Here is a 134,340-nt window from a genome sequence, read left to right as displayed (position 1 = left end):
TCCGTTATAAAGTCCAGATAACTAAAGCAGTTGGAACGATAAGTATGAAACCGTAACAAAGTAGATACTAAGTTCTAGGTGAGTTTTAAAGTCAAAATGCCCTTCCTCTATAGGGTTTAGTTCGACATATTTCTTTTACCCTTATAGTCCATGTTAGCGAAGCCAACGCTTTTCACATCCGAAACAACAATTACTGCCCTTCTCTTACGACCACCCTTGCTTTCACGCTTGGAAGAACTCATTTCCTTTTCAGCTACCTCCGTAGTGCCCTCATCATCATTCAAGAAGGAAGCATTGGGTATGTTCAGGACTTTATCATACCCAAAAATCCCTTCCTCCATGAGGTATTGAGCAAACCATTGGCGGTAATTTGTCCTCTTAATGCGAAACAACCAAAGCAGGAAATTCAAATTCTGGGTAATTTCAAGCACCCTCATTTCAAACATTTTCCAATCCTCAATATACAGGATGGGATATTTTGGAACCGGTTTACCTCTCCAAACTAACCTATCATAATGCCTAGGTTTGGGGATTGTAAGGTCTTCATAGATGTTAATCTACACTCTATCTAGATTACCCAAAATGAAATCTTTGAATAGCATCTTGCAGATACCTTTAACCACCTCCCTGTCTTTCTCAAATTACTTAGCTAATGCTAAAAACATGGATGCTATATCAGAGTTAGCCCTAGTTTTGTCTTCATTAAGGGCATATTCTTCCCCAGACATTTTTGAAATGGCACCAATTACCAGGTCATGAGGGAATTTGATAATCCCTGCCAGATGATCCTACGTGACCGCATTTGAAATTGCCATCTGCCTCTTACAACAGGATAGTTTTACTGGAGTATCCATTTGTAGTAAAGCTCTTGCCAAACATAGGAATAGCTGGGAAAAGACCAAAAATTGGATGAGGAGGGTGCCACACAAATCACTTATAGAATCGCCCATGAGAAAAGTTATCCCTTTCATAATGATCTGACATCATAAAATAGAATGCATTAAACACCTCAAGCCTTCAAAAAGATAAAAGTCGGTGCTAATCTCATATAATCGTATGATGTCACATATTATGCCTGTCAAAAGGACATGAAATATTATAAAATCCTATCATAATAGATATGAAGATTAAAACATGTCCCTAGGCCATTATCGTAGATTGTTAGATTATCCTCGATCCTTCAAAAGGTGGCCCTACTAATTAATGATTAGACATATCAAATGAGTGTTGAGTCAATTGCAATAGACTAATAAATGCCCAGACGAGGGGAAACAATGAAATGCATGCCCCAAAAAATTGGCGATGGCAGCATAGGTTAGTTTTTTATTAAGCAAAAATAGGTTTCGAGGGGACCTGAAACCCCTTACATCATAATTCAAAGATAGATCATTAAAGCAACTGGACCAAGATTAACAACAAAGAAACTGAATAGGCTGCAAGAGAGAAGGACAATAGAGACACAACAACCAGAGGAAAGAACAACAAAAAACCAGCGAGGTTTTGGCGAACATAGCAACAAAAAACATGATTAATTACATGAAAATATTGAGACTATCAGTAGCCTCTTTCTCCAGCATCATCATGGTCTTTGCACCTTCCTCGAGGTCGAGAATATCCCGAGGAATAGGTACCTCCACAACCTTGATGCTTTGTCTGGTCCTCCTCGTAGTGCGAGGGATATCCTTGGAGCTAGAGACCCCAACATCCATCTCCTGATCCACAAAGTTCTTATCATTGTGCATCTTCTCCAATCTAGCCACCATAGCCGACATATTGGTAGCAGACACTCTCAGCATGGCCGCACTATTGTCCGAGATCTTCTCGAGAGCAGTCTCAATTTTATGTATTTTCAGGCTAATCTCCCCAAACTTTTCATCATATTTATTATTAAAAAGCTCAATAGTCTCACCATTTTTTTGAAGGCACTCCAGCATCATTCTTTTTTCATCTTCTTTCCACAAGGCACACTCATTTCTCTCTGAAGCACAACCTTTCCCCTTGTCCTTAATTCTCGCCTGACCCTCTTTCTCCACAACCCCTTCAACCCTTTCTATCATAGCTAAGGTAGTTCTCTACTTGAGATGTAGATTCTTAATTTCATGGAATACCCAGCATTGGAAGTGAAACATATCAACCGAGGCACTTCTAGCAGTTCCTAAAATATCAAGCATCATTTTAGGCTTGTCTTGTAAGTCCTGGGAGTCCAAGTCCATCGGTTCCGATTCCTGGTTATCAGAAAATTTAGGAGGCTGCTTACCCCCCATATATGAATCAGATAAAATTAACCTCTTACCCTTCCCCTTGGGCTTCACGTTGTAACTAGAGGTTTCCTCCGACGATGAGACATCATTGTTCATCTTGGGGATTTTGACCCTTTTCTTAGGGGGTAGAGGTGATGACCTTAACCTCAGATTCAGAGTCATCAGAACCATCACTAGGGGTGTAATCCTCATCTTTATCTTCCAAACTAGCCTTCACCCTATTAACTCTAACTTCAAAATGCTCATAAATTAAAGGATTAATCCCCAATGAGCCAGAGGGCTCAACTTAGGGTTCTTAATATGGTCAGCCAGACAATCATTGAGGGGAGAAACCGGATAATTAGGAAAGGAAACCTTATTCTCATATCTAAAATGATTGAGAAACACAAAATGGTAGCTATAAACTTTAGTAAACCTCCCATCAACCGTAACAAATTCCATTATCACTTTCAAAATTTTACGCCAAAAGCTTTTTACCTGGTTGGGAGCAAAGTAAGTTCCATCATGCTTGACAAGCCTCTCCTTTTCATCTTCATTTTTGAGAAATGTTTTCACCGCATTGTCAGAGAATTTTTTGTCCCTGGAGAATTTGACCCCTGCCTTCGACAACCCTGTAACCTTCGCAACCAATTTCTCATCCAACTTCACCGTCTGCCTAAACATAGTGAGTTTCTTTTTGTTCCATCTCTTAACAAAGAGCTTGGAAACATGGTCCTTTTTAACATATAGTTTCTCCATATACCTGTTATCCCTCCTTTCTATAATCTTCTCCACACTTTACGTTCCTTCTTCCAACCTTCATAACTCGTCGACTCATTCCTGTTAATATTGCCCCCCATTGTTTCAGTAGTTCCAACAACCCCTCCTTCACCTGAGAAAAAAGAGACTCTGCAATACCAACAAAGAAACACAGATCCAAGGCAGAGCATACAATTAATCACCCACAAAGCGTGCGAGATAGTTCACCTCATGCAATCTAGAACCTTCTCGACAACTCGACCATCGTTAATGAAGCAACTCGATCTAAGGGTCATCATGACATTATAAGGGAGTAACCTTTCTATTAATGCGATCAAAAAATAATTTCTCCTTAGCCTCTAAAGACATACCGCTTTCACCTTCCCACATGATAGGGGTCGATAACTTAACTCCTATGTTGGCAAAAGTGTCTGCAACCTTATTTGCTTCCCTATAGGTATAAACTATAACACACCTATCCAAGCCTTCAATAATTTTAAGGGCCCTTATAATAATGTTTTTAATTTTCCAAGAGGGCTTAGCCAAACCTTTTAGACATTTGATAATAAGGAGTACCCCTCTATCCAAACTTTTTAAAATTGCAATTTCTCGATAATTTTAAGGCTCTCCATAACTACCATAGATTTAGCTATGTAATTGGTCTAGGAACCCAAAGGCAGGGCCATCACAACCAAACAACACCCTTTAGAATCTCTTACCGCTCCCCCCCCCCCCCCAGCTGGTCCAGGGTTCCCCTTAGCTGCCCCATTTAAATTAACTTTCACCCATCCCTCCGGGGGGTAATTCCAGACAACATCATCTCAAAATTTCTTTGCTTTGACTTTGCTAATATCACCCTCTAACCCCCACTCCATTGAGATCCTATTATCCTCCTCAAAGATAGAAGTGGAAGGAAGGTAGCGAATACCACTACTAATTAACTTCATATTTTCTCTGATGGATCTACACACCTTGCCAAAAACAATCTCAGTTGTGCAGAATGACTCCCTAAAGATTTTGTTGTTCCTTTCCTTCCAAGAATGCTAGGAGACGTAGGGAAACAACAGGGACCAAATAATTTTGATAAAAGATTTGGAAGAGGGACACTTCCATTGAACAAAGAAATCTTCCACCTTATCTGGAAAGACCCAAGAAATCTTCCACTCGTGCAATATCATACCCCAAAACTCCACCATGAAGGGGCAATGAAACACAGGGTGAGAGACTGATTCTTTAGCATTGAGACATAAACAACATCTATTCAAAATCAAGAATCCTCTCTTACTAAAATTGTCAGTACTAAGGATTTTATTTTGGAGCAAAAGCTAGAAGAAAATATTAACTTTAGGGGTGAGGGTTTTCATCCAAGCCTTGGACCAAATAGGAGAATGGGAGAGGGGAGAAACCAATTTTCTAACAACAAAGGCCATAGTGAAGGATCCATTCGGGGTCAACCTTCAAATAAAACAATCTTCAACCAGAGGATTAACAAATAAGGACAACAAAGCCTGCTAGTTGGAGAGAAGACAACATTAGTTTCCTCCAAATTAACCCAAGAAGAGTTCTACCAGTAGTCAAAAACAAAATAGCCAAATCTAACTTTGCAAATATTGACAAAGGGCAATAGATCAGGGCACAAGCAGAGGGGTCATAAAAAATCCATACATCTTCCCAAAATTTGAGGGTCCAAACCTAGAGACCAAAAAATGTTGTTAGTGTTCCATAACATTCCTGTGAGATGACACTTTAAGAGAGCCTCTATTTATACTATAGAGATTTCATTTGCTCCCATGTTTGCTAATTCATCGGCTCTAGAATTGCCCTCTCTAAAGATGTGATTTAATGTATCTTCTTAAAGGATTGGCCTAAGTTCAACACCCTCCTTAGTATTGCATCCAACCTCCAATTTGGCATAGACCCTTTCCTCAGAGCATTGATCACAATGGTCGAATCCCCTTCAATAGCTAGTTTTACCACCCCTTTCTCTATGCACGTTGCTAGTCCTTCCACAAGAGTTGTGAGTTCTGCCATGTTGTTAGTTTCTATACCAATTAGTTTTTCCATCCTCGCCACCTCCATCCCTTCATAATCGTGAAGACAATAGCTAATGTCTGCCTGACTAGGGTTGCCTTTGGAAGCTTCTTCAAAGTTGAGCTTAAACCACCCACACTTGGGTGGCTGCCACACACGCTATTCTCATTTATGCTTTCCTTCCTTAGCCCCTAGACCAATAAAAGGAGGAATCTTCAACCCAATCCACCATCCCCTCATCTTTTCAGCCCAGAAGGTCATAATTGCCTCCCCACCCTGACTCTTCATGATTGTATTATTTATAATCTTAATAATGGCAGCTTCCATAATTTCCTTCCACAATTCCCATATGATAATAGATGGGTGAACAATCCAAAGACCTAAATACAAACAATTCATGTTTTTGATAGGCCAAGCTTGAAACATGCTCAAAATAGAACTTGGTATTACTGAGATCCATTGAAGTTCATTATGTAGCCAGTTCCAGCACTGATGAGACAATTTACATGATAATAATATGTGATCCACATTCTCTTCATCCTTTTCACAAAGAGGACACCTACTTGGGCCAACATATCCCATTTTTCTAAATCTTTCAACAATGAGGATCCTATTTTGCAGTGCTAACCATGAAAACAGTCCAACCTTAGGTAAGCAGTTTTTATCCCAACACAACCTCAATGGGATGTTACTCTTTGGTCTTAGTTGTTTTCCCATTAGGAGATTATAACCCTCCCTAGTGCTATAGACCCCTATTTTTGAGCCATCCCAAGCCAATTTATCTTGTTTAGGTTGAAAAGTAATAACTCTAGACTCTAGGATTCTGATAATCTCCTCCCTTTCTTTGACTGGGATATTGATGTTGTCAAAAGACTTCCACTTCCATCCTTTAGCATGACCACCCCTATCAACTTTAATGTAATTATAAACATATTTTCCCCACCTTTCTTTTAAGAGGGTCTTAAAATCTTTAAGGTTGGCAACCTTGTCAATTGCAGGATATCCCCTCCCAAGAATCCGACCAAAACATGGCCTGATCTCCACTCCTAATATTCTATGATATCTTCTCTATAATAATGCTTCTACAATCTAACATGAAGTTCCAAATGCATGATCCTCTAAGAGGATTAGCAGTCCTAAAGATACTTATAGAGTTGTTGCTATTTAAATATTTATGGTAGAGAAATTTGCCCCATTTTAGGTGAGGGAATTTGAACATTCTCCATATTAACTTTGCTCCTAAGGATTTACTTTGTTCTCTAATAATTTTAATTCTGCCCACCCCCCATCCGTTTTAGGCCTACATACTTAATCCCAAGCCAATAGAGCCAATTTCTTTTTTCCCCTGTTCCTTGCCAAAAGAAATTCCCAAGGTATTTGTTCACCTCTTCTTTTTTGCTTGCTAGGAGATCAATACATGAAAGTTGGTAAATTGGCACAACATAGAGAATTGATTTGATCATGGTTTCCCTTCCTATAGAGGAGAGCCATTTACCCTTCCAAGTTTCTATTTTGTTTTCTATTTTGGTCACCATGTGATCCCAAAGTTTTGAAGATCTACAACCTTTATCTAAGGGTAATCCAAGGTATTTACATGGAAGCTCCCCCACTTTGAATTTCACAATATTACATATTGGCTTTTCCATGTCTTTGTTAGTATTAAAGAAAAATATTTCCAACTTCTCCTTGCTAATTTCATGTCCCGAGGCTTCAGAATAGGAGTTAAGTAATTCCTTAAAGGATCGCGCCTCATACCTATTACCTTGGCCATACAACATAGTATCATCTACAAATTGATGATGTGTGATAGGATCTTATCCACTAGTTATTTTAATACCTTTAAGGGCACCCCTTTCCCTGGCCTTGGTGATGGATCTTCCCAAAGATTTTGCCATAATGATAAAAAGGAAGTGGGATATGGGGTCCGCCTATCTCAATCCTTTGGAGATACCAAAAAAACCCTTTGGGGTTCTATTTACAAGGAGGGAGATTATGGGGAAAGAGATGCATTCATAGATAGGGTTGATCCAGGGTTTGGTAAAGCCAAAGACTTCAATGCATTCACAAAGGAAGTGCCACTCCACCTTATCACAAGCCTTTTTAATATCTAACTTAATTAGCATTCTAGGTTCCCTATTCTACTGGATAGAGTGGATGGCTTCTTGGACAATGATGACACCGTCATATATAGACCTGTTCGGGACAAAGCCTATTTGATCTTCACTAATTAAGAGGGGGTGCAAATTTTGCAATCTATTTGCAATAGTTTTGGTGAATAGTTTGTAATAGTATTACACAATGCTATTGGTATAAAGTCTCCAAAGTTGTCCACCTTATCTTTCTTAGGTATAAGGGTGATGAATGTGTTGTTGATTTCTTTAAGAATATTACCTAAATTTCTTACCCCCTCCAATGCCTCTGTAACTTCATCCCTAATAAAATGCCAACACTTCTGAAAGAAGGTTGCTGGGAACCCATCGGGCCCCGACACCTTGGCTGGATTCATCTGTATTAATGTCATTTCTACCTCTGCTTTTGACAAGCTAGCTCGTAGACTCTTATTCTGCTCTTCTGTGATAATTTTAGGGATGTTTGCCAGGATTTCATCCCTAGAGCCATGAGTTGGAACCTACCCAATTATTAAAGATTCTTTCATAATATTCCACTGCCTCAGTTGCAATTTGGTTATGATCTTCAGTAATCGACTCATCACTAGTTCTGATTTTGGTTATTCTATTTACTATTCTCCTCTATCTAGTACTATTGTGGAATAATTTCATATTCTTATCTCCATCACTCAGTTACATCTCTTTGGACTTTTGGCGCTAGAAAACTTTTTCCTTAGCTATAATATCCTCATAATCTTCCACTAACTATTTTTCTTTCAGGTAAAGAGCCTCATCCATTCCCTTTTCAATTACCATCTTGTTAACCACACAATTTCTTCTTCTAATTTAACCTTCGCCTAAAAAATGTTGCCAAAGTGAGTTTTATTCCACCTAAGCAGATTGTTTTCTACCACTTTCAATTTATTAATGACTCCAAATAGCTCAAATCCAGAGACTTTTGTTCCTTTCCACCATTGCTCAACAAATCCCACTATATTATCATCTTTTAGCCACATCTCCTCAAACTTAAAAGGGCACCTCTTGGGTCCTCATTAATAGATAGCTGGATTGGGTAATGATATGATCCTGATATAGGTAGGATATCTACAAATAAGGAGTTAGGGAGGTCAATCAAACTGCCTCTAAGGAAAAACCTATCCATTTTTTTCAGCTATGTGGATGAAACCTATCCTCCTGTTATTCCACGCGTATGAGTCCTTGGTAGTTTTGATCTCCATGAGGTTGGTCTTGTGGACCCAATCACAAAAATCCCTTTCAGATTGTGAGATTGTTCTCCTTCCTCCTCTTTTTTCATTCTAATCCAAAATGGCATTAAAGTCACCTCCTATGATGCAGATCTGGTTAGGGATTGCCTGCAAATATAATTCTATCTCATTCCAAATCCTTATTTTGTCCCTATTTTGTGTTGGACCATATACATTTATTAGAAGGAAACACAGGTTGTTTTTAATGCCTTTTACCCATCCGCTCATCCAGTTTGGTTGACTCCTTTCTATTTCAAAGGAAACCAATCTTGGATCCCAAATTACTACTAAACCTCTAGAGGCCCCATTAGCTGGTGCCCAATCATCTCTCTAATGCCTAATTTTTTCTTGAAAATCTCAGATTCTTTTGTATTTAGTTTAGATTCACGAATCATTATTATTTTAGAGTTAGTTGTTGAAATGCAACGTTTTATGATCCGATGTTTAACATTCCATGAAATGAGTCTCATGGCTCCTTGGGAAGGTACTTCCCCTTCCCTACATCAAACATAGAGGTTAATTTGACCTGGCTCTCGACAGACGCATCCATATTTGTCAGTTCTATCTGAGATTTTTTGCCTCTTCTTTTGTTTTGCTTAGCACAATCTGGGGTCTCCTTTCAAAGTTCGTTTTGAGAAATCCAAAGGACTTCCTCCCTATCCTCAGTATCTTTGCTGCTCAATTCTACCATCAGCTTGACTCCCTCCATCAAATCCACATCCTCATTCCCTAAATCCATAATTTTTGCAATTAGAACTTGTTTTTGCAGGCTAATTCATCTTCATCAACAATTTCCTCTACAAACCTATCCATGAGATTGCTTATGACTTTATTGCAAACTTGGTTGATTGATTCCTCAATCTTATTCTCAATCACCTTCTCCTTCTCAGATGAAGTCACCTTATATTTGTTATCCTATGACCTAGGGCAATCCTCTACCAAGTGTTATGCAATAAAATCCAATCTAACAACATTGCCCTCCTTGACTTCCTCCAAGGCTTTCAAGGGGAGGGGTCTTGGAGTCATTTCTTAAATTACTTCATCCTCACTTGCACTTTCTATCCCTTTAGTGGGACCATTTAGATTGTTATCTCTGATCTTACCCACTCTTTGAGTCATGTCACTCCCTAATACTGTCTGAATGGGCGCAAGTGCATTGTGATCAGGATTGGAACCCTAAGGAGGGCTTCAAGACCTTTCCTTTTGGGTACTAAATAACAAGGGAGAAGTCATCTTAGGGGATTGGTTTTGAATAGGGTTGTCAGGAGCGACATTTTCCTAAGAGGCACAAAGGAAGTTCACAATTACTTTAGTGGATGCCACTTCTTGTAAAACTACCGCATTCTCCTCTCCCTTTTTGCCCATCTCAGGGATCATCGACTCAAAAGTATGACCATGCAATTTATTTTCTACAATCTCCCCTTCTTCAATCTCAACAGGAGAACTAGGTTGTTTGTCAATGTTTACCTACCCAAAATGGGCAACTCTAACAATGAAGCCACCCATGTCCTTATTGAAGCATATATCAATATCATTACTCCTAGAGGTAGGAGCCTGTGGGGGGTTCTTCTTAACAGGGGGATTCTTGAGCCTGAAGGCAATGTTATCAGATACCGGCCCCATATAAAATTTAGGTTTGATGAAGTATTTAACATTAGCTGTAATGAAATCTTTGTTGCTATGTTTAGTTAAATTGGCATCCAAGTTTACTAACATTTTAAGATCAGTAGAGTGAGACCAAGTCTCTTCTAAACCTACAAAACCTCCTTGTTTGTCTCCTAGTTTAGAAAGGACCCGAGAGTGCATAAGTTCAACACGAAGATTTCTAAAAATAATCCACTTTGACATCTTGTTACATTTATAGGAGCTGGGATTAAAATTTGGATGCCAGTCAATGAATATGAAATTGTAGCCTTTGTAAAACAGAAGATCCCCTGTTAATAATTCATGTTTCAATACTTCCTGTTTGCAGTTGATGAACATAAAATTATTGTGGAGAGAAATAATACTTACCTGGCTCATGTATTTTGTCTCCCACCAGCTAGCAATTTTTTCAATAGGTTGCGTGTTCCCACACCACTTAGCAAAAATACCAATTTTTCTGCAATGAACCCTTAATCTTTTGGTGAAAATTTCTTCTCTAACCTCCAAATTAAGGTCATGAATACTCATCGGCCTAGGATTACCTCCCCGAGAGCTATTTTGCCAAATGAGTGCTTTAGATCCAAATTCCCTATTAAGTTTCTTCGCTCGTTGGTTACATAAATATTCGGGCACGAGATCCTTATGTTTCCCCGTGAATTCAGGATTTACCTTACCCCTGAAAGGATCAACTCGAAGTTGGTAGGGCATAGTTTTGTGAGAGATGGAGGGATTAGAGGCAAACCCTAATTTTGATTCCTTCCTTGGTTGGGCAATCAAGGGCGGGAGGTTAGAGGCCCTCCCAGGGTTTCGCTTCATACCTAGAGGAATCAAGTTGGCTCCTGAGGCGTTACCAGGGGTTATGGAGGTGATTGGAGCAATCCATACTTGGTCCCCAAGGTTTTGTTTGATACTATTTCCTTCTCTACCAACTTTCTCATTCTCGGATTGCACATTTATATCCCTTAAAGATCTCTTGCCTCTAACCTCCTGCCATCCGTTGGTAGTTTGCCCTTCCAATTTGAAATCAGGGAGCAAGTCCTGAGGTCACCATTCCCTCCCATGGGAGTTTCTCACAGAAAGGAAACACCTGTTGTTTTGCTTTGGAGTGGAAGCCTCAGAGGCTGAGGGAGGATGATGACCCAGGACTACAAATCGGTTTGCAATAATCCTTTTTCCTGTTTGAGCATGATCCCATGACTGAACCAATGTGAAAACCCTAGAGCTTTTAGCTGCATTTTTTTGCAAATTGCAAGCCATTTCGAAAAAAATATTATAGTAATTAATTGTAAATTTTTTTGAACATAATATTTTATCAATTTTTGTTTGTTGGATAAAAATTAATTAGAATTATATATTTAGTTTTTTTAATTTTTTTTTATCGATGATTTTTAGGATTTTTAGTAAGAGGGACTTCCTCCCCAATCAAAATATTCAACTTAAAAGCCACATATTCAACTCATATCAACTTAGAAGCCATAATAGAAGTCCAAGAGCGACCACTGGGAATTCCAACACTCGATGTCACTTTGAGGATTCTAACATGGATCTTCGTCTTCAAAACCTTATGGCCTTGCCATTAGACCACAACCCCATTGGCTAATTTATATGAAATTTTATATTATAATTATATTATATTTTATTTTTAATATAATGTAAATGTTTAAAATATTGTTTATACACGAATATTAAATTATATAATTTAAAATATATCATTGTTTAATCATAAATTATAAAATTTTAATAATTATTATATTATTTTATTATACTATAATATATAAATAATAAATTACATGTCTAAATCTCTCTCTGTCCTCTCCCTTTATCTCTATCTATATCTATTTCTCTCTATCTTCACCTCTATCTCTATCTTCTCTCCACCTATATCTTCAGATATGTCTCCATCTCTCTCCCTCCCTCTCCCTCTTCATATACCTCTATATTTATATCTATTTTCCTCTCTATCTCCTATCTCTCCATATTTTTTCCTCCATTTGTACCTTTATCTCTATTGGAATGACCTAGAAATAAATCTCACGTAGATGATATTAATGGGTCTCTACATTATAATGAAAACATGCAAACAACAATAATGGGTCATTTACAATTTCAACCCATCTCTCTCCCTTTCTCTCCCTCCCTCTCTCAATCTCTCCTTCGATCCCTGCCTCCCTGTCTCTTTATTTAAGTCTCTTTCTCTATCACTCTGCCATTCTCTTCCCATATATATATATATACCCTCTCCCTCTTTCTCTTCTCCTCCATCTCTACTTCTCTTTGCCTTCCCCTCTCTCCCCCTCTCTCCATCTCTCCTCGTATCTCTATCTGTTTATCACTCTATCTTGCCATCTATATCTCTCTCCATCTCTCCCTTTTCCTATATATCTCTCTACCTTTTCCTCTCAATCACTCTCTTTCTCTATTTTTATTTCTCCCTCTACTTTCTCCATCATTGTATTGATTTGTTTCCCTCTTCCTCTCTTGCTCGTTTTCATTTGTATCTCTATCTGTTTATCACTCTATCTTACCATTTATATCTCTCTCTATCTCTCCCTTTTCCTATATATCTATCTACCACTTCCTCTCAATCACCCTCTTTCTCTATTTTTATTTATCCCTCTACTTTCTCCATCATTGTATTTATTTGTTTCCCTCTTCCTCTCTTGCTCATTTTGATTTGTATCTCTCTCTTCCCACATACCTCTATCTCTCCCTCTTTCTCTTCTCCTCCATCTCTACTTCTCTTTGCCTTCCCCTCTCCCCCCCTCTCTCTATCTCTCCTCATATCTCTATCTGTTTATCACTCTGTCTCTCCCTTTTCCTATATATCTCTCTACCTCTTCCTCTCAATCACCCTCATTCTCTATTTTTATTTCTCCCTCTACTTTCTCCATCATTGTATTTATTTGTTTCCCTCTTCCTCTCTTGCTCATTTCATCTGTATCTCAGTCTCTCTATATTTCTTCTTCCATCTCTCTCTCTACCCATATATTACTTTGTACCCCATAAATGCCTCATGTATAGCACATTATTATGCAAATAATAGACCAATTTTTTTCTTAATATCTCGAACATACCCATTACACACGGAGATGCAATTGCTAATTACCACATAACTTAGCTGTTAATCAACATAATGCGTACAAGTAATAACAACCATTCAATACAAAGCCAAGATTAGAATTATGGATGGTTCTTTATTTCGACACTCAAAGCTGGGACCCGCATTCGTGACACTATCCAAATTTTATAACGAAAAAGCGAAGGCGAAATTTAACAAGCTGCCATTTCGTTTTTAAATCCAGGAAGCAACCAGAGATAGGCGTAGATCATCTAGACTATACATTATCGCTCCCATAATCTACATCAGAATCTCGTGCTATATACGCAGCAGTAACAGTCGAAACCCTAGCAGAATGTTCAACCGGATTTTCGGAAGACCCAAACAGGAGCCGACGCCCCTCTCAACTCTCGACAAGCTCAATGAGGTATGCACATTTTCTTATTTTACCTCGTGTATATATATCAAATTGCTATAAGAATATGTATTTAGGAAGCGTCTGCTTTCTGTAGGATTCATTTGCAATTTGTAATATAATTAGCACGAATTCGAAGTTTTATCGGCTTCGATTTCGTGCTTTATTAATATCTCTTCATGATCATACCCTTTTGGTGTATGTCACTGGATGGAGGAGGGTACTAATTCCAGGGCGATTTTAGGATTCAATGTTCTAGTTGGGCCTGTGGTCGATTTTATTTTTATTTTTTAGTACATATGGTGAAATTAAAGACTGTTTTGGCACATTGACATCTTAATAGCCATATTATGAGAGAAAAGAGAAAACTAAAAAGGAAAAAAATGATTTTAGTTGGTTATGAAAGAGAAAGGGAGAGATTATGAAAAAATCCCAAAGAAAATATTGGTATTGTATTTGGGACACACACACACAGATATATATGCTTTCTTTTTCGCCTTCTGTTTTCTTTTAGTTTTAAGTGTTGCATCTAGTCTGGTAGAGAAGTGGGATGCACTTTTACCTTACGTGAGAGACTGCTTGAGTTCTTTTTTATAAAATAACTGTGTTGCATGAGTGTATTTTTGTTGCTTTAATTGTAAAGAGTGTGGCTCAAGCTTTTCCTGAATATGAAGATGATTAGCATGGTTTTCTGGTGGTAATGGTAGTCATGCTTGGTAGAAAAGATGGAGAACCCTATACAGATGGAGTTTGCTTGATTAGGGTAAGACAATTTTTTTGAATAGGGATGGAGTTGAACTGTTCATAAGTACTGATATGGACAAAATTTGAAAGAAGAAAAACAAAAAATGACATGGTCGTATCCTATTTTGAAAATTCAATTCTGTTTTGTTTGGTCATTCCTCCTTTTGCTTTCTTGAATATTGTGCATAGTTTGGTAGAGAAATATGTTTGCAATCACATATCGTGACTAGGTTTGCACTGATTAGTTGATTATTTTTTTCTTTTTTTCTTTTGGGAATTGCTGAACAATGACTTTCCTTTTCCATCAAAATTTACATGGAACGCACATACCAGTCCATTAAGCTGAGCTCTAATCTCGATTAAAAATATCAAGGGACAAAGGAGTATTTATAGTGATGCAGAAGGATCTAATAAACAACACTTAGAGGGCAAGGATAATTGAATGTAAAACTAAAACGTGAATGACCTGATTGCAGAGTATTAGTAAATTTTTTTGGATTAAACAAGATATCACTCATTCTGTCATGAAGATGGTACAGACCCTTGGCTCTGTACAGCTTTCCACCCCTTGAAATTGGTAGAGAAAAGCAAATGAAGATCAATACTGAATTGTGCCAAGATAGTATGGATTGGGCCTTTATAATGATAGTTGCTTTAGCATGGGAGCATATCAGGTGGGGCATAACCCAAATCATCATCATGGCAATGACACTGCCTTTAGATTGTGGCTTTTAAAGTTCAATAGGAGGATGTAGTGACCCTATGGTTTGAAATCAGGTAGCTTATAAACTCCAATTGTCATTGCTACTTTTATTTTTATATTTTAATTTCTTTGGCAATGACACTGCCTTTAGATTGTGGCTTTTAAAGTTCAATAGGAGGATGTAGTGACCCTATGGTTTGAAATCAGGTAGCTTATAAACTCCAATTGTCATTGCTACTTTTATTTTTATATTTTAATTTCTTTATACCACTTTCAGGTCACAATACACAAAGAATACAGATCTGAGCAATTTATGCAGTCTGAAACAAAATAGTTATATAACAAAATTCAGTATTCAATCTGGTTACATAAGACTTGACCAGCCTTCAGTAGCTGGCTGTCAACCTCAGTCCACCTGTCAATTCTGCTTACATAGATCCACTGTACAGTCAGCTGGCAGCAGATATATGGTTGTAATAGCGTGAAACTCCCAGTATAGTGATGGTTTGGCCTCAAGATCTGTAGTATGACGATGCTAGAGAGGGTCTGGGTGACCACAGGTATCAGGTTCGTTTCCAGTCCCCTTCAAATCTGCAACAGTTTGGGTATTCAACATCATAACGGGGTTCTTGCCTTCTAACTGTGCATCTGGATCTGATCCGATCCCAAATCGTCTCTCCTAGGATTGGAGTAAGGAACCCTTAATTACTGAAAACTCCTTGGACCAAGGTCTTCAACCATTAATTTCTGTTTGTGGTAAGATCCATGAGGTTAGTTCACCTAGGCTGAGCTGATGATTGCCTGATTCTGGAGGTGTTGTTTGAAACAAGGTAGCTGTACACCCCTTTCCTATGTAGAAATGGTGAATTGTGTTTACTATGTTGGTACATGAGTGCCAACAAAGTTTGTGAAGGAATTGACTCCACGAGAGAAACGGAGTCACAAGAAGCTTTGCTTTTATCACTTCAAAGTCTTTGGGTGTGCTTCTTAAGCACATGTTCTTGATGAGAATAGGAAGAAACTTGATGTCAATAGTCAAAGGTGCATCTTTGTCGGTTTTTCTGAAGAATTCAAGGCATGGAGAGTATGGGATCCAATGATTAAGAATGTGCTCATCCATAGAGATGTGGTATTTGATGAAGGGGAGAATGGGCTAGATGGTAAGAACACCACGATTCCAAATCTACTAGTGCCAAATTATGTTTTCCCATGCAAGATTCCTTGATGTTGAATTCGGGTAATACAAATGAAGGGGGGAATGCACAATCATTGGATGAGATGAAGAAGGGGAATAGACTACACAAGTGATGCCAAAAACCTCTAGTAGTGGTAGAAAAATGCTTAAATGGGCTAGGGAGGTCCTTCGTGACATTCCATTTGAGGTAGATGTGCTAGATACTCGAAAGGCAAGAAGATAGTTTTCAAACCATGTTTTGATGGCTAAGGTACATGACTTGTATGATCTAGAGACATATAGGAAGCCAAAGGCAATCCACATTGGGATGCAGCAATTCATGATGAATTTTGTTTTCTCTTGAAGAACTAGAGTTGGGAGTTGCACAACATAATGAAAGGTAAGAATACCGCTGGTTGCAAGTAGGTCTCTAGAACCAAGTTCACTTTAGAAGGGGAAACTAAGGAACATAAAGCTCAACTTGAAGCCAAGGGGTATTTGTAAACTTAAGGCATCGATTACAATGAGACCTTTGCTTCAATTACAACGTTCATTATAGTGAAGACAATTCTTGTAGTTGCAACAATGTAGTGGCATGTACATCAATTGGATGTAAAGAGTGTGTTTCTTCATGATGATTTGAAGGAAGAGATCTCCATGAAGCAACCTCTTGGATTCATGAAGGAATGAGAGAAACATTTGGTTTGTAGATCGAAGATGTAATTATATGGCTCGATTTAGGTATCACGTGCATTGTATGAGATGATTGGTTGATATCTTTAGGAGATGGGTTTCAAGAACTTTGTAAAGGAGTTCAAAATGTGTTAGGAAGATTGGTTGGAAATTCTCATTATTGTTCTCAAGTTGGATGATTTGATTCTAATAGAGAACAATGTTGTTTTGATTACTGAAAGTTTGAAACAAATAAGCAGTTAACCTTATAATTTGAGATGATAGATTTTTGGTTTCTTCACTATTTTCCAGCTTTACAAGTTTGGAAGGTTTTGAACATATGTATCGTGTCATAGTCAAAGTATGCCAAACATTTATTGATAATATTTAGGTTAGAGGATGTGAATGTGTGATCCTAGTATAAATTTAACAAAGGATATAGGGACAAACGAGATCCACAAAATATTATAGTCTAGGGGACAGTTTTCATCTTGATATTTTTTTTTGTTTTGAATTAATGGTCAGGTTTGTGCTAGAATTACATGGTAGTCTTTGATACAAGAGTATTCGGGTCCATGCGTGATCCTCATCAACCAAAAAAATTAAGTTTTGTTTTCTCAATTATGGTGTGTGTTTTGGTTTGTTTTGGTGTTTTCAGGCATCTCTCAACATCAGAAAAGCTTTTATGTGTTCAAAGTTGCCAATTTCAAAATTTTGTTCGATCACAATTTTAATATGTTGCAGGCAGTTTTATGAGAATTTTAAAAATTTAAAATTTATAAAGGCTGGAGTAAAATTCTTTTGATGGAACCATTATGATGCTATTTCACTTATCTTGGCCAATTTTTAGGGAAAATGGAGCTTTCGAGTAAAAGTTACATCAAAAGTCATTTTCCAGCATCTGTCTACGCAGTTGCAAAGCACCAATTTGATCAAATCATTCTGGCAAGGTATTATGGAGATCATGGAAATTAATTTAATGGTTTTTACTTCTCTATTCTTCATCTATCCATTGCATAAATAATTTGGAGGCACTTGAATTTGAAATTAGACAAAAAAAATTATTTGGTACGCCCAAAAAGGTGTTTGATCACCTTTTAAAAAATTAACTCATTTCAAAAAATGTTCTGCTCATTTTTATCTTCAAACAGAACTTTGTATTTAAATGAGCTAGGCAATGTGGAATTTTAAAAATAAAGAAGGTAAGGTAAGGGAGTGGGAGGTGAAGAGAAAGAGGCACCCATTTTGGGCTTTAAAAATACAGAAACTCAAAGATAATGGGGCTGCAGTTAAAATATATACAGCAGCATGGAGAATAAGAAAAAATGGAAGAGAAGATGCAGATTTGAAGGCAAACATGAAGTTGGAAAGGAAATGGAGAGAAAGAGAGATGAATAGTGGGAGGCCATGAAAGGCCATTTATGTAATTTTTTTTACAAATTTTGTTATGAATAAATAATAAAAGTTGGCAAGTGTTTGTATTTTTCTCTTATGTTGTGAGTTATGTGTTGTAGCAGCAGAGAATCTCTGCATTAAATGGTATCAAAGCAGGTGTTCCTAAGCGTGTAGACAGAGCGCCGAATGTGAGGCAGTCTAGCACCAGGATCTGTGGGTGGAGTGCATGAGTTTGTTGCTATCCTCCAATAAAGGTTGAGGTTGGGTAGAAGGCGCACAGAGAGAGAGAGAGAGGCATGTCTTGGGTAGATGATAAATATGTATGTGATTTTTTTTTTGCAGGGTGTATGTGCAAGTTGCAAAAGTAAGTTTGAAGAGGTCTTATGTTGAGAGTGTGTAGAAAATGTTTGATGAAATGTCAAATAAGAGGAAAAGCATGAGGTTGCTTGTTGGAAAGCCTTTGGGGATTTCAGTTCTTGTCAAAAGAGAAAAAGAATACAAGGATGGAATTAGTGAAATGAAGAGGATGTTGAGAGTTTTGAGAGAAACAAGAGAAGTAGTGGAGGAGAGGAAAGAAGAGGACATGGGTTTGGTTGTTGATGAACCAATGTGTGCAGAGGGAGATGAAAAGGTTGCAACAAAAAGTGAGATTGCAGTAGAGGAGAAGATTGTAGCAGAAGATGAAGTTGCAACAACATATCTGTATGAAGACATGAAGAGTATGGTGAGTGAAGTTGCAGTAGAAGCATGTCTTTGGGAAGGCACGGGAGAAAAAAAGAAAGAGGTTGCAGCTATGGGTGGTGTTGCAAAAGTAGAGGAGAAATTGGTAATGTTTTATTTTTTAGAATTCTATAATGACAGTTGATGCTGATTTGCATTTAGATGAGGTGGTGAGAGTGGAAGAAGATGAGGGAGTAAATGAGTGTGTAGAAGAAAAAGAAGTGAATGCAAAGGAGAAAGAGGTAAACTTTCATTTTGCTGAATTTTGTAATGAAGTTGATGTTGATCTGTATTTCATTGATATGGTGAGAGGAAATGAAAATTGGAGAGTTGAAGATTGGTAAGTGGTGAATATAGTTGAGAAGATGGAAATCTTTAATTTCCATGGAATCAATTGTCTCAATTTGTGTATAGATAAATTGGAATGGGATAAATTTTTTTGGTCGAGGAGGTCGATTAATGGTGGACATAGGTCTACAAGAGGAAGAAATGAGGAGCAGATTTGGTAGAAGAAGAGGGGAGTTGTTCCAGTCAAATGCTGGAAGAGAACAAAGAAGTGTTGTAATGTACCTATTTTAGTGATTGTGTTCATTAAATTGTTCACAATCTAAAAGAATGGTTTTACCATTCAGCTCCATTTTGTGTGCCCAAGCTCATAAAATTTTTCTTACGCGATGTGTCTGGTGCAGGAGCTTTCGGGTCCACATGTGATCCTCAACCAAAAAAAATTAAGTTTTGTTTTCTCAATTTGGTGTGTGTTTTTGTTTGCTTTGGTGTTTTTAGTCATCTCTTAGCATAAAAAAGCTTTCATTTTAAAATTTGCTAATTTCAAATTTTCGTTGGAACACAATTTGAATATGCTGAAGGCAGTTTTTTGAGAATTTTAAAATTTATAAAGGCTGGATTAAAATCCTTTGGAGGGAAGCATTATGATGCTCTTACACTTATCTTGGCCAATTTTCGAGAAAAATGAAGCTTTCGAGTAAAAGTTACATCACAAGTCACTTTCCAGCATCCGCCTACGCACTTGCAAGGCACCGATTTATCAAATCTTCCTAGCAAGGTATTATGAAGATCATGGAAATTAATTTAATGATTTCTACTTTTTTATGCATCATCTATCCATTGCCTAAATAATTTGGAGGCACTTGAATTTGAAAAATTAGTTTGAGAGCCCAAAAAGGTGTTTAATCACCTTTTAAAAAAATTAACTCATTTCAAAAAATGCACTGCTCATAACAGCAATTTGCATTTAAATGAGAAAGGCAATGTGGAATTTTAAAAAGAAAGAAGGGGAGGTAAGGGAATGTGAGGTGAAGAGAAAGAGGCACCCGTTTTGGGCTTCAAAAATACAAAAATTCAAAGATAATGGGGCTGCAGTTAAAATATATACAGCAGCATGGAGAATAAGAAAAAAAGGGAGGAGAAGATGCAGATTTGAAGGCAAACATGAAGCTGCATGTAGCTGGAAAGGAAATGGAGAGAAAGAGAGATTAATAGTGAGAGGCCATACGAGGCCATTCATGTAATTTGTTTTACAAATTCTGTTATGAATATAAAAGTTGACAAGTGTTTATAATTTTCTATTATGTTGTGAGTTATGTGTTGTATTAGCAGAGAGTCTCTACATTATTCATAGAAAGTTGCAATGTGTGTCTTGAGATATGTGAAGGGTACTTTTGATTTGGGACCTGAGTCAAGAGAGGAGGTGAATGCATTCTCCATGGCTACACAAATTTAGATTGGGCAGGAGATCATGATGACAAGAGGTCTACTATAGTTTGTCTTCATGTTGGTAGATTCATTGATCTCATCGTCTTTTAAGAAGCAAAATATTGTTTTGGAGTCAACAATAGAGGTAGAGTACATTGGAATAGCTCAACATCAAATGAATTAGTGCTGATGATTCATTGTGACAATTAGATTGCTCTTCAAATTGCCAACAATCTGGTCTTTCATGCATGGATTGAGCATATCAAGATCAAATATCATGAAGTTTGTGAATTGTTGGAGTTTCAGAAGATTTCAATTAGTTATGTTTGTTGGGATATAGGACCAAGTGGTGGATATCTTCATCAAGCCATTGATGGAGATTAAGTTTGTCAAGTTTTAGCAGCAATTGTGTCTCAAGGAGCTTGTCATGAAAGAGTGTTTGCCATCATGACATTCTCTTTCTAATCTATGCACTATTTTCAAGGCTTTCGAGGTGATAGAGACTTTCATGGTGCATGCCGTTTTTCATAGTTTTGTCACCTGTAAGTTCTAATCAATTGTCAATAAGTCCTTCCAATCCGTTGACAATCATTTCACACCATCAGGATCCAAATAGCTGAAGATGGAGTCTTCCTGTTAGCATCAAAGTAAGTATTGGTGTAATGTCCCCTCATCCTAGCCAGTTCGGTATTCAGGGTTAGTCTATTAACGAATCCTCGTAGACTAATGATATGGATAGAGGACACTTGATTTGGTGATTATTCTCGTTTCAGATTGCACTCTAGAGTAAACTTGGTGGAATCGGTTAACAATTATATTTTCACCAAGTTGCCAATTTAAAAGTATATTAAAGTCAATCAAAACACTTCCTAAAAGTGACTTAATTCTAGTGAGAGAGTGAGGCGCCTTCTTGCTAGCCACCCTTGAGGAGAGAGAATGAGTTCACTTAAGGATTAAAGTGAAGGATTTTTAAAAGACTAATTTATCTTAAAAATTAAAAAGGTAATAATAGGTTATTTTAAGGATGGGAAAGGAAACCCTAATTTGGGCGCACTTCTTGAAAAGTATATGAAGGCAAACTTGTGAGAGGGTGGAGACATGTTATTGTTATTTTACCTTGCCTCCTTAGAGGAGCTTGCTGGACCAGTTTTGAGGAGCTTGTGAAGATGGAAACCTTCACGAGTAATTATACTTGTAGTTGTCAAAGACCAACCCAGAGTGTGCAAGGGAATTCCATTTGTAGGAATTTCATTTGGGCTTCATAGGAAACAGTTGGAAGATTATTTTGCTGGTTAAAATCTGAGTGTGCTGCTTGCTAGGCTGGCCGACCCCTTCTTGGCTTGGTTGAAGTGGAAAGTGACATTCTTATGCATTTTCAGTTTGGGGTTAGTAAGAATCTTCATTTCCAGCAGTTTGGATGAGTATTCTCCACATTTGGAAGGGTTCGAAGCATTTCAAGAACTAATTTCTGAGTGAGCAGCTTGTGTGAGTGGTGGCCCTCTTTTTGGCTTGTTTGGAGAGGAAAGGAGACATTGATTTGCATTTCAATATTAGGGTCATTGAATATCATCACTACCAGCAGATTTGTGTATGTTAAACACTAGTTTAGAAGAGTTTGGAAGCATTTTGATATCAATTTCTGAGTGAACTTCTTGCTTGTTAGGCCGTCCCTTAAAAGACTTGTTTGAAGTGAAACGAAGACACCTATCACCAATTTCAGAGTTGGGTCTGCAAGCACAAGTTAATACTTTCAGTTTTGGTTAGTTTAATATCAGATTTAAAGTGTATTTGGTGCATTTTGAGGAGGGTTTCTTGAGTGAGCAGCTAGCTTGGTTGGCTGTACCATTCTTGATATTTGGAGTTAGGGAAATTAGTTTGAAGCTGAGATTCAGTTGCAATCGTCAATAAAATCAGAAGTTGAGCACATTCACTAAAGATTTCAGTGGGTTTGAAGATTTATCAATAGCATACAATACTTAGACTAGGCTGTACCAGTCATCAGGAGCAGTCCATACATTGAAGGAAAACCCAAGGGTTAGATGTCTTGAGTTGGGAGTCTTTTTGTGCAACTTGAAGCATTAAACTCCCTTGCTGGTTGGAGTCCCTTGAAGGTGGAAGGACTTGATATACTGCAGTAGCAATCTAGTTTGCTGAATATCCTTCTTGGTTGCCTACTTCAAATCAGATTTGGAAACTTCTTCCTAATCAGTGCAACTCCAAGATTCAAGGACAGACAAATCGGGTATGCCAATATAATCTTGTAAGGTATTTGATGTACTAAGTTGCATTCCTTTAAGATTTTGTAATCATTCAGACCTATAGCTAATCTTAAAACTACTATTTCGGGTTACAAACTCATTGTTTATTATCAGTATTAGCTGTATGCAATATTTGCTTTGTTTCATATTGTTTCATCAAAACATTGCAAAAAACTTGTAAGAACCCTGCTGGTTCTAACTCTTCTACTAATGCAAACACGGTCTTGTTTTTGTATTTTCAAAGGTTTTGAAGAATTTTAAGCAAAAAATAACAAGTGTGCCAAGCAAGAAATGCACTCAAAACTGAATTGACAAGAATTATAGAGCAATTGCAACTATATTAAGTATCAAGTAATTGCGACAATTGAAACTAATACATAAAACATACCCGGAGGTCCTCAGATTATTTAAATAAGAAAATTCTGGAACTTGCCAGCCAAAACTATGAAACTGACAAAACAAGGTGCACAAGTCCAGAATGCAATTTCTCCAATCTAGGAAAGAGATGGAATAACCTTTATGTGCTAGGCGTTGGGAATGGTGCAACTAGAATGCAAGAAGGAAGGCGTTTCAGCCCTCTAGAACAAAATATCCCTATTCTGGACCCCACGTGCCAAGCTGGAAAATGTACGACCATCAAGAGAGATGGTACAATTGGCTTATTGGATTGAAAATGCTGCCAATTGGGGCGTCTAAACCTGAATTCCCCCTCCCTTATTCAAAAACCTGCAAATAACTGAAGGAAATAACTTCTGATGAAGCACAGTAATACCCCTTGTTGAAGCCCTCACAATTGCAATAATTCAGCTTATCTTTCATAGCCTCAAAATCATAGATCCATGAAAAATTACCACTCTCCAATAGCAAAACCTCTGAAACCCTTGCCAAAGAATTCCACAGAGCAAATTCAAGCAATGCCAAATAATCAATAATGAATTGAGTTTGAATTGCTTTTTTCCTCTTATAACCCCAAATGTCACTAATTCCCAAGAAGGTACGCCCAATGTCATTTAAATACATTTAAATGTATTTAATTCACTTTCTATAGTTTAATTTGCTTTTGGGCGTCCAAATTCACTTAAGTGTTAAAATCACTTTATAATATTTAAGTGGCTTTTAATTTTAATAAAGTCACTTTATGACTTTAATTTTAAATAACTTGACCACTAAAATTTTAATATCTCTGTCAATATTCAGTCTTTTGACGTGCCGTCAGAAGCTGGGGTCAACACTGTATAACCCCAATGTGTCTAGGTGCCCTGACTAAAAATAGCTTCACTGCCAAATCGACTTACTATAAATAGCAAGTTCCTCAACTACGCTTGAACATTGATATACAAAGGCCTGAAACTGAAACTGAGATTGAACTGAAGTCATGGAGTGACAATAATCTCCGTTAACTGCCATTGAGACTCTCTATCCAAACATATTAGCCTACGAGAGTCCAAATAATAGGCTAATCTCTTGAACTCTGATGCTCATGAAAATGGGGACATTATAGTCCGCCCTCCTAGAAATTGCTTGTCCTCAAGCAATCTCTACTGCAAAGCAACTCCACTCCACTAGAGGTCCAAAAGATGAATTGTGAAATGTCCCACACATCTCCAACCGACCCCTGTAGCACCAACATAAACACAATTGTGCAAGGACAAACATCATGCCAACTACCCAACCCCTGCGCACAAGAATAGTGCTTCAACACCAAAAGATGTTCAAGAAGGCCAAGGATGAATTGGTATACTCTCAGCACACTGAACATGTTGTGATACTCAACTGTAAACCCTGTTGTCGGGAATAATCATTATGTTATGTTGTCATATTATGGTTGTTGTCGTCGATAATAATGAGTTAGGGCGGTTAGTTAGTTAGTCGTCTCGAAGGGGTGCCGAAGGGCAATTGGACGCGACGGTTGGTCGCACCCCTTCGGGTATTATATATTGCATATCGTTCCTTCTTAGTATCACCATGATAGTCGTGTCTAATGTAATGTTATAAGAACTTGATGTACATGGACTGTTGAATTAATACAGAGACTGGTTATTTAATATATTTCCATTATGTTCTGTGCATTTACTTTTTGCTTTTAATCGTTTACCTGTATGCGGCAAACAAACCCTGTTTGGAATCCCGATGTACCCAAAGAATCCCAACACTATACTTAATGCTCGGCTGAATGCCAGGATCCCAAATCGTGAATAGAAGACTGCCAAAATGAATATCCCCAGACTTCTGCTGCTCGACACTGATCCCAACTTCACCATACCAGAAGTGGTGAAGCCAACGAATAGGACCCACCCAAACTGTAGTGCTAACCCTGTCGCCATCTGTGTCCCAATGCAACCGAGACTCACATCCATCTGTACTGTGGAGATAAGAACTCCTGGAGGTGTCTGTATCATAACCACTATCTCCATCCTCTACTAAATTGCCATGGATGTGCTGACTCTTCATGTAGTCCCCCACCAACTTGCAGCTGTTGATTCCATCTATTGAAGATGGTGAATACCCATCCCACCAAGGATGGTATACTCCTGGAGCCAGTCCACACTGATGCATCATCAAGTCCTCCACATGTGGATCAAAAGAAAAATGATGAGCACTCCTCACTGTGTAGTTACGGTAGAAAGATCCAACCTCTGTCAATGGCTCATCACTGACAACTCTGGAATCAGGAGATGGCTCCAATCTCTGACCTCGAATAGCTGATTGGGCAGGGGCTCTGGTAACCCTCTCTGCAATCCCACTCACAAAATCTCTATGAGGAAGCATTGTAGTCAGAGTATCTACAATCGCTCCCACCAAATGCTGAATGCCGCATGAACCTCGGATGAGAATCCTTAGTGACTCCAAACGGTCCCTCCTAAAACTTTGCACTCTCAAACAGGTATTCAATAAACGAATCCGTGCAGTAAATACAATATGAGGCATAATCAACCTTTTCTTCTGCAACCTTAAGTTGATTGCATCGACTCTACGACATAACAAGCTGGCATTCGGAATTATTCGAATGAGATGAAGTAATAGATTTGCTTCCAAGAGAGGGAAACAAATCTACATGAGAACTATACTCCCAACTAGATGACACTCTGCGAGTCCCTTGTGAAGATGATGGAGTAACATTGTGAACTAACACACAACTCTTAGGAGAATCCACCATTGCCACACAAGAGCTATCAACAATTTGACCAACATCATTTGTCATAGTACTAACCTTGGGAGAACTTGATGCAACATGTGGTTCTCCGCTACTCTCAACCAAACTACTCATCCCATCCGAGACTACTGCACTTGTATTGGTGATGGATGTAGCCACATCCACACTACAACCCGTGGATATCAAATCATCACCAACTGCCATTATAGGAAACTGTACTGTAACTGCAGATGGTGAAGACTGTGCTCGGCTCAACTCCACGGTAAACTCCTCTAACCGTGACCGTGACTCCTGAAGGGCCAACTAGGTACCCTCCAATGAGTCCGTAGTCACCTCAAGCTCATGAGTGAGCTCGTCAACCTCCTCTTCCTTCCCCTTCAGTGCATCATAGCAAATACAAACCCACTCGAGAAGAAAGTCCCTATCAGCAAGTAGCTGCAAGTAATTATGTTTCATTACCCCAATGGCTTCTCGTAGTGAATGGAACTCTGCAAGTGAAAGGCCACTATCAATGTGCTCATCTGATAGAGGAGTATCCCAACCAAACGTAGCCAACATCTAACGAGCAACATCAAAGTGCTCTAAGGTTGTGGCAATCATGCCATCATTAACCTTAAGTTGTCCAACCAAATGATGATGACTCTGAAACCAATGACTCCCATGCAAGTGTTCTGACCCAAAATCTACACTGTGATATGAGGCTGTATCCACATCACTCACCTCATGATTAGCAGAAACTTGTGTGCTATCATCAGTGCACACATCAACATCCAAGGTACTACTGCTAAGCACCTCATCAGATGGCTTAATTGGCAAGGTAGAAGCTATTGATATGATGGTATCTTCACACACTTCCATTTCCATGTCAACATATGAACCTTCTAGCTCGTTTTCTAAGGTCTGATATACAACATCAGACTGTTTGTGGCTTGAATCCACAATACAACCTTCACATTCAGCATTCAAAACTTCAATGCTAATGTTAGGAGACTCCATAGCATGGTCATCTTCATGTGATTTATTTGTCACCTTATGATCTTGTGAAGGTAATGGACTGCTGTTCATAAAATCAGAATTATTAGGACTTATATTTTCTGCACATTCTTCAACTTTGACACTTCCAATTTGTGCGCCAATATTTGTAGATCCTTCCTCATCATTTTCCTCATGTACCATCACATCTACATCATGATTTTATGCTCAATAGTTTGGTTGCAGTTGCAAAAATCAGAATTATTGTCATACCTTTGTCTCATGTTTTCAACATCTCCAAGGACTTCCTCCTTAATGCATCTTTTGTATTGGTAAAATCATTTGCATTAGCATGTGTTTTCCTTTTCTTTGCAAACAATCCGGATGTTGTAGAAGACTTGTTAGGTTCTTATCATAGTTTTGGAAAGCCTGCATGACTTCTACGATAAGTTCCCTAATGGACTTCATCTTTCCCATGACTGAAACAATGCAAGAGTGCGGGTCACTCAAATGTCAACCGCGTGATCTCAATGATTCCCAATGATATCTCCTCAAATTGATCCTGGTTTTCTTGTAAACAAGGTCTCCTGCGTGTGTAAAACATGTGAGGCCCAATCTGATACTGATGCATAAGAACTTCTAACTCTCCAGGAAGGCAGGATCAGAGCTCTGATATCATTGTAAGAACTTTGTTGGTTCTAACTCTTCTACTAATTCAAACGCTGTCTTGTTTTTGCATTTTCAAAGGTTTTGAAGAATTTTAAGTAAAAAATAACAAGTGTGCCAAGCAAGAAATGCACACAAAACTGAATTGACAATAAGTATAGAGCAACTGCAACTATATTAAGTATCAAGTAATTGCTACAATTGAAACTAATACATAAAACATACCCGGAGGTCCTCGGATTATTTAAATAAGAAAATTCTGGAACTTGCCAGCCAAAACTGTGAAACTGACAAAACAAGGTACACAACTCCAAAATGCAATTTCTCTAAGCTGGGAAAGAGATGGAATAACCTTTATGTGCTAGGCGTTGGGAATGGTGCAACCGAAATGCAAGAAGGAAGGCATTTCAGCCCTCCAGAACAAAACGTCCCTATTCTGGATCCCACGTGCCAAGCTAGAAAATGTATGGCCAACAAGAGAGATGGTACACTGGCTTATTGGATTGAAAATGCTACAAATTGGGGCGTCTAAACCTGAATGCCCCTTCCCTTATTCAAAAACCTGCAAATAATTGAAGGAAATAACTTTTGATGAAGCACTATAAGTCTCCTAGATGAAGCCTCACAATTGCAATAATTCAGCTGATCTTTCACAGCCTCAAAATCACAGATGCATGAAGAATTATTGTTCTCCAATGGCAAAACCTCTGAAACCCTTGTCAAAGAATTCCACATAGCAAAATCAAGCAATGTCAAATAATCAATAATGAATTGAGGTTGAATTGCTTATAACCCCAAATGTCACAAATTCCCAAAAAGGTATGCCCAATGTCATTTAAATACATTTAAATGTATTTAATTCACTTTCTATAGTTAAATTCACTTTTGGGCGTCCAAATTCACTTAAGCGATTTAAAAAAAATCACTTTATAATATTTAAGTGGCTTTTAATTTTAATAAAGTCACTCTATGACATTATAATATCCATATAAGATAATTAAATAACTTAACCACTAAAATATTAATATCTCCCTCAATATTCAGTCTTTTGACGTGCTGTCAGAAGCTGGGGTTAACACTATATAACCCCCATGTGTCTGCTAATTTTAGCAATCAGATTTACATTAATTAACAGGAAATAAGAGTGCAAGGTAAAGTAAACACATAACACACATATACCCTGGGAAAACCTCCCTCTTCGAGGAAAAACCCAGCAACAAGATTCAGATCTGATTATAATTAACTCAGTGGTAGATTACGATAGCTACCCTCTTTAGGCCACACAACAATGAGAGTGAACTTATCTGTGAGTGCAGATCACTGTCAACCAAATTGAAAAAGAATTTGACAGACCCAATGTGCTTTGCCCAGTCTGAATTAGGTTCGGCAATTCAGACTTGATGTTCGCTTGTCCCTGAGTTAGTTTGCCTAGCATGAACAGAGTATATGAGGTTTGGATGCCCTAGGACAGATTTGCACTCCTAGATCAGATTCGCTTCAACAGGAAACCAATTCGCTGAAGTTCGCTCACACTTGATGAATATCCTTTTGCTGATGATGATGATTGCAGCTGGAAGTAGATCGCATAGGGTAGAGAGATATATATTCGTTTGTGATTGATGATTTGTGATTCTCAAATCATCTTACTTATATATGAATTCATGTCAACAATAAACCTTGGTCGGCCTTGCATATTTTGGCGCCAAGATGTAATTTTAAATTTACAAGTTACATATGGGTCAGGACCCATATACAATTTACAAGTTAAATCAATTGCCCAAATAGGACCTGCCCTGTTTACAAGTTACAATAAAACAGTTTTGGGCCCAGTCCAATATAGATGCATTTGATCATTTTATTTGCTCATATAATCCGAACTAGCTATCTGTTTTCAACACTCCCTCTTAGCTAGGGAGGATTCTAGCAAATAGTGTAATCATGCATCATGGACTTCTTCATCTTACATTGCCCGCAGAGGATGAAAAAGTAACCTGCAAGAAAACAACAAAACTTTCCATCTTGCATTGCCCACAGAGGATGGATCCACCTTGCATTGCCCGCAGAGGGTGGAAGAGGTCTTTCACCTCAACCTTCTCCCAGAGAAGGAAATACCGTCACCTTGCATTGCCCGCAGAGAGTGACTCCACCATGCATTGCCCGCAAAGGGTGGAAGATGCAACTTAATGCATCACTGAGACTGAGACTCCCTCTCAGTCATAGCTGGATTCTCCACAATTCCAAGCCTATCTCTGAAGTATTCAAACTTCACACAAGCAAGGGGCTTGGTGAGAATGTCTGCAACCTGCTCATCAGTGCTGACATATTTCAGCTGTAAGGCACCTCTTTGTACCATATCACGAAGATAGTGATAGTGGGTTTCCACATGTTTTGATCTGTCATGAAACACAGGATTAGCAGACATTTTAATACAACTTTGATTATCACAATGAATAACTGTGGGTTCCCAAGGTTGTCCAAATAACCCAGCAAGAAGCTTTCGAAGCCACACTGCTTCTCTCGATGCAATATACTCAACTTTTGCACTGCTCAAGGCTACAGAGGACTGTTTCCTGCTGGCCTAAGAAATCACAGCAGAACCCAAACTGAAACAGATACCTGAAGTGCTCTTCCTATCGGTAACACTTCCTGCCCAATCAGAATCTGAGTAGCCTTCCAAGGTAACATAAGTGTTGATTGGATATTTTAGCTCATAGCCAACAGCTCCACGCAAGTATCTCAGAATATGTTTTGCTGCAATAAGGTGAACATGCTTTGGCTTGTTCATAAACTGGCTAAGTGCACTCATTGCATAACAAATGTCTGGTCTAGTGTTAACTAGATACATCAATGATCCAATCAATTGTCTGTACTCAAAAGTATCTGCAAATTCAGAGTTAGCTGCAGATAAACTGAATTTCTTCAAGTTAGTTTCCATAGGAGTAGACATAGGTTTGCAATCCAACATTCCAAATCTCTTCAAAATATCAACAGTATGTTTTCCTTGACTTAGAATAATTTCATTAGGTCTTTGCCACACTTCTAACCCTAGAAAGTAATGCATTAGACTCAGTAGCTAATTCTTTCTGACACCTAATGATGAGACTATCTTCATTAGTTAGGAATAAATCATCCACATATAAAACCAAAATTAGCATTTCAGCATTAAATACTTTAAAGTAAATGTTAGGATCAACTTCATTCTTACAAAACCCTAAACTAACCAAGTACTTATCAATTCTTTCATACCAAGCTCGAGGAGCTTGCTTGAGGCTGTAAAGAGCTTTCTTTAATATGCATACATGTGATTCTTTATTATGAGTCTCATATCCTTTTGGTTGCTCAATATAGACTTCTTCCTCAATGACACCATTAAGAAAGGCAGTCTTTACATCCATCTGATGTAACTTCCAACCCTTAGCTGCAACAATGGCTATAATAGTTCTAATAGAAGTATATCTAGCAACAGGAGCAAATGTTTCTTTATAATCTATGCCTTCCTTTTGAGAAAAACCACGAGCTACAAATCTAGCTTTATATTTCTCTATACTCTTCGTCCATAGCTAATTTCCATGCTTGCTGGTTCATAGCTTCTTCTATGCTGGATGGTTCAGTCTCAATGATGTTGCACATCAGTGCAACATAGTTGGAGAACTTTTGAGGTCTCCTACTTTATCTGAAAGTGCCACTAGGAGCTGCAAACTTTTCTACTTCTTGAATTGTGCTCCTAACCCAACGTGGCCTTTTCTTTCTAACTGCAATATCTCTAGGACCAATCAGTTGGATCTAAAGGCTCAGGAGGATCACCATGCTCAACAGGTTCGGGAGGCTCAATAGACTCATTCTGAATCTCAGGGTTAGTATCAATATCCATGTGTTGATTATCATTAACCTCTTTATCATCATTGACAAGGGAACCTTTAGATTTCTTAAAAGCAATATTTTCTTCAAACGTAACATCTCTACTTACCTCAATATACCTTTGTCCTGGAATGTAGATACGGAATGCTTTGGAGGATTCATTGTACCCAACAAGGATACCTTTCTTCCCGGATAGCTCTAGCTTAGTTCTCTTTTCCTTCGGCACATGAACATAGACAGGACTTCCAAAGATCCTTAGGTGACTGATATCCGGTTTGACTCCAGTAAAAGCCTCTTCAAGAGTCATGTTCTTCAGGACACGGTGAGGGCATCTGTTCTGAATGTATACTGCAGTCTTGGATGCTTCGGCCCATAAGGAAGTCTGCAGATCCTGATCATGAATCATTGCTTTAGCTGCTTCAACAATGGCTCTATTCTTTCGTTTAGCCACACCATTTTGTTGAGGATTGTAGGGAACGCAAAACTCCCTCTTAATTCCTGTCTCTACACAAAAGTCACTGAAACTACTTGAGGTGTATTCACCTCCATTGTCAGATCTTAACACTTTAATCCTTTTACCAGACATATTTTCAGCTAGGGCTTTAAATTCTTTAAACCTACTTAGCACTTCATTAGATTCTTTAGATTTTAGAAAGTAAATCCAAGTCTTTTTAGAAAAATCATCTATAAATGTAACATAGTATAGAAATCCGCTAGATGAAGGAACAAACATGGGTCCACATAGATCAGAATGAACAAGTGCTAATTTTTTCTTAGCTCTACTTTCACTTTTATGAAATGGACTCTTAGTGTTCTTACCTAATGCACAACCTTTGCAAGTATCATCATGAAAATAACTAAGTTTAGGCACACCTTTAACCATCTTTTCAAGTGAGGGAAGTGCCTGAAAGTGAAGGTGGCCAAGCCTTCTATGCCATAGCTCGCTAGATTCGGGAGCTTCATGGATGAGTGCTCAAACAGGAGTAGCTGAAAGCTTATACAAACTATCATATCTATTTCCAATAACACGAGCAGATTTAAAACTAGATTCATTAGGCCAAGCAAGTACTTTACCCTCAGAAAATGCTATTTGATAACCTTTATCTTCTAGCGCAGAAATAGAGACTAAATTTCTTTTAATTCCAGGAACAAATAAAATATCACTAAGATGCAAGGAGATACCATATTCTAAATTTACTTTACCCTCAGAAAATGCTATTTGATAACCATTATCTTCTAGGGCAGAAATAGAGACTAAATTTCTTTTAATTCCAGGAACAAATAAAATATCACTAAGATGCAAGGAGATACCATATTCTAAATTTAAGGAAGTATTGACAAAACCTCTTACCGAATACTGAGCATCATCACCAATTACCACATGAAGATTGGACTCTTTCTCCATTAAGTTTGAGATGTGCTCCCGGTATCCCGTGATATGTCTGGATGCACCACTGTCTATCAACCAAGTGTTGCTGTCAGTTCACACATGGCTAGATAAGGCAAAAATGAAAAGGAAGTCTTCGTTATCCTTCGAATCTGCAACTTCATTCAGGTTCGCTTCTCCTTGCTTGGGCAGATTCTGACATTCTTTAGCATAGTGTCCAAACTTATCGCATCTGAAGCAACGGACATGTGAAAGATCCCTTGGCTTCTTTCTTGAATCATAAGCAGTAGGAGATCTGAAGTCTCTATCTCTTTTGAAGTTGTTCTTCTTCCAATGATCACCCTTTCTTTTGACATGTTGAGATGCAAACACATGATGGTCACCTCCATGAGTGCCTTTGAGCATTCCTCTTGCAGCTAGGCAAGATTCCTCTTGAATGCAATCAGATCGGAGGCGATCAAAGGAGGGAAATTCAGCTCTTCCGCTTATGCTTTGAATAAATGGATCCCAAGAATCTGAGAGACCATTTAATGCAATCATGATAACATCCTTGTCCACTACTTTACTTCCAAGGGAGCTGAGCTGGTCCTTCAATTCTAAAATTTTCATGAAGAAGGACATGACTGAATCTCCCTTGCTCATCTTGATTTGAAGAAGTTGCTACCTCAGAGTAAGAGCCCGACTGATGTTATTGATTTCAAACATTCCTTCTAGGTGTTTGAACATCTCCTTGGCTGAAGATAACTGGAGATGACTGGAACAAGATGATCCTTCACAAAATCAATTAGAAACTTTTTTGCCTTAAGAGCATTCTTCTTGAACTGCTTTAACTCATTTGGATCTGAGGGTTCAGGCAGATCCTTGTCTTCCACAAACTGTAACAGCTCAACCTCTTCAAGGGCAAGAAGCACACGAACTTTCCAAGAAGTAAAGTTGAGAGCACCATCAAGTCTGTCCTCAACCTTTAGTCCTGTAACCATCTTGCAAAACTAAAACAACAAATTGAAAGTGAAGGATAACCAATAATCTGATTTATAATGAACCTAAAGCTCTGATACCATGTTAATTTTAGCAATCAGATTTATGTTAATTAACAGGAAATAAGAGTGCAAGGTAAAGTAAACACATAACACACATATACCCTGGGAAAAGCTCTCTCTTCGAGGAAAAACCCAGCAACAAGATTCAGATCTGATTATAATTAACTCAGTAGCAGATTACAATAGCTACCCTCTTTAGGCCACACAACAATGAGAGTGAACTTATCTGTGAGTGCAGATCACTGTCAACCAAATTGAAAAAGAATTTGGCAGACCCAATGTGCTTTGCCCGGTCTGAATTAGGTTCGGCAGTTCAGACTTGATGTTCGCTTGTCCCTGAGTTAGTTCGCCTAGCATGAACAGAGTATATGAGGTTTGGATGCCCTAGGACAGATTTGCACTCCTAGATCAGATTCGCTTCAACAGGAAACCAATTCGCTGAAGTTTGCTCACACTTGATGAATATCCCTTTGTTGATGATGATGATTGCAGTTGGAAGCAGATCGCATAGGGTAGAGAGATATATATTCGCTTGTGATTGATGATTTGTGATTCTCAAATCATCTTACTTATATATGAATTCATGTCAACAATAAACCTTGGTCGGCCTTGCATATTTTGGCGCTAAGATATAATTTTGAATTTACAAGTTACATATGGGTCAGGACCCATATACAATTTACAAGTTAAATCAATTGCCCAAATAGGACCTGCCCTTTTTACAAGTTAAAATAAAACAGTTTTGGGCCTAGCCCAATGTAGATGCATTTGATCATTTTTATTTGCTCATATAATCCGATCTAGCTATCGGTTTTCAACAATGTCCAGGTGCCCTAACTAAAAATAGCTTCACTGCCAAATTGACTTACTATAAATAGCAAGTTCCACAACTAAGCTCAAACATTGATATACAAAGGCCTGGAACTGAAACTGAGACTGAACTGAAGACATGGAGTGAGGACAATCTCCAGTAACTGCCACTGAGACTCTCTATCCAAACATATTAGCCTACGAGAGTCCAAATAATAGGCTAATCGCTCAAACTCTGATGCTCATGAAAATGGGGACATTACAAAACTTAAAAACACACTCTTCTGCATTCCTGTCTAGTTCTGAAAGACCACTACAAAGAAAACATAGTATTTTTAATCTAAAATAAACAACCAGGTTGCAGTTACAGTGTTCCACCTGGGGTGGGTACATTACAATTGGCAAGAAACTCAATAGTTTTCCAATTGACACAACTCACAAGTTGTGGGTGATTTGCTTGCCCTGCTAGAGTACTCGACAGTTTGGTGAATACTTGTGGAGTTATATATCTGTGATATTTACAAAGTTGATCAGATGTTCTAGATTGATTCCTATATTAGTTCATGTCTCTGTTCTAGTCGGTTGCCATAAGCTTGAATGAATTTCCGTTCTTTGTCCATGTGCCTCTCCATTTTCTTATGTTTTTCCTCTTTTTCTTTTTCTCACCTTATCTCCTTCCCTTCTCTTTTCCCTAGGGAATATCACTGATTTTTACGGATTCTGTTAGATGACATGGTTTTACTTCTATTAATCTTGTCTATTGGCAAATTTTGTGAAGGTTAATTCCTATTGTAGACTCTGAAACAATTTCTATTATGTACAATTCGGTGTGTATTCTGTAAGGTAAGAGTTCTAGGATTGGGATTGTCTGAGGAGAACTTGTTCCTTTATACATGTTTTGTGCCAAAACATGAGTGTGTTATTTGAATAGACAGATAGACTTAAAACTCTGCTGTTCAATATTTTACAATCTCTGTTGCATGTATATCCAACAATCTCTTGTACTATTATTCAGAAAACTTATGATGTTCATGCATCTATAAATTTTGTGGATCTTGTAGACCCTTGAGATGCTGGAAAAGAAAGAAGGAGTGTTGCAAAAGAGAATTGCAGCAGAGATTGAGAAAGCCAAGGAGTTTACACGGGCAAAGAACAAAAGAGGTATACTCAAATCATGTTCTAGTGTGCTGTCATCTTTTTTTAAGTTAAAATTTCTTTCTTGTAACCTGAAATAACCATTTTCAATTAACAATGCACATGTAATCTCTACCATCATTTTCAAAAATAAACTCAAGATTCTATTTCCTTGTTTGATTTAGGCTCTCGGAAGCTGGAAAGTCATTTAAAAAGTCCTCTTTTCAGTTTAGTGTCTTAACAGTTTTCTACCTTTGTTTTAACTTAAATTTAATTCATTGTCTCCATTAACTTATAACTAGCTGTTGACCTTTAAAATGCATTCAGTTAATCTATTTTAATGAAATAATTTAAAATTTCCAAAGGAAATATTTAGGTCAACATGTACACAAAACTAGTATGATCCATATGCCACAACACATATTTTGCATGCATATCATTCATGCAAATCCGGAAAGTGCATTTTATAATTTTCTTTCACTCTTACCTAAATGGGACTGCATGCTATGCTGATAATTGGGATGCAAACCTTAACCCTGGCACCACTTTTTAAAACTTTTATTGGATAAGTAGAATACATGTTAGAATAGATCCATGCAATCTGGCTGAAAAATGTCGATTTAACAAAAAATGGCAGCTGGACAAAACACAAATAACTGTGGGATTGCTCTTCAGCTATTCAAAGGGAAAAAAAACATTTCTTTAAAATGATTTTGGTCCTGGATAAATTACTGAAATAAGTATCAAACAAGTGTAGGAAGACTAATATTAACTTGACTAAGAAATACTAAATAGCCAAGTACAAAGCGTTCTATAAACTAAACTGTAGGTCTATCTATTGACCAAGACCATAAGAGATAGACCAAACATGAGCAAATTCTTGATACAAACTGCAGGTTCTTTTTCCATCGCCCAGGCTCTTACCTTTGTCAATACAATCCCAATGTCTTAATACTTCATTATCCCTTTACTTCTATTTTTTTTCCCTTTAGATTGCTCTTTGTTTGTGGAAATTCTTGTGCCATTTTGATCCTAGTAAACTCTTCCTGCTGCATAATTAAATAGAATTGATGTTTCACATGGGCCTTTCTACTAATACCCCTAAACTATGAAGTCACCCTTTTCGTTGGATGCAACCTCCTATGAGCATTTGCTATTTTCTAAAGTTGTGACTTGGTTTTGATTAGGATTGAAACTTTACTTCCTTTGGCTAACGTTTGCAGATCTCTGTTTATGGCCCCATGCCAATTAGGCTCAATAATGATAATGCTAACTCCATGATGTCCATTAATTTTCCCAATAGCTGTAATATACATCCTTGTTTTTTTTTTTTGTTTTCTGTTTGCTTGAGGATGTTTTGATTGAAACCAATGCAGATGGATATTGCAGAAATAATAATATTGCAGCAATGAAATAATAGAAATAACTCTTGAAAAACTCAATATTCAGAAGTACCCACAACTAGCAATGTTTTCAGAATTATTTTCAGAACTGAAATTACAATATATCATCAAAGTCTTTGATACCCAGTTGTGAAATCATATTAAAATGATAAACCAGACATACGCATTTGATTTAAATGATTACAAATCTGATTTGGCAATTCAAACAGCAATCTGGAAGCCCTAACTTGGACTGTGCTCCTTCAAATGCACTCCTATGTTCACAAAATGAACATACATCTGATATCAAACCCTGGGCGTCCCCTTTTGCAGCAAAAATCAGATTTAAACCTCTCCAATCTGCCTCAATGAATTTCTGTGTCAAATGAAGAAACAAATATGAACACACAAGCTGAAATCTTTTCAACGAAGTCCAATGCGATCTTTGAATGAAACCATCAGCCAATCTCCCAGGTTGGATCTTTCACTAACAAAGATGTTCTCTGCAAGGGTTTTCATCCTCAGAAAGCAACAAGATGAACAAGCTCAATTCAGCCAAATTCCAAGTTCAATTTCAAATCCATACATAATACAAAATGAGCTCCAAAATGCCTTTATAATGGCCTCCAAAACCCCACACCACCCACTTTAGAGTTGCAATATTTTAATTAAATTAAACATTACCTTATGACTCCCTTTTTGGGTGCCCACACCTAGAAACAAGTTATTAAATAAAAACAACTTTAGTTCCCCTAGGCACGCACTTAAGCAATTTATTAAATTAAATAATGCTAAGTTTGATTTAACTTTAATTTTTTAGCATTAGCTAAATTTATAGCTCTGGACCATATTAACTACCAAGATATTATCATCAAATGCATTGACTGACATTCCCAAATTAGAAATATTGCCGATTGACCAAGTTGATGTCCAACCTGTCACTTACTAAAAATAGTAAATAGGGACAAGTTGCCTGAATCCTCTTCTTAAAAGGTCATAATACAAGTCTCACTGGTTGAGCTCAATGCAACACTTGTTATTGCCAAATAAACTGGATTGAATGGTCATCATAAGTCCCCTAATAGTAATTCATTAGTCTACGAAAACTCGTTGAATAGGCTAATGGTCACCAAATTGATAGTGCTTAGGTAGGGGACATTACAGTCTGCCCTTCCCGAAAGTGCTTGTCCGCAAGCAATTTTAACTTGGGATGCTGCAAGATCTGTTCATTTTCCCACATTGTATCCTTTACTAACAAATTTTTCCACTGGACCAAGTATTCTTTGATGATCCTCTTCCGTAATGTATGCTCCCTGAAGTCAATAATGGCCTCTAGAATCAAGATTAACTCCCCCTCCTCATCTAGTGGTGGCAATTTTGATGAAGGAACCACATTATGCCCAAGTGCCTTTTTGAGTCTAGACACATGAAATACATTATGCATTCTGCTGCTAGCCGTAGCTCTAGCTCATAAGCTACTTCTCCAATCCTTGTGGAGACTCTCAAGGGACCATAGAATTGAGGCTTGAGCTTCTCTGGCCCACTCTTCTTGAGAGTGGACTGTCTGTATGGTCGGAGTCTCAAGTAAGCCATGTCATCCACCTCGAAACTGTGCTTTATACGATGTTGATCAACATACAAGTTATACTGATTCTATGCTTGTTGAAAGTTTTCTTTCAACAATTTCATGATATCTTGACTCTCATATAGCAAATCTCTTGCCTTAGGCAACTCTATTATCCCCAAAGAGCAAATAAATGAAATTAGGAGCTTTGTACTTGTACAATGCCATGAATGGTGACATCTTGATAGACATATATGATGTGTAGAATTATAGCAATATTCTCCAAGTTGCAACCACTTAACCCATGATCTCTGTTGTCCTGAAATATAATTCCTGAGATACCCTTCCACCCATTCATTTACTATCTCCGTCTATTGATTTGTCTGTGGGTGGTGAGTAGTGTTGGGAGTGAGCTTAGCTCCACTCAATCTTAAAAGCTCCTGCCAAAAGAGTCTCAGGAAGTTGCTGTCCCTGTCCTTGACTATGCTCTTGGGCATCCCATGAAATCTAAAAATCTCCCTAAAGAACAAATCAGCTACTTGCTCTGCTGTGTATGCTGTAGAAATGGCAAAAAAATGTGCAAACTTTGTCAATTTGTCCTTTACAACATATATGTACTCCTTGCTCTGCACCTTAGGTAGCCTAGTGATGAAATCCATGAAGATACATTTCCCATTTCTGATTTGGAATGGGTAGGGGTTGAAGCAAACTAGCTGAATAAGTATGTTTTTTTATGTTTTACCGGCATATGAGGCACTCCCTGACATACTTAAGGACTTCATTTGTGAGTCCTTTCCATGTAAACCTTTACCGGATCTGCCTGTAAGTCTTAAAGAATCCCGGGTGACCAGCCATGGGTGCATCATGGAAAGTTTTCAATATCTTCACCTTAAGTTTTGAATTAGACACCAATAAATCCTTGACTTGTAAATTATCAGCTCATTAATCATCATGTACCTATCATTCTGCATGGTAACCTCAATGATTTTGATGCCCATGAATCCTTAGTATATTCTTTTGAAATCTTCTCTCTCCAATGAGCACAAATTAGGCCTCCTAGAAAGTGCATCAGTTACCACATTTTTCTTTCCTTTGACATGCACAATATCAAAATCATAGGCTTAAATTCTACTCACCCACTTCTACTGCCTATCATTGAGAACTTTTTGATTCATGAACTATTTTATGCTGTTGTGGTTAGTTTTGATGATGAACTTGCCCTCGAAGTAAGGCCTGAACTTGGCCAACACATGCATGATGACCAACATCTTTGTATCATATGTAGAATAACTTTTCTCCACACCTCTCAACTTCCTGCTTTTGAAAGCAATCAGATGCTTATTTTGCATTAAAACAATGCCCATCCCCTCTCTTGAAGCATCACACTCCAACTCAAAGGTTTGGTGAAATTTGAAATAGCCAAAACTGGGCATGTAGACATCACTTGTGTAAAGTGATCAAAACTCTTTTGCATTGCGTCGGATCACTCGGAAGCCCCTGTTTTAGTCAAATTTGTAAGTGGAGCTGCAGTCTGTGAAAACCCCTTAATGAATCTCTTGTAGAACCCCATACCAAAGAATCCCTTAAGTTGTGGGAGATTTGTGGGTGTAGGCAGCTCAACAATTGCCTTAATCTTTTTAGGGTCAATTCTAACTTCCTGTGAACTGATGATATGATCAAGGTAGAGAAGTTTTGACATGCCAAAATCACACTTGGACTACTGGCGTACAATAACACAAATCTCCAATTTGCTTAATACCTTCTTAAGATGTCTTATGTGCTCTTCCTAGGTCTTGCTAAAAATCAAAATATTATAAAAAAAATATGATGGAATGTCCCCTATTTGTAGGCTGTCAATTCCCAAGAGCAACATCTATGTTACTACCTTCTATCATAATTACTTAAGCACAACTAACTAATTCTCTATAATATAACTTACGATGCGATTAAAACCATGCCTATATCCAAACCAATCTGATCCCATTCCCAGAAGAGGGCTTGGCTGCCTAGGGCGCTTGACACCACCTCTTTAAGGTAGCGTAGATTATCAGACTCAGTCCATTCACCCTTGGGGCCTGCAGTCCATATTTCAGGAGGAGTCTTTCACCCTTGGGGCTTTCTATCGGATGGTTTTACTCCGCCCTTCCCTAGCAGCACCCATCTCCCTTGGGGAATAGAAAATACAGAACTGACTATGATTTAGACGGTTTCAAGAAAAGAAACGAGACTCGGACGTGGCTCAGACTCGGCAAGGCCGACTCGGACTCGGACTCGACACCCGGAGTCGGACTTGGCTGGACTCGGAAAAGTGAAAAACTCCAGAAATTTAGAGATTTTAAAGATTTTGGACCCGAGTCTATGTCTGGCCGAGTCCAGACAAGTTTGGACCCTAGACTCATTCGAATCCGAGTTTGCTGGACTCGTGGGGGGTGAGTCGGACTCGGACTCGGACTCGCCGAGTTTTGGCGATTTCTGGTGATTTTCGTTTCTTTGATTGAGATGTCTCTTTATGTGTGTTAAAGATCAAAAATAACTTTAAAGTCATTCTTATTTATGTTTCAGAAATTATCAATTTATTTGTTTACCTTATTATCTATTTATTCTTGAACCATGGATTAACTCTTTATTTAATATATTTTAAATCGTAATCATGTTCTTTGATTTATTTATATATTTATATTTACTGTCTATATGCTCAGTATTTATATTCTCCTTTAACTTCATACATATTACTAACTGTTCCATTTGCATACATACATACATACATATATATATATATATATATATATAAAATTAATGTGATCATATTCTTAAAGTTATACAGATACAGGGAAATACAGAAATATTATTATATTTGCTATTGTAGTTACTAATGCTGGGTAATATTCTACATATCCGTGAGACCAGAACGAAGTCACTGTTTACGCGCTTCTTCCTTTTTCTGTCTCCTTACCATCTCCTTGTAATCTCAGTATTACCCCCATCTTTAAAACTGCTTTATACATTCATATACCTCCATGGAACAATATGTCTTTCATGAAAAGTCATATTCATTAGTTTGTGGTGCTTAAAGCTATTTGTTCCACCGTAGCTTCTTAATGTTTCAGTTCCATCGTGGCTTTTCAAAGTCCAAGTTTCATCGTGGCTTTTCAAAGTCTAAGCCCATGACTTTCTAACCGTGGCTATTCATATTAATATTGCAGCCATTATGAGCATAAAGTAAATTGTGACTTTTCTTCAACGATTCGTTATTAACAAATCATGGTATAAAACAATGCTTGGCTTTCGACTTCAGTCTTGTTCAAACTTACTTCAGTCTTGTTCAAACTTATTAATATATATAATATTAATAATGATTAATATTTATAATATTGATAATGATTAATATTATAATATCTCATTTACATTTATAATATCTTGTTATTATATAATATCTTATTAACATTTATTTTTCTTTCTTTCTGATCACTGCATTTGATATACACAGATCTTTTATATCGCTGCCTCTAGTTATATATTGATCATCGTCTTAGATTACTTCATCAATATAATCGTGATCCTCAACAATTTTCCTAATTACATAATCATTGTCTGTTCTTCATTATCGCTGATTTATCCTTCCATTGAGTCACTGCTACACATACTTAATTGCTTATCATTCTTCATAATCGTTGCTTTCTCTTGTAGTCCCTTCCATATATCCGATACCATGTAATCGTTGTCATATATTATAGGCTCTATCGATAATGGCATTTGGTCATAGTCTCAAAGAGGGGACATGACATATGAGTACAAATTTCCTAAGTTGCTTATTGTGAGATTTTGCCAAGATCAAGAGCTCAATGAAAAGTACAATAGAGAGACAAAATAGATGATAGGAATAAACTGTATTCTATCAAGATGAAAATACTGATCAACTGGATCATCAAGCGTTACATACATTGAATATGAGCCCACTTATATAGGCAAGGCTATATGGATATGTGAGCACACAAACATGACATGTGGCTCAATAAGAAACAAGGGTAGGTAGGAAATAGGTGTGGTAGGTAGGAGAAACAATATAATATTCCACATGAGGCGGATCACCCACCGAATGTGGAATGTAACAACAAGATAAGACCACAAAAGGTGGAAATTCTCCTACACACACTATCCCAATGTGGCACAAACACCCAAGTGTCTCATACCCAAACTACTATGATATGCATGTACCTAAGTAAACTTAAGTAAGGTGTAATAATATCCAACATGAATAAATAATTACACCAACACCCCCCCTTAAGTGCAACTTAGGGGAATGCACCTAAGTTTACAATGCAACTGAGCAATGCAAGATGGGTCTCGGCTACTAGGCCATGTTAGGTACCCATGTATAAATGCAAATGCACACAAATCGATGCAATGAAATCTCTGAAAAAGTCCCCCCCATATGAGAGAAGAAGAGAAGATAGGTAGCCCCCCCTCAATGTAGAATCTGCACCAATGATAGAAGCTCGAAGATGAATGAAGAAACTGCTCCACAGATGTCGAACAACGTTCCTCCCCTTAGGAAGAAACACAACCAAAGGTGTATCCAAGAAGTCTCCCCAATCATGAAGGGAAGATGTATTAAAAAACTCATGATGAATGAAGTCTCTGAAAATTGCTCAAGTGTCCCCATGTCGATGCTGAAAGGTACCCCCTTCGAAGGTGGTGAACTGCTCCACACTGCTGAAAAAGGCACTCCAAGATCTTGTGGAGATGAATGAAGAATAATATCCAAAGATTCACATGTCTCCTCAAAGAATAAAGAGACCTGCTCCAAATGCTGTACAAAAGTATCCACAATCATGTCAACCTCTAAAGAATGATCATGTAGAGAATGCACAAGAGGATCTGAGTGTTCCCTCGCAACAATCGAAGAAGGATCATCTTCATCAAAGAGAAGATGAATGTCATCAATTATGTCTCCCAAATCTGCAATGTAGGACTCCACAAACAAACCTGCAATGTCTATCAAGCAGTCATCCCAATCAACTGAAGCTGAAAGACATGAAATATCCTATTGCACTGAATCACAAGAAGGCAAAACTGTTGCACTAGCTGCATCATCAGGTGCAATAGGTGATGTGATATCAAGAGGAGGAGATGAAATGGAAGGCTCAAGAACAGGGTCACATGTGAGAATCCCCAAGTTCAAGTACCCAAAGTTCTCAAAATCTGAATCATCAACATAGGAAGAAACAACCTCATCAATAGGACCAAAATGTGAAAAAGAGTACAACCGAGATGCATGATCAACCACCCCAGTCGCAATGATAGCTCTAGTCTCCAAGTCTCTAATGATAACTGAATTAGGTGTGAACTCCACAGTTTTCCTAGTTGCCCCATGTGTGATTTGATAGATGGAAAGAAGATTGTTTGTCAAGTGGGGTACACACAACACATCATTGAAGGAGTTATCCCCAATGGTAATAGATCCTTTCCCAATCACATCCATGTATTTATGATTGCCCATCAAAATCTGCGGTATGTGGCAAGGCTCAAATGAAGAGAACGTAGACTACGAAGATGCCATATGATGAGAAGCCCTTGATACTAGAAGCCATCTCCTTGAATCATGACTTGTAGTAGCACAAAGAGCTTGTCCCTTTCCTTTATCTGTCCCAAAAGAGTGATCCTTTCCTTTATCCTTTTCGTTGGGAGCCGAAGTAGACATTCTAGAAGGTAGTTTGATTTTGTTCTTCTCAAGAAGATTTTTCAACTCATCAATATCCTTCTTGTAACAATGGTGTTCATTATGTCCTCACTTCTTGCAATATGCACAAAAAAGATTGTCCTTATATGATTTCCTCTTAGGTGAGGATGTAGAATCACCTTGTTGTGGAGAGGATGATTGTGCTCCATTTTGTTGTGGTTTTGACTTAGGTTGCTTTTGATTCTTGCCTTTCCCTTGATTGCTTTGATTCCCTTTATTAGCCACCAAAGCTTGTGGCTTTGAAGATTTGAGAATCCCCATCTTGGTCAACTTAGATTGCTCAAGAATCAACATCTCCATGAATGAATCAAATGAGGGAGAAGTGTATGAGGAACCTTGAGCTAACCTATGGGTGTGAAAGCTAGATACAAAGGCTGCATACTCTGAAGGAAGCTTGTCCAACAAGTTGTAAACCAATTGAGCATCCTTTTTGTCAATTCCACAATCCTTTAGCTTTGCTCTTAGCTCATTTGCTTTTGTGACATAATCTTGGATTGTATCAAAATCCTTGGGATCCAAAGTTGTGAGTTCACTATCAAGCTTGTAGCCCTTAATCTCATCAAGTTGGCCATACAACTCATAAATATCCCAAGCTTCTTTAATTGTAGTACACTTATCAATGTGAAAAATGAGGTCATCTGATACATACTTTCTAAGAGTTCCAAGTGCCATAGCATTCTTAGCGAGCCATTCAATTTGAGCATTAGGATCAGCCTTAGGATCAAGTGGTGCTATTATAGTTCCATTTACATAATGAATGAGTCCTTTTTCCATTAGTTTACTCCATGCCCTTATCTTCCATGATGCATAATTATGAGGAGTTAAAAGTGGAAATTTAGAACCCATAGCACCAAAATGAAAAAACACATGATAGAGAGGACAATCACACAAGACACCCACACCCCCCCCCCAAAAAAAAAAATAAAAATAAAAAATGATGATTTGGCACTTTATACTTAGTGCGTATACAATGGGCCACTTGCAAAACAAGGCAAGGTGGACTTCTGATTTCAACTTTACAACTGCCTCAAATAGGCTATAAGAGACCTCAACAAATACTGCAAGTGATCTAAACTGAGATCCAAGCAAAATACAAGTACCAAATAGGCCAAAAATGACCAAATATTGAAAGTACAATTTCTACTCAAAATCACTGCAAACTAATGGCAGATTATGAAAGTAGACGAAAAATTATGCACTTAAAAAAAACGGTGCCTGAAAAAGGTTTTATGACTCCAAACGAAGCCTCTGAAGTTGCAAAATCGGGGATTAGATGTCTACAGTCATGAGAATCTGCAAATTCTGAAAAATCCGTCCATCAAAATCAGAAAATTCCTTCACCACTGCAAAAAGCACGAAATTCTAGCCCATTTAAAAAAAATTGCACCAAAAAAGGAGCCAAAATGAGCAAGTTACGGCCATTTGAAGTCGAACTGCAATTTCAAAAATGCAAATGAGAGGGGGTTAATTTTTTTTCAAAATACTGCTGACGTCAACAAATGACATGCTTAAATTTGACGCCCATCTGGCCGTCATGAGAACTTCACCTCCACCCTGCGTGGCGTCCATACCCTACGGACAAAGATGACATGGCACAATACGAACTGACATGTGGCAAAAAAGTACTTGTTCCGTACAGGTGACGTGGCAGTATAGATGATGACAATGTAGGTCTACGTGGCTGTACGAGCAATTGACTGTGTAGTACAGAATGCTGAGGTGGTAGTCTAATTGGGATTTGCCGTACAAATGATGTGGCTCTCCACGTGGTGCAGAGGTGGCGATGACGTGTCACATCTGTGGGTTGACGTGGCTTCTTGCGTGTCAGCTTTGTGTGGTGGCCCACATGGGTGGCCGAAGCTAGTGCAGCGAGGGCCCAGACAACAATGTTGGCGTGGATTGTCTGTGTGGCGGGTTGGTGGGGCCGACTGAGGAGCCCGCGTGGAAACCTACGTGGGGTCTGTGTGGTGGATAGTGGAACACAGGGGCTGGTCAGCAGAACACGGCCGGGACCGGCGGCAAGAAGCGTCCGACAGGGAGATGAGTCGCCGGGGACCATGGTCGCAAGCCAGAGAAGGACAAGTCGCCGAGGGAGGAAGCACGGTCGCCGGCAGCTAACGGAAGCGGCTAGGAGGAATGTCGGCCCTGCGGGGAAGAAGTCGACATTGGAGGAGTCGCGGGCGAAGGTACGGCCCGTATAGCCAGATTAGCTAAATTTTTCCTCCAAGCCCCAAAATTTGACTTTCTCCAAAATAGGCCGAGTTTATACTCAATTTTTATGGAAATGGCCTTCGGGACTCAACCGTGATGTCCAAATCGCTGTAGGACACCCCCAAAAATATTACCTCCCTAGATCCGAAAATTGAAGCCTCCAAAAATGACTAATCAAAGAAGCCCTTTAGGCTCTGATACCATGTGAGATTTTGCCAAGATCAAGAGCTCAATGAAAAGTACAATAGAGAGACAAAATAGATGATAGGAATAAACTGTATTCTATCAAGATGAAAATACTGATCAACTAGATCATCAAGCGTTACATACAATGAATATGAGCTTGCTTATATAGGCAAGGCTATATGGATATGTGAGCACACAAACATGACATGTGGCTCAATAAGAAACAAGGGTAGGTAGAAAATAGGTGTGGTAGGTAGGAGAAACAATATAATATTCCACATGAGGTGGATCACCCACCGAATGTGGAATGTAACAACAAGATAAGACCACAAAAGGTGGAAATTCTCCTACACACACTATCCCAATGTGGCACAAACACCCAAGTGTCTCATACCCAAACTACTATGATATGCATGTACCTAAGTAAACTTAAGTAAGGTGTAATAATATCCAACATGAATAAATAATTACACCAACACTTATGAATGACTTCATTCATACATGATTGGAAATTAGTCGGTGCATTAGTCAATCCAATTGGCATCACTAGGAACTCAAAGTGACTAAAATGACATCTGAAAGTTGTTTTCTCTACGTCCTCTTTCCACATTTTGACTTGATGGTAACTTGACCTCAAATCTATTTTAGAAAAATAACAAGCTCCATGGATTCCTGTTTTTGATGGTCATCTTGTTTAGAGCTCTATAATCAATGCACATTTGCATTGTGCCATCTTTTTCTTCACCAACACTATTGTAGAAGCAAAAAGGCTTTTATTGAGTGTAATGTTCCCATATCTAGTAGTACCTTAATGGCCTTTCCAATCACATCCTTATGCCTCTTCGGATGCCTATATGGTGTAGTGATTACTGGTTGGCAACCTCCTCCAACTCTATTGCATGCTTAATGCCCCTCACATGCGGTATACTACTGAACACCTTGCAATGCTTGGATAGCAACTTTTGAATGTCTGGATGATGGTTGTTCTTTTTCTGTTCTGAAACTGTAGGTATTATGAGACATTTTGCTAGCCACTCCACTTGATCATGTTCAATCAACCCTTCCATCCTTGTAGTGTCTCCTATTTGGAATGCCGCAATTTAGCCCTAAATCTCAATTTCCAAATAAACAAGAGCTGGGTTAGAGATATCATTAATTATATAGCAGAAGTATCAATTTAATCATAAGATATCTTAAATATGTTTGAGGGAATGTGTTTTTATGCACCTCGAACACCGAATAGAATACAAATCCTCTCTTGAACAATAAAATTTTGAATTATAAGCAGTGTGATCAGTCAAGAAGATCCCAAGGTGTACAATGGAAATGGTCGACTTTGGATTTTGGATAGTGTCTTGTCCCCACTTTGAAATAGAATTTAATGGCAAATAATAATAAATAATAAATTAAAATTCACAAGAATAAAAATAAAAATAAAAATATAAAAGAATATAATTAAATATAATTAAAATTTAATTTAGTTAATGAATGGTCAAAAGACAGAATGAAAAGTTGTGACTCCCTCAAACATGAGATATAAAAGGGAGAAGAGTACCTCATTTGAGAGTGAATGATTTGGGAATTAGAAGTGCAGATCTGTTTTAAATAAGAAGTGCAGATCTGATCATGAAGGGTTGTGTTCCTTTCAAAGGGCAGATATAATGAAGAGTTGCACTCTTTCAAAGGGTGCTAATGGTTGAAAGGGCATGTCTCTTGCCAAAGGGTATACATGATGAAGAGGTGTGACCTTTCCCTCACATTGAGAGATATAAAGGAAGGGAATCAAAAGCATCCAGTGACAACACCATCGATCAGATCAGATCAGAACTGTTACTAAGTTACAGGCAGTAACATCCTTGCTCTTGGTGTCATACTTAATAAGAGACTAATAGGAGGAATTGAAGAATCCCGGAAGAGAGGAACATAAAAAAAAAGATCAAATCTGCAACTATTGTTAAGATAAGACGATATTCTGGTATGAAGTTTTGTGCATATTTTCTGCATACTGAATATATATTTGTTTGTATAAGTCTCATTTCTGGCATAATTCTGAATATTCTGAGAAAGAAATTTATAATAGAGGGAGAATGGTTTAGACACGCTCTCTAGCGTATGAGGGAGAATGATTTAGATACCCTCTCTAGCATATGAGGGAGAACAGTTTAGACACCCTCTCTAGTATGAGGGAGAACGGTTGATAAAGACACCCTCACAAGTATCGTTTGATAGAGGGAGAACGGTTTAGACACCCTCACAAGTGAGGCTTGATGTAATATTTATATAATCTGTAGGTTGGTTTCCTAACTTGTTTGCAGGATTTTTCTATTAAGAGATAAAGGTATTCCCTCTATAACCCACCCTTAGTAGCTAAGAATTGTAATCTAGGTTAAACTAGGGCATTTTACAAAAGGGGACATTATAGATAGACGCAGAATATAAATGTGATATGTTGGTTCACACAAAGGGACTTACACAGTTGTTCTAGGATTTCAATCAATTCTTTGCCTTAGAATTACTTAGGATTTCGACAATAAAGCTGTTTTGACTACTTCTACAAATTCTCTTTGACATAAAATGCAAAAGTAAGCAAGTTTTAGGAATCTAAGAGAAGCTATCAATGCAAGAAATTATCAATGACTTGGTGAAACCAAATCAAACTTTTCTTTTCCATTAGGAACAACCACAAAGTTGATGCAATCTTTCAAGGAGATATGATAGATTTTCAAATTGCTCACGCACATTAACACCAAAGGAAATTCGAATCAATGATAGTAAAGCAATTGAACTTAAGCACGGATGGAGTTTAGTCTAACCATGCATTGAAACTTGCAATCAGCAAACCACAAATGGTATGAACATGTAGGTTCACCATAAATCATCAACATTGCCTTCCATTCAACTAAGTAACTTGATGAAAAAACAACTCTTAATCTAAATTTGAGAGATAGGAAACCATGCTAACATGCAAAATAACACATAGTTTCACCAAGCTTCAATGAGTTTGTATTAACTTTGGTAGTATTTCGGCAACAATTTCACATAAGTCTCTCCTTACAAATGAAATAAGAAAATCTTATATAGAGCTCTTATTACAAAAGAAGGGCCCAAATTGATTAAAAATCAATGGCCAAGATTAAGACAACTAAACCCTAATTAGGGTTAGCTACAACCAACTAACTAATTGACCAAACTAGCCAATGGAAAATTAACACCTTCCTTGACTCAAAATGCGAGAAATGAGAACAAATGGTGAAATTCCATGACACCTAATCCTTCAACAAACTTTCATCTAGAATGATGTGTCCCTTAGCCCTTTCTTTGCTTGCAAATTCAACAAACTTGGACACAACAAGATCAATTTCTGCCATTGGTACACTTACAATACCCAACTTGTATTCTATGACATCCAAGTCATCAGCACATGTTGTTAATGCATAATAGCTTCGGTAAGATAAATGATTGAATGAGAGATAAATGAAGTCTCTCATTCAATCATTTATCATATCGATAACTATGATAAAACCATCAAGCAATTAATTCATCCTTGATAGTCATACTATATTTGCATATGGGCAATCTATTGATAATCACACTATGTATCTTCCTCATGTTCATCTATCTAATGAATCCTGTATTTAGATGAATATGAATTAAACATAATAATGATGACACCGATTAATATATACCGAATTGAATATATATTATATTGGGGTGTATTTAATATATATCGGGTTGCATATAAGGTATATCAGAATGTATATCGGGTGGCAATGTATTAGTCACCAATAGTTATCGGTGTGTTAGTCTACACCGATAGTTATCGGTTGTCAAGGCTAACACACTGATAACTATCGACTGTTAGCATTGACAGTCACCGATATACTATCGGTTATTAGCGTTGGTTTAATACAACGATGAACTTCGGTTATAATCACCGATTGGCATTTACCATAACATGCTTTTGTTAGTATAAACAAAAAGGTACGATCAAGTAATGTCTTGATCGGTCATGACCGATCAAGGCATTGCTTGACCGTGCCTCCTTTGTCATATACTTATAGTAAGTGGCATTCTTGAGATAGGACATAGAAAATATTAAATGCTCCTCTCATCTGCCACAAGCAAGAAGATCGTTAGATATATACAATAAGAAATTAATAATACAAAATTAGATAATAGAATTATAACTTGCATATTGAATGTAAATTGAACATCATTTACATGGTATCAAAGCTATAGTTAAATCGAACCTGAGGCTGTTCAATTTTACGTAAAATTCAAATCAAGTATATATATTCAACATCACAATCCTATCAATGGCTAGCGCTATCAGATTTGAAGACAGACTTGTAGGAGGTGGCGATTTCTCCGCATGGAAATTCAGAATTCAAATGATACCAAAAGATAACAAAGTTGGATCATTCGTAAAGACTGAATCCAAACAACCTGAGACTGAACCTGATCAAGCAATTTGGAGAAAAGGAAATGATAAGGCTATCAAAATAATAGTTGATGGGGTAAGGAACAATATTATGCCCATTATAAAGAAACACGAAACAACCTTCGACATGTTCAAAGCACTTGAAGACGCTTTTGAGATATCCAATGCTAGTAGAACCTTGGCTCTAAAAAGAGAGATAAATCATATAACCATGATGAAAGGAGAATCAGTCAACGCCTACTTCATGCGGATATCTAACTTAAGGGATGAACTAGCAACCCTTGGATATGAGATCCAAAGCAAAGAATTAACTCTCATTGCTTTAGATGGGTTGCCTAGTATCTGGGAAACGTTCCTCCAAGGTATCAGTGCAAGGGACAACTTTCCAAAATTCGATAGACTAAAGGCTGATTGTCTCCAAGAGGAATCAAGGCAAAATAAGAAAGGAATCAAACAAAAGAATATAGATGAAGATCTTCAAGTTCTAACTACGAACTCAGACAAAAAGGGTAAGAAGAAGCAATTCAGGAAGAGAAAGAGTCATCATGGCAAGAACTCTTTCAAAAAGGACCTCTCTCAAATTCAGTGTTACAGATGTGACAAATTTGGGCACTATGTTGCCAAATGTCCAGAAAGAGCTAAACAAGCCACATTTGCCAAATCAGGAAAATTGAAAAGGGAAGAGGACTCCGAGAAGTATGTGCTCTATTCAACACTCACACATCAAACATCAAACAAAGTGAACTCTTGGGTAATCGACAGTGGCTCATCCAGACACATCACAGGATTCAAAGAAGTACTAGACTTCATGAGAGAGGAAAATGATGAAGAGGTAACCATCGGAGATGACTCCACACACCCTGTCAAAGGAGTTGGAAACTGCACCATCAAATTGAAGTCAGGTGTATCATTACAGCTTGAAGGAGTGCTATGTGTTCCAGGCATTAAGAGGAATCTTGTCTCAATATCAGCACTGGAGGACAATGGATACAGAGTGACATTCATGGACAACAAAGTGTTGGCTTGGCCAAAGAACTCATCTATCAAGAAAGCTAGTACAATTGGTCAAAGACAAGGCTATCTATATGAGCTATGCACAGAGCCCAACTTAGCCCTAATTCATGAAACTACAGATGCCAATGAAATTTGGCATAGAAGACTAGGCCACCTAAATTTTAGAGCTTTATCATCAATGGGAGACCTTGTCACAGGTCTACCTAAGCTAAAGCAATATCATTCAGGGGCATGCACAGGATGTGCCCTAGGCAAAAATACTAAGGGTGCTTTTCAAAGTAGTACTAGGAAAACAAGTAAAGTCTTAGAGTTAATTCATTCTGATGTATGTGGACCTATGTCTATAAATTCATTGGGGGGATTTTTGTATTATGTGATATTTGTCGATGACTACTCTAGGAAAACCTGGATCTACTTTCTGAAATGCAAATCATTAACAGAAAACTACTCAGGAAACAAAATTAAAACCCTTAGAACTGATAATGGGGGGGAATACACATCAGAATTATTTAAAGAGTTTTGTAAAAATTCAGGGATTAAGAGGGAGTTAACAATACCTTACAACCCTCAACAAAATGGGATAACAGAAAGGAAAAATAGGACAATCGTTGAAGCTGCGAAAGCTATGATTCTTGATCAGAATCTAAATATCAATCTTTGGGCAGAAGCAACCAGCACTGCAATATACATTCAAAACAGATGTCCTCACTCTCATCTTAAAGACAAGACCCCTGAAGAAGTCTTTACAAAATCAAAACCAGATATAAGCCACCTTAGGATTTTCGGATGTCCAGTGTATATTCATGTACCTAAGGAGATAAAATTAGAACCCTCTGGAAAGAGAGGAATCTTTGTAGGATACAATGAAACCTCCAAAGCCTACAGAATATGTATACCCGGCCAAAAGAACATTGAACTAAGTAGGGATGTGATCTTTGAAGAAAACTTAGCCTTCAAAAGAGCCCAAAGCTCTCTAGATCCCGAAGTCAATATTCCTAATCCCGGCTTAGATAGAGATCCTACTCCTGAGCTTTAGAGGGAGAATCCTGAGGAAACTATGAGTGAAACTTTAAGTCCACCTAGAGAAAACCTCAAGAAAAGACCACTACGGGCCACCAAAACTGTAGAAGAAGCTCAGAAGTTTGCTGCTCCCTTAGGAACCTCCAGAGAAAGCAAAGGGCCTAATAAATTTACTAGCTATGTTGCCCTTGTGAATGACCTCTCTAAAGCTGAACCAAGCAATGTATCAGATGCACTTCAACATCAAATATGGAAGGATGCCATGTTTGAAGAGTATCAATCCATTATTAAGAATGATGTTTGGGAGATTGTTCCTAGACCAACCAAGAAATCTGTGGTTTCATCTAAATGGTTGTTCAAAATCAAACATGTTGCAAACGGCAGTATTGAAAAACACAAGGCTAGATTTGTAGCTAGAGGCTTCTCACAAAGGGAAGGAATAGATTATGAAGAAACCTTTGCACCTGTTGCTAGGTATACCTCAGTAAGAGCTGTATTAGTCATTGCAGCAGCAAAGGGATGGAAGGTACACCAAATGGACGTTAAAACAACTTTTCTAAATGGTGAGATCTCAGAAGAAGTCTACTTAGAGCAACCTGAAGGCTTTGAAATTCATGACACAGAGTCTCATGTGTGTAGACTCAGGAAAGCTCTCTATGGGCTCAAATAGGCTCCCAGGGCATGGTATGAAAGAATAGACACCTATCTCTCAGGACTAGGTTTTTCCAAAAATGATGTAGACCCTAATCTCTACTACAAAAGAAATAAAGATGATATGCTAATATTGATCTTATATGTTGATGACTTATTAATCACAGGAAGTGATCAACTTGTAAAACAATGCAAGAATGATCTATCTAAAGAATTTGATATGAAGGACTTAGGACTCCTTCATTACTTCCTAGGATTAGAAGTATGGCAGAATTTTGACAACATTATACTAAACCAAGGAAAGTACACTTTGGATATTTTGAAGAGATTCGGAATGCTAAATTGTAGACCCATGACCTCTCCTATGGAAACCAACTTACATAAACTTAAAGAAGCAGCAGCAGAGTCACAACCCACTGATTCTACTCAATACAGACAGATGATTGGGTCCCTGATGTATCTGGTAAATACAAGACCAGATATCTGTTATGCAGTCAATGCTCTAAGTCAGTTTATGTGTGAACCAAAGGAGATACACCTGGTTGCAGTGAAGCACATTATGAGGTACCTACAAGGTACTCTAAACCTTGGTCTCAAATACAAGAAGGTTGAGATAGACTTACATGGATTTACAGATTCAGATTGGGCTGGAAGTGTAACAGACAGGAAAAGCACTTCAGGGTGTTGCTTCAGTCTAGGTTCAGCTATGATATCTTGGATCAACAGGAAGCAGTCTTCTGTAGCTCAAAGTTCCACCGAGGCAGAATACATTGCAACTTCTATGGCTGCTCGAGAGGCAGTATGGCTCAGGAAGTTGCTTGTGGGATTGTTTGGAGAACCTATGAAACCCACTGTTATACACTGTGACAATCAAAGTTGCATAAAACTTTCAGTAAACCCAGTGTTTCATGACAGATCCAAGCATATTGAGATCCCATACCACTATGTGTGAGATATGGTAGATAGGAATGCAATCCAACTGGAATATGTTTGTACAGGAGATCAAACTGCAGACATTCTGACCAAACCCCTTTCCAGAGTGAAGGTTGATCACTTCAGAAAAGGTTTAGGTATGACAGAAAGGTAAATTGCTTTGTAATCTATATTTGCATACCTATAAGATGTTTAATGTGTAAACCTCTTTGTCATGTTAGGACAATTTTTTGGATTCTATCCCCTGGGTTCACATCTAAGAGGTGACGATCTCTCAAGATAGTGAACACTTGTATGGGGACATTATAAGGTGACGATCTTATAATGTCCAAACTAGTTATCATGTTGGATCTCTGGTATGTCATGGATGTGCGATGATTGTGTTGTGATAAAACATTTGTATAAAGTGTTAGTGATCTTATAATGTCCAAACCAGTTATCATGTTGGATCTCTGGTATGTCATGGATGTGCCATGATTGTGTTGTGATAAAACATTTGTATAAAGTGTTAGTGCACTTATCACAACTAGGATAAGGTGAGAAATTAATCTTTCTCATATGATTATCCTTAAGTATTGCGTGTAGGCAATATTGATATCACATGCTCAGGTGATATCCTATCAATCGCAAGATTGATGTGATGAACTTCAGTATCACGTGTTTAGGTGATACTACATACCAAATGATTAGATGGTATGATTCCCATGAATGACTAAAATGATCACTATCAATTAAATTATGATGCTTGAATATATTGTCTACATTCATCTTACCTAGCTAAGAGGGAGTGTTAATGCATTATAGCTTCGGTAAGATAAATGATTGAATGAGAGATAAATGAAGTCTCTCATTCAATCATTTATCATATCGATAACTATGATAAAACCATCAAGCAATTAATTCATCCTTGATAGTCATACTATATTTGCATATGGGCAATCTATTGATAATCACACTATGTATCTTCCTCATGTTCATCTATCTAATGAATCCTGTATTTAGATGAATATGAATTAAACATAATAATGATGACACCGATTAATATATACCGAATTGAATATATATTATATCGGGTTACATATAATATTATATCGGGGTGTATTTAATATATATCGGGTTGCATATAAGGTATATCAGAATGCATATTGGGTGGCAATGTATTAGTCACCGATAGTTATCGGTGTGTTAGTCTACACCGATAGTTATCGGTTGTCAAGGCTAACACATCGATAACTATCGGCTGTTAGCATTGACAGCCACCGATATACTATCGGTTATTAGCCTTGGTTTAATACAGCGATGAACTTCGGTTATAATCACCGATTGGCATTTACCATAACATGCTTTTGTTAGTATAAACAAAAAGGTACGATCAAGCAATGTCTTGATCGGTCATGATTGATCAAGGCATTGCTTGACCGTGCCTCCTTTGTCATATACTTATAGTAAGTGGCATTCTTGATATAGGACATAGAAAATATTAAATGCTCCTCTCATCTGCCACAAGCAAGAAGATCGTTAGATATATACAATAAGAAATTAATAATACAAAATTAGATAATAGAATTATAACTTGCATAATGTAAATTGAACATCATTTACACGTGGCAAATGTCCTCTCCCATTCCAATTCCTGTCCTTGAAAGCTATCCACAAAGAATATGAATGAATAAGCTTTGTTCAAGTGATCTTTCAGATAGGACCCGTAACTTTGAAAAAGTTATTCTGCACTTTGTCTTTCATATCTTTTACATTCATATCATATTCACTAACCACTTACTGTCCAAGTATCTTTGCAACTGCCACAAATATCTTATTTTGAATTCCTTTTATCACTCCTAGCCGATACAGTCATCACCTATCTTCTCAAAGATTTCCCTTTTTCTATCGATGCACAATACTAGTGGACAAAATCATATATGTCCTTCGCTTCTATCACACTTTCATCTATCAAAGTTTGCTTGGGAGTTTCTTTTATCACATGCAAACATGGAATTATCTTATCTTGCACAATTAGGAAATCTTCCCACAACTCTATCACATTTTGAATTCTATATATGAATGTAGCAAATTTTTTATGTACCTACACCAATTTTTCTACAAACTTACTAGGCTTGTTAGAAATGCCCTCGATCCATTCCTTTGTTTCCTTTATTGTCATCCTTATATCTTCAAAACTCTCAATTGATTCTCTTGGAAGGGATATTGGTGGGACAAATGTCTCCTCTTCCTGTCGAACGGGCTTCATCAAGTGTTTTAGGTATTCTTTCAATTATTGATTCTCTTCCTTTAATTGATTTTTCGTTTCTTGCTCCTTTCTCAACCATTCCTTAACAACTTTGATAGAATCATGCAGATCTTCAGCCTCTTGCTTTTGTGTTGTAGGTTTTAAATCAATTGTCCTTACCTCATATTCTTCGGGAATGATGTCCTCTTTTGCCTTAACCTGCAATGTGCGAGACCTTGAACTATCTCTTTTGAGTTTAGAAAACTTCTTTGCTTTTTTTTCCTCCACAGGATTACTTATCCATGCTAAAAATTCATCTAAATCATCCACTGGTTGTACTTATACCACCGCCATCTTCTTCTTTCGCCCTTTCAAGCATTTAGGTATGGTGGATTGTTCCATGTCTTCATCCAATTGTTCACTCTCTTGAATTCCCTTTAGTGCTGAAATCATTCCCTCATCAAAATCCCCATCTAGAATGGGAATTTCTAGATCTTCCAAATCCTCAAATTGTATTGTTCTTGGTTCAATGAGATAGTCTACAATAGGAATGCCAATATCCTGCAAAGTCTCATGTTCTTGTTTTCTTGCTGAAAAAACTCTAAAGATGCATGCACATTTTGCCCTTCATGAATTGGAGATCCTAAGTCAACTTCCTTTTGTGATTCATTTTCAGCAACTAATGTCATAATTTTATCTCCTGATGAGCCAACTTCACTTATTGATGAGGTAGTTGTGGAAGAATGAGTCATACTTGCCCTTTGTCTCTTTTGTCTCTATTCTTTACTTGCATCCATCTTTCCTTTTCCTTTTATAATTGGTGAGTATTTCTTTCTTTTAATTTGTTGACTTGTTGATCAATCCACCATCTTGTGTATTTCATAACTGGTCTCATCAATGTAGGTAAGTCTTATATTTCAAGATCGAACCAATTAACCGGTGGAAGTGGCTTACTCTTTTCTTCTTCATAATGGACTTGAACATAATTTCCATCATCTTCAAGTTGATCGGGCACAGGGAAAAGCTCACACATTCTAATCAAAGTCATTGAGAATCTAGACCACATCCTTTTCCTAATCTCAAATTCATCTGCTGCATTAGCTCAATAATCCTTAAGATCAACTTTGTGCTTATACTTTCTTCTATTTATCATTTTGATGCAATGGTAAGGATCAAAATTAGACCTTGACCTATAGAGAGAAAGAGGATAAAATTGTATTTCCTCATCAAATTTCTTAGCTGCTTGCGTCGAAGTACATGACTCAATCCTTTCCCCAATTGCAAGAGGAAAACTTACTCTAGCTTTATGCCTGCTTCTTTGAATTTTGTCGTATGTAGATAATGGCCTTGTGACCTCAAGCAAAATCATCTTATCAGTGGGATACCTTGGGAGCTTGTAAGAACATCCTACAAATCCTTGAACTTGAATATATGTAACGAGCCAAACTTCTTCACCAAATCCTTAGCTTCTTTTGTTAACCGTTGATGAGTACCTCCTTGTAAAGTTCTGACAATGTACATTGAAAATTCATCATTTGTTCTTTTAAAATGAGACTTCTCATGTAGATGCAACTGTGGATAACAATTATACACCCTGACTTGATCATTCTTATTTCTAACTATCCCTTTACATATCAATCCCTTGTACTTGTAACTCCTTGCTAGTGCATAGACAATATACAAACTTATGTAGAAAGACTGAGTGCTTTCCAAATTCTACAATTGCTCATCCAAATTATCATTGATTATCTTAGCCCAATTTATCATCTTCGCTCCAGATTTGATTTCTTCAATGTAATAAAAGTTCCACAACTCAAAATTAGAAACTTAAGGGGTTCCCATGACTTGGTTCAACAAAAGGACAAGATCTCCATGCTCTTCTTTGAATTCGATGCATAAGAGTCTTGTTGTGACGTTTTCACACATTGCCACATTGTAAATGGGGATCCCCTACTTTTTTGGTCCTCTTGGTCTTTTGGTTGTTTTTCCTTAGGTCTTTTAGCAATAGTCTTGTTAGTCTCCTCGGTTTGCAAGTGTTTTGGGGTCAATTTGATCAAGTTTGCAACTCATTTGAGTGAATTTGGCCAAGTTTGGAGCCTGTTTTGTCTGTTTTAAGGTTTTTCCCATCAGACTTGGATTTGAGGCCTTTCCTTTAGGGTTTTGGAAAAACCGAATGATGCATTGGAATCAGGACTCTTTAAGGAACGAACTTGTGAAATTTGAGTGAATTCTGAGTAACTTTTTATTTTTAGAAAGTTCCTATTTTTTAGGATTTCACTGCGTCCTGGATTGGTCTAATTTTGCCAAAAATCAAACTTGCTATTTTTAGTAAGCATCTCTGTGTCTTATTTTGCCCTAACTTTGACATTTTTGAAACACTTTCTATTTTTGTAAAGTCTATTTGTGGCAAGTTCTTCGCAGGCAGACATTGAAGACTGAGCATTCCTGAACACTCCTAAATCCGGAAAGTCAAAAAGTAGGATAAAAAACTGGTTAAGTATGGACGTCCATTCTAGAAGTGGAAAGCATGAAAATTTTGTAAGTCTGGCAAGAAAAGCTCCTCAATTCCAGATATGGCATCCTGATTCGGAAATGTTCAAATCGACAAAGTTTGGAAAGAAGCAAGTCAAATTCCTTGCTCAAGGAGAATTTGCGCCCAAGGTCAGGTATTGAAATGAGGGAGTCAAGGAAAGTTGAAAAGATTGAAAATTCCTTGACCATGCCAAAATAGCGCCCTAGTCAGGATAAGAGCGCCCAAGATGTTTGAGGGGTGTGCCAAAACCAAGGCACCATGGAAAACTTGAAAATTCCAAAATTCCTCCTCAATAGCAAATTTGCGACCAAGGTTAGGTATGGGCGTTGAAAAGGGTGTGTCATGGAAAATCAAGGAAAATGAAAATTCCTTCATCAAGGTAAAATGGCACCCAAAGTCAGCCTAGGGCGCCAAATGAAGGAGGTTATGGAAAAGGTATGCCAAGTGAAAATTCCACCATGTTATGAAAATAGTGCCAAGGTCAAGTGTAGGGTGCCAAATAGAGGTGAGCGTGGATAAATTAAAAAATTCCAAAATTCCTTGCCCAAGGTGAAATGGCGCCCAAGACAGGAGTCAGGCACTAAATGAGGGGTATCAAGGAAAATGTTCAAAGTCAAAAATTCCTTCGTCATAGTGATTTAGCGCCCAAGGAGAGTGATGGGTGCCAAAATGATGGTGCCAAGGAAAACATGAAAAAGGTGAAATGTCCTTTAAAACATGAATTCCACGCCCAAGGCAAAAGATGAAAATTTTCCAAGACAAGGAAATTGAAGGACAAGGATGAACTAGGAGAAAAAAATTTCCCCCCATGAATTTTTTTGAAAAATCCATTTTTCAGGCATCGAAATCCATCCAAATTTCAAAATTTTATCAGATTTGGATTTGTGAGAGAATTGTCTCTCTCCTGGACCCTGGAACTCAAATTGAAAAAATCCCTAAAAAATAGATGTTAAAATATGATGGAAAATCTCCTCCAAGACAGGGTAAATTTAAAATTCAAGAAAATTCTTCTTGGATTAAATTTTATCTCTATGAAGTTTTCTCTCTCCAGGAGTTTCTCGCCAAGTGGTAGTCGTGTCAACGCATGTTGAGGTAATGTAGCATCTTTTTGCATGCAACTCTCACATTTAAGGCATTATGACAGTTTCTTTTTGCATGCAACAGTTGTGTATGGAGATGATGGTGCATTTATGATGATGGAGGAATATTCACTGCATGTTGGGTGAGTTTAGTGAAGAGTGGTGCACTTAATGCATTTTGGATACCAATTGTAATGGGATGGAATTAATTGTATATGGGCATAATGGGCATTTATTGTTGATTCCCACCTTGTAGCATCATGTGTGGGGAATCTTTTAGGGAGAAATCCTAATTAGGGTTTTGCATGTAGCCAAGGCTTGAAGCCTATATAAAGGGGTGATTCCCCTCATTTGTAAGGAGGGAGATTTGTATGAAATTGTTGCGATAAGTTTTTGAGATAATAACAGTGAAACATTGTTGTCTGATGGTGTCCATTTAAGTTATTTTTCAAAACTTACATGGTTTCACCTTCCTCACTTAGAGTAGAAGTAGTATATTGCTTTGATTTCAATGGAGAATGTAATGGTGTTTGATGAATTTTCATGGTTCATACTTTTTGCATCTTGTTGACTATAAGTTGTAGTGTAAAGTTAGCCTTAGCCACCAAATTTGTGCTAAGTTTGATTCTGAATAGTCGTTTGGATTGTGCCATGTTGGGTATTCAAATGCACTTTCTCAATGTGAAATTCCTTCAACATTCTCAGAAGATTGCACCAATTATTGCAGAGTTGTAGTTAAACTTGGCGATGTAGAGCTTGGTTTATTTGGAATTTGCCCACTAAAGCATTATGTATTGATATCACTGCCCTTAGGAGTAGATTTAGATCCTTCTAACCCTTTCCCCTTTATTTTCAGTTCATTTCAGTTTAAGCAGAAGCATCACAAAATTGCTATATCTGATGATGGAGTTCCAGCCACTGCAAAGAAGTGAAAGAACAATCCAAACATAAGTCCCCTTGGATTACCAACATATCACATCAGGCCAACTGAGTCACATCCATTGCAGATAGGAACCTTGGAGTCGATTGTTTGAACTTATTGCAATCTTAGCACACAATCGTACTTTGATCAAGAGAGAGTAAAGTGATTGTTGGGCAACTTTATTCTGTGTTAGACGCTGTCATAAAAAACACGTCGACAAGTCTCTTTGGCATCCTAGAGTAATGACTCCTTGGCTTTTTCAATGGCTGTTAATTATCTCCGCACAAGATTTGGTCGTTGCTTCATAAATCTTCATTGCATTTTCCTTTGATTTGTAAACTGTAGAATTATGATTAGGATTTCCAAATGCCTCTGTTGATGCATAGTAGCTTCGGTCAGATATAAGGGTGACCATTAATATTGATTATACATATATAAGCATGTATGTATGTATGTCAGTCCACTACATACATACACACATACTCCTTCCTTGTGTTTATAAGAATAATCACTTCAAATACTTTGCAAGCCGTCATCCGTATGTCTGATCGAAACTCTACATTAATCTGTGTGCGATCAGATTCTATTCTTCTCTTGCCTTGTATCGTGTAATGATCATTAAGGCATCATTGTATATAACAAGATCAAAGTTTACATGATCGTATTCATTAGATTGAACTTATATGTTCGTATTTGATAAATCGAACTTGATAATGTGTTTTGCACAGATTGACGACTTTAATTGGTTAAGAGTTAAGTTAACTAACATAAATAAAGCTTGCATCCCTTGGTATGTAAGGGACACGTTATGAGTGGACATGCCTCCACATTGTGGAGACATGTCCCCTCATAACATGTCCCACTAAACATATATATATATATTCGCCGATTTCAAGAGAGAAGGATATAGAAATCAATAAATGCTCTCTCTCCCTTGATCGACGAATTTCAGACTTGAAGAAAACCCCTGCACTGCCCTTGATACATTATCATTGTTGACATTCATATTTTGGAAGGATTAAATTCTGAATACTCTGAATTGAAAGGGAAATCTGCACATTGAACAAATTGTATCAGTCTGATATAAATTTAATTTCTTAACATGGTTATGGGTGTGGCTTATTTCCAACACCAACACCCCCCCTTAAGCCACACCTCTCATGTGCTTGGGGCTCCTAGCCTGGACTTGGCTCCTAGCTCTGGTTTGTCGGTCAGGGTGTGGCTTATTTCCAACACCAACAGCCTCGTTGATTGCTTCTTTCCAAGATATGCTAATACTCTTCCATCAGGAGCTTGTATTTGCCTTTCTTGAGGGTGGTAATGTTTTGTGCACTCCACCATCAGCTCATTGCACTGGATTGCAGGGGGAAAACCAGCTTCTTGTACAATTCCATTACGCATCATCTTCCTTGCTATTGTTGATGGTAAGCATCCATCAAGCCTGTACGTCCGCGTCTTGAAGTCTCCAATGTCTACATGTCCAAGGTTTGTGTCTCCAACCTTCTTCCATTTCGAATTGATCTTGGATTCAGGCAACACTCCCTTGTAGTCGTACTTCATTTGAGCCTTTCAAGAGATACCTCCTAGAGCTGACATCTACCCCTGAAAATTAAAACAGCTTAAATTGCAAGGGTGCAAATATTCAAGGACAATTTAGGAACATATTAGTGTAAAATATGATTGCCTTGAAATCTAAAGAAGTTTGATGAATTCACACAATTAGAACTTCACAAGCTTGTCAATAAAATCATGAAAATGATAGCATCTTAATTAGGAAATCAGAAAATAAGGGAATGATATGTTTGGAATTCTGATTCAGTTTTCTTTGAAAAAACTTCTATTACCCTCAAAATGCACAGTCTATTGACTTTCAAATTGTATTTCACTTGATTGCAACCACAATAATGGATAGAATTTGCTCAAATTAGGTCACTTGGCGCTTCCCTAAGGCTGGAAATTCAATCTTCTCAAATCTGATTTTGAAGATCAGAACTAGGTCTGCTCAGACTTAACAAAATCCGGTCTTGAAATGGATAGAAATTGCTCTTTAATTTGCCTTAATCTGCCCGTGATAAAATCGCTCCAATACTAATTGCAAATTTGGTCAATAAAATGATCAAATTTGCCTAAATATGGCTGGTCTAAGACAAGTTCGCTCTGCTGATTGAATTGAATCTGAAATGTTTTGAATGGTTCAAATGATTTGCACTTACCCCTCTATATAGGCACTCAATCTAATAGACACACCCGTTCACCCCTAGGCCAACTTCATAACTCCTTTTCAAATTTAAATTGTTGCATTTTTTAATTAGTTGGCTGCCTTTGGGAATTGGAATAGTCAGGTCGGACTTTAGTCAAGTTTTGCAATCTTGTGCAAGGGCAGAGTTTGAAACAATTTTGCATTTTGGAAAGATTGGACCTTGTGAAGAATTCACATCCTTGGGAAGTCAGACTTTGAAATGATTTGCATTCTTTTACTTGATGTCGAAATTTGTGACAAGATTGCAATCTCTTGAGGTTGAACTTTCAAAGAATTATGCATTACTTTACCAAGTGAGGGCGGACTTTACAAAATTTTTGCATTGTGTAAAGTCGGACTATGAATTCAGAATTATTTTCAGAACTGAAATTACAATATATTATCGAAGTCTTTGATACCCAGATAGTGAAATCATATTAAAATGATAAATCAGACATAACCATTTGATTTGAATGATTACAAGTCTGATTTGGCAATTAAAACAACAATCTGGAGGCCCTAACTTGGACACCACTCCTTGAAATGCACTGCTATGTCCACAAAATGAACACACATCTGATATCAAACCCTTGGCGTCCCCTTTGTTGAAAATAATAGCTAGCTCGGATACCTGACTATTGTATTTTAATGTTGTCAAGGACAAATGTATTGTCTCTCATTTAATTCAAATTATTTTGGGCTGGACCCAAACATGTAACGTGGAGGCAAATAAATGTAACTTTGGGCTGGACCCAAACATTTAACATGAAGGCAATAAATGGCAAATAAATTAATTAATTAATATGCAAGCCGACTTGAGGGTTTGGCGCCAAAGGTTGGATATAAATCAAACATCAAATGAAGTCATTATTCATCATCTTATGCAAATGTTATCTGCTCTCCAAACAGCGATCTCTCTCTCTCTCTCGTGCGAACCTGTCCAAGCCTATTGTGCAAATTCATCAAGGCTGATTGTGTGGCGAAGTTGTCAAGATCATCATGCGAACTTGATGAGGCTTCTCCTTGTGCGAATCTGGTCAAGTCTCCCTTAGACATCTGCTGCTGATCTTCCTTTGTCATCTGCTGTTGATAAGAGCTGCAACCTTCATTGTTCTGCTAACTTGCTGATTGGACAGCAATCTGAGATAAGTTCATTGCCTTGTAATTGCCTACATTTGAGATAATACATATTGTATTTGTGGCTGGGTTTTTCACCTTCAAGAGGGAGGTTTTCCCAGGGTATTGGTGTTTCTTGTCTTGTGTTTTCATTGCTGTTACTGTTCATCTACAGTCTGTTATAATCTGATTACTTGAAATTAACATCTGATTGCTTAAAATTAACACCCTTTTGCAGCTAAAAAAGCCTTCAACACCGGATGTCTAGCCTCTAGTCACCCACATCCCTTCTCTGCTTGTACGGCCAGCTTGTGGAATGGTACGGCTGGCTTAGAGCATGAAAAATATCAGATTTAAACCTCTCTAATCTGCTCGAAGTCTGCCTGAATGAATTTCTCTGTCAAATGAAGAAACAATCTGAATACAAAAGCGGAAATCTTTCCAATGAAGTCCAATGTGATCTCTGAATGAAACCACCAGCCAATCTCCTAGGTTAGATCTTTCACTAATGAAGAAGATGTTCTGTGAAATGGTTCCATCCTCACAAAGCCATAGGATGAACAAGTTCAATCCAGCCAAATTCCCAGTTCAATATCAAATCCATACATAATACAAAATGAGCTCCAAAATGCCTTTGTAAAGGTTTCCAAAACCCCATGCCCACTTTAGGGTTGCAATATTATAATTAAGTTAAACATTACCTTATGACTCCCTTTTTGGGTGCCCACTCCTAGAATCAAATTAAATAAAAACAACTTTAATTCCCCTAGGTGCCGACTTCAGCAAGTTTTTAAATTAAATAACGCTATAGTTAAATCTTTAATTTAACTTTAATATTTTAATTTAATTTAAATTAATAGCTCTGGACCACATTAATAACCAAGATATTATCCTCAAATACATATACCGAGATTCCCAAAATAGAAATACTACCAACTGACCAAGTTGGTGTCCAACCTATCTTTTACTAAAAATATTAAATATGGACAAGTTACCCCAATCCACTCCAAAAAAGGTCATAATGCAACTCTCAATTGACTGAACTCAATGCAACACTTGTCATCGCCAAATAAATTAGATTGAACAGTCATCATGAGTTCCCTAACCCTAACTTTAGCCTATTGGAACTCATTGAAGGTTACCAAATTGATAGTGCTTAGGAAGGATAAATTAGTGGTTGCCACGCTGGAATAACACAATTTGGGTCACACATGTTGGAGATGCCATTTGGTCCTTCTGCAAACATAGATTGAACTTAAGGTTTCATAGAGGTTTGGCTACCTCAACCTACTGAATGTGTATGGACATTTTTTGATCCGAATTTTAGGGGTAATATCTGCTCAGAAAAACATTAAAGCAGATGATGCAAATTATACTAAGATTCACAAATGATCAATATTGGTCAATGGAACTTAAAAAGTATAATACACTAGGTTGCTATAAAGTAATGTCTGGAGAAGAAAGAAGGAAAGATATTAATGTCCACCAATGACCTAAGCAGGTCAAGGGGACTGAAATAAAATTACAAGTTACAATAGTAATTACTAGGGTAAAAAGATCACCATGATTTCAAAATTTCTACACTAAATTAAGGGCAACCAGCATTTCTCCATTTGAGGGATATGTACTGAATTAAGGGCAACCAGCATTTGAAAGTTCTATATTCATAAATCTCTAATATTCATAAATGAATATATTCAGGAAATTAAGGGCAACCAGCATTTGAAAGTTCTATATTCATAAATCTCTAATATTCATAAATGAATATATTCAGGAAATTAAGGGCAACCAGCATTTGAAAGTTCTATATTCAGTACCCTGGATATGTATTGAATTAAGGGCAACCAGCAGTGAGGGATATGTTCTGAATTAAGGGCAACCAGCATTTCTCCAATATTCATAAATCTCTTCTCTTCCAAATTTATCCTAGCCTCATTAAGAAAAACTGAAAACTGTGATAGAAAAGTCACTTAAAACTACCTACGTGGTATTGCTGCGACCTCAACAAACACTGGCCATGCTAATGTCAACTGCAACACGTTGTGACAAATAGAATGGATCCTCTTGAGTCTTTATCATGCATTCAGGTTCCTAATGGATACTGAAAATCAGATATACACTGCCATTCATTGTGCTGAAACCACTTCCTGCATCCTCTATCCAATGGTGCCTTCAATTTGACTATGATCTTTTTTCAAATATTGACAATTTGGCAAATGGCGTCTTATGTAATATTTTTCAACTCTGTTCTTATCCAACACAATCCCTGATCTAGAATCTACTTTTGCAATGAGTCCCCAGAAACCTTTAATTGTGTTTTTCAAATCATCTGCTTTAACCTGTGACTAATGCTCGTTACCTGATTCAAATTATCTGTTGATGACTCTTAAGAAATGCATTCCCTTTTATGATACAAAGACAAGATACTAGGAACAGTTGTTTACTTGATAAGGGGTAAAAACTATTGACCTTGTTCCCAGAGTTTTCCCCCATTTCTGAGAAGTAGGACCTTTTCCTGAATAATGTTATTTCAATCTAATTTCTAACTAGTAAATGTCAGTAAGAGAGCAAAACTTGAGCAAAATTTGAATGTTGGCTCTTATGAGTGTAAGAGCAGTCGACAAAGTCAAAAGCAACATGAGATGAGGAACAATAATCTGCAACAGGAGAAGACTGATCAGGGACATGAATCATTAAGGCTAGAAAGCATGGTGAGCCAGGGAAAACCCATGAGCCAAACAAATATATTAAAAAACAAATCCCAAGGGCCTGAGCTGAGGCAATGAATTCTGTTTCAATATTTGTGACATCCCACTTCCCTTGCAAAGGTAAGCATTGGACAGCTTCTATCTTGGATTGCTCCTCTTATTGGGTTACCCTAATTAGAATTATACAGGAGCCTGTTATGCGTGGAGAGGGCTTCTATAGGCTTGGTGTTGATACCCAGGAAACCTTTAATAGGTTGAATGACTAATAAATGAAAACGTTCATTACTTATTTAGATTCAGATCAGTAGAAATTCTTAGTCGATGAAACTGTCATGATTTTCAACCTATGTATATGCTATGTAGCTCAATTATAGACAACAAAGGTTGCTAAATGTCCAAGTCCTTGTGATAGGCTGATATCTATGTTGCACAGCACTTCTGGAACCGGTATGGCAGTATAAAATTTTGTGTGTGCGCGCACGTAAGTCTGGAAATTTTGACAAGTTTTTGGAGTCGGGTAGAGTGGCCCATTGAATTATTTTCTACCTTGCAAACATCGTTTTCAAAATGGGATGCAATTTCAGGCCAGTTACCAATTCTGAAATGTTCAGTTGGGATTATTTTGTAGCCCGAGAACAGATATTCAGGGTGTTTTTTCCTTTTTTAATTAAAACACTTATTTGTAATTTGTTTTACCACATTATCTATGCTTTTTTTGACACCTAGTATTTATACCATGTTGCAGCTGCAAGTCTACTTTTAGCACAATTCTAGAAACTGTGCATCAGACTATGACTAAATAGTTTGAGCAACATTGGTTACATAAAAACAATTTCTGCCATGGGATCTATATTGTATTATTGGCAATACGTGCTAGGTTGACTGTAAGTCAACGGACATTTGATTGTAAATGGTACAACGGACATTTGATTGTAAATGGTACAACGGACATTTGATCGTAAATGGTACAACATGAATTGTATGATAACCAACATTCATGATTGAGAGATTGTGTATTGTGAATAATAGCAGCTGTTTCCACGCATAATCAATATTGCCAAGAATTTGGAACCAATAGCTTTCTTGTGTACATGCTTGTGCATGTGCACACTCTTTTCACACAAAATTCTAAAATGCCCATTTTTCATTCATTTTTTTGTGAAAATTGCAAAAGAAATGAAATATGGTTTGATAAGTCTCCCCCACCCCCATCTTTTTTTCTGAAGGCGGATTCTTTTTCTTGATATTAAAAAAGCCGTGGGGACAGTTGAGGGATGTATCAAACATCCATAGTTATTTGCAGGATGGCCAGCCAGATGTCAAGGTTTGCTGAGACATGCCTCGATTTGATGACAGGTAGGGGATGGTCAGGGAAGCTCCCTGCTGTCCCTGTGTAATGAGAACACTGTTGGGGACAGAGACATGGGGGAAATGGGTGGCCATCTCCTGCTTTCCTTGTGTACCAGAAACTCTGTTGGGGAGGGGGAGATGAGACAAGGGGGCACATGTATCCTTGGTTGATATATTATGGATGCATAAAGAAAATATTAGGTTCAAATTATTTTTCTTTCTTTTTGTTACAAGGATGGATATGTGTCCTGGTTTTCTGATTTGATTATGGCAATCTCAGGTAGTTAAGTTGAATTATGATTTCATTGATTGATTTGAATTAAATGATCCATGCAGCGGCTATACAATGTTTGAAGAGAAAGAGACTTTATGAGGTGCAAGTTGAGCAATTGGGAAATTTTCAATTACGTATTCATGATCAGGTATTCGATTACCTCAGAATGAATGGTTGCCAACCAAGGTCAAGTCAAGATTGAAAGTTTTTGATTCTATAGTGTAATGGATCTCCTTGAATGATAACAGTATAATCATTATGATGTTATTTTGCATGCTAACTTTTGGGAGCCACTTCAGATGATTATGCTGGAAGGTGCAAAAGCTACAACAGAGACTGTGGATGCACTGAGAACTTCAGCTGCTGCCATGAAAGCAATGCAGAAAGCAACGTAAGTATATTTATGCTCATGGTTTGTTTAGAGCCATGGTGTTTTACAGTCCATGACAATTGATTAGAAAGCTCATTGTAAAAAGTGTGAGGATTTTTTTTGTTTTGGATCATGGAGTGTGATCAGAAATTATGATGCAAAAAAAATTCTCAAACAGTTTATATGAGAAGCTTTCAAATCGACACTTGTGGTTTGATAATAAGGAAAATTCCAAGGGCCAAAATAGGATTAATTATATTGTACAAGCTACCTATAGGTTGCGATGGTACACACATTTTTTATTGGCATTATAAATATCCACATGGGCAAGAACTAATGCTGCTCCAAAGTATATCGATATTTATGACATCATTATCAAATACTTAATTTTTTTGAAGTTGTAAGTATAGGAAGAGTGCTATAGAAGTAATTTCTTTGCATTTTTCCTGTTAATATTGATAACAACTTCATTGATCATTTTGAAAAATAATAATTATGGTGAGTGACCTACCGGTCAAATTAGGAGTATTATTAGAGGTCACCTTAATATAGAGCTAGCTTTAAATAGATCAATTTTCAGAAACTCTTGCCTTCTGAAGTCCTACCTTCTATTTTACTTTTGATTCTATACAACTTGTCAACCTCTTTGTCATTTTGTTACTTATGGTGAATTATGTTTTAGAGATATGGCTGTTTTTACATATGGAATTTCTGCTTGGATATTTTCTGCTGGCAGTGCTGCTGTTTTGAACATTTACATTGAGTGGCAATGTGCTTCAGGAACATTGATGATGTGGACAAGACCATGGATGAGATCAATGAACAGACAGAGAACATGAAACAGATTCAGGAAGCATTATCTACACCAATTGGTGCTGCTGCGGATTTTGATGAGGTAGGTGAAATACCCAGCTGCATCTTATGTCTTTTGTACCTCTAATTGCTTGGTTTTTCTGTAATAATATGGATTCACTGTAATAGGATGAACTTGAGGCTGAATTGGAGGAACTGGAGGGAGCAGAGCTCGAAGAGCAACTTATGCAACCAGCCACAATTGCCCCAACTACAAAATTGCCTCCAATTCCAGGAAAACAACCCACACAACCTGCATCTCAGAAAGCTACTCCAAGTTCTGCTGAAGAAGATGAACTTGCTGCTCTGCAGGCAGAGATGGCACTATAGTGAGGTAGCTTCAACTTTGTTTAGATTTTAGTTTGACTATGCACCTTTACTGCTCATTTAGTTGAAGGCATGCTAGAAAAGTTAATGAGCTCCTATCTAATTAGTACCATGAATACATATCCGTAAAATCTGCATATATCCATGCTTTACTAATATTTCTATCTATGGAATCTTGTTGCCTTCTTATCTCGTTACCTATCCATAATGTATTATAATGTTACAAATCATAGGTATTGCTCACAGGTTTCTCATCTGAAGGTTATAGCCCAGGATCATTTTTCTGTCTCATCCTGTCTGACACTGAATGGGTGTATTTTATGATTTTTAACTGACATGAGAGTGTGAGAAAAGGCAACTGAGGATGGAGAGCAATGAAGATCAAAGCTTAACACACACAAAAATGTGAATAACTTTGAGATTAACTTCAGTACCATGAGATGAAAAGGTCATGCATGGTTTCCTGTGTCCTTAAGAAGCACAGATTAAGCCATGCCAGTGAAACAGAAAGGCATTGAAAAATAATTTACAGAAATTCTCGTACTATTAAAAGGTTTAATGGTGTGCACACAAACACATGGTTCATTAACATTACTGACAATAACTTCCTTGTTTGGAATTAACTCACTTATGCACTTCTGCAAGATCTCTTACCATCTACTTTTGCTGTATCTTGCATGTACACCCGCACAAACTACTTGTGTCTCATTGAATAAGTTATTTCATGTCCTTAGTTTGAAGCATTCAATTTCATATATTCTTGATCATATTTCTCATACACTTTTTGACTTTCAATACTCCTCCAATCCCCTCTCTGGTGATGTATATGAGGATTTTCAAAAGATTTGATAAAAGAAGATTCATTTAGTTCCATTGTCAAATTTGATTCTCACTTTTTTATCATCTACTTCTTCAAGTCCTTGTTTCATTTGCTTGTACTCTCTATTTAAAGAGATTCCGTCTCCTTTGTTAATATTGAATAATCAATTATCATTTCATGGTATGAAAGCATAGGTTCTTTTTTGGCAAATTTTTTTAATAAATAAATTTGTTGTCTTTACTTAGAAATTTAAGTTTTTTGACCAATTTTTTTAAAAATAAAATGGAGGGTTTTTGTTTTTGGCATATATATTTTTTAAAAATTTGTGGTTTTTTCTTGAAAAGACTAGTGATTTTTTTTCAGAAGTTTTTGTTCATTTTTTAATAAAAATTGAGGGATCTTTTTGGAAAATCGCGTGAGGGTTTCTTCTTCTGTGGAAAATCACGGGTTTGTGAAGTTTCTTCTTCATCGCACGGGTTGTTAAATTTTTGGATCAGAATTATAGGGTCAGAAGTACATGATTAATTTTCTTGATTTGAATTAATCTGAAACAATATATATCAATATCTTGAAGATATCGATTACTTCCTTAGAAACTAGTTTCCTTCAATAAATAAATTTGATTATTTATGTTTACTGGGTGAATAAGAAGAGAATATAATTCACACACATCACATGTATGTACACAGCGATTACTCTCTATGAACCATAGAGTATATATATCTCAGGCTTCACACAAATACACACAGCAGATCATTCACAGAGATAACAGCAAATAACTCCTGAAGATGATGCGGAATATGCACAGCTTTATTTTCACGGACATCACATACATATACACAGCAACTCTCTATCGGGTATTACATGGTTATATGCAGAATATCCTTCGACGATTAGAGACCAAAACTGCCGATCAAGGAAACTATATATTTGACTGAGCAACATGACGAATGGACATGACTCTTATTGGAAGGGTCAAAGGTAAAGGGTGCAAAGTTAACCCAATAGTCAACCGTTAATTTTCCATTAACAAATGAATGCAAACAACCAACAAAAATTATACGTAGAGATATGAACAAGCAATTTAGTAAATAAAAAGAATCACATATGTAAGACAGCGATATCTCCTGCTGCTACAATAACATCAACATGGGTTCTGTTTTTCTCTTGATTGTGGCAATTTTTATTGCAAAATCGTGGGATGTTTTCTTCTACAGTGAATGCGACGAAGGTTTTTCCCACCTCGCGATTGTTCTTGTCGGGTTGTGTCGCTGTTCGCGTGACCTTTGTGGCTGTTTGGATGTTTCTCAATCCACGACTAGAGTTTTTTCAGCTTTTTTTCCTGTGACTAGAGTTTTTTTCAGCTTTTTTTTTCCTGCTACGTCTTTTGTTTGGGTGCTCGCATGTAGTTTCTTTCTAACCACAATGCCTGTGTTTCCTTGTGCCAGGTGAAGGTTTTGGGGTTTCACATTTTTCCCGTGAAGCTGAATTGCCGTTCTACCATGTGCTTAGGGTTTTCTAGACCCAATTTTTTACATTTTTCAAAAATCTATGCAGGTTTTTTGATGATTGTTTTTCCAAAAAAACCATGCATATACTGGTGTTTTTTGTGTGTGCTTAGGGTTTTTTTGCTCAGTTCTGCAGTGTGGATTTCTTCTTGTTTGTTTTGTTTGCCTAGATCCGTGCACCTAAATCATATTTTTGTGACCAGGGTTTTGGTGGAGACAATTCTCTTCAAGCTTTTGATGAGATTTTTTGTAAATTGTGGGCTTTTATCATTTTCCACAAAACAAGGGTTTTTGCCTTCTTTTCACAAAATCGTGTGTGATTTCAGTATTGCATCGAGGGTTTGACAAATTTTCCACAAAATTGCGGTGTTGTCTTACAACAGCTTTTTGTGTTGACAGGTTTCAATTATTTTGCCGATTTTTTCAGCAAAAATTGAAGTTTTTTTGAGAAGTGGATCTCGGTTTCCGTGTCTCTGGCTAATAGGAGGGATGGCTTCATTAAACAACATCATGTTGGAAGGAACTTAGAGGTTCAATGGCAAGAACTACAATACTTGGAAGCAAAGGATGCTTACTATATTCGAGTACCGATGTATAGACCAAATCGTTTAGGGTAATTCTACTCGTCACATAGTAGCAGCCAAAGATCAAGACAAGTTTGATGAGTGTAACCATGAAGCAGTTATGCTGCTCAAGTTATCAGCCACTGATGAGATGCTTTCGAAAGTGTCGTTTGGCAAGATTACTGCTCAAATTTGGACTCACGTGAAGGATTTGCAGGAGACATTAGATAAAGGCAGAGATTTCTTCCTGAAGAGTATGTCGTTCTTGATTATGATGGACGACAAGATATGTTTGCAAGATCATCTCATGAAGATCAAAGACATCGGGATCAACTAGAAGCCATTGGTTGCAAGATAGAAGAAGAGGACATGGTGGTTATCACTCTTAAAAGCTTACCACGATCCTATGAGCACTTCATCAAAACTCTCAACATTACATCCACAAATGTTGTCTTGAAGTTTGACAAGCTGTGCAATAAGCTCTTATAGCAAGCTAGGTGGAAATAATAGTTTGGTAACAGTATTGACATAGACATTGTGGAATAGGTGTTTGCTGCCAAGGACAAAGGCAGAGGCAAGTCCACTCAGCAAAAAGGACAATGCACACCTGATGATTCTCATGTCATTATTATGGTAAACTTGCTCATGTACAAAAGATCTATAGAAAGCGGTTAGTTGATCAGAAGTCCAACCAAGGAGGGTCTTAGCAGTTGCTCATGTCACAAAGCATTTTGAAGAGGAGTCAGCCTTCTATGCATTTGTGGCCAAATGACTTGCAGATAATGTCAAGTCTTCTCTACGGTAGTTAGTAGAATGACCATTAAGGGAGGGTATTAAAATGATATTGTAATATTTAGCATGTAATGGCAATCTAATTAGTTTTAGGAAGTTTCCTTTCTATCTTTTCTTCTCGATTGTTTCTTTTATAGAAATATCGCTTGCACTCTCTATTTAAGGAGCTTTCATCTCCTTTGCTACTGCCAAGTAATTAATTATCATTTCAGAGATAATTGGTGCCATAAAACTTACAAATCTGTTCAATTATATGCGATCATTTTGCTGAATTGGAAATCTTAAACATGGATATTTGGGCTTTCTACAAGTTGTTCCTAAAAGTTAAATTCATTTTGTAAGAGACTGTCCTATGTATAATGTAAATGTATAGCAAAAGTAATTAATTGAATAAGGGCCCTAATTCGTGTTTTCTTAATATTCAAGATATGATTCAGACTATTTTAAGTCACGAGTCTAGCTGCAAACATGTCAGTTGTGGCCACTCGCCAACTTCAGGATTTGCACTTCAAATATTTAATATTGTGCTTTTATGTAATAATATTGAAGGGGATTATGAATGCATCAATGTTGTTAAATATCCTTAAGTTAGTTGGTGGGTGTCACTGGTTTTTTAGTTCCACAACTCTTAATTGAAATAGAATATGAATTAAATTATTTTGAAAATAAATCAAATATTCTCATCAAGTGCAGGGTAGTCCTGGGTAATGTTGAGCTATTTAATCGTCTGCCTAGTTGTTTTCTTTCAATACTTGTGCTCTTTGCTTCTAAAACTCTGCTGCATGTCATTCATAAAGATTTGTCACTGAGTTTTATGTGCAATATTTGTAAGTGGATTTTTGGGTTTATGTGATAACATTTTGCTTAATTCATTGCTTTTTTCTTTTTAACTGCTGGCCCAAATTCCTCTGCTTGCTAACTAGATGAACACTGAAATATTGAATCCATGTTTATTCTGACATTGATTACAAAAGAAATCACTGTCAATACTAGTGTTTATATGTGCAACTTTGCAAGATTATTGGTTGTAATCAATGTGAACATTTATGTTGCCACTTCACAGGTAGCTTTTTCCAAATACTTGAGTGATAAATTTTCTTGCCTCACATCATCATTAGCTCAATAATTTATATTCAGGAAGTCCTTTTGCTCCTTCCATTGTAGTCTTTAACAATTCTGGTGATAAGGGGTTCTTGTATTGCTGTGGAGTCTGAATCATTGTTTTGCTAGGCACACATTCTGTCATCAATTCAACTCGACTAATAACTATGGACCAGAAAATAAATGGGCATTTTAAAGAAATCCCCTCTTCAGTTCTGAATTCAGTTGTCGTTGACATGAATTTCTTGATTCTACTATGTTGTCTTTGAATAAAATTATTTGTATCTAGTGTTGGACTAGCTTGAATCCAACTGAAGAAACCTTAGAACATTGAGTTGGCATGCCAGTCAATGCGTCAATTTCATTTGCCCCATTATATTGTGACTCAAATAAATCCTACATACCTCATGGCACTATCATAGTTGACTTAATCATAGTTGACTAGCGTACATACCTCATGACACTATCATAGTTGACTTAATCATAGTTGACTTAATCATAGTTGACTTCATTCTTGTCTTACAAAGCTTGAATCCAACCTAAGAAACCTGATAACATTGAGTTGGCATACCATGCGATGCCTCTATTTCATTCTGATTTCCCATATGCCCCATAATATTGTGTCTCAAATAAATCTAACATACCTCATGACACTATCATAGTTGACCTCATTTTTGTCTCACAATGATTTGTTAAATCAATGCACAGTGCAACATGAATTGTCTTTAAATACATTTGACATCATAATGGATCCAACACGTCTTCAAAGTCAAGTATTTGCTTGTATTTGCTTGTTCTATGAAAAATATATAAACAAAACACTAAATAGACCCTTTCCAGGTTTGTCCTCATGACAAACTCAAAAATATTGTCTAAAGCAATAGAATCAATATTCAGCCTCATTCTAGATTTTCCTCCTTTAATGATCCAACAGTATACACCTAGAGTATACTTCACTTGTATACATCACAAATATCGGAAATACTACGACTCTTTTATGACCTTCCCATGACCATAATGAAAACATTTTCTTCCTTATGATCAATTTGTCTTCACATACTTGCCTTCTTTATTCTTCATATAACTCGAGTCAAATTTATATAATATGCAGACTCCATATCTTTCATCTGCCATATTGTATCTTAAGTTTATCATTTAAAAACTGCCTCCAATATGGTCTTTGCATAGACATGCAAAATAACAGAATAATTTTTTCTTCAATAGATCTCTTCTGGAACATTACTCATTTCTTGCACAAAGGCCCCATGTACTGTAATGTATATGTCTAACTTTACATGCACAAAGCTTGAATTACCCACAAATTATGAACATGTGGAACCCAACACTTTTATTGTGTATTTAGTACCTCTGAAATCGAGCATTTTACAATCTAGTTGAATTGTTGATACATGATAGCTTCGGTAAGATAAATGATTGAATGAGAGATAAATGAAGTCTCTCATTCAATCATCTATCTCATCGATAGACTATAATAGACTTCACTTATTATTCCTTTATTCTATCATCTGATATTACTATTATAATTGCTCTCCTTATATATATGGTGCATTATCGGTTTTACCGATTATAATCATACAAACTGATGTTAAATTTACGATCATGCTAGGATCGTATTTCACGATCTGTGTTAATATATAAACATTGCAATCTAACAATAAACAGTAACCTTGATATCCCGATTGTTATCGGGCTTCATTGTTAATGCCACCGATTAGTTATCGGGCTTCATTGTTAATGCCACTGATTAGTTATCGGACTTCATTGTTACGCATTGACACCGATTAATATCAGCATTAGATTGGTTACGTATTGCAAATGAAAAGGCACGATCAAGTGGCATCTTGATTGGCCATGTCTAATAGACATGTCCGATCAAGGTGTCACTTGATTGTCCCTATTTTTTTATATATACCGATCAATGATAAATGGAGAAGACATCGAAATTATTAATGCTCTATCTCCACATGCAATACACAGAATATAATTAATCACCAGAACAATTATATTGTGATAAACATTTACATTGAAATACAACAACATTATATATATACCTTGATCATTGAATTGGAATTTGAAAAACATTTACATGGTATCAGAGCGCCGATGGATCGAACTTGCGGCTTTCAAATTTGTGAAAAATTCAAGTCAAGAATATATCTAACATCGCATTTCTCCAAATGGCCAGCACTATCAGATTTGAGGATAGGCTCGAAGGAGGTGACAATTTCTCAGCATGGAAGTTCAGAATTAAGATGATTCTAAGAGAATAAAGTTGAATCATTTGTAAAAGCTGAATCTAAAGAACCTGAGAACGAACCTGACAAAACGACATGGATCGAAGGCAATGAAAGGGCCATAAAATCATATGGGGTGAGGAATAATATTATGCCTATCATAAAGAAACATGAGACAACCTACCATATGTTCAAAGCACTTGAAAATGCATTTGAGATATCCAATGCAAGTAGAACCTTGGCCTTAAAAAGAGAAATAAATCATATAAGTATGATCAAAGGGGAGTCAGTCAATGCCTACTTCATGCGGATATCAGCCCTAAGGGATGATCTAGCAACACTTGGATATGAGATCCAAAGCAAAGAGTTAACACTCATTGCCCTAGATGGGTTGCCTAGTATATGGGAAACGTTCGTCCAAGGTATCAGTGCAAGGGCTAAATATCCAAAATTTGAGAGGCTAAGAGCAGATTGTCTTCAAGAAGAGTCAAGGTTAAATAAGAAAGGGATCAAACAAAAGAATATAGATGAAGATCTCCAAGTCCTAAATACGAACTCCGATTAGAAAAGCAAGAAGAAACAATTTAAGAAGAGGAAAGGTCGTCAAGGCAAGAATACCTCCAAGAAGGATCTCTCCCATATTCAATGTTACAGGTGTGACAAATTCGGGCACTATGTTGCTAAATGTCTTGAAAGGGCTAAACAACAAGCTACATTTGCCAAAGCGGGAAAATCAAAGGGAGAAGATGACTCCGAGAAATATGTACTCTACTCAGCACTTTCAAACCAAGCATCAAACAAAGCTAACTCATGGTTGATCGACAGTGGCTCATCCAGACATACAGGCATCAAGAGGAATCTGGTCTCCATCTCAGCACTAGAGGATAATAGGTATAGGGTGACCTTCATGGATAACAAAGTATTGGCTTGGCCAAAGAATTCGTCCATTAAGAAAGCCAAAACCATTGGTCAAAGACAAGGCTACCTGTATGAGCTGTGCACAGAGCCCAACCTAGCCCTAATCCATGAAGTTGCAGATGCTAATGAAGTTTGGCATAGAAGACTAGGGCACCTGAATTTCAGAGCTTTATCATCTATGGAAAACCTTGTCACAGGTTTACCCAAGTTAAAGCAGTATCATTCAAGGGCATGCAAGGGATGTGCCCTAGGTAAAAATACCAAGGGTTCTTTTCAAAATAGTACTAGGAAAACAAGTAATGTTTTAGAATTAGTCCACTCTGATGTATGTGGACCTATGTCTCTACCCTCTTTAGGAGGATTTTTGTATTATGTAATTTTTGTGGATGACTACTCTAGAAAGACTTGGTTCTACTTTCTGAAATGTCAAGAATCAGAAGAGATCCTTAATAGGTTCAAAGAATTTAAATCACTAATAGAAAACTCCTCAGGAAATAAAGTTAAAACCTTACGAACTGACAATGGGGGGGAATACACCTCAGATCTGTTTAAGGATTTTTGTAAAAATGTTGGGATTAAGAGTGAGCTTACTATACCTTATAATCCTCAACAAAATGGGGTAGCTGAGAGGAAAAATAGGACAATTGTAGAAGCTGCCAAAGCTATGCTCCTTGATCAAAACCTAAATACCAATCTTTGGGCAGAAGCCACCAGCACTGTCGTGTATATACAAAATAGATGTCCTCACTCTCAAATTGAAGACAAAACCCGCGAGGAAGTTTTTACTAAAACAAAGCTAGATATCAGCCATCTTAGGATATTTGGGTGCCCTGTTTATATTCATGTACCTAAAGAGAAAAGGTCAAAACTAGAGCCTTCTGGAAAAAGGGGAATACTTGTTGGGTATAGTGAAACCTCCAAGGCTTACAGAATCTATATACCTGGTTAAAGGCATGTTGAACTTAGTAGGGATGTAATTTTTGAAGAAGACTTAGCCTTCAAAAGAGCCTAAAGTTCCATGGAACTTGAAGTCCATGTTCCTGCCGCTAACATAGATGAAGATCCTGCCCCTGAGCTTCAGAGGGAGAATCTTGATGAATTTGAATTTGAGATTCAAAACCCACCTACAGAAAATCTCAAGAAAAGACCGCTATGGGCCACCAAAACCGTAGAAGAAGCTCAGAAGTATGCTGCCCCTTCAGGAACCTTCAGAGAAAGCAAAAGGCCTAATAAATTCACCAGCTATGTTGCCCTCATGAATGATCTTTCAAAAGCTGAACCTACCAATGTATCAGACGCACTTAAACATCAAGTATGGAAGAATGCCATGTCTGAGGAATATCAATCCATTATGAAAAATGATGTTTGGGAGATTGTTCTTAGGCCAGCTGGAAAATCTGTGGTTTCCTCCAAATGGCTTTTCAAGATCAAACATGCTGCAGATGGCAGCATTGAGAAACACAAGGCCAGATTTCTAGGCAGAGGGTTCTCACAAAAGGAAGGAATTGATTATGAAGAAACCTTTGCACCTGTAGCCAGATACACCTCAGTAAGAGCAGTCTTAGCCATTGCAGCAACAAAGGGATGGAAAGTACATCAGATGGACGTAAAGACAACATTCCTTAATGGAAAGATTGCAGAAGTAGTATATCTAGAGCAACCTGAAGGGTTTGAAAATCATGATGCAGAGTCTCATGTGTGTAGACTCAAGAAAGCTCTTTATGGGCTTAAACAGGCTCCCAGGGTTTGGTATGAAAGAATTGACACTTATCTCACAGAGCTAGGCTTCTCAAAGAATGATGCAGATCCAAATCTCTACTATAAGCAAGACAAAGGTGATATGCTGATATTGATTCTATATGTTGATGATTTGCTAATCATAGGAGAAGATCACCTCATAGATCAATGCAAGAAAGACCTTGCTAAAGAATTTGACATGAAGGACTTGGGACTCCTTAATTACTTCCTAGGATTGGAAGTATGGCAAAATTCTGATGGCATTATACTAAACCAGGGTAAGTATACCTTGGACATTTTGAAGAGATTTGGAATGTTGAACTGCAGACCTATGACTTCTCCGATGGAAACAAACCTTCATAAACTTAAGGAAGCAGCAACAGAATTACAACCCACAGATCCTACTCTATACATGCAAATGATTGGGACCCTGATGTATCTTGTAAATACGAGACCAGATATCTGTTATGCAGTTAATGCTTTGAGTCAATTTATGTGTGATCCAAAGGAGATACACCTGGTAGCAGTAAAACATATCATGAGATACCTACAAGGTACTCTAAAGCTTGGTCTCAAGTATGAGAGAGTTGATCTGAATTTACACGGATTCACAGATTCAGATTGGGCTGGAAGTGTAACTGACAGGAAAAGCACCTCAGGATGCTGTTTCAGTTTAGGTTCAGCCATGATATCCTGGATCAGCAGAAAGCAGTTATCAGTAGCACAAAGTTCCACTGAGGCCGAATACATTGCAGCTTCCATGGCTGCTCGAGAGGCAGTATGGCTTAGGAAGTTGCTTGTGGGATTATTCGGTGAACCAATGAAACCTACAGTTATTCATTGTGACAACTAGAGTTGCATAAAACTTTCAGTGAATTCGGTGTTTCATGACAGATCCAAGCATATTGAGATTCCTTACCATTATGTGCGAGATATGGTAAACAAGAATGTGATCCGGTTGGAATACATTTGTACAAGAGATTAGACAACAAATATTCTTACCAAACCACATTCCAGAATGAAGGTTGAGCACTTAAGAAAAGGTCTTGGTATGATTGAAAGGTAATTTGCTTTGTAATCTGTACTTATATATTAATAAGATGTTTAATGTGTAAACTTCTTTGTCGTGCTATGACTTTTATGTGCTCCACCCCTTGTGTACATTTCTAAGAGGTGATGATCTCTCAGATAATGAACACTTGTATGAAGACATTATGAGGTGACGATCTTATAATGATCAAACCAGATATCATGTGTGATTCCTGGTATGTCATGGATGTGCCATGATTATATTGTGGTAAAGACATTTGAAAATGTCAGTGCACATACCACAATTTGGATTAAGTGAGGATTTAATTATTCTCATGCATTTATCCTTAGTATTGCTTGCTTTGCAATACTGATATCACGTGCTTAGGTGATATCTTGTCATCACAAGTTAATGTGGTGAACTTCTTGTATCACGTGTTTAGGTGATACTTCATGTCACGTGCTTAGGTGATATGACTTCTTGTATCACGTGTTTAGGTGATACTTCATGTCACGTGTTTTAGGTGATATGATCCTTTGGAGAGTGAGATTATAAAACTACATAAGTTATATTGATCAACATGAGAAATGTGATGCTAGATATGTTGTTTGTCATTCATCTTCCCGAGCTAAGAGGGAGTGTTGATACATGATAGCTTCGGTAAGATAAATGATTGAATGAGAGATAAATGAAGTCTCTCATTCAATCATCTATCTCATCGATAGACTATAATAGACTTCACTTATTATTCCTTTGTTCTATCATCTGATATTACTATTATAATTGCTCTCCTTATATATATGGTGCATCATTGGTTTTACTGATTATAATCATACAAACTGATGTTAAATTTATGATCATGCTAGGATCGTATTTCACGATCTGTGTTAATATATAAACATTGCAATCTAACAATAAACAGTAACCTTGATATCCCGATTGTTATCGGGCTTCATTGTTAATGCCACCGACTAGTTATCGGGCTTCATTGTTAATGCCACTGATTAGTTATCGGACTTCATTGTTATGCATTGACACCGATTAATATCGGCATTAGATTGGTTACGTATTGCAAATGAAAAGGCACGATCAAGTGGCATCTTGATTGGCCATGTCTAATAGACATGTCCGATCAAGGTGTCACTTGATCGTCCCTATTTTTTTATATATACCGATCAATGATAAATGGAGAAGACATCAAAATTATTAATGCTCTATCTCCACCTGCAATACACAGAATATAATTAATCACCAGAACAATTATATTATGATAAACATTTACATTGAAATACAACAACATTATATATATACCTTGATCATTGAATTGGAATTTGAAAAACATTTACATGAATTTGTGAAATGTAAGGTATATTGTCTTGAACGGCAGTGGGTTCTCTCATTTAAATTATGGTTTGTTTATGTTTCCTCCTCTCACAAAACTATTTTCTTTTGTTGTACATAGTAGCCTTTGTGGCATTTCTCATTATTGGTTCATACTTCAGATTTAGTATTTTAACATTTTTCCATGTAACAGATAACAATGATCATATCCGTTTCCATACATTATGTTACAAGGAAATGGATATGGATATGACAGTTTTCGTAAGATTTCCAAATATATCTGCCGTTTATACCTCTGTGCATGTGTTTAGAGGAAAAAATGAAAATGTATTGTTTTTGATAAATGTCTAAAAGAAATTTAATTGTGGTTGTTATTTGTATTAGAAAAGAACATGGTGTGATTATTGAATACAATCAATTTTAGATGAGAATATATGAAATTTCTTGTAAAATTAGTAATTGCTGCAAACCAAGTAATTGAAGTGTAACAGTGCTGTGACCTGTACTATCAATGGATACAATCAATGTATGCAATTCAATGATGGACTGATTCTTGTATAAATAGAAATATCCAATTTCTGCCAGCAATATTGACATGCATGGATAATATCAATCACATTAAGAATACAAGCTATGTAACTCTACGATGTGACCAATTTACATGTGAATGGAGACATCCAGTTTTTACTAACAATCTTGATATGCATGAATAATATTTTTCACATTAAGATTATAATCTACATCTTTTTGAACATAATCAGTCATGGAATATTTTGATGATTACAGCATAAATGTTCAGCACAGTTCTGAACCAAATTGCTGTAGTTATGAAATTGGAAGATATGTGATAGGTTGTTATGCTTTTGGTTAACTGTTTTCTTTAGGTTGTGCCAGAGCTTAATTATGATCCTTTCTTCTAACGCCAACAAGATTCTTCATGATGTCTAGTTTGTAGTTACTGAGGGCATTCAAAAGAATGAGTTATTTTTCAGTTGAGCTTACAAATAATTTTTTACTAACAGTATATTTCACATGTAACAGGTTTTCATGAAAAAAAAATTCATATAGGGTCTCGGGGTTCCGTCTTGTTACTGGATGTTTTAGTTACAAAGACAGAAATGGTCACTGCACAAGAGTTAACCAGTGAATTGGTGTGCTAGATTTGTGGGTAAAACAAGTATGGCCCTTGGCATAAATTTAAATGTTTCAGCATCTGAAATGACACATCTAAATTAGAAACTTTCTGGATGGACAGTGTCATTAGTTATCTTTAGTTTATATTATCTGTTTAATGCATAATTATTAGAAGCATGCATAAGTGATTGAAACATGGCTTCTGTTTTTTGAGACTGTCATTGTGATCTTTTTAGATTTAGCTCAATATTACTGCCAGCATGTATATAATAATATCCCCTCATTGGGTTGTACTGATATTAGTACAGATCTATCGTCCACTATCATTAGCATAGATGAGTCGTATGACATCTTTATGGCTGGTTATGGTGTGGAGCATTAGATGTAGATAAACAAGATAAGATAAAAAGTGACTCTTCGGGAGAGGATTCCTGCCTTTGTTGTACGCATAATTTATAAATATTATATCAATTGTGGAGGAAGTGATTACATATTCAACACATTTCAGAGACTACGATATAAAATTTGTGTTCTAACAGAAATAAAACTAAAAATATTTAGTCGTTGTTATGAGGCCCAGATTCTTGTATAATGTTTGAACTCCTACATTTTCTTTACGGTAATACTAATAAGCGTTAGCACTGTATGCACATATATATCAAAAAACCACATCCAACAAGATAATTAATAAAAATGCGAAGAGCAGATGAACCTTGTTTTATATGTATGTGTGTGTGTAAAATCCTCAAAAATATTTCAACCTTTCAAGTCTTACATTTGCATGATCAAATAATTTTACATGAACTTGATCAAATAATACAACCACTTAATTTAGTCTTGTCATCTTGTTAAATATCTTACGTATTTTAGGAGGCTTCAAATTTTGGAATTCTAATCATCTATTGTCATGCCTTGCTGTTTGAGATAATGAGATTCATTCATGCAGTTGTGTATAATATGCATCCATCAAATAATGCCTTTGTAACTGCTCTTTAGATAGTTCCTATGCTAGAGTGTTACCCTTTGATTGTGAGCTATACCTTGATGGTCCAGCTGTAATATGGTTTCATCTATGAGCCAGTAAATGCTTTTTAGGTGTGTCTTCTCATTGCTAGTCCTCTTTTGGACGTCAACATACCTTTTCATGCCAATTAACTAGGATTCAATTTTGATCCCAAAGTTTGTCCCAATGGATTTTGGTGTTCCAATTTCTTGAGTTATCATATGATATTTTAACTTTTCTTATTGTCCTTCAATTTTGGCCCTTTCACTTAATTGATTGCATTTGATCTCTAAGCTCTGTCAAGGGAAGGAGTAATTCTTTTCACTCGTTCTTGTCAACTCTTCATCCATTCGATTGTGATCATTTTGTTTTGGCTCTAGTTGCTCTCCCTCCATTTCAGTGCCTGCTAATTTAACCATTATATGTTTGTTTTCTTCCTCGACCACCTTAGATTCCCTTATGCTACTAAAAATTGCTCATTAATTACATTAATATAATATTCACATGGTCGAACCTTGGATCAATTACAATTTTAAACTCATATGAACCATTAGGCATGTAGTTTTTGAACTTAGATTTTATGCCATGTGTGCCATACTAGTCCCAATTTTTTAAAACTTAATTGTGATGTGGATTGGTGGATGAGTAAAAGGGTTTTTTACAACAATATTGGCAAGACATTCAAAGCTTATTTCAGTTGGAACATCAACATCAAGCTCAAGAAATCAACCATGGTTACTGCTGCATTTTTTTGGTTCATATAGTAGAGATTAAAATCTTGCAAGCGTAATTAGTTATGATCATTTCATGATCAGGCTGTGGAGGTGAAACTATTTAGGAAGGGTGTCTTTGTACCAGCTTGAGGTGCTTGAACTATGTGTTTGTCTTCTTGAGGTGCTTGTGTGTCTGGATCAGCAGTGTGTGTGCCTACTAGTCTTCTCAGCAGCTGAATCAGAAGTTCTTGCCATGTCATCTTGTGTTTTTAGTCAAGGCATCGAATTGAATTAAAAGAATGTCAGATTGTGGGGGCTTAACTTTAGATTATTTTTATCATTTTTCTTTTGCCACTGAAAATGAAAGGGGCTGTGTTTCCTTTATTTTTGGCATCAAGTTTGAAGGTAGTGATTGGAGTCGTGGGCATTAAGTATGCCGTTGTGTGCATGCCGTTTCTAATGAAAAATGATTTCTTATTTGTAATCGTATTTATTATTTTTGCTGCTCTTTGAAATTGTTTTTTTTTGGCTCGGGTGTTCAAGTTGGAAGGTATGGCTGCCGTGTGTTTTAAGTGTTGCTTCGGAAATTTTGTTGGATCAATGTTCTTTTTCAAATACGGCTTATTCAAATACGACTTATGGTGGAGGGCGTTTTGGATTTTCAACTCGAATGAGTTGGAGGTCTGGAGAGTGCATGTTTTTAACGCAGTGTGCTAAGAGGAAATGATGTTACTCCCTTAATTGAGCCGGTGTGAGGACGTGAGTGTGCATATTCGCGTTGGCAACTGTTGACATTTGACTGAACCGGTAAATGATTGATTGGTGAATGTGATGAAGAGATTGAGATTTATGTTTGATGACTAAGTCTTGTGTTTTCATTGATGGCAACAATGTTTTTGTAGTTATCTAAGTCTTGGAAGCTAATCGGTAAGGTATAACCGGTACAAAAGACAGTTTACCAGTGAACCGACAAATAGGTTCTTAACCGGTAAACAAAGACAAAGTTGCATTCATGCAACCGGTACAGGCGATTGATGAAGAGTTGAATGATGTGGTTTTACAGGAGTGATGGAGACAAGTATTTGGAGCTATGTTCATGACCGCATTGGCAGATTCAATTGGACAAGTGAGATTTGATGTACAAAGCAGGTATTTTGATGAACACTTAACCGGTAGTGATATAGTCACTTAAATTGGTAAAACGACACAGGTTTTGATTTGTTATGTTGGTGGCCGACGTAAGTTCGACGTGCAATGTTAGTTTGTTGAGATTCATTGAACCTAGGAAATTGTTCCAAGGTTGTAGCTGACTAAGTTGATGCCTATAAAATGTGATGAGTTATGAGATAGACATGCGTATGTTGATGAGATTGAAGGTGAATAAGGCGAAGTTGATTTTGTGGTGATTAGTGAAACTCTGTATTGATGTGTTGTTTGACAAAGGTGTTACATAAAGATCATTTGACTGTTGTTTTGCTAACAATTTGCAATAGTAAAATCCCCTAACTGGGTAGGTCCTGACAAGCCTTAACTTGTAAATCCCTTAACAGGGTATCTCTATATCAGAGTCTTAAATCCTCTTGCAAGGTTGATCCTAATATGGCTCATCATTTAAATCCCTTAACCGGGTGACTCCTAACCGGGTTTGCTCCTAACAGGGCATATTTGTAAGACCTTATCCGGTCAAGATTTCTATTCTGCAGATAGTGAATCCTGTGGGTATTAACTCCCACCGTGGTTTTTCCCTTTTGGGTTTCCACGTATAAATCTTGTGTTATGTGGAATTTGTTTTATTGGGAATTAACTTATGTGGTGATATTACTCTTATGCTTGTTAAGTTTTAAGTTGTTTAAGTTGGTGATCAGATTCATATTGTTTTTGCTTGCACTGATTCACCCCCCCCTCTCAGTGCCTTGTAAGTTTATCATAAACATCACACACTAAGCCATTTTGACTGTTTGTGTGGCGGATGTGTGGGCCAATTCCTATTGTCAATGTTCATTCTTGTTCTCGTTTGCAGTCCTCTCTATTAGTTTCAAATTTGTCCCGCCATGAAGTACAATGCAAACATAAAACAAGACGTCGGAAGGTATTTGAAGCAGAACAATTACACAAATGGTTGCTGTGGGAAATGTGGTCTCTGGAATGCTACGATTGCCGGAAATGCACAAAATACATTTGTTGAAGACTTTCAATCAAATGCATAGGTGTAGTAAGGCTAGATTTCGTAGTCGTTGCCAACATCCTCCCAGCCTATGCTAAAATGGGAGCTTTGGAATAGGGTATAGGCATCTTTCGTCGATAGAGAGTATTTGTTAGATGCTATAGCTGCAGCTGCCTTGGTAGACATATATGCAAAAAGGTGTAAGCATGGACAAGGCACGCTAATTGTTTGACAAATGCAATGATCCCAGGATGTGCAAAATCTGGAAGCATAGACAAGGCACTTGAATTGTTTGACAAAATGCCTCAATGAAATGTGTTCCCACGAAATGCCCTGATTGCAGGATACTAACAAAATGAATTTGCTGCAAAGGCTTTAGAAACTTGCAACCAAATGCAATTGGTAGGTATAGGCATCCATCGAAGCATCAAAATAGGAAACAAGAATTTTCTTATAGGTAGTTGCAATTGCTCTGGTAGACGTTTATGCAAAATGTAGCTACTTGATACGATAGGTACGTAGCTACAATTTACTGTACAAACGAGTGAACAATATTTGAGTTTAATGGAGTTGAGGAAAGATTTAGATAAGGTACATGTTTAGTTTGAAATTAGTAAGTAATTATTTTGTGTATGTGTATTATGTGTGTGATTTGTGATGTTATTAAATTGTGATGATCTCTGTCTAAATTAGAATTATTAGTTCAAAGATGGTGTTTATTCATATTCATATAAATGCTACCAATATTTCTTGTATTATTTTTCCTTATCATTCTATGACAAGTCTACATTAAGAGTGATTTTATCTTCTACTACCATTCCATCTCCTCTTATCTTTCACTCTCTTTAGACATTCTCATTCTGCCCATGCTTCTCATACCACAACTATAAGTACTTATTAACCTTCAATACACTACAGAAATAATCTGGTCAATTTAAGAAGAAAGTGTATAATGTGTATGTGGCTCTTACTTTATTACATATAATCCTCTATGTTGCACATATTTTGCATTTGAGGTTATTACACACCTATTGCCCAATGGCTATTGTTAATGACTATGAAATTAGTTTCCCAATATCTATATGGTAGAATTTGGGTGTGCATGTAAAAAATTTTAAACTCTAACTATTTGAATCTAATGGTTGAAATTGTGGGGCCTCCTTTACTTTCTTCAACCCTTAAAAATGTCAAATGAATTATGTAACATCTAATTTTGTATCATTCAAACATCAAGGTCTAGGATTTACAAAGCTTAGTAAATCATTGAATAATGTTCTTCGAACCTTCCTAATAATTTAGTCAGCCTTAATTCCATCAATCTATTGGGTTCCTCTAGAAGATAATCTTTAAGTGTTATAATTAATAACCCTTTTACGATTTCCATAAAGATAATGGACAACATGCATATACTTGTATGGTATCAATTGGACAATAAAATTGTAGATCTCATTAATAATAATGTGATTTATGTTGATGTTGTGAATGATAGGGGAAAAAATTTAGTTGCTCCACTAAAAAAAATTGAAAAATTTGTTAGCATTTTTCCATCTCACACACAATATAATAATATTGAACACTAATAGGTATTTGAGCATCCTCCTTATTCTATTATGTATACACATATGAATAAAGATCCTATGGATAAAATCATTCTTGTTCCTCTTCCCACAATTCTACAAAAAATAGTTATGGCTATTACTCATAAAATTTCATCTCCTTGCGTACCTCCAATTATTTCATTGTAGAGGTAATCCCAATCCACAATAATTATGGCGCACTTTATGGTCAACAATGTGAAGGTATTCACATTAATCTAGGGAATTAGTATAACGTATACATAGAAGAATTTGATATAATTAAAAATTTATTGCTCTAAATATAACCAATGGCATTCTTGTGGACACTTGAGGAGTATTGTCTCTCCTTTTTACATGGGGCTTAAGGAGGTGGATGAGTTATTCCATATCATTCCTTTACTAGCTAGATTTTATATTTTAATTGGGAGACCTTAGTTACAATAATTATATATGTTACCCTCCATGATACATCAATGTCTAAAATATGTTTGTTGAAAGAAAATTATGAAAGTGATGAGATATACTAATCCAACTTTTTTAATTCAAAAACTTCAAGCTCAAAAATTATGCTTTCACTCTCATTACATTTTTTATGACTACAAAGGTAAGGAGCATCAAATAGAAGCTCCTTATGAAACTAAAGATAGAATTCATTATTTTTAACAAGTGTATGTGCAGTAAAAGAATTAAGAAAAACTTAAAAGGAAAAAAGAAAAAAGAGAAAACGAAGCCCTCTTTATTGCCTCATAATACTCCTTTTAGCTCAAAGACAACTTATAACTCTTGTCCTCCACCTATAAAGAAAAAGTAACATAATTTAATTCCTTCATATGTACTAATGAAAGAATGGCTTTCTCCTTATGCTCCAAAGAAGAATAAGAAATAATCTTTCAACAATCTTATTACCACCTAGTTTAAAGTTGCTAGTTCCATATGGATTGCAAAGAAAAATTAGAATGTTGAAAAAGAACTAGTGAATTTGATTCCACAAGTACAATAACAATACTACAAATGGTCTTTCTCCTATTCCTCATATATCAAACACATTTAATGACATCATATAATACTGAAATTCAAGATATTAAAGGTGGTTGCAAACCACATGAATAAGATGAGAACAATCTATTAGATGATAATTCGTCAAATATTTGTTGATATTTGGAGCTTTTGTAATCTACACAAATGTTTATATACTTTATAGTATGTTGATGGGGTCCTCCAGCTTAGAGGCATATCTTTTGTCCTTTTCCACTACCCTACTATATATTGATTAAAAAACTTCAATACTTTTCTATATAATTGTAATTATAATCACTATATTTACTATTTTTAACACATAATACTAGCATAATCTTTCTCATAATGATTGCATTATTTTATAAGACATTCCAAATGGTTAAGATTATGATGATTACATTTTAGAGTCTCAAGTCACTTTATAGATGGAAATTATGTTGGACACTCTCAAGAGTGAGAAACATCAAATAGTTGTTTTTTATAAACACAAAGACAAAGTTTATTATTTAAACCAAAGGAATCTTTGACAAGGAATCAATAAAAAGTAAATAAAAAGGTAAACTGATGAGAAAACAAAGCAGTCTTCATTGCCTTCTAATTCTCCTAAATACAAATACAAACACAAACACAAACACAAACACAAGCACAAGCACAAGCACAAGCACAATCACAAGCACAAGCACAAGCACACGCCCAAGCGCAAGCCCAAGCACACGCACAAGCACAAGCACAAACACAAACACAAACACAAACACAAACACAAACACAAAGCCGTTGTTCTCCACCAATAAAACAACAACAAGATAATTTCATATATATATAACGAAGATTTCATCTTAATTCTTCAAAGAAGAATTTAATAATACAAATTTCAACAATCTCAATGTCATGCTATGTACCTAACCCTATAGTGTGTGTTGCTCTATGAGTAGTCAACTTGTGGCTACCTTAATTCTTAAATAAATATATAATCATTATTGTGATCATATATATTTATATTTAAGTGTCTAGGTCAGCCTAGGTGGCATCTAAGGCATAAGTATGGTATATATAGGAGGTATAGGTTAGTTACTATGATTATGTTGAGTATTGAGATGTTATTGAAGACTGTTGGAGGTATCCCCTCAAAGTGAATTAAGAGGTTGCCCCCTCAAAGTGGCATATTATTATCAAGTATTTGCAACATATTTCCTATCATATCCATCTTGTGCAAGTTATTTCATTACAAGTGGTATCACAACATGATCTTGGCACCATGCAGACAAGGATCTTTCATCAATTTTGGAGGTAATTTTGGAAATCACATATCACACCTTATTCCAAGACACTATTTCTACATTGAGTTCGAATAAAACTTAAAATATCTAAAAAGAATAAGTGGACCCCACTCCACAAATAAAATATAGAGATTACAAAAAGTCCACCTACTTTTCTACTTACTTAAAGCACATTTAATGAAATATATCACAATGGAATAGAAAACATTTAAAGTGCTTGTAAATATTTAAGATGACTACAATCTATTAGATGATGATCCATCTAACATTATTAGTTGGGGTTTGGAGATTTTACACATTTTTTTTCTAATTCAAATTAGTGATAAGGGCCCTCTCTCATTCTATTAATAATATGATAAAATTTAAACAAAAATATTGCATTGATTATAGGAATGATTGAGAGATCACATCTTTTATATAAAGAAAGTAGATGTAGGACAAGTTAGTGATAAAACCCAATATAAAAAGATAAAATGATTGAAAAAGCAAGCCACACAAGTAGAGTAAAATCATTAGAAAAAAATGTGGTTGAGAGAGATAAAAAGGAACTTATATGTTCCACAGGGGATCAACTATATCAAAATATTACTTTGGTCAATGCCATGTAATGCTTTCACATCCCCACAAGCCAAAATTTTAGGCTATGAAATCAAATTTGATACAATTATAGTGCAAGGTTCCAAGTGAAGGTATGCCCAGTCATATGGAAAATACTCATAATGAGGAACATACTCACAACAAGGAAGAAACACAAGGAGTATGGTATTGAACAATTATTTTCAATTTAAGTTGAATGACAAATATTACATTTTTATAGATAAAATACATAATTATTCAAAATTTACTCTATGCTTAGGTTCAACTCCTATTTTAAGGCTAACAAGAAGACCTTGAGTATTTAAACAGAACTACCATTTATCAATTTTTATAATGAGATTGTAGTGGCCAAAACCCACCATTTTGAATTAATGTAGTCCACTCCAACATTCAATTTTATGAGCCTTATTTGATGCATTGAAGACATAAAATCCATTGCTAATCTAAAAAATGTAGTGGTCAATATTGATTCGATTATCTAGTGACATGGAACAATTAACAATTGGTCAAGTGTCTAATTGCCATCTATTGTTCATGTACAATTGCAATGTGGACATTGCATTGACTGTCAGAATTTGTTGTCAATCGTCTTGCTTTTATGCAGATACAATGTGAGTTTATCAACCATGGAGCACTCATAGCACAATGGATGCCATTGCATGATCTTCTTCTTCCGCACACAAAATATTACACAATAATTCATGATTTGCAGGGTTTCAGTTTCCAACCACATGCCCTTACATCAATAGAAAAATGAATATCACTATATCAAGTGCCAATCTTGCTAATATAAGTTAGTCAAATTGTTTTGTACTATAATGTACTTGTTGGCAACAATTTAGTTTGCACAAAAACTTTACACAACTCAAACAAAAATTTAGATTTGATAATTAACAGTGAAAGTACAAATCAACACATCAATAACACACACAACACCAAGATTTTTGCGGTTAAGGGAAAAACCACGGTGGGAACCTACCCACAATGAGATGATACCCTGTTAGGAGTATGTGAAATATTACAATGGGGAATGCACATGCATTCAGGCACACTGCCTAGAGCTCATTGCTCAAATACAATAACAAAGAGGGCTACAACCCTTGGGAAGACTCACTATCTTACAAAAATATTTGGATTACTTCTGGAGGATCATGAATTGATAGAATAACATCTCCTCATGCCTAGTTACAGTTCCGGTTAAGCACACAATCTGCTCTGCTCTACCACACCTCTTCACAGTTCTTCTCTGCTATTGAAAGATCAAATCATTGTTCACACACATAGATACATCTCTCACATGACTATTATAGATATTTATACAAATCATCAACTGATATTTCAAGGTTGTCTTAGCACACATCACAAATTACAAAAACATAACCATACACACTACAATAACACATGCAGACCAAAACAATGTCGGCTAAGACATAGTCAAGACCCAAATCATCTCCTCGAACATGCAAAACCTTCAAGAATCATGCCACGATCATCTGTAACATGCTATAATCATCCGATCACCAAGAATGTCACATAACATGAACATACCGGAGAAAATCACCAATAACAGGCACCGCGATCAATGCAGACCATCAACACAAATAGGAAATGATCTAGAAACATCCACAAGCAACATGAATTACCATAGCAACAACCACAACATCACCACTTACTAGAATCTTCAACGTCATTATACGAGAGCTCAAGAACACTAACTAAACTGACCATCACACTCAAGGATTCACTTGTGGACCTTCAAATCACGAACCATCTTAATTGAGGACACATATGAACGTCTCAAACACTTTGCTAAATCTGCAAACTGGTATTGCAATTCTGAAGCAATACAAAGCAAAATCCAAAACACTGATCAACAAAACGAATTGAAAAACCAACCTCAATACTCAATACTGGATCTCATAATTTGATCAAATCACCATGCAGATCACTGAAACTTCTACTGAATCATCTAGAAATACATACCTCAAAACCTTTTAATCCATAACAACTCATCTGCAACACACTAGTTAAACCAACTCATTTAATCTAACTACAACACTGGAACACACAGAGAAATATGTTGACATCAATGACAACACATTTTTCCAGCAAGCTTCTCAACAATATCCAACAATCTCCCCCTTGGCATTGATGACAACATATGAATGAGAAAAACAATCAATGCAAAGAAAGAATTCAACTACCAACAATCTCTCCATAAATCTCAATAATCTCGCATACAATACAAATAATCTCCCTCGCCCTCTTAGGTTATTACATAGTTTTTCACATGACTCCCCCTTTGACATGAATGCAAAAGGCCCATACATAACAAATCATGACACAACACTGACTACTCCCCCTGAGTAGAAACCAACACTCATCAATTCAGATCACAAGACATCTCTGTGAAGTCCACCAGACTGATGCAAATCCATGCATCATAGTTCTCAATAGGAGGGGCGATCACCCCTAGCTTCTCTCTGAGATACTCAAAAGTATCTATGGGCAAGGGCTTCGTGAAGATATTTGCAATTTGTCCCTTTGTAGACACATACTCCAATCTGATTTCGTTCTCATTCATCTTCTCTCTCAAGAAATGAAACTTGATTGATATATGCTTAGTCTTGGAATGCAACACCAGATTCTTAGAAATGTTAATAACACTTGAATTATCACAGTATATAGCAATAGGCACATAAAAAACAACTCTGATATTGTTCAACATCTGCTTCATCCATATTACCTGTGTATAATTGCTAGCAACAACAATATACTCAACCTCTGCAGTAGATAAGGAAATAGCATTTTGCTTCTTACTCATCCATGAAACCAATATTTTTCCCAAGAAAAATGCACCACCACTAGTACTCTTCCGGTCATCAATATCACCTGCCCAATCAACATCTATAAAAGCACTCAAAGTAAAGTCACCATCTTTAGGATACCACAAACCAAAATCAAATGTCCCTTTCAAATATCTAAATATTCTTTTCATAGCAACAACATGAGATTCCTTAGGATCATCTTGAAATCTAGCAACAAGACAAACAACATTGATAATATCCGGTCTAGTTTGAGTCAAATACAACAATCCACCAATCATAGACCTGTATCTATTCTGATTTGCTTTCAGAGAATCGTTATCCTTTGTCAACTTACATCTGGTTACCATAGGAGTACCAACTGGCTTTGCATCATTGAAACCAAACTTCTTCAATAATTCCTTCACATACTTGGACCGAGATATGAAAATACCTTTACCAGACTGAGTAATTTGCAATTCCAAAAAGAATTTCATCTCACAAATGTTGGTTGTAATTAGGGCTGGCAGATTCCAATTGCCTTGGGCAACATTGGAATCCGCCTCCAACATATAGGGCCAGACCCAATACCTCTCGGCTCCACCTAAAAGGTCTCCTCGCTACATCCAAACCCAACTCGCCTCCATGATAGGGCCGACCCTATCCAATTCACTTAAAAGGAATTAAATAAATTAATATGTTTAATTTGCAAAGAAGGCCGACATGATTAAGAAGTATCACTACCCTATAAATAAAGCATATACTTCACATAACATCATTCATTCAGTTTTGCAAGAAGGTGCGAAATATATATTAAGGAAGCGAAATATATATTCAAGGCAGATTGATAACAACGAACTACATTAGAGTGCAACAGATCCCTCTCAATTAGGGATTCATTTTCCACAATACCAAGTCTGTCCCTGAAGTACACAAACTTCACTTTGGATAGAGGTTTGGTAAGAATATCTGCAACCTGCTCATTAGTGCTGACATACTTTAGCTCAATAGCACCTCTTTGCACCATATTCTGAATGAAATGATAATGGGTTCCACATGTTTTTACCTGTCATGAAACACTGGATTGATAGACATTTTAATACAACTCTGGTTATCACAGTGAATAACTGTAGGATCCCATGGCTAACCAAACAACCCAACAAGAAGCTTACGAAGCCACACTGCTTCTCTGGAAGCGACACTTGCTGCAATATACTCAGCTTCAGCAGTACTTAATGCCATTGAGGATTGTTTTCTGCAAGCCCAAGAGATCACTGCAGAGCCCAAGCTAAAACAAATACCGTAGGTGCTTTTCCTGTCTTTGATGCTTCCAACCCAGTTTGCATCAGAATAACCTTCCAAGGTTATTGGAGTGTTAAGTGGATACTTCAACCCAAAACCAACGGTGCCTCGCAAGTATCTTAGGATATGCTTGGCTGCAACAAGATGAACATGTTTGGGCAAGCTCATGAACTAGCTAAGAGCATTCACAACAAAACATATGTCTGGTCTAGTGTTAACTAGATACATCAGTGATCCAATCAACTGCCGGTACTCAGATGGATCTGCAAATTCAGAGTTAGCTGCAGAAACACTTAACTTCTTTAGGTTAGATTCCATAGCAGTAGACATGGGTTTACAATCCATCATTCTAAATATTTTCAAAATGTCAATAGTATAATTTCCTTGACTTAGAAAAATTTCGTTAGATCTTTGCCATACTTCTAGACCTAGGAAATAATGCATTAGACCTAAATATTTCATTTCAAATTCTGAAGCTAGTTCTTTCTTGCATCTAATAATAAGTTCATCTTTACCAGTAAGAAATAAGTCATCCACATAAAGAACTATAATTAGCATTTCATCATTGACTACTTTAAAGTATATGTTAGAGTTAGCATCATTTTTACAAAAACCTAGACTTAGCAAGTATTTATCAATTCTTTCATACCAAGCACGAGGAGCTTGTTTAAGACCATATAGAGTTTTCTTTAACCTGCACACATGGGTTAATCTATCCTGAATCTCATGTCCCTCAGGTTGCTCAATATAGAATTCTTCCTCAATGACACCATTGAGGAAGGTAGTCTTAACATCCATCTGATGTAGTTTCCTACCCCTAATAGTAGCAATGGCTATTATCATTCTAATGGAAGTATATCTAGCAACAGGAGCAAATGTTTCTTCATAGTCTATGCCTTCCTTTTGAGAAAAACCACGAGCTACAAATCTAGCCTTATATTTTTCAATACTACCATCAACATTATGTTTAGTTTTAAATAACCATTTAGAGGAAACAACAGATTTACCTTTGGGTCTGGGCACAATGTCCCACACATCATTCTTGATGATTGACTGATATTCTTCATCCATAGCAAGCTTCCAGGCATGATGAGTTAAGGCTTCTTCAACATTGCAAGGTTCAGTTTCAATGAGATTACACATCAAAGCAACGTAGTTGGAGAATACCCGAGGTCTCTTAGTTTCACAGAAGGTGCCTCTGGGAGCAACAAATCTTTCAGCTTCTTGAATAGTATTCCTTACCCAAAGAGGCCTCTTTTTGGTAATGACAATGTCACTAGGAATGTCAACGGGATTCATGGGCTCTGGAGGATCATCATGATCATCTTGAGGAGGAGGTTCAACTTGCTCCCTCTGAATCTCAGGGTTAGAATCAACATTTATATTTTGATTGTCATTAGCTTCATCAATAACACAATAACCTTTTGATTTCTTAAAAGCAATGTCTTCTTCAAATGTAACATCCCTACTTACCTCAATGTACCTTTGACCTGGGATGAGAATCCTAAATGCCTTGGAGGATTCACTATACCTGACTAGCATGCCTTTCTTTCCGGAGGGTTCCAACTTTGATTGCTTTTCCTTGGGCACATGAACATACACGAGACTTCCAAAGATTCTGAGGTGACTAATGTCTGGTTTGAGTCCTGTGAAGGCTTCTTCCGGGGTCATGTTCTTTAGAACACGATGAGGACATCTATTCTGGATATACACTGCTATTCTAGAAGCCTCAGCCCATAGAAAGATATGCAAGTCTTGATCGTGGATCATAGCCTTTGCAGCTTCCATAATAGTCCTATTCTTTCTTTCAGCAACACCATTTTGTTGAGGGTTGTATGGAACACAAAACTCCCTCTTAATTCCTAACTCAACACAAAAATCATAAAAGCTACCGGAGGTGTACTCAGCTCCATTGTCAGATCTTAAGCATTTAATTCTTTTACTAGAGAAGTTTTCAGTTAATGTTTTAAACTCTTTAAATTTACTTAAGACTTCATCAGATTCTTTAGATTTCAAGAAGTAGATCCAAGTTTTCCTAGAAAAATCATCTATGAAGATTACGTAATACAGAAATCCACTAGGAGATGCTATAGACATAGGACCACATAAATCAGAGTGAACAAGTTCTAGTTTGTCTTTAGCTCTATTTTCACTTTTATGAAATGGACTTTTAACATTTTTGCCTATAGCACAACCTTTACAAGTGTTATCATGAATTTGACTAAGTTTAGGCATACCTTTGACTAATCTTTCAAGGGATGGAAGAGCTTGATAATGCAGATGTCCAAGTCTTCTATGCCATAACTCACAGGATTTCGGAGCCTCATTAATGAGGGCTTGAATAGGGTTAGTAGAGAGCTTATAAAGACTATCATATCTATGACCAATTATACGAGCAGATTTAAAAGTAGCTTTCTTAGGCCAAGCAAGGACTTTTCCCTCAGAAAATGCAATTTGATAACCTTTATCTTCTAGAGCAAAAATGGAAATTAGATTTCTTTTAATTCCAGGAACAAACAAGATATCACTGAGGTGCAAGGAAATACCAGAATCTAAATTCAGAGAAGTAGAGCCAGAACCTCTTACCGAATAACGAGCGTCATCACCAATTACCACGTGAAGGCTGTTATCCTTTTCAACTAAGCCTGAAAGGTGATCACAGTAACCTGTGATGTGTCTGGAGGCACCACTGTCAATCAACCATGTATTGCTATCTGAAGGAACACTGCTAGATAGAGGGGAGATGAATAAGAAGTCATCATTTTGTTCTGAGACTTCATTTAGGTTGGCTTCACTTTGGTTAGGGTTATTCTGACATTCTTTAGCATAGTGACCAAATTTGTCACATCTAAAGCATCGGACACGAGAGGTATCTCTTGGTTTCTTCCAAGGGTGTTGGGAACTAAATGGTCTGAAATCCCTATTTTGGATAAGGTTTCTTCCAATTTCCCCCTTTCTTGCATTGAGCTGCAAGCATGTGATGATCATCTACATGGGAACTTTTGGTTTGCCCCCTTGTGATGAGGCGAGACTCTTCTTGGATGCAATCATTCTTAAGACGATCAAGGGTAGGCAACTCAGTCCTGGCACTTATGGTTTGGATAAATGACTCCAGTGAGTGAGGTAGACCATTTAGGGCAATCATGACAAGGTCTTTGTCTTCCAGGTTATGGCCAATTAAACCTAGCTGATTCTTTAGTTCTGAAATTTTCATAAAGTAGGAAATAACAAAATCTTCTTTAGCCATTTTTATATTAAGTAGTTGCTGTCTTAAGATAATTGCCCTACTAAGATTATTAATTTCATATGTACCTTGTAAATGGCTGAACATTTCCCTTGCAGTGGTAAATGAGGCAATAGAGGTGACTAGGTGGTCTTTGACTGAATCAATGAGAATCTTCTTGGCCTTGACAACATCCTTTTTGAAATGTTTTAGTTCAGTAGCATCCGTAGGCTCAGTTAGCTCTTTCGCTTCTATGAATTGGTGAAGATCTTCTTCCTCTAGGGCCAACTTGATTCGAACTTTCCATGCAGTGAAATTGAGATTCCCATCAAGCCTATCTTCAACTTTCAGCCCCATTGACCTGATCTGCAAAAGCTACAACAATCTAGAAATAGAGGTGTACCGAATTTTAAATCTGAAGATTGATCTTAACCTATAGCTCTGATACCATGTTAATTTTAGTGCTTTCAGATTGAATAAAACTCAGAAAACCAGAATTAGTTTTAACTAGGTTAATTAAATTTATTGTTTTCCAGATTTAAGCATAGTAAAGGAAATGAATGCATAAGACAAGGCACAGTTACCCTGGGAAAACCTCCTAGGAGGAAAAACCTAGCCAGAAAAGATCCTTAGATCTGATTATGGTTTTGAATTCAACTGATAATTACACACTTATCTAGAGTATAGATGTTGTAGTCACAAGGAAGATGAGATAGAAGTCTTCACAATTAGTTCGCTAATAGAGATCATGATTTGCATACCTCCTAATCAGACTTGCTGTGTGTAACAAGGGTAGCAACACCATTCAAGTAATTTGCAGTCCTTCTATAGGGTTTGTTTGGGCCTTCAATGGAGTTCTCTATCTCTTTGTTGATCTGCTGCCTTTGATGAAGTTCGCTGTCTTCTATTAGTGATCTACTGCACTCTAATGTAGTTCGCTGTTATCACTCTGCCTTGAATATATATTTCGCTTCCTTAATATATATTTCACACCTTCTTGCAAAACTGAATGAATGATGTTATGTGAAGTATATGCTTTATTTATAGGGTAGTGATACTTCTTAATCATGTCGGCCTTCTTTGCAAATTAAACATATTAATTTATTTAATTCCTTTTAAGTGAATTGGATAGGGTCGACCCTATCATGGAGGCGAGTTGGGTTTGGATGTAGCATGGAGACCTTTTAGGTGGAGCCGAGAGGTGTTGGGCCTGGCCCTATATGTTGGAGGCGGATTCCAATGTTGCCCAAGGCAATTGGAATCCACCAGCTCTAATTACAACCAACAACAACCAATCATAGACATCTCAAACTCATTCTGCATATCATCAACAAACTTCTTGCACATGGTATCTGTTGGTGTAATTATTTATTCATATAGGATATATATCACCTTACTTAAGTTGACCTAGGCAAATGAATAATATCATAGCTTGCATATGAGACACTTAGGGATGTGCATACATTGGGAGTGTGTATGCAAGAGAAATTCCACCTTTTATAGTGTGATATCGTTGTTACTTTATCATATCCACTTATTATGGGATGATAATTCCACCTTTGGTGGGTGATCCACCTCATGTGGAATATTTTATTTTTCTCCTACCTACCCATACCTACCCTTGTTTCTCATTGTGTGCTCACATATCCATATGGCCTTGCCTTTATAAGCGGGCTCATCTACATTGTATGCAATTTTTGATGATCCAGTTGATCAGTATTTTGCATCTTGATTAGAATACAATTTATTCTTATCAAATATTTTGTCTCTCTTATTGTGCTATTCAATGTGCTCTAGATCTTGGCTATTTTCAACAAATTCTTACATGGTATTAGAGCCATTGGGGCTTCATTGAGTAGTCTTTGTTGAGAGATTTTGAAGCATTCAATTTTTTATATTTGGGGAGCTGCACATTTCAGTGACATCCTATGGCGATTTCAACCTCACCATTGCGTCCAAGAAGGCCGTTTACATGAATTTTGAGTATAAATTTACCTATTTTCAGTGAACGTTGTTTTTGTGGCAAACAAATTTTAGCAGGCAGGCCGTACGACCCACCTACTCAACAGTATGATTTTTCAAAAAAATTAAAAATTTGTATTTTTTGGGAAATTTTTTAAATTTCCGTATTTTTAAAATATTTCATAGAAATTTTTATTTAATTGAAAAGTTTTTATTAAATCAATTTTTTTTTTTTTTTTGAGGGGGGGATTTACACTCGCCTCGGTCATCCCCTGTCGTGGCTAAATATTATTTGTAGGGAATGTACCTTATCACGACCCTTGACGACGCCACATTTCTCCGACACCCCTGTTATCATCCTTTCCACCGGCGTGCATTGTCCCCAACAACCAGTGTTCTGGAGACTTTTTTTTCAGCCCCCCGCTTTATGGTCCCCGCTCAGTACCACCTTACCGTCGGGCCACCTCGACATTGCCACTGTTGCCTTGATCCTGCTCGCTCTGTGTTCAGCTCCACCAGCTGTGCACTCTACGTCCACTCCATGGTATGCGCCACTCCTCCTCTGCCTGTCATCGGCTCCGCGCTGCACGCTCCTCCACCGCTCTATGCGCCTCTCTCACTCAACATAGACACACATAGTGCCACACGACACCCAGTTATTGCTTCCACCTAACACTTGTCAGCTGCTTAGTAGCCCACACAGGTGGTTTTATTTCACATAGGGTGCTACGTGGCAAACTCTGATTGGGCCACATAGTGCATGGAAAGCCTAGTCACCACGAGCAATTATCGGATGAATACCACGTCACTTGGCCAATCGATTGACACATCAACATCCAGTCAACACCTAGTCAGCGTATGAAATACACAGTCATCTGACATGTTTGCATCCAATCAGTGATCGTACCACCCAGTTAGCCTGCCACATCATATGTACGGACACCCAGTCAACCTGCCACGTTAGCACATCCATATGATAAAAAAGGGTGTGTGAAAGCTTGATGACAGCTAGACGCCTGTTAAACTTAAGATCATGAATGATGACATTAGCACTTTTTTTCAAAATTTATCAGCTCCTCTTGAATGAGCTTTTGGTTTTTCAGGCCAGCTTTGGAGGCCCACAACTTGCTCATTTTAGCTCCATTTTGGGTGTAATTTTTTTGATTTGGGATAATTTTTCATTCTATTTGCAGTGGTGGTGGAGTTTTCTAATTTTGATGGAGAGATTTTTCAGAATTTTCAGTTTTTCATGACTGTACCTGTCCAATCCTCAATTTTGGAACTTTAGAGGTTTCGTTCGGGCGCATACGACCTCCTTTTCAGGTGCCATTTTTTTTGAAAGTGCATAATTTTTCATCTACTTTCATGTGGTGCTATTATATTTTTACCCTTGTGAGTAGAAATTGTACTTTCAATGTTTGGTGATTTTTGGCCTATTTGGTACTTGTATTTTGCTTGGATCTCAGTTTAGATCTCTTGCAGTATTTTTTGGGGTCTCTTATAGCCTATTTAAGGTAGTTGTAAATTTGAAATCAGAAGTCCACTTTTCCCTTCTTTGCAAGTTGCCCATTGTACATGCACTAAGTATAAAGTGCCAAATCATCATTTTTTGGTGGGGGGGAGGGTTCTTGATTGAGTAATTTGGGGGGGTATCTTGTGTGATTGTGCCTCTCTCTATCTTGTGTTTTTTCATTTTGGTGCTATAGGTTATTCTAAATTTCCACTTTTAACTCCACATACTTATGTGACATGAAAAATTAAAGCATGGAGCAAGTTAATGGAAAAAGGGCTCATTCATTATGTAAATGGAACGATAATAGCACCACCTAATCCTAATGCTCAAGTTGAATGGCTCACTAAAAATTGTATGGCACTTGGAACCTTGAGAAAGTATGTATTAGACGACCTCTTTTTTCACATTGAGAAGTTTACTATAGTTAAAGAGGCTTGGGATATTTATGAGAAATTGTATGGTCAAGCTGATGAGATTAAGGTCCACAAGCTTGATAGTGAACTCACAACATTGGATCCCAAGGATTTTGATACAATCCAAGATTATGTCACAAAAGCAAATGAGCTAAGAGGAAAGCTTAAGGATTGTGACATTGGCAAGAAGGATGCTCAATTGGTTTACAACTTGTTGGACAAGCTTCCATTAGAGTATGTAGCCTTTGTTTCTATCTTTCACACCCATCAGTTAGCTCAAGGTACCTCATACACTCCACCATCATTTGATGCATTCATGAAGATGTTGATACTTGTGCAATCGAAGCTGACCAAAATGGGGATTCTCAAATCTTCAAAGTCACAAGATTTGGTGGCTAATAAAGGGAATCAAAGCAAACAAGGACAAGGCAAGAACCAGAAGCAATCTAAGCCGAAGCCACAGCAAGATGGAGCACAGTCATCCTCTCCACAACAAGGTGATTCTACATCCTCACCTAAGAGGAAATCATATAAGGACAATCTTTTTTGTGCATATTGCATGAAGTGAGGACATGATGAAGAATGTTGTTACAAGAAGGATATTGATGAATTGAAACATCTTCTTGAGAATAATAAAATCAGTTTGCCTTGTAAAATGTCTACTTCAGCTTCTTCTTCCAAAGAAAAGGATAAATTAAAGGATCACACTTTTGAGTCAAAAGGAAAGGGACAAGATATTTGTGCCACTACAAGTCATGAACAGGGAGATGGATTCTAGATTCAGGGTCTTCTCATCAAAGGTAATCTTTGTAGTCTATGTTTTCTTCATTTGAGCCTTTCACCATGCCACAGATTTTGATGGGCAATCATACATACATGGATGTGATTGGGAAAGGATTTATTTCCATTGAGGCTAACTCCTTCAGTGATGTATTGTGTGTACCCTATTTGAAAAACAATCTTCTTTCCATCTATCAGATAACTCATGGGGCAACAAAGAAAATTGTGGAGTTCACACCTGATTTAGATATAGTTAGAGACTTGGAGAGTAGAGCTGTCATTGCAACTGGGGTGGTTGATCATGCATCTCGGTTGTACTCTTTTTCACATTTTGGTCTTATTAATGAGGTCGATTCTTCGTATGTTGATGATTCATATATCAAGGAGAACTTTGGGTATTCTCACATGTGACCCCATTCTTGAGCCTTGCATTTGATCTCCTCCAATTGCTATCACATCACCTATTGCAGTTGATATGCAGATATAGCAACAATTTTGCCTTCTTGTGATTCAGTGTAGTAGGATATACCTTGTCTTCCAACTTAAGTTCTTTGGGATGACTACTTGACAGACATTGCAGGTTTGTTTGTAGAGTCCTATATTGTAGATTTGGGAGACATCATCGATGAAAGTCATCTTCTATTTGATGAAGATTATCCTTCTTTGATTGTTGCAAGGGACCACACTGTCCCTCTTGTTCATTCTCTACATGATCATTCTTTTGAGGTTGACATGATTGTGGATACTTATGTACATCATTTGGAGGAGGTCTCTTTATCCTTAGAGGATGCATGTGAGTCTTTGGATCTTGTTCTACATTCATCTCCACTATATCTTGGAGTAACTTTTTCAGTTGTGTGGATCAATACACTACATTTGGAGGGGGTAACTTTCAGCATTGACATGGGGACACTTGAGCAGTTTTCAGAGACTTCATTCATCATGAGTTTTTTTCCTACATCTTCCCTTCATGATTGGGGAGACTTTATGGATACACCTTTGGTTTTGTTTATTCCTAAGGGGAGGAACATTGTTCGATGATCGTGGAGTAGATTCTTCATTTAGTTTTGAGCTTCTACCATTGGCACAAATTCTACATTGAGGGGGGCTACTTGGTCTCTCTTCTTGTCTCTTATGGGGGAAAATTTTTCCTCACATGGAGTTTTGTCCTTCTCATACTTCTTTGAGAGTTATTTTCTATAGTTTTCATCTCTCTTTTTGGGGGAGTTTTTTCCCATTGGATTTTTCTCTCTTTCTCCATTTTTGATATATTGTATTGGTTTGCATGCATTTGCATTTGTACATGGGTACCTAACATGGCCTCATAGCTAGGACCCATCTTGCATTGTTAGCTTACGTGCATTCCCCTAAGTTTCACTTAAGGGGGGTTTGGTGTAATTATTTATTTATATAGGATATAATTACACCTTACTTAAGTTGATTTAGGTAAATGCATAACATCGTAGTTTGCATATGAGACACTTAGGGATGTGCATACATTGGGAGTGTGTATGTAGGATAAATTCCACATTTTATGGTGTGATATTGTTCTTACTTTATCATATCCACTTATTGTGTGATGATAATTCCACCTTCGGTGGGTGATCAACCTCAAGTGGAATATTTTATTATTTCTCCTAACTACCCCTACCTATCCGTGTTTCTCATTGAGCCACATGTCATGATTGCGTGCTCACATATCCATATGGCCTTGCCTTTATAAGAAGGCTCATCTACATTGTATGTAATTTTTGATGATCTAGTTGATCAATATTTTGCATCTTGATTAGAATATAGTTAATTCTTATCAAATATTTTATCTCTTATTGTGCTATTCAATGTGTTCTTCCTCTCTACAACACCATTCTATTGAGGGGCCCGCAGAGCAGATAATTGTCTCTTAACCCCTTTCTCTTCACGAAATGCATTAAACTCACCAGAAGTAAATTATCTACCTCTGTTAGATCTCAGACATTTTAGCTTCATACCTAGTCTCAGTCTTAACCATAGCTTTAAAAATATTGAACTTCTCCAATGCTTTAAATTTCTCCCTTAAGAAAGTAACCCATATCACCCTTGAATAGTCATCAATCAACAACATGAAATATTTGTCACCCTACAAGCTTCTCATTCTAGAAGGACCACACAAATCAGTATGCACAAGATTAAAAAATCCATTAGAACTATACTATTTTCTTTTGAAAGTAACTCTTGTCTATTTCCCTAATTGAAATTCCTTACATAGCGAATTAGTAGGCTTCACCAACTTAGGAAGATCTCTCACTGCTTAAGTAGAACTTATCTTAACCATGCAATCAAAATTCACATGACACATCCTTCTATTCTATAACCAACTTTCATTAATCTAAGCAATCAAACAAATTTTATCACCAGCATTCAAGTGAAAGATATTACCTTTATCTTTGTTCCTGATGCAATCTCAATTCTAGAACCACTTGATAGGACCTAAAATTATGTCTTGCAAAATTTGGTTGTCCTGGTTTTGTTTTTGCCCTTGGTCAAGTTATCAGTGTTTAGGGCTATAGGGGTTGTGTGTTTTATGATTAAATCTTTGTTTGAAAGTAAGTTTTCAGTCCCTGATATATTCTGCTGTTACCTTTTTCTCACTTAAGGCTGAGGGTTTCCACTTTCGTTCACGAGGCCATTTTCATTTCGTAAGTATTAAGTGGTGATTAATCGGTTCGTAAAATATGATATTCCTAAGTCATCCGCATGGAATTTCCTATAACCGGTTTTTCTTTTTAAAATATTTGTGCCCACGCTTGTATATTCCTAAGTCCGAAAAGTCTTAAATACTCTGACTGTTTGCTAAAGATAGGATGGATCCAATGGCCAACACTCCCCTGTGATCAAAGATGCGAGGATTTTAATGACTGCGGCATCACAAGATTGTGCCACATATTATCGACGAAAACCGACAGGGTTAGCAATGTAACCAGTTGAAAGCATTGTGTTACCGGTTCGCAAGTGGTAAAGGTTGAGTTACAAACAGTCCCATCAATTTGCACGTGCTCAAAATGAATGGAGATGTTTTAGCTTGAGGTAAAAGGTGCTCGATTTTTAAGTTCAGGAAGAGTCAACAGGCAGTATACTAGGCGGAAAAGTTTGAACAGATCAGACGACCCTTGTATTCCCGCAATGGAAGTTGTAAGGTGGTTATGAACCGTGAGATCTCGGGATTATGCCATGTGTCTCGGGTTGGCCAGGAAGACCTACAGTGGGGCCGCTTACGAATTTCGACAGAAAGATGAGGTGGTGCTGATTAGTCCTGATTTTGTGGGGCCATTGATACCGATGGAAAGTCAAGTGCTGAGTCGACAAGAGATGATCGTTGGATTGGCCAACTTGGAGGACGATCGACGACTAGTTTTCAAACTTTTTAAATACAAAGTTATGAGCCATTGTTTCGCTCGCACGAATATTAATGGCGGACGAGACATTTGTGTCCTTTCCCAGGCAATAAGTAAAAGACTCTTAAAAGGTTTTTCATTCGCAAAAGGTTTCATAGCAATCCTGAAGAATTTCTTGCTGCTGAAGAAGACTGAAACGACTCTTTGTGACACAAAATTGTCATCTCTAGTGAAAATTAAAAGCAGTAAGTTTATTTTAGCTCTCCATATGTTCTTGAAATAAATTGATATGAAAAATTGTGTGTGAGGTTGCAAGAAGATAATTCAATTTGTTCTAGGGTTAAAATACTAGGACAGAAAATAGTGAAATTTGTTTGATTTACTCTGGTAATTTAAAAAATCTTGTAATAGCCCTAGTTTTCTTTCCCAAATTTGGAAATATAGTATAAAGCCCTAGTTGTAGAAGATGGCTCCCTCACGGAAACATTCAGGGCAAGTGGATTAGATGAAAAGAAATCTTTATGATGATTTCTTGGACCAATTAAAGCTCTCTACAAATGATAAGCAACAGGGGCAGAGGTTTGTGGATGGAAAAACCCTAGGGGAAGGGTTAACTTACAAAGCATTCCACTTGGCAGATGCTAATTTATCGGAAACTAGGTTAGAGATTTTCAAATTATGGTATGGACAAAGGAAATTAAAATCCCCATTATCCAGTCCTTGGCAGTATGATTTGGGCAAGTTGGTAGTTCGAGGTGTTTTTATGGATGTCGATTTACTGAAGGCTGTTGCAGATAGATATGACCCAGTTTCAAGGGTTATTAGGGGAAATGATGGAGAGATTATATTAATCATCAGAAGGGAGGAATTTCAAGAAATTTTTGACTTATATGAACCATCCCCTAGCCTGGTACCAGTAGATTTAAATGAACAAAAGGCAGAGTATTACAAGATGAAGAAATTCATTAGAAAGAATTTCCTTCCAATGTATTTAGCCAGAGTGGGAAGTACAACATACCATATAGGCCCTAGCTCAGAGGAGCCATTTCCAATTGGTGCTTCTGCTCCCTATTTTCAGGCTACTTTCTTTTCTCTATGCCAAATATTGGGTTTTAGTCCCATTACAGTAATGCCACCTGATTTTATGTACATGGCTATGCAGATACAACAACTAGATTTTACAGTAGTTTTTGATTTCGCCCCTTACCTCGAGGAAAATATTTGTGTGCGGGAAAAGTGGGGGGATGAAATGGAAAATGTGATTTCAAAACTAGTCCACACACCAATGGGACTCTTGGTGCAAGTTATGGAGTTCTATTGAATAACTCAACTTCCCAACGGATGTTCCATTGTTCTCTATCTCACAAAACCCCTCAAGCCAATGCCTTTGCTCTCAGATCACTGAGCAAAGTGACTTAGGGATGACAATCATGAAAACGAGGGATATTGATCAATCTAGCATGGATGCATTCCTAGTTATGCATGATACTAAATCTAGCATGATTTAAACTAGCATGGATATGATAATAAGATGAAAGGATTAGTAACAAAACTATCCTAGCATGCTATACTAGTCTACCATGATTATTATGTGATAATGCAAATGCCTATTTAAGATGCTATGAAGATTATTTCTATCAAAGAGAGGATAAATGCTTGATAAAATGACTGGATGTGAAGATGAGATGCTTAGTAAAATGTCTATAAGTTTGATACTAAAGACTTGGATATCAAAATGAAGGAATACGAGCTATATTTATAGGAAAAACAGGGCAATGAATGGTCAGGATTGGATGATCTTATCAAGGGTCAGGATTGAAAGCTATCAATCCATGTTTACAATTCTCACCAATGAAATGGTGACAATTGTCAACATAAGACTACTTGAGAGGAGATGTAAGAAGCATTAAATGCTTGAGAAGACTCCATGGTTACCCTAGGTGGTAAGAGTTAAGGTTAGATTAGGGTTATCCATTGGATAAAGCTTTTACCCAAACAATATACTCTTGTGCAAGGGTTAAATAAATAACCATGGTCAAAGAAATGAATGCTTGATGAGACCCTTCAGTTAGATGAGGGTTGAGTTAGAGAGAAAGTCTCTAATCATGCAAGAGGGTTGAGTTAACCATTAAAGGTTTGGAAGACTTTCAAGGTTAACTTGTTGAAGACATAAAGCCTTTAATGGTTTTCAAAGCCTTTGAAGGTTTGAGAAGTGACTTCGCTTTGCTTAGGGATGTGACAATATTTTGGGGGATGGGTTAGGCTAATTTAGAAGTGCTTAGAAGAATCTAGAAGGGGGTTAGGGAGGCAAGTGGGAGATGTAGGAGAATGCAAGTGTATGGGGGGGTAATTTTAATTAAAATAAATTACTTTATTTCAACTAAAATAGATGCAATTTGCATAAATACAAGTGGGGGATTTAAATAAATAAATTAGATTTATTTATTTGCAATGAACAATTTAATTAAATGTAAATTTAATTAAAAGGGGAGAAAGGGGAATTAATTAAATAAAATGTTTTATTTAATTAAAGGCTATGAGAGACTTAGGTGAATTTAATTAAATAAATTGAATAACTTATTTAATCAAATAGATGAATGTGAATAATTTAATTAAACAAAATTTAATTAAATAGAGGAATGAGGTTAACATGAATATTAAATATTCACTTAGGAAAGTGGTCATTTTTTAACGTCTACATTTTGCCCCTCTTTGAAGTGACGTGTGTGTACATGTTGATTCAAAGAAAATTATCGGATATATTGATGTCGTGTGTCGAGATGTTGATATGATGATGTCGTGCCCCAGATTTTATGAATGATATTGATGATGCCCCCTTGGGAGATGAATCAAATTTGTTGATTTTGATGATTGTTTTTTAATTGATTGCATTTTAAAATGTTGACTGTGTTGAACACAAAGTTATTGATTCATCTCTCAAAAAATGATGTTTGATAGGGTTAAAAATGAGCAAAATACATGCCCCACCTACTAACCCTAGTTGACTTTTACCATATAAAAGGTAAAAAGTGATTTCATTTGGATTATTTGCACCTTTTGAATTCTTGTGAGAGTGACAAAATGCTGATTACTTATGCTTCTCACTGTTTTGAGTGCTTTCGCCGATACTGGAGGCTCGCCGCGTATGGTCCACCTATAAGTCATCTTAATTTTGCCCTGTTTGCTTTTTATTTTGTTGATTTGAGTCACGTTTTCAATTTTTTGCTTCCAATTTTCGTGGTTTAGTGCGTAGGGTTCCTTTCCTAGGGCATACGATAAGAACTTTAGCGCATAGGGTTTTTCAACTAGGGTAGCGTCTGGGAGTCTTCCTATAGCGTGTCGTAGGTTTAGGGTAGCGCGTAGCTAGTTCTAGTGCATAGGGCTAACAGGTTGGCGCATTCAATGCTTAGGGTAGCACGTAGGGTTCTTAGGTTAGTGCGATGGAAGAATTGGTTAGCACATAGAGATAGTTTAGCGCATAGGGTAAAGGTCTTAGCACATAGCCGATTTTAGCTAGCGCATTGGTGACAGCTTAGCACGTGGGAGGGATACTTTGGCACGTGAGCAAGAAAAATGGCTATAGAGGATTTGGAAGATTGCGTTGTTGTGGAAAAATAGATGAGGGAGATGGTTTAGGGGTGAATAGGTGCCTGCTGAGCTTTGTCAAGGTCATGCCTGTTGTCTCTATGTCAGATTTTGCTGTTTTGAATTTTGCGTCTGATATGGATTGCCAGATTGAGTGTTTGTTTTGATGAGGATCTTGATTTTCTTTCGATATGGATCTTTGATTTTTTCCTTGCGATTTGATGTCCAATATGAGTTCCGATTCTTGATTTCCGATATGATTCTTGATATGATTTTCGCGATATGGATTTTTGAGTTGCTTGCGTTATGGGTTTTTGATATGATTCTCCGATATGGATTTTGCGTTATGGGTCATTGATTTGATTTCTTGGTATGGTGCTTGCGTTATGGGTCATTGATTTTCGATATGGATCTGATTTGATTTCGATATGGATTTGATTGATTTCGATATGGATTTTGATTTTCGGTATGGAACTTGATTGATTTCTCGATATGGGATTTGATTTTCGATATGGAACTTGATTGATTTCTTGATATGGGATTTGATTTTCGATATGGAACTTGATTTGATTTCTCGATATGAGATTTGATTTTCGATATGGAACTTGATTTGATTTCTCGATATGAGATTTGATTTTTGATGTGGAACTTGATTTGATGCTTCATTGTTTCAAGTTGATTTTGTTTTGATTGGATATATCGGATATACATGGGACCTGATGTTGGAAATTTGTTGTTTTGCAGGCACAACTTGGCATACTGTAGTAACGAGAGTGATTTTCGAGACCATGGTCCTTGATTCCACGTTTGACACAGGTGGATAGAGATGTTATTGAGAGGTATGGTTTATCCTCTTTGTTGGACATGCCTCGGTATATCATTAACCGGGGTTTGCTGACAGCTTTGGCAGAGAGGTGGCATAGTGATACAAACACCTTTCATTTGGCTACTAGTGAGATAACAGTCAATCCAGAGGACTGTTATCGGATTCTGTGAATTCCAGTGATTGGGGTATTATTGCCATATGAGAAGATAGAGGAGGATGGGACAAATGCTCTTCATCGGATATTCCATGATGATCAGATTTGTGGATATGAGATCCCTTGGCAGGAGTTTATAGATTTTGATTATGCTCCACTACCCTCTGTATTGGCAGGTTTTGTAGTGGATTCTTGTGTCTCGACCGTAGGTCGAAGGGACTGGCTATGGGATGGGGATTGGTGTTAGAGGACATGGTTACACAGGGATGCAGGTTGCTTGGGGATCCTGTATGTTAGCACATTTATACAGGGAGCTGGACCAGGTAGTGTATCTGGGATGCACAAGTCTATCAATCAGGGTTACATTATTATAGGTGTGGGCTTGGGAGCACATTCCTTCAGGGAGGCCACTTGCAGATAGGGATAGGTTGATTGGTCGAGCCTATGCATATGGGTATATAGGTATAGTTGTCCAACGTAAGTTGTGCAAGCTAGACCATTGGAGGAGGGTGCTGGATGATATTGATACAGTCATCTGGAGACCGTATATGGACTATGAGGTATGGGCCGAGGAAGGTCTAGAGATGCCCTATGTCTATATGTCGAGATACCTAATTAGGAGGATGCCTATTATCATTGAGAGATTCTTGCACAACCGTGTTCAACGATAATATGGTCGACAACAAGGTATACCACAGGGAGCATGTTTATATGCTTGTCAGAGATAGGATGTGCCAGAGTGGGGTCTGACTGTTGATAGTGTAGCAGCTGTGGAGGAGTGTATGCATTTGGCTGGACAGATATGAGATTACGGGTTTGGAGTGGTTGATGCTGGGATGATGGAGGAGTTTGCAACATACTTCGTGGCACATGTTATGGCACGGATATCGAATCCGGTAGAGATGATTCCCGCCTTTGATGATGATGAGGATGAGCAGCCAGAGAGGCTAGTGAGATGGAGAGAGGAGGGAGAGGAGATGGAGGAGGGATATGGGGATGATGGAGGAGATGACGGGGGAGATGGGAGGGGATGTGGTAGAGGGAGACATGGAGATAGAGGAGGGGATGGAGGAGATAGAGGGAGGATTGGAGGAGGGGATGGAGGGAGGAGAGGATATATTGGATTAGTCAGACGACCGAGTGGTGATGGAGGTAGGGGAGGTTTGGTTCTTGGAGCTGGCGGGGTTGGCAGAGCAGGCAAGGTGCTAGCAGCTATGGGTGGCTTAGAGGAGTTTAGGCAGCCGACCTAGTAGAGGAGATCATATGTGTTACCTCCACCGGGGCCTAGGATAGGGATAGGTAGTGTTACCACCCAGGTACCAGTGCAGATCAGTGTACCATCGCATCGACAAGAGTCATAGATTTGAGAGCTGCATGTTATAGTGCAGGAGTTGCAGGCACAAGTACTAGCTCAGCATCGTCAGATTACACATATTACCACAGAGCGAGATATGAAAATAGAGCGCCTAGGTTGAGCAGAGGATCTTGTAGAGAGACTATAGAGAGAAACGAATGGTGCGCCTATGAGAGACACATTGAGGGAGATACGGTACACGACCATGGCAGTTGAGTACTACAAGCGCTTATATGAGGATTTGGTCCCTAGAGAGCAGAGGGCTCCTAGTTTTACTACTAGTCGATCAGCTCGAAGTTAGACAGGGACAAAGAGCAGAGGTGTTATAGGGCCTTCTCGATGTGATCCACCCGGAGATCCAAGAGCTGAGACATCTGTTGCAAGACCGTCAGCCTCAGGAGATAGTCATACCTGAGAGACTTGTCTCTATTGTATTTTGATCATTGTGTTGTATTTTGACAGACATGACATCCTTTGTATATTTTGACCATTTGAGATATATATATATGACACCGATTGTCCGATCCACATGTGATGTGTTTATGGATGATGATTTATGTAGTGATATGATGTTTCTATGATGAGGATGCTTAGATAAATGCTTTTGATTTGAGATGTGATTGATATGATTTATGATGTGAGATGTATCTTGAAAATGAGATGTATGATAATGATAATGCTGTGAGATGTATCTTGAAAATGAGATGTATGATAATGATAATTCTTGTGAGATGTATCTTGAAAATGAGATGTATGATAATGACAATGCTTGTGAGATGTATCTTGAAAATGAGATGTATGATAATGATGTGAGATGAAAATGATATGTATGATAATGATGTGAGATGTATCTTGAAAATGAGATGTATGATAATGATAATGAGTAAAATGATATGCAACTAATGCATGATTTAAAATGACATGCAACTAATTGATCACCCTCATATTTTTGTTGTCATTCCTGTGTAGTCACATGTTTTTACTTTGTTTTTGTTTATCATCATTGAGCTTTTGATATGTTGAAATTTTATACAAGCATAATGGTATAATTGAACCATAATGACCTGAGTAAAACGTACATGGATTTTGATATTGCAAGACGACACAAGTGTCAAGGTATAATTGAACCAAGACGACCTGAGTGTTGCTTGCGTATAAACAAACAAGATCGAACCATTTGTATGCACAAAGTGGAACAATGTCTTCAGTGATATGTTTCGAATCACGTCTTAAGACAAAATTTGTACAGTATAAGTGATCGCCTCATAGATAGAAAACCAAAAAAATATCACTCTCCGACTACTTTCTCTAGCTCGATGCATCATTGAGAATTTAACGAGATCCAATGATTCAAAAAGTTAAAGTGCAAAATAGTCAAAACTTCATGCGAGATGTAAACAAATTATATTTCAGAAAATCATCCATAATGTGTGTGTTAAAGTTGTTAATTGGATCAATGTTTTTGCTTTCTCGGCTGCTGAGCTGTTGTTGACAGGATTTTCTTGGCGTGCTGTAATTCATGTTTGCTTTTGTTGGAATAGTTGAAGTCAGAGGAATGCTACCCCTAGCTAGAGATACCGATTAATGTGGATATTTACAGTGATTACCAAGCCATGGTGGGATATAATGAACTGATCTTTAGATAAGCAAGGACAATGACTACGCTAAGTGTGTCTGGGATAATGCTGCTTGAAAGGCGTTGGGCGATGGCCATTAGCTTTGACTTTAGATGCAAAAGATATGAATAATGATAGATAGAGGAGTTGTTCCCTCACAAATAGTGCCTATTGCCAGGTTTTCACCACTTGTTTTTATTGCACTTTTTTTTGTTGTTTTTCTGATTTTTTTGTATTTTTGTATTTTTCTAATTTTTCAATTTTTTTAATATTTTTTACTTTTTCCGTGCATTAGACCACTCAAGTATAGAATTTATTCAAATGGATGTTGTTTCTTGGTTCATCGAGCACATCGCCCTCTGAAGTTGTAAGTTGATAGGCGCCTGATCCATAGGCTGATATGATAACATAAGGACCTAACCAGTTAGGTTCAAACTTCCCCTTCTTTTCTCGATCCTGTTGATTTGTGGGATTTTATTTGAGTACGAGATCATCGAATTTAAAAATCTTAGCGATGACTTTGTGGTTGTAGCTTCTGCACATGTGTTGCTGGTATGCTTTGAGGTGATTATAGGCATGTTGTCATTTTTCATCCAGAAGCTCTAGTTCTTGCAATCTCTTGACCCGATACTCCTCATCTAAAATGAGGCCTTTTAAAGATACTCTGAGTGATGGAATTTCTACCTCAAGAGGAAAAATTTCTTTTGATCCATACACCAATGAATATGGCATAGCTCCTGTAGGTGTTCATATGCTAGTCCTGTATGCCTAGTGTGCCAGATTGAGTTGCACATGCCAATCCTTTCCTACATTTACTGTCTTCTTTAGGATTTTTAATATTGTTTTATTTGATGCCTCTTCTTGACCATTACCCTATGGGTAGTAAGGTGTAGAAAAATGATGTTGGATTTTGAACCATTCACATAATTCTCGTACATCCTGATTTTCTAAAGGACAACCGTTGTCTGTGATGATAGAACTGGGATGCCATATCTGCAAATTAGATATTTGAGAATAAAAGAGGCAATTTGCTTTCCAATTACTGTGGTCATTGGGATTACTTCAATCCATTTTGTAAAATACTCTGTGGTAGTGATAATGAACTTGTGTCCATTTGAAGAGGAAGGATGTATTTTCCCTACTAAATCAAGTCCCACTGACAAAAAGGCCAAGATGTTGTAAATGGTTGCAATTCCTGTGTTGGTGCATGGATAAGATTGCCATGGATTTGGCACTTAGGAAATTTCTTTGCAAATTGATAATAGTCTTTCTCCATTGTCGGCCAGTAATATCCCATTCTTAGAAGTTTTTTAGTGAGAGTAGGACCACTTGAATGCGTGCCACAGATACCCTCGTGAAACTCGTGTAAAGCAGAGTCAGATTCATTACGATCAAGGCAACGAAGAAGAGTACCATCTAGACCTCAACGGTAAAGGGTATCAACAGTTAAGGTATAACGGGCAGGTTGCTGGATAAAGTTGCATTTTTTATTATGAGATAGGTCAATGGGTAGGGTATTGGTTTTAAGGTACTCATAGATTGTCCCATATAAGGGAGAGTCCAAACCGGTTAAGGCATAGATAACATGGGATGTAGAATTGTCATAGGCTGGGGAAAACAATTGCTCTACCAGAAAATCATAACGACTCTGTTGCTCTGGAATTTGTAGTAGTGAAGCGATAGTAGCCATTTGCATCGGCCGCTCTGTTGTCCAACCTTGGTATTTGCTTGAAGGTGATGTGTACAATATACTGTTTGAAGTCATCCACCATTCTTTTATATGGCAGTAACTTGTCATCCTTTGTCTAATATTCATTGTTGATCTAATTTATAACCAGTTGAAAATCTCCATAGACCTTCAATTCCGCGATTCTCCATTCTACGACCATTTTGATTCCCATGACCAGTGCTTAATACTCAACGATGTTATTGGTGCATGGAAACATGATTCTATATGATCTTGGTATGGTGCGTCCTTCAAGGGTCATGAACAAGATGCCGACACCTAAGCCATGTTGAGTGTAGGAACTGTCAAAGTACAAGGTCCATTGCTTGGGTGTAACAGTAAGGACATCCCTGTCTAGAAATTCTACCTTCATTGGTTTCTTATCTGGTAGTGGTGCTTCAGCTAATTGATCCACAATTACTTGTCCCTTGATAACCCAACGCTCTGTGTATTGGACATCAAACTCACTGAGAATCATGACCCGTTTAGCTAGTCGACCTGTAAGAGCTGCTTTGCTGAATAAATACTTGAGAGGATCAATCTTTGCTAGTAGCTTGATTGTGTGAGCTAGCATATAATGTCAGAACTTTTCAGAGGTGAATACCATAACTAAACAAGCCTTCTCAATGAATGTGTAATTCAGCTCATATCCATTTAAGGTTCTACTGATGTAATATATAGCTCGTTCCTTGCCTTCTTGACCTTCTTGTGCTAACAGTGCCCCCAATGATATTCCCATTGTTGATATGTAGAGAATAAGTGGCTTCCCTTCTATTGGTGGTACTAGAACTGGTGGGTTCATTAGATGTTGTTTGATTTGATAGAATGATTCTACACACTTGGCTTCCCATCTGAATGATATGTTCTTATGTAGTAAATGATTGAATGGTAAACTTTTATCTGCTAATTGGGCTATGAATCACCTGATAGACTGTAGCCATCCTTGTAGAGATCTGAGTTGACTAATATTCTTAGGAGGTGGCATCTCCATGATGGCTTGTACCATCGCTAGATCTACTTCAATGCCCTTTGCTGACACAATTTAGCCTAATAATTTGCCTGATGTTACCCCGAAGACACACTTCTTAGGGTTTAGCCTGGATTGAAATTTCTTGAATCTTTGAAAGATTTTATCTAATATGCATAGATGTTGTGCCCGGGTGAATGACTTAGCCAGTAAATCATATACATAGTCCTCCATGAAGGTATGCATCATATCATGAAATATTGTTGTCATTGCTCTTTGATAAGTTTCCCCAACATTCTTCAAGCCAAAAGGCATGACATTCCAACAATACATTCCCCAAGGATAGGTGAACGCTATTTTGTCTTGATCCTCTGGAGCTATCTTGATTTGATTATATCCAGAGAGACCATCCATTAATGATAACATTGCATGGCCTACTGTGAGGTCTACAATTATGTCTATGCTGGGCAAAGGAAATCATCCTTTGGGCAAGCTTTGTTAACATCTCTAAAATCTGTGCATATCCCGATGCTTCCATCTGGTTTTGAAACTGGTACAATGTTTGAAATCCATTCAGCATAGTCTATAGGTCGAATAAATCCGACGTCTAATAACTTCTTTAGTTCAGCTTTGACCATTAATGCTACATGCAAATTCATCTTTCTTAACTTCTATTTGACTGGCTTAGCTCCTGGAGCAATAGATAAATGATGCATGATTAAGTTTGGATCAATTCCGGGCATACCGGCATAGGACCAAGGAAAATTGATTTGCTTTTCTTCAAAGAATCTGATAAACTCCAATTTTTCCTCTTCTATCAGAGATTCTGCTAGGTGGATGTTTTTAGCTGCTTCTTCTGTACCAATGTTGATTGATTGAGTGGGCTCAATCAATATGGGTGATCGCTCTTGATAGTGTTCAGGAAGAGTGTCAAGTATCCCATCCGTAGGTGCCTTAAAAAGGTTTTCACCCTCAGATGCGTCCTTTATTTTGACTTTTTTGTGATCTAGTGCTGCCATTGACTGGTTTTCAGCATTAGATCCTTTATTTCTTTCATTTTTGAGACTAAAAGACTTGACACCCTCCCAATTGAAGATATCATTATTTTGTTTGCTGGTAGAGCCTATTTCCGGGTTGACAGTACATAGGTAATGGACAATGGATTCGTCATCTGGGAAAATAGGTATGTCATGGTGTTAAGGTTCAACCCAATCTATTAAATCAGGAAATACAAGTGGTAAAGAGTCATTTGGTGGGTCGAGGTTGGCTGCGGTAAGTGTCATGATAAAGGTATCATTAAGGTTGTCTAGGATATTGGTTAAGTTAATGATATTGTCAAGATCTTCGATGGTATCATCTTTCGCGTAGACTTGCTCGTAGTGTTGCTGCTCGTTTTCCTTAGCTTCATAGATATGTTGTGGACCAAATTCAAGTAATCTAGACTCTATGCCTTGTCCTTCCTAAGAAAGGGGTGTATGAATAGCACCTTCAGGGACATCTTCAGTAATATTTGAACATCTGCCCCATTCATAGTCATTAGAATCAGTTTCAGAAGTACTGTCCCAGAGCCTTTCAATTTTGTTGACATGTATGTTGTAAGGTGAAAAGAGATCCTTGATAATTGATACCATTCTGGTAGTTTTCTTTGATTTCAAATCATAACCTGCTTGTACTCTTTGCATCTGTTCAAATATTGTTTCTCCTTGGGGAGTAGTGATTTCTTTAGGATGTGATTCTACCTTGCTTTGAATGGGTTCTTGAACATGGTGTACTTCCTCATAAGATGCTTCTTCTCTTTGAATGGCCAACTCCTCTTGTTGTTTCTCTTTTTCCTGGTGTTCTCACTCTTTCCTTATTGTTTCTGCTGCTTGATGTAATGCATCTTGCCACGAGTCCTCATTGTATTTATTCTTTACTTTCCACTGAGGTTTTTGATATTTATTTTGTTTCTGCCTTGGGGGTATGTTGTGTCCATATCCCAATCATGTTTTGTCTCAAGAAAACTGTGAAGGAGGCCAATGGTTCTGTAATGCCTTCTTGACGCTTGCCTATAGGTCCTTTGCCGTTGTATCCCATCCATTGCATGTTTAGGAATCCTTTTCCATACTGTTGTGTTGGTATGGCTACCTCCAAAGTAGCAGCTCTGACTTCTTCCCCATCCTTGTATAGTCAACTAAGGATATCCTTTTCTTCTGATTCATGTGCTAGGGTACCCAATTGGATAAACTTGCCATAAAACTTGGTGATGGGCTGTGTTGCTTGATGTGTCGATGTAGAAGGTTGTCCATGAGATTTTGGTGATGCTGGTAACTTGGATAGACACATGGGTTTGAAAGAGTATTCTCCCATGCCTTGCTCTTTGATTTTCATCTTTTGTTTGAAATCTATTGATAAAGATTTGAGCTTTTCTTGATGATGATCTAATGTTGAGGAAGTTTGAGCTTCCTTGTTATATGGAACCAAGCTGTCTTGGGCTGCCCCCATAGCATTACAATGTTGAAAGGGATTATTGTCAGCCGATATGGAAATATCCTGCCCATTATATGGGAATTTGACACACTGATGGTAGGTTGATGACACTGCTTGCATTTCATGTATCCAAGGATGACCTAATAAAATATTGTATGTTAAGTCTATGTCTAAGACTTGGCACATAGTGTCCCTTTGTATTGGTCCTACCTGAATAGGTAGTATTACTGTTCCCTTGGATCATCTTTCTTCATCATCATATGCCTTGATGGTGATCTTTTTGTGTGGATCGATAGACTACTCAGAGAAGCCCAATGCACATATAAGTTTTATGGTACAGATATTGAAACCAGCTCCTCCATCTATTAAGACTCTTTTAACTCGATGTTTGTTGACTAAGACTTCAATATGAGGAGAAGTATTATGTGGATGACTCAAAGAGATGTCATCATGTTCGAAAAATGTGAGATTATGAGGCCCTATCATGTGAGCCACCATGGCTTGAAATTTGTCAATATCCAGATCTTTAGGTACATTTGTTTCAACTAGTGCTTGTTCCAATATGTCCTTATGTTTTGGCGAGAGTTTGAGCAACTCTAGTATGGAAATCTGAGAAGCAGTTCACTGCAGTTGACTTACCAAATCATATTGAGTCTTGGGGATAGTGGTTGATGTTGATGTATTCCCTTTCAAGACATATTTTTGAGCTCTGGTTGTTACATTGATTGATGTATGGTCTTGCTTGTCTTTGATCTTAATGACGTTTATCTGATTATCCTTTGTTGATATGTGATTGATGGTGTTGTTGTACAGGTGATTTATGTGAGCTCCCCATGTATCGTTTGATGATGAAGCTCCTTCCTTGTTGTAATTTGGAAGAGGATTTTTGAAGCTCCTTCCTTGTTGTAATCGTTAAATCACCTCTATCGATCATGTATTGAACAATGTTTTTAAGCCTCATGCAATCATTTGCGTGATGTCCTTTGTTTCGATGAAAATCATAGAAATGCGAGTCATTCCACCAAGGTGGTTTGATCTAGGGTTCAAAATTGTTTATGGCTGGCAATGTGATAATCTTGTTTGCCAGGAGTTCTCAGAATGCTGATTCTAAGGATTGCCCCAATGGTTTGTAGATACGTCTATTTGGGAAATTGTTGGTGTTACTCCTCAGATTTGGATTAGTTCCTCGATTAGTGTTGTTGCCTTGGATATTGTTGTTGGTGTTTGCATTTGAAGGTCCCTGATTGGTATTTGGTAGATAAGTGTTAGTACCTTGGTTAACACCCTTTTGATTCTTGGTAGCTTGCAGATTACCTGATAAAGCCAATACTGGTTGTTTGGACTTTATATCATTAGCATCAGTTCCTCCCTCATTAATAGCATTTTTGTTTCTGGTCCAAAATCTAGATTTGTCTAAAGTGTTGTTGTTTTGGTTGTTAAAGTGTGAGTTGGACAAATTAGTTCCTTCTTTGAAGAACTTCAATGTTCCTTTCTTGATGCATGCTTCCTCTACTTGGATTCGGTTTTTGATTAACTTGGAAAAAGATGGTATGCACTGGAGCTTGAGTAGATAACTCATCTCACTATTCAGATTGTCAATAAAGATTTCCATCTTTTCTTTTTCAGGAACATCTCGAGGATATCTCGAAACCATCCATCTCCAACATTGAAGAAACACCATGAATGTTTCATTGTTTTTCTGTTTGGTATTACATACATCTAACATGGTGATTGCGTGTTGAATATTGTAGGAGTATTGCGTGATAAATTTATTTACCAACTCATCAAAGGATTTGATGGGAGGTGTAAGTCTAGACAACCATTCCATCATTTGCCCTCCCAAACTTCTTGGGAATAACCTCATCAAATAAGTGTCATCGTGAGCAAATTCAAGGCTCATGGTACAAAACTCTTGAACATGATTGCAGGGATCACTCTTACCATCATATTTATCAGATTTGGGTATATCTGAATTTGGGGGAAAAGGTATCATATATAATCTCGTGTTAAAGGGGTAAGGACAAATTTCATTTAAGGAGTATCATACTGTGGTCCCCTGTTGCATGTCCTGCATGTGTCTTTGCAGCATTTGAATTTGTTGTGTAAGAGCAACCATGGGCGTATTTGTTTGCTGAGGGAAAGATTCTTCTCTTTCATTATCCCTAGTTTGGGCATGGGTGTGTTCAGGTATGTTATATTGTTCAGGTATGTTTTGTTGTTCAGGTATGTTTTCAGGGTCATGTGTTTCCTCTTCTCTCTGTTGTTCTTGATAATCATAATTTTGAGACCTTGTTCTAAAGATTTCAGTATTGAAGTCTTTAGGAAACCTAACTCCTTTTCTTGTTAGCATGAGCATGTACATTTTTTTGTCACTTCTACGAGTCTTTCCATAATTTTTTGGAAGGAGGGGTTTTCTTGACATTCTTGAATAAGCTCCTCAGTGATCTGTGTTTCCCTTAGATCAATATAATCGAACAGGTTTGATAATCTTCGACCCATAATGGACTCTGGTTGTGCTTCGCTTTGCTTATTTCATTGAGAGCGAGCGACGATGGGCATCTACTAGAAACTTTCTGTGAAGAAAAAAGGAACAAACTCCTCTTCTTCTCGTTGTTCGGGGGTTGGTGGTTCAAATCAAGCTATGTTATAAGTGATGCAAACTTTTGGGAAGAAAGCGGGGTTGATCTTTCCTCCACGATTCAAACTTTGACTGAATGCTAATTTTTGGCAAAAGGCTCTGCTTTTTAATGGTTCTTTGTCAAATTCGTTTGAATTGTCTTGAAGATACAACCGCATATGACAGAGAAAGGTGCGATGTGATTTGAAAATTTGATGATTTATGTAGAGAAATTTGCTTCGTTTGGCAAGTGTTTTGGAACTAGGTTGTCATTTCTTCAACTTAGTTTTGTGATGAAGACTTTTTCTTCTCAAAATATGAGTGGTCATACACAAGTGATCAATGGTTTCCTTTGATTTGTTTGGATTGAGATACTTCATTTGAAAACTTAAGCCTACCTTATCGAGTAGAGGTTTAGATTCTCCTCCACGATAAAGTGTATCAAATGATATGGATAAGAGTTTCCTGATATGGAGACTTGATTTGATGACTTAAGTTTTAAACTAGGTATGATTGTTTGATAGAATTCATTTAGATGGCAAACCTTTTGATCAATGTGATGGTACTACCTGATTTTGATAAGATAAAGCTTTATCGCTAGCTAGTTTTGAATTTTTACAACTGTTGTTCTAAGACTGACTTGTTTGATTTGGAAATGATTTCTCTGGTGTTTTGGGATTTGGTTTCTGATGACTATGCTCGATATTGGACCTAAAATGGTACTCAGGAAGTTTGATAAAATTTTCCCAAAAAGGGCTTGATTTGTTCTCTATTTTTCTTAGTTTTGACCATGCGCTAAGCTAGAGACTGGATGCGCTAAAGAATAATCCAGATGCGCTACAGAATGACCCTGATGCGCTAAGCTACCTCCTTTATGCACTAGTTTAGACTGTTTGATTTTGACTGGTTTGGATGGGTTATGCGCTAATATGTCTTGATTACATGCTAAAGTTGAGACTCAATGCGTTAAGGTTTTCCCCCAATGCGCTGGAGTGATGCTTGAAAGTGCTAATATGGTCTCCATAAGCGCTAGTGAAATGTTTATCAGGAAGATAAGTGTTATGCGCTACTCTTGATGAATACAAGAGCTAAGGTTGGGTTGGTATGCGTTAGATAATTCTTTCGATGCGCTAAGAAGTTGCTCTTATACGCTAAACTGTCCTGATTGCTCTGTTTTTGGTATTTTGGTAATTTTTTAACACTTGTTTGATTTTTTATGGATGATTTTCTGAGAATATAAATTGAAAACACAACATGAAAAAGACAACCAATTTTGCCTATGCTAAACAGATAGTGTATGTTCTGCGAGGATGTGTTCAAATCCCTAATGTTTTCACAGGTTTGGATACAAAGAAGACAAATCAGATAGACTCTTTATTCAAGGGTCATCAACAATATCATAGCCCACTAGTCTCGATACTCCGTCAGCTCAAACAACCGTGTCATCCCCTAGGGGGCGCCCATTTTTTTGCCTTTTGCCAGAAATTAACCCAAAGTGAATTGCTTCACAATTGGGTAGTTATCTTGGGAGATATATGGTGAGTAATCTTGGGGGCGGATTCTTCCCCATCCTTGCACTATGATATTGCCAATGTTTGGATACTAACTTGGCTCAAGGTTTCTATTGCTAAAGTTCATAATCAAGCTTCCTGTTTGGTCTTTAGTGATCCCTTGGGAGGCTTCCCAACCTTTAGAACAAAGGATTTACGTATCATAAAGATACTGGGGGAAGGCTAATCGTTGAGCAAAACCGTTGAAGGGACTTTCGTCAATCTCCACTTTTGATTATAGTGGGTTTGAATACTTGGCGATAAAGCCATTTCCCACTTAGGTCGTTCCCCTTTCACTGATCATTTAAATGGCGCTCTAAGAGCAACTCAGGAGGGCATGCCTGCTAAAGGTTTTAAGTACTTGAAATATAGAAAACGTAAGAGTGGTTTGGCTTTTTGGTCACCTAGTTAAGGGGAGAGCATATACCTTCCACTTTCGAGACAAAGCAATCAAGTGGTTCTTTTTATCCTTTCAATTTAGTGATTTGCTAAAGTCTATTTGGAGATGTTGCTCCAAAAAAAAGCATGGTGTTCCTTTTAACCTTCAAATCAATGATTTTCTATCTAAGTAAAGAAGTCCTGGTCGACAAAGAAAATTTGCGATATTGGGTCAACAAAATGTAAATTCAAAAGGGGAAAGATTTCCCTCTTTTTGCTTAAATTTTTTGAAAGTGAGGTTCTTTTACTTGCACAAAGAAAAATGGATCCTTTTAAACACCAAAGGATGGTTAGGTTTGTTTTAAACTTTGAAAGAAATAAATGTCGTCTTGTTCTTTTTAGATCTTCCCAAAATGAAATGTTTTCTCCCTAAGAAAGAAAAAAATGATATTTTTGTTGTTCTTTTTACCTTGCAAAGATTTGATTAATTTTAAGCCCAAAAGAAGATGATGAGTTTAGAGCCTTTCCCCAAGATACAAACTAAGCCTCTTCAAGGAGTCAGGATCATTGATCTTGAAGATTTTGACATAAGTCCTTCGCCATCAACTGTATCTTTTTCACCAGTAAGGCAAGATGAGGAACGGGTGGAGGAAGACATGTTTATTGCAATAAGTGCAGAAATGCAGATTGGTATTCCTGTATTGTCTCCTAATTTGGAATTGGATCTTACTCCCTTGGATATCCAGGGTAAAGCCTTCAAAGATGCAAGAAAGGAGGCACATGACAATTTCCTTGAGGATGATGCTTTTGTAAGAAGCCCAACCTTTTTGTAGTTAGTATGGAAGATAAAGGTTGAGGAAGACAAAGGAAGGATTACTGAGAGGAAGGCCCAAAGGCCAGATAGACCAGATCAAGAAATCCAAGAGGAAGTAAAGAATGAAATGAAGGAAGAATTCAAGGAAATCACTACTGATGAGGGCAGGAAAATTGTAAGTCAGGCTGGAGTCTTGATATTTCTAGAATGGGATATAGCAGATGTAGTGGCATTTGACGCAATCAGGAAATCAAAGGAAGAAGAAGCAAGATTAGCATTAAGAGGATCAAACTTTGCAGATGATTATGCAATCCTGGCCATATGGGCACTGGAGGAAGGACCTAGGAAGCATGGCATCAGTGATTTAAACCCCAACTTGAGGGGAGGCTTAATTATAAAGAGAGAAACCAACACATGAAGTGTAGATGCTACAAAGTTAAATATTGATGTTTCTAAGTTGGTACATGAGAGTGCAAAAAAGGAAGCTTCAGTGAAGGATGAGCTGATGAAGAAGTTTGACAAGATTTTTAATGATTATAATGCATCTCAGAAAAGATATGTGGAGTTGCAAACGAGAGTGAAACTCCTTGAACAAGGAAAAATAAAGGTTTCCTATCCTGCACTTAGAGGACCGTCTGAGCCATCAACATCCAGGTCGCCACCTATGGTCCAAGAAGGAGAAGCAACTCAATTAAATACAAGTACTAATATCCCTGGCATGGTATTAGTCCCATATGATGATGATGATGAGCCTGATACTACAAGATCAACTGAACCAAATGAGTCTCAACTTTTGGAGAAGATTGTTGAATTAGAAAATAAATTGAAACAACTAGAAAAACAATCAACCGAGGAGAAGCAGGATATAGTTAGCTCAGTGATAACTCATTTGAATGAGTAAATTGAAAGCAGGTTAAATAGTATTCATGCCTTATATTCTTTACTTTTTGATGCTATTAAAAAGCTTAATGATGATAAAGAAGTAGCAATTCCCCTATTTACAAAGTGGTTACAAAGGGGAAATGAGCTTAGAATGATGTCTATGACCTCTAAATTTCATACTGAGAGACCACATGCACTCCAACCAACATATTTGTTGGTGAAATCTATGCAGGAAGCATAATTTTTTCCAGAAAATATAGAAAGAAAGGTAAGGGAATTGTTGAAGAGTTTTAGTGAATTAGAACAAACTCTTTTGCCAGATATTGAAGATAGAGAAGGGGTAGTTAAGCCTTTGTAGTTTTGGAAGGAAGAGGCAGAGAGAGTCATCAACACCCAGGTAGAAATGATTTGTGATGGGCTAAATATGGATATGTTGGAGAATAGTATGGATAAAATAATTGCTACAGGAATATTTTTTTAAACTTTTCAAAGAGAAGCAAACCAAGTAGCCGTTAAGTATATTACATATAGGGAAAAAGCTAATGAAGTAATGAATTTCAATTGGCCATCTGATGAAGATTATAGTGCTTGGAGTGACATGTATCTGAATGATGAATAGAAAGTTGTAAACAATTTGCATAACTGTTTTTGTTTTTTAGTGGCAGATAATTTGGAACCCGTAAGACAGGATGGGGGTAATTTTCATCATGAGTTTTGAAGAAGGCGACTGCATAATTTGATCCAGTATAAGCAAGTCTGAGGATGATTGTTTGGTATAACAAAATGCGGTTATGTATAGTCATTCTAAGATGACAGGTGTCTTCTCTGGCCTGAAGCTTGTTTGCTCCCTTGTTTTTATAAAAGGGAATTCAGGGCTATGAGGCAGGGTTTGGAATTTCGGTCCCTTAAGTGTTCCGAATTTCTGTTTCCAAATAGCAAAGTCTAGGTGAAACAAAAGGATTGTAAAAGGTCATTTTACAGAGCAAAAAATAGAAAGAGTCTTGTGTCTGTAATTTTTGTAGGTTCTTGAAGGAGTTATGTATGGATTGTGTTCTTATAGAGACAACAAAATTAATAAATAAATATATGATTCAAACCCATATCTCTCTAGTGTATTGTTCTATCATGTTTTGAATGCATATCATCAAGGATTTTATCATTCATTGCACTGTTGTGGTGTTTGTAATTTTTTGTTCATGCTTTGGTTTGAGAGGTCAATTAAATGTTTGAATGGAATTGCAGAGTGATAGGGATCTTTAAAGGGATTTTGATAAGTAGTTTTGGGTGGGGATTACAAATACAATGTATTGCAAGGCAATATTATCTTTGGTTATACGTTGTTAGATAAATTCTGTCAGAACTATAGTCTAATGTAGTATGAATTCATGTACCCAATGGAATAAGGTACTGATCATAGTTAAGTGAATGCCTGGGTATTTATTTACTGTTCGAAATCACCACTGGTTTGCTATAACTTGTTGAATATCAGAATATTTTCATTTTATATGAATGTTGTCATGTGTATTAGTCATCTCATGCTCTGAGCGGGTTGAGGATCACTAAGGAATTTGCCATTCCTGAGCATTCTCCCTTATTGTTGAGTCTTTATATGAGATTATTTGCTTTGTTTCACGCATGATTTGTGAGTGTGGCATAAAATCACAAATAAGCATGGGGATCACCCTCCTTGGTTCTGCAGAGCCTAAAGTGCAGAAGGATCTCTCATCCTTGTCATTGTTGGTCCAAGTATGGAGAATATTTAACAGTTGGAAGTGGCTTTCTATAGATATTTTCAGGAGAAAACAACTTGGCCTCAGCCTTTGAGTCAGTGTAAACCCATTTTTGGGCACCAACACCACTTAGGATCTTACACTTGCCATTCTTGAATTGCAAATCATATCCCTTGTCAACCATCTATCCAACACTAAAAAGATTATACTTTAGACCTTCAACATATAAGACATCATCAATATTCTGCTTACCATCAAGAGAAATAGAACCTCTACCACAAATTATACCAGCTTTGTCATCTCCAAATCTTACTAAACCACCATCATACTTTTCCATACTCACAAACTTACTCTTATCACATGTCATATGATGAAAGCAACCACTGTCAATAACCCATTCATCTTTCTCTTCAACCTTATCATCCAAAGCTTTCTCCTCATTAATGCAACTAGTAGAATCAGTAGGCACTGTATCATCTTCCTTGATAGCAATAAACACCTATTGATCTCCTGAATTTCCTCTCTCAGACTCATCATGTATCACACCTTCATCAGCAACATAATAACACTTCTTCTGATATTTAGGCTTGTATGGCTTAAGTGGCTTCTTAGAAACTCTTTTCGAACACCTTGAGACAAAATGTCCTATCTTATTACATGAAAAATATTTAAGAGGTAAATTTCCTTCATACTTGCTGGCACCTTTAGGCAATATTCTAGTAATTAGGGCTTCAATCAAGGCTTCAACCTCCTTAAGATCTCTTTCTTCTTCTTCTTCAAGCTCTCTCATCTCCTTCTCATATCTAGACACCCTTGTAGAACTTTCTCCCAGATCATATTTCTGCTTCCTGGAAACAATAGCTTTGAATGTAGATTTAGACTTAGCAAGAGATTCACCAAATTCACTCAACTCAAAAGCAACAAGATTTCCAATCAACATGTCTCTAGTCACATCAGTCATCATTCATATCTCCTCAATAGAAGCAACTTTGTATTTGTAAGAAGGAGGCAAGGATCTCAACACTTTAGCTACAATATCAGATTCTTCCAATACTCCAACGACACATCTGATATTCAACACAAGCTCATTCACTTTTCGCATAAAAGAGGTAATGTTCTTATCTTCACCCATCATCAGCATTTCATACTTTCCCTTCAAGCTCTATAACTTAGTAACTTTCACATGACTATCACCTTCACACAAAGTCTCTAGCTTCTTCCAAATCTCATGTGTAGTCTGTAAATCCATCACATTAGTCATCTCAAAATCAGTCAAGGCATTTAACAATTCTTCTTTCACCCTAATAATGTATTCAGTTTCCTTAATCTCATTCAGAGTGGTAGGACCATTCAGAGGAACATTATACACATTCTTAGTAACCTTCCAGTAATATTCACCAATGCATCTTAAATTACGTTCCATCTGGTTCTTCTAAAGAGTGTAGTTCATTCCATCAAATCTCAGACTATCCTTCTTGTAAGCATAGGTTTCCATCCCGGATCACCTCAAGTGGTCAAGCTTCTTCTGGATTATCTAGCTCTAATACCAATTGTTGGCAATAATACAACCAACTATGAGCCCCAGTTTGCACAAAAAAATTTCACAACTCAAACACAAATTCAAATATGATAATTAATAGTGAAAGCACAAATAAACACCACATCAATAACACACACAACACCAAGATTTTTGACGTGGAAAACCCAGTTAAGGGAAAAACCACGATGGGAACCTACCCACAATGAGATGATACCCTATTAGGAGTAAGTGAAATTTTACAATAGGGAATACACATGCATTCAGGCACACTGCCTAGAGCTCGCTACTCAAATACAATAACAAAGAGGGCTACGACCCTTGGGAAGACTAATTGTCTTACAAAAACATTTGGATTACTTCTGGAGGATCATGAACTGATAGAATAACATCTCCTCATGCCTGGTTACAGTTGTTGTTAAGCACACAATCTGATCTGCTCTGCCACACCTCTTCATACTTCTTCTCTACTACAGAAAGATCAAATCATTGTTCATACACGCAGATACATATCTCACATGACTATTTCATATATTTATACAAATCATCAACCTATATTTCAAGGTAGGCTCAACACAAATCACAATTACAAAAGCATAATGTTACAGACTACAATAACACATGCAAACCAAAACAATGTCGGCTAAGACACAGTTTGGACCCAAATCAACTCCTCAAACATGCAACACCTTCAAGAATCATGCCACGATCATCTGCAACATGCTATAATCTTTCGGGAATAGGGAATGTCCCATAAAATGAATATACTGGAGAAAATCACCAATAATAAAAATATATCAAAATAATCAAATCACATTAAAATAATACATTCATAACTTCAACAAAAATAAAATAAAATAAAACTAAAATAAACTGTAATTATATGCTCTATACATTGAAATAAGAAATGGTAGACTAGTTGCAAGTTTCTAAAACCTTTGCAACAAATTCAATTTGTTAGTATCCTGTAATCAGCTCGTTCCCTAGGAATACATTTCATTTAGGAATTTTGGCAAATAGTTCGGGTGCCTTGTCTATGCTTCCAAATTATCCTGTGATGATGGTATGCTATCAAAACAGTTTGCGTTCCTTGTCTATGCTTACATTTTCTTTTGCAGAAATGTCTACCAAGGTAGTTGCAACAACATCATTTGAGAACTGACGATGCATGAATAATTACCCTATGAAAGATGTCCATGCCCTATTCCAAAGCTCCCATTTTCGCACAGGCTGGGAGGATGTTGGCAACAGTTGTTGGGAGGATCTTGTTTTATGTTTGCACCGTACTCCCTGGCGGGAATGCTTCAAATTTGAAATTAACAAAGAGGAATGCAAACAGGAATGGGAACAAACACTAGCGACAAGAATGAGCCCACATATTTGTCACTCAAGCGATCAAAGTGGCGTAGTGTGTGTTGTTTAAGGATTGCCTACATATTTATTGTAGGCGTCAGATTTTTAGTAACAGAGTTCATTGTTGTTTCCCATTATTGAAGTGCCTTGTTTTGAATTGTTTTTAAATATTAAGAGTATTGGTGGCAAGTGTAGTAAAAAAATATGGACCATCAAAATTTTTAACAAGTCTAGAAAATTAAAAATGGATGCTCGACATTGGTCTTTTACATCAATTTCCTAACATCTTTGCTTGGTCTTATGAAGAGATGCCCAACATTATTGAGTCAATTGTTGCACATAACATTGTGCTTAGTCCCGATGCTAAGTTAGTGAAGCAAAATATTTGAAAGATGAATCCTAAGGTGGCCTTATTGGTCAACATTGAGATAGAGACACTCTTGAAAGATGGCTTTATCCGTCCCATCGACTGTTCGCCTTGGATTTTGAATATTTTCCTGATAAGTAAACCCAATGGTCGAATTTGCATTTGCATTGACTTTCGGGATGTGAATAAATCTTCCATCAAGGATGACTTTTGACTCCTAAACATTGAAATAATCGTGGATTCAACCGCATGTTATGCTCTAATTTCTTTCATGGATGGCTTCTCGGGTTATAATTAGATTCGTATTAACCCAAAAGATCGATATAAAACTGCTTTCACATCCCCCTGGGGAACCTTTTGCTATGTTGTCATGTCGTTTGGGTTGAAAAATGCAGGAGCCACCTATCAACAGTCCATGACCTTGATATTCCATGATTTCATCTATAAGATATTAGAAGATTATGTCGATGATATCTTAGTGAAGTCTTTACTGTGTAAAATGCATATAAAAAATCTTCATCTGGTCTTTGAAAGGCTTCAGTTGTATAAGATGAGACTAAATCCCCTCAAGTGTGTTTTTGGTGCTGACGTCAAGAAACTTCTAGGATTCATTGTCTATGGTTGAGGGATCAAAATATATATAGATAAAATTGATGCAATTGTGAACATGCCTCCACCTAAGAATATCTTTCAGATTTGTAGTCTTCAATGGAAGATTCAAGCAATTCGCCGATTTGTAGCACAATTGGTTGATCGTACTCTCCCCTTTACGCAATTTCTAAAAAAAGATAATCGTTTCAAGTGGGATGAAGAGTGTCAAAAATATTTCAATTCCATCAAAGAGTACTTGGATAATACTCCTATCTTGATGCCAGGTATGTTTGATAGACCTTTCTTCCTATACAACTCAACTTCATCTCAGGCTCTAGTAGCTTTGGTAGCTCAGTGCATTGATGAAGGTCCAGAAAGAGCAGTCTATTACATTAGCCATACTTTGATAGAGTACGAAACCCAATATTTCATTGTGGAAAAGCATTGTTTAGCTTTTAGCTCTTGTCTTTGAGACTCAGAAGCTAAGAAATTATATCCTTCATGCAAAAACGTGGGTCATTACTAAGAATGGCATCTTTAAACACCTCTTTGCAAAGTCTGATCTCTCGGGAAGGCTATCCAAGTGGGTGATGTTGCTATCTAAATTTGATTTGAAATTCATAACTCGGACATTAATCAAAAGATAAGTCATCGATGATCAATTGGTCAAAGCCCCTTAGAAAAATCCTTTCCTACCTTGAACCTCTTCGCTAATGAAGATGTGTTGGTCTTTGATCATGACTTTGTATGGGACATGTATTTTGATGGGTCGAGGTGTCAAACTGTCTTAGGAGTGGGTGTAGTCTTTGTTTCACCTAAAGGAAAACTAGTGCCTCTCTCATTCCGTTTGGAATTTCATTGTACCAATAATATTGTTGAGTACAAATCCTTGATTGTAGGGCTTCGTGCCACAGTTTCTATGGGTGTGAAAAACATATGCATCCATGGAGATTTAGAACTTATCGTAAACCAGGTTATATGTGCTTATCATGTTAAGCAGTTGAAGTTTTCCCAGTATAAGGATTTGGTATTAACTATACTGAAACAGTTCACTATTTGCATGATCAACAATGTCTCATGCAGAGAAAATAGTCATGCGGATGCAATGGCAAGTGTCACTTCCCTTGTAGGCCCAAAATTTGGTCAGGATGAATATTACTTCATTGTACAAGTCTTCCACTCTCCAACTGTATCTAATCAAACCCAATTTATAATATCATGTGTGCCAATGTTGACTCAAGAGAATGGTTCGCACACATTTTCAATTACCTAAAAAATAGAAGCTTTCTTGATAACGCTAGTAAAAGTTTATGTGTGCAGATTCAGACATGTTAGATTTGTCATTTTGTGACTTAGACATTCCGGTTGTGATGGGTATAAGCCTTTTTCTGTTTAAAGTTGTGAACTTTGCCATACATTAAACAACCTTATAAATGATATGATAAATCTCTGTTAATGATATGAAAATGCTTGATTAAATATTGGTTAGAAGTAATATTATTCGAATATGTGTTGTGCATGTTAACTTCTATGTATGCAGTTGGACGAGAGACTAAGGCAACATAGAGACATCGATTGTTGTTTCAAAGAGTTACAATCCTACTCAAATAGCACTGTTGAACTTGTCAAGCCGGTAGTTGATGACTCTGACTGAGCTCCCAGTTGCGGTTGATTTAGTTATTATTTCAAAACATGTGTCGGTCTGTTGAGGAGATCTAGTGGATTTCATGGCCTATATTTTCACATTGGACTAAGTCTTAGAATGATTCACCCTTCTATGTTTTTATTTCTAATAAAAGTCGTCTTCCTAGTTTATTGGGAGTGGATTGACTGTGTAGTTAGTTAGTTGT

The 134,340-nt window shown here is 37.1% G+C and overlaps 1 protein-coding gene across 5 annotated transcripts; it reads left to right on the top strand.

The window, feature by feature from the left end:
* Positions 1-13,245: 13,245 nt before the first annotated feature.
* Positions 13,246-84,756, top strand: LOC131060228 (vacuolar protein sorting-associated protein 32 homolog 2). Of its 5 annotated transcripts, XM_057993401.2 has the most exons (8): positions 13,265-13,532; positions 17,664-17,763; positions 35,848-35,947; positions 69,573-69,658; positions 69,810-69,901; positions 70,661-70,775; positions 70,862-71,066; positions 84,166-84,756. In XM_057993401.2, exons 3-7 carry the CDS (start codon positions 35,857-35,859, stop codon positions 71,060-71,062), a joined length of 585 nt encoding a protein of 194 aa, XP_057849384.1. In that variant the 5' UTR covers positions 13,265-13,532; positions 17,664-17,763; positions 35,848-35,856; the 3' UTR covers positions 71,063-71,066; positions 84,166-84,756. The 5 variants fall into 5 exon arrangements, with proteins under 5 accessions (XP_057849380.1, XP_057849384.1, XP_057849382.1 ...); XM_057993397.1 differs by lacking the exon at positions 17,664-17,763 and having other exon boundaries at positions 13,246-13,532; XM_057993399.2 differs by lacking the exons at positions 17,664-17,763; positions 84,166-84,756 and adding an exon at positions 73,787-74,848.
* Positions 84,757-134,340: the final 49,584 nt, after the last annotated feature.

Source organism: Cryptomeria japonica, chromosome 9 (assembly GCF_030272615.1).
Source record: "Cryptomeria japonica chromosome 9, Sugi_1.0, whole genome shotgun sequence".
Taxonomy (NCBI): domain Eukaryota; kingdom Viridiplantae; phylum Streptophyta; class Pinopsida; order Cupressales; family Cupressaceae; genus Cryptomeria; species Cryptomeria japonica.
Note: the sequence above shows the minus strand (reverse complement) of the source record. Positions and strands in the feature narration are given on the sequence as shown.

Coding starts and splice junctions, on each gene's coding strand:
- LOC131060228 (XM_057993397.1), top strand. CDS start 13,461: ATGTTCAACCGGATTTTCGGAAGACCCAAACAGGAGCCGACGCCCCTC. Junction 13,533..35,847: donor CTCTCGACAAGCTCAATGAG/GTATGCACATTT, acceptor TGGATCTTGTAG/ACCCTTGAGATGCTGGAAAA. Junction 69,902..70,660: donor AAAGCAATGCAGAAAGCAAC/GTAAGTATATTT, acceptor AATGTGCTTCAG/GAACATTGATGATGTGGACA.